The following is a 144,179-nucleotide window of genomic DNA, read 5'->3' on the forward strand; positions in this document are numbered from 1 at the left end:
AGTCCAAAAGCCAGGGTCTGTCATGGTATGGGATTGTGTCAGTGCCCATGGCAACGGTCGTTTACACTTCTGTGATGGCGGCATTAATGCAGAAAAGTACATTGAGATCTTAGAGCAACATGTGCTGCCTTCAAGACGTCGTCTTTTCCAGGGACGTCCAGCATTTTTCAACAAGACGATGCAAAACCACCTGCTGCACACATTACAAAGGCACGGCTGTGGAAGAAGAGGGAACGGGTACTGGACTGACCTGCCTGCAGTCCTGATCTGTCCCCAATAGAAAATGTGTGGAGAATTTTGAAACGAAAAATGCCACATGAGGACCCCGTACTGTTGCCAAAACGTGTGTGGTGAAAAGGAACGGCAACATTACAAAGTGGTAAATGCTTTACTATCCCAACTTATTTTGGAATGTGTTGCAGGCCTGAAATGCAGGAATGGATGTTTATTAATACATGAAATATCTCAGGTTCATCCTGTCTGCAATCACATAAAAGTCAAAGTAAATGTAAGAAACTCTTTTATTAATAAGAAAAATATAACTGACAAATCAAACCTTTATATGAGGAATTTGTCGTCACTGGATGGCCAATCAGTGCTTCTTCTGGCTCGCTGTATTTTTTGGCAGGATTTGAACGGATGTGGGTGTACGTGGGTATCGTCAATGCCTCTAAATGGCCCGATTGACTGCGCTGCCCTACATGATGAGCTATTCTGTTCAGATAAAACTCCACTGAATCCTAATCAGATAGTCCTCTTTTTACAGAATAACAGAAGAACGTTGATCGCAGGATGAAGAAGAATAACAACTCTGTAGTCACTCTGTACACAACGTCCTTTCTACACCAAGATCTGGAAAGGATGGGGAGTACAAAGCCTTCAGTCGTGTATTCATTCTCATCAAAAGCTTTATCCTGGTCTGGGTCGCAGCAGGTCTGGTTTTACTGGGAAACACTGGGCACAAGGTAGGAATATCCTATACAGGGCGCCAATCCATGTCCACATCCCCCTCATTCATTCATTCATTCATTCATTTACTTAACCGCGTATCCATTCAGGGTCGAGGGTGGTGCTGGAGCCTATCCCAGCTTTTCAATGGGCGCAAGGCACACAGTAACACCCTGGACGGGGCGCCAGTCCATCGCAGGGCAGACAAACATACACATTCACACACCCATTCACCTATAGGTCAATTCAGTGTATCCAGTTAACCTGACTGCATGTTTCTGGACTGTGAGAGGAAACCGGAGCTCCCGGAGGAAACCTACGCAGACACAGGGAGAACATGCAAAGACTGGGGATCGAACCCAGGACCTTCTTGCTGTGAGGCGACAGTGCTACCCACCGTGCCGCCCCACATCCCCCTCAGACATAGCCATTCTAACACACTAGCGCACCACTTCAAGGTGTTTGGACTTGTGAGTCTGAATCTCATCAGAGCCACCAAGCTTGCACAGTTGGCTGCGTCTGAGGGAGGAAGGGTTGGACAGGGTCTTTTTTTTGTTGTTGCTGCCAGGTTCGGGCATTTGTGCGAATGTGGGGGGTCACATGGAGCATAGCGTGGCTCTCCATATGCGATATGGGTCTGTGTGGAAATCCACATGCAGTCACAGATTAAACATGTCAAAAGGGGCATGTGGTGACCGACCCCCCTGGATCAGATCCCTTTGATCAAAGTGGCGAATGTCCGAGAAGGGTGGCTGAAACAGCTTAGAAAGTGGGAGGTAAACTCATCAGTGCACTCTCAGTGCCAGTCCCAAGCCCGGATAAAAATAGAAGGGTTGCGTCAGTAAGGGTATTGGTGTAAATTAGTGCCAAGTCTGGTATGCGGACCAGATCTGCTGTGGCACCTCCTAAATAGAGAGTAGCAGAGAGAAATAAATGAGAGAAATGATTGGGGCATTTTTCTTTTGAAGGAAGGTTTTTACTAGACACTATACTGCAATCCAATCAAAATATAAGTAATTTTACACTATGTTTTTAAAAAAAATTTAATTTCTTTATGCATTTTCTAAATTTTTAGCGCGTCCAATTGCCCGATTGCGTCATGCTTCCTCTCCACCAATGCCGATTCCCGCTCCGATTGAGGAGAACGAAGCTAATCCACACTCTCTCCGACACGTGGGCAGCAGCCGTATGCATCTTATTACCTACACTTTGACGAGTGCAGTGCAGCTCAGCGTTGTGTATAGAGAGACACACCCTGAGAGCACTCTATGCAGGCGGCTCAGCCGGCACGCATAGCTGAGATTCGATACGATGTATTTGAGATCCCAGCTCTGGTTCCAGCGTGTGTTTTTACCGCTGCGCCACCTGAGCGGCATTTTAGACTATGTTTAAGCTTTTTAACATGTACTGAAATGGAGGAAGCTACTAAGGTAAAGCTGAGAAGCCGAGATCTTCCAGTCCTAGCCTGATGGACACAGAACTGGCCTGAATTTTGGCTTACCACTGACCCAAATTTCTAATTCGTATTATTTAATAGAACATACGACTCTACAACTCTCACGATCGCTTTATAAAGTTACCAAAAGATCTGGCGACGAGCACATTGTCAGACTGGGGTGCCTCATCACAGCTGCCTCATCTTCAAGGTCTGAGCCTGGCACAACAGGGACAACCTGATAATCCGAAGAACTGAGAAAGAAAACACGGACAAAAACAGACTTCACGACAACATTGTTATGAAACTGGCTGTCAGATCTCACATGATCGGTCCACAGTTTGCGTTCGAGGTGTTTATGTTCTTTCGGATCGTTTAACCGGGGAAGAGGTGCTAACAGATTCACGGCAGCATGTAAAAAAAACAAGCTAAACTTATCCTATGTTACATGACAAACTGGATGAATGCCATATGCTGCCTTCTAAGTATAACAGATCAAGGATCAAAAGTATATGGACACCCCTCCTGAATACCCATTGCCAACAGGTGTAATATTTAAAAATCGCAAAAAATGGTCATCAAGACTCCAAATCAACAATTAGTCGCCACCTTTTTGCCAACACATTACAATATTTGACATGTGCATCTGTATATAAATAAAAAATTAAGTAAACATTCAAGACGCTCCAATTGGCGCTCCAGATCAGAAAAAATTGGGATAGCATGGAAAATGCAAATAAAAAACACAGAGTTTCTTACATTTACTTTGACTTTTATTTCATTGCAGACATTATAAACCCAGATGTTTCATGTTTGGTCTGATCAACTTATTTTCATTGTTCATACCTGCATTTCAGGCCTGCAACACATTCCAAAAAAGTTGGGACAGTAAAGTGTTTACCACTGTGTATTGTTGCCATTCCTTTTCACAACATCTTAAGATGTGCAACAGCATGGGTTCATCGTGGTCATATTTTTTGTTTCTAAATTCTCCACACATTATCTACTGGGGACAGGTCAGGACTGCAGGCAGGCCAGTCCAGTACCAGTACCCTCTTCCTCCATAATGTCTTAATGTGTGTATTGAAAAATGCATGGATGTCCCTGGAAAAGACGACGTCTTGAAGGCAGCATATGTTGCTCTAAGATCTCAATGTACTTCTCTGCATTAATGCTGCCATCACAGAAGTGTTAATGACCTTTACCAAGGGCACTGACACCGCACCATACCATGACAGACTCTGACTTTTGGACTTTTGGTTGCTAAGAACAGTCTGGATGGTCCTTTTCGGCTTTTCATTTTTTTCAAAAAAGACCTGGCTTGCTGATTCATCTGACCACAATACACTTTTCTACTGTGTGATGGTCCATCCTAGATGCCTCCGAGCCCAGAGAAGTCGACGCCGCTTCTGGACATGGTTAACATGAGGCTTTTTTTTTGCACAGTAACTCTGTATTGTAGTGCTTGACAAAGGTTTGCCAAAGTAATCCCTCACCCATGTGGTTATATCAGTTATTGTTGAGTGGCGGTTCTTGATGCAGTGCCGACTGAGGGATCGAAGATCACGGGCGTTCAGCTTAAGCTTGACTTTCCTGGATGCTGATTTTGTACCAAGCCATGATTACAATCACCAACTTTGCTAAATGGATTCACACTTTAGAAAAAGAAAAACAGTCAGAAAAGCCAACGATGATAAATTTCCCGACATTGGGCAGTGGGACAGTTTTTAACCCACCACACTGCTGCCTAAATTATTGACATTTGTTTTATCATAGTTTTATGCTCTGAATAGGAGTAGAGCACAATAGAAGTGTTTTATTGCAACATTAATGACTGTGATTAGTTCAGAAAACTACAGCGTTGTAAACAGTACGGTGAAAATTAGCTTTGGCGCGAATAGTGCATTTATTTTAATCGCCCCAAAATGCCAACATTGCATAAAAATCAGCGCATAGCAGCCGGTGGCCGGTCTGAGTCACGTGTTTACAAGAGTGTACGCGTGTGGATGATATTTTATTCATTTTTTTACTCATTTCTTATTAATTTATTTAAGATATTTAAATAGCATGAACATCAGACCACTAAAATGATTTATTTGGACACCTATCCATGAGTTGGACATCCCATTTCAAACCAACAGACACACTAAGTAGCTAGAATAGTCTCTATCCTTCTGGGAAGGCTTTCCAGAAGAGCCCATTTAGGCATTTAGTCATTTATGGAATCAGGTGCTTTGGTACCTGAGTTGTAAATTGGGGTTGAGGTCAGGGCTATGAGTTCCTCCACAGGGGCACAGCCACGCTGGAACAGAAAGGGGCTTTTTCCAAAATTTTATACTGTAATTGATTGGACCCACCTGTACACCTAGCAATGGGTGTTAGTAGGTAGTAATGGGTAGTTTCTAAAATAGTTTTGATCATTTGAAAGGGACACAACTGTATTAATCCCAATTTTAGGATGTTTCTACGTTTCACCTCCAACCCAACACACCACACTGAGACTAATTACAGAATACATTTCATCCTCCCCTCCCTTTGCATGGTGTTGCTGACCTACATTCAGGTCTTGACCACTTAGAGGACGGTGTCTCGTATCTTTGTATAACAAGCACATCCGTACAGTTTAATCTACTTTTTACATGCATATGTGTATTATTTATATGTATGGCTTATTCGCTCATTATTGTCAACATTTTTCTCCATTCCAGATTGTTTCTTAATTGAAAACATTCAGAGCTGAAATGTGGACTCACCTACAGTAAATACTGGGTTCAAATGTTTAGTGTTAACAAGTGTCTAATATAAGTATTGATTGAAATAAATGAACAATCTTTTCTGTTCCAGCATTACTATGCCTGTGTTCAAAGCGAGCTACATTAAGACGTGGTTTAACGTGTTTGGTGTGGTGGAAGTCCAGTGGCCTGAACCCCACTAAACACGTTTGGGATAAACTGGAACGTTGATCGCAAGCCAGACTTTCTTTTCCAACATCTGAGTTCTACAGACACACTTCAAAATCCTGTGGAAACCCCTTTCCAGGAGAGTAGAGTCTGTTTTGGCTGCAAAGGTTGCGGAGGGGTTAGGTTGTCCATTAGAATACCATTAGTTTTGGAATGGGATGTCCAACAAGCTCATGATTTGGGGTCCACATACTTTTGAAAAACATGCAGGGTATTACTATATGAATTATAATTTTAAACCTGGATTTAAGCAGTGCTGGGATAGTGCTGGTTTATTATTATTATTATTAGTAGTAGTAGTAGTAGTAGTAGTAGTAGTAGTAGTAGTAGTAGTAGTATTGAGCAATCCATTACTATTATTATTATTATTATTATTATTATTATTATTATACAGTAAGCTATTATTATATTTATTATTATTATAGAGTGAAACATTAACAAATTTATTATTATTATTATTAGTAGTAGTAGTAGTAGTAGTAGTAGTAGTAGTAGTATTGAGCAATCCATTATTATTATTATTATTATTATTATTATTATTATACAGTAAGCTATTAATATTATTATTATTATTATTATACAGTAAGCTATTAATATATTTATTATTATTATAGTGAAACATTAACAAATGTATTATTATTATTATTATTATTATTAATTATTATTATTATTATCATTATCATTATTATTATAGTGAAACATTAGCAAATTTATTATTATTATTATTATTATTATTATTATGATAATATACCCAGTTACTCATGTTGCAGCAAAAAAAGCACCATGGCTAATTGACCTTATTCAAACAAATCCTTACAAGGGAGGCTAATAATAATAATAATAATTCTAGAGCTGATTGTAGGATATTAAATAACATTTTATTTGTCTGTATTTTTAATTTACTTTGTCTTTAGCTGTATGAATTATAACTGTTTAAGGCAATTACATGCAAACTACTGTTGGAATTAATTAGCGTACCCACTGTGGGCCAGTAATTCTGCGTCACCTTCTTGTACGTTTGTGTGGCACTACAGTCATATCATGTAATCATTGTTGGGTTTTAATTACACGCTTTTCCCTGGGCACAGATCAAAAATACTTTCAGCGAACATGTTTAATCTAACTTCAAATCAAACAAATAATACCTCTGTACAGCACCGCAGAGAGGGGAGAGGGGAGCGGGGAACAGGAAAGTCACGCCACGTTATCAGTTCATTTCAGCTGCATTTCCGCCACAAATGTTAACCTAAATAAAGTTAGGTTTAGCCAAGATAGCTTCAAATAAATGATACACATTTATTTCTGGATTTTTTTGGACACACCAAATTTACCTGTGTAATTATAGAGAACTCCAATACTGACCAAGGAGGGCTGCGGGCTAGCATACACCAAAAGCTTTAGTTGGAGTATGGAGGACCACGCTGCTCTCTATGCTGGCACCTTGGTCTACTACAGCAGTTACACAGCAACAGCTCAGGAGAGCCCTACTCAAGCCAGATAAGCTCACCAGCAACCACATGGCCAAAGGTTTTGGAAATAAATTTGATCCTGAATGCCCTACCATATAAACAGTGGACAGTGGAACAGTGGAAGCCAACCCCCTGAAATGCAGGGAGTATTGTTGCATCTGTTCTGGCCTTGAGGGTTACAGTAAACCCTGTGGAGAGGGCAAAGCCTTGCTTGGGACCAGATTGGACCTTGCAGTCGGAGTACAAAGCCTTACACCTCCCTTCTCCAGGGGCTCATGCCAACCCGTTCGGGAAACCATTCCAAAACTAAGGGAAGTCTTGGCTGAGGAGTAAAGCAAGAGCAGACGTAGTGTGCATACTAATGGTGGAGTTCACGGTCAGTTGTGGACTTGTGGTAGCACTGAGAGGTTCACCACTTTCTTGATGTGTATGTAGAGGAGCAAACAGGTGGGTTACATAAGGGTAATACAGTAGGGTGGTAGGCTACTGCTAAAGCTGTGTGTGATTTCTTCTCTTTAGAAGACCAAAACAGGACAGCTAAAAGGTCTTTTGCTGTCAAAACATATCATCTGGCTAAAGGATAAAGATATAAAAGCAGTCCAAGTACGAAGCATGTGTTGAATGCAGCAGATATGACCAAACATAAAGACCTGAGTGACTTTCACAAGGGCCAAATCATTTTTGCGCAATGACTGGGTTGGAACTCTTTCCCAAACAGCAACAGGTGCTCCAAAGCACCGTAGGACGATCCACTTCACAGCATATATGAGTTAAAGGGCCTGCTGGTAACGTTCTGGTTCCAGACTATGTGACCTTTTGGAGCCCATGTTTTGTTCACTTTGTCACCCCCTGTACTCCATACATCAAAATTGAAACCCATGAACACACCAGAGACCAAATAAAAAATGAAACATGTAATATATAATTTAATATACACTGATCAGCCATAACATTAAAACCACCTCCTTGTTTCTACACTCACTGTCCATTTTATCAGCTCCACTTACCATATAGAAGCACTTTGCAGTTCTACAATTACTGACTGTAGTCCATCTGTTTCTCTGAATGCTTTGTTAGCCCCCTTTCATGCTGTTTTTCAGGACCCCCACAGGACCACCACAGAGCAGGTATTATTTGGGTGGTGGATCATTCTCAGCACTGCAGTGACACTGACAAGGTGCTGGTATGAGTGGATCAGACACAGCAAACACCTCACTGTTACTGCTGGACTGAGAATAGTCCACCAACCAAAAATATCCAGCCAACAGCGCCCCGTGGGCAGCGTCCTGTGACCACTGATGAAGGTCTAGAAGATGACCGACTCAAACAGCAGCAGTAGATGAGCGATCGTCTCTGACTTTACATCTACAAGATGGACCAACCAGGTAGGCGTGTCTAATAGAGTGGACAGTGAGTGGACACGGTATTTAAAAACTCCAGCAGCGCTGCTGTGTCTGATCAACTCATACCAGCACAACACACACTAACACACCACCACCATGTCAGTGTCAGTGCAGTGCTGAGAATGATCCACAACCTAAATAATACCTGCTCTGTGGTGGTCCTGTGGTGGTCCTGACCATTAAAGAACAGGGAAAAAACAGGCTACAAAGGTATGTAGAGAAACAAATGGACTACAGTCAGTAATTGTAGAACTACAAAGTGCTTCTGTATGGTAAGTGGAGCTGATAAAATAGACGAGTGTAGAAACAAGGAGGACTATATATACAGACATTCACAGGCTGCTTTACTAAAGACATAAACAAACCATAAATATGTTTAAAAATCCCACCAACACTGCTGCACTTGATTCACTTGATTCACCGAACACACATTGCTATTTCTATATGTATTTCTATATAAAGTGTACAGGCAGTATTTGTATACCTACAAAGTCAAAGGGCCGATGCTTACCATCCACTATGGAAAGCACCTATATGGGCACACAGGCATTGGAACTGGACTTTAAAGCAATGGAAGTATTGTCAGGTCCAGTTGATCCTATTTTCTCCAAGATCAGGTGGAGAGCCGGGCACAGGTGTATCGTTTACCCACCGAAGAAATGGCACCAGAGGGCACTGGTAATGTCCTGATATTAGGTACCACAGGACTCCTTTAGATGCCTTATAGAATCCCTGTCTAAGCAGGTCAAAGCTGGTTTGACATCATATTCGATGAGTGGTCCTAATGTTTTTGGCTCATTAGTGTGCCCTTAAGTGTAAATGCATACCTGACAAGCTATTTTAAATGATTAGACTTTTATTGAATTAATTTATGTTTAAAAGCAGTGGTTCCCAACATTTTTGCCAGATGTGCCGCACACATGCAACATTATATCACACACATTGACCTAAAGCTCAGAAGTGCAGGCCAGACCTCCGTGCATTGAGGGTGTCAAATGGTCCCGCAGCTTGAAAACCACTGTACTGGAGGGGAAAAAATTACATCTATAGGTCCGTGTGGACCACCAGGACCTGTGATTGACATTTCTGTTGTGAAGGAACTTTGTAACAGGTCACAAGTGATACAGCTGGGTTTAGATAGAAAATGATACTGACCGGTAGTGCAGTGTGTTTTAAATACAGGCCTTTGCTGCCACCATGCGGTCGCATCTGGAACTGCAGCAATTCACGAAGCAAGCGTAAACATTTTTAGATAAATGGGTGCAGCAAGGCAACATGGGAACTGTAGACCTGGGTTCAAACCGTGCCTGGAAGTACCTATGACCAGCCCAGATTAAGAAAAAGTGTTCACTTCAAATGAGCTGGTGAATATGAAGCATGGCATTTACACTACATGCCCAAAGTAAGTAGACACCTGACCCAAGCTTGTCGGATATTGCATTCAAAACCCATTAGCATTAATAAGGAGTTGGAGGCGCTCAGGTAAAACACTCTAGCACACCAGAGCTGACATTTCGAACTCGTCGTTTCGGAACTGGGCACCTACATGAACAACGATTGGCTGCTGTTTGTGTACAGTGCAGGGTGCCGGGCGGGACCTCATAGCCGATGCAATTATGACCTCTGCTGGCTGATTGATGGTGCCTGCACAGAGTCAAGGAATAATGCATTGATCAGGGTGTGGCTCCCTGTGCACAAAGCTGATCCGCGTATGAACTCGCCTCGTGCAGGTGAAAAGATGCAGTCGGCTACTGCACGTCGGAGGCTCTCCTCAACCAGGGTGGAGATCAACATCAGTAGAGAGAAAGCATAATGCAATCAGGTAATTGGATATGACTAAATTGGGAGAAAAATAAATAAGGTGTTAAGTCCCCTCTTGTAAAAACACAGATTTAAGAGTGTGTTTATGGGAATCTGTGTCTAATCAGTCAAATGGGCATTTTGTAGGGTCAGACACCCAATGATATTGCAGTTTATCTCAAAGCTCTTAATATTGGTCGTCACCAACATCATGGGCCTTTGTCCACAGGGCCACGTTCATGCCAAAACAGGAAACTACTGGCACAAAGTTGGAAACCGTTATTATTTATTTATTTTATATAACTGATTGTATACACCTGTTAGCAAAGGGTGTGGGTAAACACCTACAGGTTTCATTAGAAGGAGTGTGCACATACTTTTGACCATTTAATGCACTTCCAGAACCTTGATTTTGAGCTCTGGGTTTTAATGTTTTCCCAACTTTATGCTGGTCAAGGCTGCAGAGGTGCAGCTTCCCTAGAATGATTGTGTGCATTGCAGTAACACTGCCACAGACACGCCGCCAATCCATCACAGGGCCTCAGCCATTCTATTCCCCTTGGCTTAGACATAGCCAGTCATGTCCACATGGGATACACACCCTAAATTGGTGCAATAGTGGGCTAGCACAATGTACCACCCCACCACCCAAGTGCCAAACTGGAAGCTGATTGGGAGCAGAAGTATAAAGAACAAAGACTCCCAGAGTCACACTGCCTTTGAAAAAGGATTCACTTTATTTACAGGTTCGTTTTGGATGTATAAGTAGATAAAAATGTACAGATTGTTATTTATCCCTCTTTCGTTACCATTATTTTTCACTCTCTCCGATGAGAGCTATGGAACAGTTCCAGCGCACTTGTGTGTGTATTTGTGTGGGATCGTCCAGTTATTTTTGACTCAGTGGCTCTCCCCCTTCTTTCCTACAACCTGAAGTTCACAAAAACACAAACACAGCCATGATTAACACCACCGGTTCCTCCAAACACACCCAAAATGATATGATGAGTATTATATAAAAGAGTATTACCCGTTTGAAGTCGTTCATGTTGGTGGCCTGCACTGGGGTTCCTATAAACGTCAGGTAGTTCACCTTCGTCGTTTCCTCGTCGCCTTGGTTTGACTTGATGAAGAGCTGAAAACATGCGAGCCAAGAGTAAACGTTGTTAATCAAATCCCTACCACTAGAGGGCATTGCTTTTCCAACAGGAGCTTATAAGGAAAGAACATAAACGGCATAATTTAGGCATGTTAACTGCTGGTGGCTAAAGGCTTCACATTTTAATTAGAGAGTTTAATTCAAAAACTACCCAAAAAAGAAAGGTTTTTATCAGTAAACAGTAATTTGGCACCTTGGGCAACTGATTGCATTAATGTTTTAGAGATACTGCACTGTCTTAGTACAGGCACTAAAATGTATTACTGACTATATGTCCCAAAATCTCTTGCCTTACTGTACTTAAAAACTTAAAGGAAACTCTTTAACTCACAGTGACACTGTTGACGTTCTGAAATTTGACGTATCTGAGCGAGACGAGGCCGTCGTCTTTGCAGTCTTCCTCTGAAAGCTCCAGGGTTTGTGTTGCTTCGCTCCTCTCGGCGTCGTCGAAGTCCATAGAGTGAGGCAGGTTAATGAAGATCTTTACACACTTTGGTGCCTGAGCTGAGCAGGTAGAAGAAACGAATAGATAGAAACAGGAAGGTAAAGACTGATTACAATAAAAATAAAAAAATAAAAAGTAATACTGTTCTTCAGTGTTTTCTCCTATTACTGTATATATGTATTTCCTGGATGCCAGGCTAAGAAACACTGATCTAGATTATAGTGTTACTGAGACTGTGTGGCTTTCAGAACTCAAGATCATTTCATATCTTTAAACAAACTCCAAGGTAAGGGAATTTTCAACCCCCTCATTAACGCATAGATGAATGAACCTCTTACCCAAATCTGAAGACAGAAGCTTCATAGAGAAAAGCTTTACAGGCTGAGAGAAGGCAATTGTGATGAGCAGCTGCAAGCAACAAGAACAAGAAATTATTAATACTGAAAAAAAAGACGTTGACTAATCTCATGCTAATCATTCTGACCACAAACGATTCATGGGAAGCCTAATTTGTCAAAATATAATTTAGGCAAAGTCAAGATAACAAGCGAAGAAGCAAAAACGTTTGGTTTATATTCTTATCTTATAAGATTGCTTCAATGTTGTATAATTACTAATGTGGCCAAGCAGTCACAAAAGCATTTCACTGCCAGTTGTACAGTGTATGACTGTGTATGTGACAAACTGACAAGCCAACACTCCTTACCTGTTCGTCGCAGTCTGACTCCAGGTAGGATGAGTCCTTGATTAAACAGTTGTTGAAACCGCAGTCATCGCTCTCGTTAAGACACTCGCACCCGGCTTTATGCACAAACGGCATAAGATCCATCTGTATGAACATGGCCAGTCAGTACCAATACAATCAAGACGCACAGATAGTGACTTTGGGTGTTTTTTTACTATACTGTCTCTAGTGCAGTGGTTCTTAAAACTTTTTGAAAGCCAAGGACCCCTTTGTGAGTCAAAAAAGCTAAAGTTGAAGTACAGTGGACTACAGCAGGGTTTTTCAGACTTTTTTTTTCAAGTGACCCACATTTTGCCCATGATTTTTACCACGACCCAAGCAACACAAACAATGCATCAAAACGAAATATCCTTAATTAATACAAATTGTGGCAATCTGGTCCTACTGTGGTTTACACAATGTAACATAAAGCCTCCACAGGGTGGCATTCGTGTACAAGTTTATTTCATGTTTGTGCCTAGTAAAATGCGTTCATTGAATTAGTATTATTTTTCTCTGTGACCCATGTCCTGTCATTTTGGTCATTTTTTGGCTGGAATGTGATCCAGGGGGCTACAGCATTATGACATTAAAATAGATGATAAATGAAATAAATCATAAGTCTTTAAGTGCCATTTGTGACAAACTGAATCCACAGTCTGTTTGGTAATTTCAGATATTACTCAATGTTTGCTTATCTGGCTATTTGAACAAGGCAAATTATTCATTAATAATAATAAAAAAGCATTAATAATTAATGTGTGTACTGTTGGCTTATTTCAACATCTAATTTCCAACCCCCTGACACCACTTCACAGACGCCCAGGGATTTGAGAACCACTGCTCTTGTGCACTCACATATCCTTTAGGAATGTCAGAGTCCTCGTTGCTTCCTGGATCATTCTCCACGTGCTGTTTGATTTTGTCCTCAAGACCTGCTGCGTTGGCTCCCTGATACTGATCCACTCGTACTTTGTTTCGGAAAAACAGGAATGTCGGCGTGGCAGAGATGTTGTTGGCTGCTGCTGTACCCTGCAAGAAAACAACAGTGCTGGTATTATTTAATGTTTTCAAGGGAATACATCAGTTTTCTAAAGCCTGGCAGGGAATTTGCATTTGTTCTTGTAATTGGGAACTCTGGTATTTTCCCCACAGACTGCGAGTACAGCCTCCTCGTTACAACATAAGATAAGACTTCCCGAAGGAAATTGCAGTGTCACAGTACTTTACATATTACACAAGAGAAGACAGACATTATCAACACATCAGTGTATGGCCAGACAAATGCTTTTTATAAATGAATGGTCAAATTCCCAGACGCACTCCAGAGTCTTGTGGAATGCATTTCCAGAACAGTGAAGGATACATAGTAAGATTTACAAAGACCTGCACCTGTTTCTCATAGAGCATACCCCAAACTGCCTGTTCTGCTCTGCTGCATTTTCTTTTACTTTCTAACGTTGAGCAACACTGTTTTGGTGTCCGTCAACAAACTCCTGTTAAGCGTCTGTTCCTCTGTTGCAGTATTGGTAGAAAGATGCTAAAAGTGCTTTATAATGCTTAGTCATGCTGCTACCTTGTTGCATCATGGACATTAGCTCTTCTGTAAACATACTATTTCAAAACAGCTGGCAAACAGTTACTGCTCTTTTTTTGGAAATGTGATATCTATCCACAAGACGATTGTTACTCTCTGTATGCCTTTAGCCCAACAGGTCAATCTGATAGTTATAAATTGTGTGGATGCCGTCAGAAAAATGCCCAAACACACTGTAAAAGAAAAAAGAAAACAACTATAATTCTGATACACGTCTAACAGGCTCAAAGATGAACACCACCAACACAAGGTAAGACTGACTGGTGAAAAGGAATGCTCTTAAAACAGGAACATTTAATTAACAAGCAATAATTATTCAGAGAAAACATTGCACCTTGATGTAAAAACAGAACTTGGTGCTTGCTGCCTGATGGCCTGAATTGAATGCAGACACAAGAAAGATGTAAAACTAAAGGTTTGCATATATTTTAGTAATAATAATAAGCGGTTTAAGGCCGATTGTCTCCTCTAGTCTGTTGCATTATCAGGACAGTTACAGTACTGCGTTTGGGGTAGATACTGGGTGCTTCTAACTTAACACACAGGCAAAAATAAAGTATGTGTTCTCATACAGGAGCTAAATGTCTATATTTATTTATTTATTAGGATTTTAATGTCATGTTTTACCTGCTTTGGTTACACTCATGACAGAAACGGTAGTTACTGGTTACACAAAATTCATCAGTTCACAAGTTTAATGTCAAACACAGTCATGGACAATTTTGTATCTCCAGTTAACCTCACTGCATGCCTTTGGACTGTAGGAAACCGGAGCTCCCGAGGAAACCCACACGGACACGGGGAGAACATGCAAAATCCACACAGAAAGGACCCGGACCGCCCCACCTGGGGATTGAACCCAGGACTTTCTTGCCACCGTGCCTCCCGCTAAATGTGTATAAATCCAGATTTTACTGTCTGAGTTTTGTACAGTTATTGATCAGCTTTAATTTTCTGTGCTGCACCATTTCGGAGAATAGAAATGTATACTGGAAACCATGCACCATACTTTACAGCTCATTTCTGTAATAAGTGTAATGAATGTCACACGTATGAAGTGGTTCTCTTTACTAAAAAATAAGTTTTAGTGTGGCTAGCATTGATCAGCCCTACTCTCACTGCATTTTGCCTACTGTATGGCTTTCTGTTACGCCCATACTGAGAGTCAGCCAGTTCATATTGACCTTTATTTCGAATTTGACCAGTCTAAATGAAAGTAATCAGAAATAAAAATACAGTAAAGAACCTCTCCAGAGACTGTACCCACTTGTCAAGCTGCTGTGTGGCCAGAAAACCAAAATAAGAAGTCTGTAAAGATGTGTACGGAACACTGTTGTGGTTCTTGTATGAATAATTGCTCACCTGACAAACATGGACATCGACTTCAAGGAAAACAACCTGTGGATACTTGTTGCTGAGCGTGTTGAAAGCTGGAGCTATTCCGACACATGGTCGACACCTGTCACAGAAATAATTAATAGATATTTTGTAAAGCACGAAGCATATGCTCAGCTGGTTATATCATGCCTCAGGCTTTGAGGTTTTTACTAGCTAGGCTAAAGTGCTAAGTCATACACAGTTAGCAGTCAATACACCGGCAAAGCCTAAGTTAGCTGGTGTAGCCAACACAGGGTAACATATTTAGTACTTGTGTATCTGCATTTATAACAAGAAAGAATAAACTAGTGAACGCTAAGGCTATTTAATACACAAAAGTGAAAGCTGAACGCTGGTGCTAATGCTAACCATTTTGCCACGCTAAGCTAACAGGCACTTCAAACAAGCTGCGCGATAATATTAAGGTTGTGTTCCAAACCGCACCTACTGCACTATAAAGTGCACTTAAGACAGTACAGCAAACACACAAACGGTGTCCACTGAGTCATCCTACTTTTAGAAATATACATATATTGGAACACAACCGAAGTAGCGCTACATTAGGCCCTTAGCGAACTATAGCTCATCACTCACCCCGCCATTGTGAACTTAACTACGGCCAGTCTGGATCCGGCACCGCTCAGTTCAGGCTGGAACTCCGAATCACTGCCGATTACTTTCACCCCGACCATTTTAACAAATGTGTCAAATCGATGAATAAACAGAAGTGACAAAGTGACACAGCTACACAATACTGATCAGCCCTAGTCTCACCAACCGTACACTCTACCGTCTTCCCGTGACGTCATGTGTGACACAGACCAATCAGAAACCCAGAACCGGTATTGCCGTGACCAAAACGACCGGACATGTGACGAGTAACTGTAAATAATAGCAAAAGTGAAAGACAATCGTTGTAAATTTACGAGCTTGGTGGGTTATGCGTGTCCTTCTGTAGGCTGGTTTTCATTCATTTGTTTATTCATTTGCAACAAGGGCTTCGATCTTGCTCAGGGAACTGGTCACAGGCAGCAATACACCCTGGACGGGCCACCAGCAACACTCATTTACAAGTTCACTCACACATTTACATTTTCAGCATTAAGCAGACGCTTTTATCCAAAGCGACTTACAATTACGATTACAATTTTGAGCAATTGAGGGTTAAGGGCCTTGCTCAGGGGCCTAACAGTGGTAATTTGGTGGTGGTGAGGCTTGAACCAGCAACCTTCTGATTACTAGTCCAGTACCTTAACCACTGAGCTATCACTGCCCCTAAGAGCAATCTAAAACAGCCAGCCCACCTTCTGTATTTTTTTTTGGGAGGTTGGACGTAACCTTATTATCAGAGAACTCCTTACAGACTGCCAAAGTGAATGACAAGTATACAATCCAGGTCCTCAGGGCTGATGTTGCACCTAGTTTACCACCATGCAGAACTATACCCTTTTTCTTTTGTCTGTTAAGGACTAGTGCATGGTTTACCCTGTGTGTGCAAAGGCTTCCTTCAGCTACTCTGGTAGTGGTAGTGTAGCAATGCACTGAACTAGCACTGTCAGGTTGACACTGTTGGGCCCTTAAGCAAGCCTCTAATTAATAAACATCTCGAACCCTCAACTGTTTGGATTGTATTTAATAAGACTTGTTAGTTGCTGGGGATAAAAATGTCTGATAAATGTTACTGATTTTGTTGTGATTATGTTAAATGTTTCTGTGTGGAGTTTGCATGTTCTCCCCGTGTCAGTGTGGGTTTTCTCCGGGAGCTCCGGTTTCCTCCCACAAGTGAGGTGAATTGTTCATGACTGTGTTTGACATAAAACTTGTAAACGGATGAATCTTGTTTAAAAACATGACGTTATAAATCCTAATAAATAAATTATGTTAATGTTAATGATGTAAAATCAACTTAAAATGACTGTAGTTGTCTTAGGAACTCATAAAATAATAAAAGTAGATTAATTTATTAAATATTTAAGCTCAATTTACTGGGTTGGCAAGTTACCTTAATGCTACTGTTGCCATGGCAGCCTAGGTTTCCATGGTTGTCCACGATCAAATGTACAGTTGGAGGTTGGAATCCGCAGTCATTTCTGCTTAACCTTGTTAATAGACATTAACACAGTATTATGGGTAAGTTGATTTAAATATTAGGACATTTTCTATGTAATACAATTATTCAAACAATTACGCAAGGGTTAGAAAGTAGCTGTTAAAACTGTCTACTGATAGAAGGCTGGAGGAGGAATAGATAAAATCTAAAGCATATATAGTACAGTACAAATCACATAAATATTTACATAAATATTCATACCTGTTATCTGTGCAACAGAAGAAAGACAAACCACAGACATTCCACTCAGCCCATCCACATAGTCAATATCTTTTCTCATCCGGAATAAAACCCTGCTGTAAAATATCCCTGTTTATGGTCACCTGACCATAAGCTTGGGTATCCTATTCCAAAACCATGGGCATGCTATAACAGCCTCCACTCTTTTGTTCTTCTGATGTGCCTATCCATGTAAAATCAGGACACTATGCAGGCCACTGGAGTTCCTTCACACCCAAATTACCAAACCATCTGTTATGGACATCACTTTATGTACAGGAGTCAGAGAAGAACAGGAAAAGCTATTTCCCAAACTACAGTATTACCACAATACAGTTTAGAAGCATAACATAGCTGGAACATTTGAACTCAATGATTCTAAGGGCTTTCCACCTTCCTTTGACTTTATAGTCTATAAATGCAGAAGTGTTTGTATACCCTGAAGCGTATTGGAGATTTGATGACCACTGTTAATACATAATCACATAGAACATAGTGACCTTACTGAACTGTACTTTTATTTTAGCCCTTTTTATTACTATAAAATCATTTGTATTTATATACAGGTATTTAATTAAACTACTTTATTGATGAATTAAATATAAATGCTTATTGGACACTATGCACCATTACACATTAATTAATGCCTGTTTATGATCTGTTTTAGCAAATGGCAAAAGGATCAACATTTTACAACGGCTTGGTAAGTATTTAGATCAGATGCTCTGTAGTTCTTCTATCTAAGGGCTACATAATAATCCACATGCATCCGATTGCATAGTTCACTGTTTCACATCGGCTGCAGGTGCATTGGCTCTGCTGAACTGCCAAATTTTTTATAAAGGTAGTATTCAGAATATGTACCTTTAAGCCAAAAGGGAAACAGTCTATTTCTTTTGTTTTTCTAATAACAAAATATGAATTGCATTAAATTGCAAATAAAATACATAAAAAAAAACAAAAAAATGGCAAAATATCACAAGTGTGTCATCCAATCCGGCAGGTTGGGTAGCTGCATGAGCAATGATTGGCTGTTGTTCACAGGGGGGGACGAGCCGGACCAGGGTTCTTCATAACTGGAGCAATTATGACCTCTGCTGATTGATTGATTGAGTCAAGGGATAATGCATTGATCAGGGTGTGGCTCTCCGTACACAAAGCGGATTCGTATACTAACATGCAGGTGAAAAGATGCAGTCGGTACTGCTCACGTGTCAGAGAAGGCGTTTGTCAGTTGAGAAGCTCCCCAGTCAGTAGTGCAATCAGGGTGGTAAAACAGACAATAAATGAGCGAATTAAATTAATTAATTAATAGCAGAAAAAATCTTGTAGATTGCTCAAACCCTGGTCACAACCTTTTTCAGCTATAGCTATAGATGTTTTATTAAAAATACTGCGTATTTAGCCGCTCAGGTGGCGCAGCGGTAAAATACGCTAGCACACCAGAGCTGGGATCTTGAATACATCGAATCGAATCTCAGCTCTGCCATCTGTTGTTCACAGGGTGGGTAAACCGGACCAGGGTTCCTCAAAACTGGTGCAATTACGACCTCTACTGGCTGATTGATGGTGCATGCGCAGACTGGGGAATAATGCTGATCAGGGTGTGGCTCTTCATGCACAAGGCTGATCGGCACATGAACTCACCTTGTACAGTCAGGACTGATCACGTGTTGGAGTGGGCGTGTGTCAGTTGCGAAGCTCCTCAGTTGCGAGGCTCCTCAGTCAGCAGTGGAGGATTGTATCGGTGGAGCTGAAGCGTAACGCAATCAGGGTAATTGGATACGACAAGATTAGGGGAGAAAATTAGAAGAAAAATTCGGAGAAAAAGAGAAAAAGAAATACTGCATATTTAAACATTTAGATTAAATTGCATTAAAAGTAAAATGCAAAGTAAAAAAAGAATTTAAAACATCAGAGCAATTCAGTGCTGGTTAATTAAGTGATCAAATGGCCAATAATTTTGTTCCAGATGTGACACAGGCATTGACCCCTTTGATTAAAAACTAAAATCATTCAGTCTGAGAAATACACCAAGGCAAAGGCAAGCAGAAACTGGGACGTTACTCTTTCACATCACTTTTAATTCAAGTAACTTTTGTATGTCAGATAAACATCAGTGCTAATTAAGAGTTATTATGCTGTAATGACTATTTTCTGTGCATTTTGTTTAAGAAATTGCTGAGGAACAACAGTGGAATGAACCCACTGGGTTTGCAGTCTTTCCCTCTGTTCTTCAAGCAAGTTCAGGAGATGTGAGTAGTATTGGATCTATCCCCATAAATGCCTGAGGTTTACATATACAATGAGCTTCCAGTTTATTAAGTAAATCCATCTAACAGTGTGTTGTGTGTTTTCTTAGCCTTCGGAGGAGCAAGAATTGGGTGTTCTCGATCTACTCATGTTCAATAACCACCAATTTATAAAGTAATAACTTGCTAAATTATCCAATTTGGCAACTTAGTACTATATTTCGAGTTTATTATTTAGGAATAAATCATAAGGCTCAAGGAAATCTACATACATTATTTATTTCATTTCATTTATTACTATTGCTTTACTCTGGTAAGGGTCACGGTATAGGTCCGGCTTCCCTGGAATCACCGGGTGCAATGCAGTAACACACCCTGGACAGGACGCCAATCCATCGCGGGGCCTTATACCCTATTTCCTCAGACATAGCCAATCATGTCTGTCCCTTTAGACTGACAAATGGGTTATAAATAGGAATCACATAATTGCATAAGCACAAGGTCAAGCAGAAGTCTGAAATTTGCAAATTTCCATAAAGATTGGACCGTAGATGACTGGAATAAGGTAATTGCTCCAATTTTTAGCCTGGCCCAATACCTGGTCATTTAATGGTTAGATCTGAAGACCTAAAGAGGCAAACAAGTCACAGTTTCTCACACCCACTTTGAATTTGAATTTGTTGGAGTATCAGTGATGCTCTGTGGTACTTCAGGAAGGCATAAGGGTGTCATGGAATAAACCCATCCCCAACCCCGAGGGATTATTTTTACAGCAGGACAATGCTCCATACCACACAGCCAGGTCAGTCAAGGTGTGGATGGAGGACCACCAGGTCAGGTCATAGTCAGGCTCTAGAGCTGAACCACAATGAAAACCTGTGGAATGTGATTAATGGAAGATAGATGGTCACTGTTTGAATTTTTGTGGCATAAAGTTACCCAGCAGCAGTGTGAAAGGCTGGTGGACAGCATCCCAAGAAGGTGGAATTGAAAGTTGGGGCCAGTCCACCAGATGTTGATCCTAGAACCATTAAAATCTTAGTATTGTGTTCTTTTAAATCATTATGAACTTGATTTCTTTAAACTATTCATGGTTTTAAGCACATTTTCCTTGGCTGTATTTATATACCTATTGTATAAACAAACTTTGTCTTGCATGTGTTTCAGTCCCAAGATGAGATGCCTTCGAGCTACAAAGTGCTTCTTGAGACCACCATATTTATTGAGGTGTTTCTTTACTGTTTTGTCGTGGTTTATGGATTTCTTCATCTTCCGTGTAGCCAGACAGTAAGCGAATTCACAAAATGTACATTTTTCATGCTACTTTTCTTAGCCACTCTTTAAATCCAGCAATTCAAGCAGTTCTTTTAACCCTCAATCAGTTATATATATGTCATTAGCAGTACAAACAATTTTAATGGAGGTTTAATGGAACAACAAATGCTGCTTATGATCTGGGGATTCTTCTGGTGGCAGCTGAATATGTATTGACACAACCTTGAACTTTCCTAGAGTTGGCCATCCGGTCACATTGGGCATCCAAGCAAAAGGAGCCTCGGTCAGGACACACTGTGGTCAATCTAAAAGAGGTCCAAATGCTCTGTGCAAAGATGTGAGAACCTGATGGATGAACAACCATCACAGTAGCCTTTCTGTCGGTTCATACTAGATGTCACAGCTTTCATGTCCTCTGGCATCAATGAGTCTTAGCTGTCCAACAACCTCTTGGTGGTTTGTAGCCTGTGCCTATGAGCAACTCTTGCAGTTTCTGAGATACTTTAACCCTGTATTGTAATGTCTTCTGGCCAAAACCATTTAACCCTTATCAACAAGTGTACTACGAGTAATATTTTGGGTGAAGTAATTTCCTGGTACTTAACAGAGTCTTTACTTTTTACAGCCCAGTTACACCATATGACCAAAAGTATGTGGGCACCTCTCCAAATAATTTAGGGTTTGCAGCCTTTAATTTGAGTGCAACAGGCCAGCATGATGTTGCTCTTTTGAACAAAGTTAGGTCCTTTAGACATGGCTGGATTACTGACCGGGCCAGTGGGGCCAGCGCCCAGGGGCCCTTGAGGTCAGGGGGCCCCGGCCCAAAACATTTTGCGATGCCTATCAACATTTATGATACAATATATTTTTATTTCCGAGGGCCCTCCATTTTAAGGATCCTCTGACTATTAGGGACTTTGACCCCAGGGCCTCTTGGGGGCCCTAGCCATGCTTTTGGGCCCCTTATGAAAATGGATGAGGCGTTGTGGCACTGCTCTGACTTCGGCTTCTGGCTATTAAGGGTCCTAGGAAAGAGGGGGGCATATTTTTAGAGGGCCCTGGTTATGAGAGCCCCTACCAATAGACACACTCCATATTTAATATTTCCAAATAAGTGAAGGATATTTTGCTGCAGATAGACTAGGGGTGTCCAACAAGCTCATGATCAGGTGTCCTCATAGTCTTGGCCATATGGTGTACTTCAGTTCATTCATTTAATTAATTGACTAACTCATCCATGTTTTTTTTAAATAGCTGTATTACAAATGGAAGAGGTGGGCATTGAGTAAGGTGAGACAGCTGGAGGGTGCAGAGGAGGAGATAGAATTACAAGCAGAAGAGGAATCAGAATCAGAATCTGAAGACGATGTGGATGAACAGAGTGACTCGTGTCAGAGTGATGAATGCTAGGCCGTCTGTCATCTTGGACCTGCTCATCCTGCTCTGGCTTTTGGAGTCAAGTGGAGGTCTCTCTGGGTTCATCATCTCCTCTTCATGCAGTGGAGTGTCTCTTCCAATCTTCAGTCAGTTCCAGCATTTAGTACAACGGTTGTTTCCCGTCAACCTCCCAGTGAACACCCTCTTCTTTTTTTAAAAATGATGTCACAAAAATACTGTCTTGGGCACTTCTGGCAACGTCATTATGTGTTTTGTTTTGCTTTAGTGCCTGCTATTGTATTATTCTGTCTTTTCAGAAAATTGCAGATTCTGATGGGTAATAAAAACAAAAATAAAAAAATAACATTTGGTCAATATGAAGTTCCTAATTTTCTTGAGTGCCACTTGCGCCACCCCTGCCCTGACTGAGGAGAGCTGAAGACTCGCCCTCCGACACAGCCAGCTCTTTTACTTCTGGGGCTCGTATTCAGCCTACTCGTCTCTTAACTAGCAATGGTCACTCTTAGTTGGATTATTAAAGCATGTAAGCTTGACATATTTTAGTGCATCTACCTCCAATCTGTACCTGGTAAAAAAAAATCTAATGTCTTTGTCCTAGCCAACTAAACAGAAAGAATGTCATACACTGCTTCGTAGTAAGCTTCTCAGTTTGTTCCCTCAGCTGCGACACATTTTCGTCAAGAGCTAACCCCTAGTGAAGCGTAGCCGTGGTCTTTAAGGATGGCTTCAGCCTCCTTGCCCTGGTGTCATCCTTCACTGGTCTCTCTCTCCTCTCCCAAATCCCAGGTAGAGACCGGAAGAGAGAAAATCTCCCACTAATGGAACATTCGCCGCCCTGTCTCGGACACTGGCTAACAAAGGTCCTCTTTTAAAAAAAATACCGGCTACAAATAGTGCTGGGATTCTGAACTCCCCAGGTTCGAATCTCAGCTCTGCTACCGGTCGGCTGGGCGCCCTCTACCAGGCACAATTGGCAGTGCCTGCAGCAGTCAAGATTGGCCTCCAGTCTGCTGGGTGGGAAAGACCAGAATAATAAGTGAAGGGTGGGTGGGTAGAGGAGAATGGAGATCGGTGCGTGTCTCTCTGTGCGCGATATCCAGACTCATGTGCGAATCCACTGAAGTATGGGCAAATAAGAAAGGGTAGAGGGACGGTGCACACATAGGAGGGGTCATGGGGCAGGCGAATATACCCCCCTCAGGTGCGATCAGGAGAGTTACCAGAAGTACATCAGCACCACTGTGTTCATACAGTCAATTATGATCATATTAAATACCTAATCTATTAATTAATGTCATTTTCCCAATACAAGAAAATAAGCAGAACAGACACGAGCAGCATCACATTCATTTATTACCCCACAGAAATTTTGGCATTTGAACAGACCATTATTTCGATTCATATTACATACAGCGACGTGATTGGAGCTCTAAATATAGACGTATTGATGGCCCAGGCCAATGCAATAGCAGTTTTGTTTCCTTCCTGTGTGTTGCCTCAAGACAGCAAGACGAAGCAGAGTGAGCAGAGGTACGAAGTGCGTTGGGTTTGGTTCGGGGGTGGGGGGTTCAGGGCCTGCAGCGCTGGATAAAGCGTGGGTAGAGGCACACGTCACGGATGTGGTGTCTGTTCAGAAGCCAGGTGAGAAACCGTTCCAGTCCGAGACCGTATCCGCCGTGAGGACATGTGCCGTACTTCCTCTGTAGTATACAAAAGTGCAAAATTAAGCTGTGTGTGCATGTTTTGAAGACCCCAAACCAGTAACTGTAACTCCAAACTATTTATAACTTCTACAGATAAGACGGGTCGCAAAAAAAAAAAAAAAAATCGACATAAGGAATGATTGCATACCTGCCAGCCAATCAGAAACGAGCATTAGTCAAGCCCGAGCACATCACGCTCATATGCGTTTAGAATTCTGATGTTTGTATGCGTACACTTACCTGGTCAGTGTACCAGTAGTAGGGAGTGGGGTCGATGCCTTCTCTCTTGTAGCCTTCCAGCAGCTCATCGGCATCCCAGATACGCATCGACCCCCCGACGATCTCGCCAACGTTAGGCATTAACACGTCAACCTGAACACACAGCCGCACTTTATTAGTGGAAAGGTCTAAATTCACGTGTGAGAGTTTAATCAGCAGTACCAAGAGTAAAGTTGTTAGGTTAGCTACAGTTTCAGAGGCCATAAGCTAAAGTACAGCGATAAAATTATTTATTGGTCGTGTTTGGCGGTCCTGCTAATAAACAAATCATGTATTTTCTTAATATACATAACATCCCTTACTGACCATTCTGTGTCTCTGCACTGACACTAACATGGTAACGACATGTCATACAGATATTAGCGTATCTTACCACAGATCCTGGGATAACATAACTGGGATATGGGGTATAATAGAAGGGGTATCTGTACGGTAGGTGTAGCTTATAAAATAATTAATGAACGTATGTAGCAGGTATGTGTACCTAATATATGGTGGGTCCTTGATCATGTCTTTTAGCTAAACAGCACTTTAATCTGAGTCCCAAATAACATATGGCCATAAATATGTCAACATATAAGTGAAAATGAGTAAATACTAGGGATGTAACGATTCACCACAATACAGTTAAGAACCGATCAAAAATTCCACGATTCAAATCGATCCGACATGTAAAATGAATCGATATTCATTTTAAACAGCAGAGGGCGCTGGCGCTATACACCTCGCCTTGTTGACGTCACTGGCGCTATATGCCTGGTTGGCAAATTCGGGGTTTTTCAGCCAAATTGGGCTTAATTTAAAGTTGTTTTGCATAGTTTACAAATACAGTATTTTATTTTATTTTTTTAAGATAAATAAAAGGAACCTTTGTTTCTTGAATTTCAGTTTAAAAAAAAAAAAAAATCAGGAAAAAAATCGTATCGGGAACCCAGTATCGTGAATCGGATCGCATCGTGGGTAGTGTATCGTTACATCCCTAGTGAATACAACGTAAACAAACAACGTAAACATGTTTTGATATGTTAAGAATATCTTTTTGTCCTGACCGATTCAGTGAGGCGGCGATCCTCGGGGCAGCGCTGCATGTAAAATGATTTAATCTCAGCCGGGAAGCGACACAGCAGGATGGTCTCATTAATTGTGTCAGTCATGAGCCTCTCAGGGGCTTCTGGGATATCCTATGGAAATATGGCACAAAGAAAATTATTAGAACATCGAAATTGGACAAGAGGAAACTGCAGAAATATACTGCAGAGATTTATCACAAACTGCTCGGATAAGTCCACAAACCTCTCCGAACTCGTAGTACGTCCCGTCATCTTTTTTAACGTCATGCTCTCTCAGCCACTCGATGGCTTCGGTGTAGTTCATCCTCTTGAACGGCCTCTTTGGGGGCTTGAAATTCTAAATAGATGTAAAGAGTTTGAGCAGCTTGATTTCACTGGTGACACCAATACCAAATTTTTACTATTAAATTTATTAAAACACAGCGATATTACATACTAGCCCAAAACAGTGCTATAGATCTGGCCAGTTGGCTGTCCCTCAGGGAGGGAGAATATTAATCAATGGCTATGAATTGCCATGGTTTTGAACTGGGACGTCCAACAAGCTCATTGGTAGGTGCCCACAAACTTTTGTCCACAAATGAGATATTAATATTAATATTTAATTGTGTGAATAAGTGAGATGTGAGAAGACATACGGGGTTGATATCGTAGAGCAGCTGTGCAGCGGGAGACTTCAGCACTCGATCCACAACGTCACACACCAGATCCTCCAATCTGTTCAGCAGGTCCTCGAAGGTCATGAAGGGACATTCAGCCTCGATGTGGGTGTACCTATTTTTAATGAAAATGACATTTATTACTATGGGTTTGAATCCCAGTCCTCTTTCCTCCTAATGTATTCAAATTTGCTGCTCACACCACTAGTGCACTGAATGAGGAGAGAGACGCAAACTATCACAAACCCACCGCTTCTATTCACCTGCCAGGGGCGGTGTTACAAAGAGAGCCAGATGACTTACAGACAGACACTATGATGCTTTGTGAACTCTTATGCAGGTGCCTCGACCAGCCAGCAGAGGTGAACCCAGTCCAGGAACCTCCCTCCCTCAGACACAGCCAATTGTGTCTGTTGAACACCAGGTCGACACACACTAGTTTAAGATCTCAAGCTTTAGATCTAAGCAGTGGTGGGCTACTGCATTAGACTATTGACTATTTAGAGAGCTCTACATGCTTCCAACTTTGCAGCAATAGTTTAGGAAATGTCCTTTCCTGTTCCAGCATGACTGTATCCCCTGTGTACAAAGCAAGATCTATAAAGACATGAAGAAAAGCTCAGCTTGAAGAAACCTCAGTGGCCAGCGGAGCCCTGACCTCAGCCCTACTGACCAGCTGAAATGCCCTTCGGTCCCACATACATACTTCAAAGTCTTGGGAGAAGACTTTTCAGAAGACTGGCTGTTTTTGAAATAGGATGCCCAACAAGCTACTATATTTCTGACCAAACAGAGTACACTGTGTACAAACATACAGTACAGTGTGTGTGTGGGACTCACTCAGACAGGTGTCTGCGTGTTCGCGACTGCTCAGCCCGATACGACTGAGCGATGCAGAAAGTGTCCCCAAGCGCCGGGATGCACGTCTCGAGGTACAGCTGTGACGACTGCGTCAGGTAGGCCTGCTCGCCGAAATAATTCAGCCCGAAGAGGGTGGAGCCGCCCTCCACCTGGGTCTGCACCAGCGTGGGAGGAGTGATCTGCACACAGACAGAGAAGGTCTCTTAGTCGTCAACGTCAGTCATTCTTATATACGCACACTATGGTTAAATATATACACCACCAGTCAAACATTTAAACAGAGCTGATGAAGTATATATAAAGCAAGGTAAGTAAACCAAAAAGCAGATGCGGAAACATCTGTAATGTATTTAAAAAATCCTTTCAAGTTATTACAGAAGAAAAATCAATCAAGAGAATTCCATGACTTCTTAAAGCAAAGCCCTAATCAATCCTAATGAAGAAATACCAATAAATAATAATAGCCTATTAGATTCCCAGCCCTATGCGCTATCCAGTGAGACGTTTTTCGTGTCCTGACCTCGTAGTAGCCGCGGCTGAAGAAGTGCTCCCTGAAGCAGTGTGTAACAGCAGAGCGCACTCTCAGGATTTTGGAGACGTTTTCCCCGCGGATCATCATGTGCCGGTTGTTCAGCTGAACGTCCACGTCGGACTCCTCGTTCAGCAGGTTGTCCGCGCCGCCGGCCGGAGCAAGTCCGATCAGCTCCCAGAAATCGCAGTGCAGCTCGTGGCCACCTGGAGCCTGGGAGGAGACAATTCATTTATCAGTGATTTGTGCACAAATCTAAACAATAAAATAAAATAATTGCAGTCTATCTATCCATCCATCCATCCATCCATCCATGCATCCATTTATTTATTAGTGGGTGGGATACATTAGGCAGCAAGTGTACATTTTATCCTCAAAGTCTGACAAGGTCCAAATTGTAATGGCTAGACGACTGGGTCAGAGCAGCTCCAAAACTGCAGCTCTGGTGGGGTGTTCCCGGTCTGCAGTGGTCAGTGTCTATCAAAAGTGGTCCAAGGAAGGAACAGTGGTAAACCGGCAACAAGGTCATGGGCAGCCAAGGCACACTGACGCACGTGGGGAGCGAAGGCTGGCCCTTGTGGTCCGATCCAACAGACGAGCTACTGTAGCTCAACTTGCTGAAGAAGTTAATGCTGGTTCTGATAGAAAGGTGTCAGACTCCATGCCTCGATGGGTCAGGGCTGTTATGGCAGCAAAAGGCGGACCAATACAAAATTAGGAAGGTGGTCATAATGTTATGCCTTAACGGTGTATATATATATCGGATACAGGTGCTTACATGGCTATTATTGTTCTGTTTAATTGATTATTCAAAGGATTACCTGCCTTGTTCACTTGGATAAACATTGTATTTGGAATGGCCTTTAATTTGATATGCCTTTGATTTGAATGTGAAATATATTTATTTAACCCCTTAGACACTTTACCAACAGTATAAAGGAAAGCCGTGGGAAAAGACGTCCTTGTGGTTGCTACAGTACCTGTTTTCCCTCAGGAACTTCCTTCACTGTTCCGTAGAGAGCCACCGTGCTTTCAGTAGACAACACCAAGCCGTTATAGCACTGACACTGCAAACACAACACACAGCATGGTCATTACACATTCACTTTGATTTTTGCTGTTCAAGAATCTACATTCTGAATGCAAAGCTAGCTTTCTTTAAAGCAAGTTATTCATCCAATAAAACCGAAAGTCTTGTTGACCTGAAATTCAGTGATATGTTTGATTTTTTGATGGCTCACCAGAAGCTGGTGATTAATGGTGGTAGATCAGCCAGTAAATGAAATTCGGCAATAAATTGATGTCCATAACGCAAGTCAATTCCAGTCTAAAAGTTTGCCACTCATATAATAACTAGCTTAAGTTTATTACCAGTTTATCAGTGAGAACACACTGCAGGAAACCCGTTCCATCCCTCAACACGATGAACAGGAGGTTCTTTCCTAAAACAAAACACACACAAGACAATCAGCCATGATGTTTTATTTAGTGTTCTATGAACAGTCAGTCTATTCTATTTCCTCGGCTGTTCCCGTTAGGGGTCGCCGGCGGATCGTGATCCGCATTATTGATTTGGCACGGTTGTTACACCGGATGCCCTTCCTGACACAACCCTCCCTATTTATCCGGGCACTACAACGCACTGGTTTATGCATCCTAGTGGCTAGGTACCTATAGGACAATTAAGTGTCTCCAATTAGCCTGGCTGCATGTTTTTGGACTGTCGGAGGAAACCCACACAGACACGGGGAGAACATGCAAACTCCACACAGAAAGGACCCGGACCGCCCCACCTGGGGAACGAACCCAGGACCTCCTTGCCGTGAGGCGACAGTGCTACCCACTTAGCCACCGTGCCGCCCCTATGAACAGCCAGTGAACTGTCTTATAATAAGGGAAATAAAAACAAGGCAGTGTGAGTTACCTTGCCGGCGTAACCGGTGCACCCAGCCAAACACTTTGACTCTCTGTTCCCTCAGAGGTTCCAGCTGATGGATCTTAACCTGTCACACACAAGATCATAAGATTTTCACTGCATGTTGATGCAAAATAACAAAATAAAATAAAACATTAACATTATTATTGTATATGCAGGATTCCACCGTGATTGTGTCCTTGTGCACTAAGCAAACTGTATAAAGATGAAACAAAGCTTATTTTAAAGAAACTCCTCTGACCAGCTTTGGAATGACTCGGGACATTAGATGAGGCTTTTTTGACTAACATCAGCGCCTATTTATACAAATGCTCTTTTGACTAAATAAGCACACATTCCCACAGACAATATGCATGAATAGACTTACCGTTTTGGGCTCTGGAAGGCTGGGATCCTGCTCGATAACGATCTTCTTGGCCTCTTCTACATTCTTCTCTCGTCTCTCAGCATCCTCTGCCTGCAAAAACAAAAAAATCCTGTAAGTTTCTACCCTACAAGACACGGGTGTGACCGAGGTATCGTGAGATGTATTCATAATCTAGAGACACGCTTGTAGTACACGGATGCATAACTTGATTTTCAGATGATGCCTTTTATATTATGATTGTAATTACCTGTTTATCTGGATTGGCAAGTAGCTCTAAGGATTTTATTGTAGAATAAAAAGGGCTCATCAGTCAACACATGAATGAACAATCTGAAAATATGAGGACTGTTTTGTAGTGTGGATAAAATATTTTAAATATTAAAGAGTATTGTTAGTCAATTGTTGCATCAGGCAGCATGTGGAGCAGAGGAGAGATGCTGTTTCAGGTAGTGAACCGACTGTGTTTTAAATCAAATCTGCTTAAAACTCTTTTTAATGCCCTTATGTAGCGTTTCCTCGCTCTCTTGGTGGCCGTTTCTGATCACTGTGCTTGCAACTATACATAATATGTGTTTGTGTATCTTATCAATCAACTGTAGCATCAGGCAGCATGAGGAGCAGGGGAAAGACGCTGCTTCAGGTAGTGAACTGAAGGGCTGTGTCTCAAACCACATCCACTTAAAACTCTAAATGCCCATAAATGCCCTTCCTCGCCTTGTCAGTGGCCGTTTCAAATCATTAACTTGCAACTAGGAGCCTGGTAGTGCATGATTCATGCTTGAAATATATTAAAAAATTAATTGCCAACTTGAAATTGGAGAAACTGGTGGACTAGCGGCAGTTGCATTTCTGGATTTAACAGTCCGATCAAGCATTTTAAGAGAAATGCTTAACGTGTGCATAGAAATGATGATGTTGTTTGGTTGACTGTAAGGGTGTATAGTTTAATTGGTTTTTGATATCTTATATGGTGTTTTTAAGTCCGGTGAAAGGACTGAGGTGAAGATTCCCCTGTAATTATTTGTTTTATACAATTCTGTACTGGTGGTGGTCAACTTTATGAGTGAGTTTGGTGTGTCGTATCCAATAAAAGCATTAAGCTTTTTAACTGATACCTCTTTCTTTTCCTTTGCATCCGTCTTCATTTGTTCCCTATGAAAGAGTTTTTTCGTGTTCTTCAGCTGGGTTTTGGAGATCACAACCCAGCGCTAAGGAGAGACCCCAAAAAAAACATGAGATCAGACTGTTTTTTAAACTGTTACATTTAAAACATAACACACTTCTTTTTTTTCTTACCTCTCCTTCTTTCTGAGAATCCACATAGATGGTTGGGAATGGTTCTTTTCCAGCAAACAGCATAGCCTATGAATGAAATAACAAACCAGTAACAACTCACCGCATGTCAGAAAGAGAGACCATTTCGTTTGTATTTAAATTGAGATGGGAGCTCCAGATCTATTGCACGCATCAGAATCGACAAGACGGGATTCGGACGCTATGCTGAAACCCAACGGCAGAAATTCCACATCCTTGGCATGGTTGCCATGCCAATATGTGCACATCTGCTATCTTTTGCATCTCTGTAACGTGCAATGTGATAGTAATTACAGAAAAAAGTTGCACACCTGGATGTATGTGTATCTCATCAAATTTAGATTTTTATATACAGTAATTGTAAAATTTGACTGACCTTGTTATATTAACAAATGTTTCAAGGTCTTTGTGTTAATTCTGTTTACATTCACGTTATTGTTCTTCATTATGTCCTTGTTAATTATTTTTATTCATCATATTTTTTAATATATATTGGTTAACGTAAGCTCTCAAGTTCGAATCTCAGCTCTGCTATCAGCCGGCCGGGTGCCTACACATACATGATCGGCTGTGTCTGAGGGAGGGAGGTCAGATCGAAGGGATTCCTTACGGCTGCTGCAATTACAACCTCCGCTGGCTGGTCAATGGCGCCTGCACAGAGACGGGGAATAATGGAGATCAGTGCTTGACTCTCCATACGCAATACTGATGCCAGTGTGAACCCGTCTCGCAGGTGAAAAGAAGTGGTTGGTTACTACATGTTTTAGAGGGTGTGTGTGTTAGATACTGCAGCAGTGGAGGAGACATGACAGGGTAATTGGATACAACTAGATTGGAAGAAAATGGGAAAAATGCATGTTAAGCATGTTTACCTTCAGTGGAGTTTTAAAAGGCTTCTGCTCGGTCCCGTCTCCATCCTGATCACTGCCCTCCTTATCAGAGACATACAACTCTTCTAAAAAGCAAGACACATCAGATCAACATGGATTCATGTCCACAATTTGACCAAACTGACTGCTGTAACAGAAATCCCAGCTTAAAAACTAGTGAAAAGCCCTTCCAGAGGAGTGGAGGCTGTTATAGAAGTAAACGAAAAGCAAACTTCATATTAATGCCTATGGTTTTTAACACTTTTGGCCACATAGTGAATGTCGTGATTGGACTTGGGTTGGAATTCATTGATTTCTACAGTCAAGCAAGCTTAAAGCTTAAAGGTTTCCAAGCAAGAAAAAAATGTGTTGCTGACAACAAGGGCACTGAATGAGCAGAAGCAGCCTACTATGGCCTACATATAGTCCGCAGTTAAAGGGTCTGTTTTGGGGGCTAAGAGGTCTAGCATATGTACCTGAAAATAAAAACAAAGGAGTTGTAATTGAAAGTAAACGTGTCAGTGGTACCTAGCATTAACTAATGTTGGAAGGAAGATCTTCAGAGTCTAGTAAGGGAAAGACAAAGCGTGGTTGATCTTGCTCACACACCTAAGTAATCACCACTATGCTTTACAACATCACAAACGTAATGCAAATCCAGTTAAACCGCTATTTAAATGTTTCAACACATGCAACAATGCAAATATGTGAACGCAAGCCGTTTCAGCTAAGCAGGACTGATTAAACTCTGACTCTACATTTACAGTAGCACAACTCTAAATGTAAGCACAACTTAACACTGGTCACAGTAGAGAAGAATTCAAGCTGAGGGTTTGACAGGTCGAGTGGTAGTAAGATAGGCTTGTCTGAACCAAACAGCAAGCCAGAGGACTAATGACAGCTGAAAAAACGTTCTATTGGCTGATGAATGCAATTTTGAAATCTTTAGTTTAGGCAAACGCATGGTTCCTCAATGTGATGATCTAGATCTTTGGTCTAGGATTCAGAATGAGTGTAAACCTGACCTAAGGAGGCTACTTCAGCAATCTTCAGCACCGTGCAAAACCCTCTGGTCTACATCTAGCTTGTCAAGTTCATCCTACAGCAAGACGATGACCGGAAACATATCTTCAGGTTATGTCTGAACAAAGATTCTAGGCTTCAAATAATAGAACGGCAAGCTCGATCTCCAGACTTAAACCCCATGGAGCTAGGGACCCAATACACTTTATTTCAAAACAACTGGGGACAACTCTGACAACTTCAAACACAGCGGTCAACAGAGGTCAGAGTAGGTAAGCCTTAGTTTCAACTATGAAGAGAAGAATTCTACCTGAGGGTTTGATAGGTCAAGTGGTAGTAAGAAAGCCATTGCTTAGATGGCAAAATAAAGAAAAAGAGGCTTGCCTGGAGCGCACTGCAAGCTAGTGCACTACTGACAATGGGAAACGTCCTATTGGCTGATTATTTACATTTTTCAATCTTCAGTTTAGGCAAAAGCATGGTTCTTCAATTTGATAATCTAGGGCTCTTTGACTGGATCCAGTATAAATGGAATATTGACCTTCAGCACCATCCAATACCCTACGGTTTACATCTAGCTGGTCAAGGGTTCATCCTACAGCAAGATGATGACCTGAAACAAGATTCTAGGGTTCAAATAATGGAATGGTCAGCTGATTTGGGATGAACCCGGATGGTGAAAAGAAAGCAACCTATAAAAGAGCAACAGTGTTGAGAAGAACTTTTGGAACTATGTTTGATTTATATTGTAGAAAGAATGTCTGGAGTGTGTTTCGCTTTTATATTTGTTGAAGGTGGTTATTTAAAAAGTCTATTTTTAAATATTTTAAAAGCACATAGACAGAGTTGATGGATCAAGCACTACATCCAAATAATCCTGAGGTAAAATTGTAATACCTGAAAAAGAGCTAGTTTTAAAGCAGGAAGTGTGTTCCAAATTTTAAAACAAAAGACAATTGTAAAAAATACAATAATTAAAAAAAATTTATAATTAGAATTCCAAGCCTGATATGACAGTTACATGCCTCACAATGTATGTAAACAATAGACGTCAAGTTCAGATTGACATTTAGCTCCCAAATTGACATACATATGGTACATGATAATGGAAAAACACCCTGTGTATTGCATTATACACTAAACAAACCTCCAATTCCGTACATAATTCTTTAATATTTGTATAAACGTTATAAGTGTGACATAAATCTCCAGCTAGTGTATTAATAGTAGGTTTCTGAATTAACCCCAGGTGTAATAGTAACCGAACCAGAGCTAATGCTAAGCTAATGCTAAAGTTCCGGCTAAATGCATGAAATCTGATGCAACACGCTGCGCCTTTTACTGCAGCAATACTCTGTTAAAAAACAACACTTACTGACTGACAACCCCTCTGTTTTCTGACTCACTTCATCCGCCATCTCGACACCGTATAATGTGTTAAATGTGTAGCCGAAGCTCACACAAGAACTGTCAATAAAACAAATAAACTGCAGCTGTTATTAAGTGACAACTCCACCAGCTCTACAGCTCACCGCTAATTCAATCAATGCCAATGCGCATGCGGTGTAGGTAGCGCGCTGGAGTCATTTTCACTCACTACGCCCTAACCCCTTGAAAGGGCACATCTGTTCTACAGGCAGAATGTTATTTTTAATATTTAATGATATCGTGCATTTATATTTAAACCCTCTAGTCATTTTATTTTAAGTGGAAAATATCTTAAAAGACAGAAACCCTTAGAGCACATGAGATGCTTTAAAGAACAAGTAGTGCACTTCTAAAAAACGATCACTTCAGATTAAACGCAGCCCCTGCCCTAGGTTAAGAAATCGTCCAGGTCGCTGATTGGTTAGTCTATAATCTAAAGGCGGGAGTTAGGATAAAGTCAATTTTGATTGGCTGTTTCTAACGTTTGTACGACTCACTGACTGATGAAGGCTGCTGTCTATTCAGACACCATTATCACTTGTTCCTAACCCCTTAGAAAAGTGCGCACTCCAGTAAGGAGTAACCAGTATGCAATCATTTTAACACACTTCCAACTTTTTAAAGCCTCAAAATTTCAATTCAATATAATACATAATATATGTAATGTTTAATACTTAAACTGCATTTATAAACCTGTGGTCCAGTCTCAAGCGATTCCTACTGAGAGGACTCTGAGGTGGGACCGCCAACAGCAGCAATTTGTAAGGACATTCCATTCTGAGAGAAAAGGTGTTGAAAGGGTGGTTTACTATATACTTACAGTTCAAAAAATCATATTGGGTTCCAAGTGTCTACATGCCAATTTCTGCATCTCCTCAGTGAGTAAAAGAATATCAATCAGCACTTCAGTATAGATGGCATCTTCAAGTAGTGTTGCCAACTTTCAGAACTGGAAATAAGGAACACCCTGGGCTGGCGGGTTGGCGGAAGGCATAGGGTTGGGGGGTTATATGGCGGGTGTTTACCTGAGTAGGAGGGTAGCACCTATAAAAACATAACGGGTCTTACACCGTCATAGGAACATTATTAAAATGTTTTATTTAGGCTGTTTAACATTTATTATTTCATGCTTTATAATAATAAATCAGAACTATATTTTAGGCAAAACAACATGCATAAAGAACATTATGTAACATTTTTTTTCAATAGTGCAAACAACATTTTTACATAATCCATCTTTACACTGACATGCAGCTCCGGTTCTGGACTGCGTTGCTTAGGGGGGCAGTGAGAAAATCTGGGGCGGCAATGCCCACCCCAGCGCCCCATAGCGCCGGCCCTGCTTGTTTTACTTTAGTTTCGCCCTCTAAGCCGGGTCCGATCCTAGGGCGGAAAAATATGCGCGATGCGCTCTGCCCACTGCGCTACTCGAACAGCGGAGTAAGAAACAGGTTGTTATGCTGATATGCATGCACGGCATTACTAAGACTAAAAGTAAATACAATAATAAAAGTAAATAAAATAATAACCAAATGCTTTCTAATTCCCACGGTAGCAGCAGTTTCCTTCTGCTTCATACGTATTGGCCTGTCTCAGTCTAATCTGCAGCATTTCTCTCCCATTGATAAAAATACGAAACAAAGTGCATCCCGTATCAGTTCAATACGGAACACGACGTTTAGTTTCCAAATAAGGAACAATTCCATATATTTTATGGGACGGTTGGCAACCCTATCTTCAAGGTAATCACTAGACGCTATATGTAGAGTGTGAAACTAATTTGTGTGAGTGGAAGTCATATGTGTGTACAATTAAGACCAGGTAATGCCAATGAGAATAAAATTTGTAATATAATAAATGCCAAACAAAAGAATTTCCAAAAGTTTAACATGTTTAATAGCAATACCAGGGTGCTGTTTGACTGGCTTATTTTTTGTAGTTGATGACCAGTTGTGCTGAAATTGTTTGGTAACTTTACCTGGTTAGGAAGGCCAGACAATGTAATGGTTAAAACATAACCATGGTTTTGAGATTAAATGACAAACTAATGGTCAGGTGTCCCCATATTTTTGGCCATGCATTGGCTTTTTAAGTCGAAACATATTATTTGTGGTGGACAGATGCACTGCAAGTAAAAGCAATCCAGACTCGTTGGCAGGCAGCTGTGATTGGCAAGGGGTATGTTTGGTGATGCATACTGCTAAAAGGCCATGTCGTTGAGGATTTTTAAAATGTCAGGTCTCTCTATCCTGTGAAAGATCTGACACATATTGAAAATTTCTGTCACATTTTATTTGGCTGTTGAATAAAAGATGCAGGGTTTATGGATTGGGGAATTTGGGAACAATTCTCACAGGTTTTGGAAGGTTTTACTGATGTAGAGGCACAAATATTCGTTCATCATGACTAAGAGTCTGAAATGTTATAGAAAGCTCTCATATTGTTTTGTATAAAATACGGAAGGGGGCAGATATATTTCACTCTCTCTTAAAAGACCTCAATACATGCACAGCCAGATTGAAAATGAAACCAAGGTCACCAAGATCAAACTGATTTCTGAAAGAGACTAAAATGGTGTGTATTATGAGAGTCCTAAAGCTTCACAGGAATTTCTTTTTGGCAGAGACGAGGCACAAGTTAAAATGAGCCCCGGCACATCTGGATCACACCTGAACATGTTGCTGCTTTTGTGTACTCAGTGTCTGTACTGGCATGGAAGTGCATTTGTCTTTGCAAATATTTGATACACAACAATATGTGAGAGCTCTTCATAACAAGGTTCTTAGTCATGATGAATGAATAGCATATTTTTATAATATCTGTGACTAAATCAGTAAAAATCATTATCTATCTATCTGTCTGTCTGTCTGTCCATCCATCCATCCATCCATCCATCCATCCATCCATCCATCCATCCATCCATCCATCCATCCATCCATCCATCCATCTATCTATCTATCTATCTATCTATCTATCTATCTATCTATCTATCTATCTAACCATCCATCCATCCATCCATCCATCCATCCACTCAAGTGTCAAGAATGGTCATGTGACTGATTGTTCCAAACAGTATGGATTTAATCCAGGTTTTACATTTACAACATTTAGATCTGATCTAAAGCAAATTACATGTGACTGATACAGTGCAAGTTATTAAGGCTTAAGGGTTTTGCTCAGAAGCCCAACAGTGGCAACTTGACAGTGGTGGCGATTGAACAGAACCTAAAAAACTAAAAAAAACAGCTCAGAAGTATCACATACAACATATGATTAAGAAAATGACCAGAAAAATAATACTGTCCACGTTTTATGACATGACCCCAAAACAGAAAGCTTTTTACTACGGTCTATTGAGTAAAAACATTTTTCTTTTAAACATGTAACTGAAACAACGCCCTTGTTTACACTTGGTCATTTCACGCTTTAATGTATCTGCATTGTATCTGACAAAATCAGCTTAGCTATTACCTTTCTGTGTACCTAATTTTTGTTTGTGTTATGCTAGTGACCCAAATAATCACTACTTATTAGTTATTGACAGGAATACCTGCACAACACATATACAGTGTATCACAAAAGTGAGTACACCCCTCACATTTCTGCAAATATTTCATTATATCTTTTCATGGGACAACACTATAGACATGAAACTTGGATATAATTTAGAGTAGTCAGTGTACAGCTTGTATAGCAGTGTAGATTTACTGTCTTCTGAAAATAACTCAACACACAGCCATTAATGTCTAAATAGCTGGCAACATAAGTGAGTACACCCCACAGTGAACATGTCCAAATTGTGCCCAAATGTGTCGTTGTCCCTCCCTGGTGTCATGTGTCAAGGTCCCAGGTGTAAATGGGGAGCAGGGCTGTTAAATTTGTTGTTTTGGGTACAATTCTCTCATACTGGCCACTGGATATTCAACATGGCACCTCATGGCAAAGAACTCTCTGAGGATGTGAGAAATAGAATTGTTGCTCTCCACAAAGATGGCCTGGGCTATAAGAAGATTGCTAACACCCTGAAACTGAGCTACAGCATGGTGGCCAAGGTCATACAGCGGTTTTCCAGGTTCCACTCGGAACAGGCTTCGCCAGGGTCGACCAAAGAAGTTGAGTTCACGTGTTCGGCGTCATATCCAGAGGTTGGCTTTAAAAAATAGACACATGAGTGCTGCCAGCATTGCTGCAGAGGTTGAAGACGTGGGAGGTCAGCCTGTCAGTGCTCAGACCATACGCCGCACACTGCATCAACTCGGTCTGCATGGTCGTCATCCCAGAAGGAAGCTGACGCACAAGAAAGCCCGCAAACAGTTTGCTGAAGACAAGCAGTCCAAGAACATGGATTACTGGAACGCCCTGTGGTCTGACGAGACCAAGATAAACTTGTTTGGCTCAGATGGTGCCCAGCATGTGTGGCGGCGCCCTGGTGAGAAGTACCAAGACAACTGTATCTTGCCTACAGTCAAGCATGGTGGTGGTAGCATCATGGTCTTGGGCTGCATGAGTGTTGCTGGCACTGGGGAGCTGCAGTTCATTGAGGGAAACATGAATTCCAACATGTACTGTGACATTCTGAAACAGAGCATGATCCCCTCCCTTCGAAAACTGGGCCTCATGGCAGTTTTCCAACAGGATAACGACCCCAAACACAACCTCCAAGATGACAACTGCCTTGCTGAGGAAGCTGAAGGTAAAGGTGATGGACTAAACCCAATTGAGCACCTGTGGCGCATCCTCAAGTGGAAGGTGGAGGAGTTCAAGGTGTCTAACATCCACCAGCTCCGTGATGTCATCATGGAGGAGTGGAAGAGGATTCCAGTAGCAACCTGTGCAGCTCTGGTGAATTCCATGCCCAGGAGGGTTAAGGCAGTGCTGGATAATAATGGTGGTCACACAAAATATTGACACTTTGGGCACAATTTGGACATGTTCACTGTGGGGTGTACTCACTTATGTTGCCAGCTATTTAGACATTAATGGCTGTGTGTTGAGTTATTTTCATACATATTTGTATACAGTGAGTATTTTCCATTTTACTAAATGGTGAGCCAGTTCAGCTTTGTGATGGTTTTTTATCCATTCTGGTGTAAGTAAATCCAAAATGTAGTTGTAGATTTTTAAAGTTTTTTAATAATATTAGATGCTGCGCATGCAGCTTTTGGTCTGATGGTCCTGGATGCCGTAGAGTTGCTTTGAGACGTCTATTGTAAAAAGCGCTATACAAATAAAATGGACTTGACTGATATAAACTGTGAGTCCAAAAAAGGGACCTCTGTATCTTTGCCCATAACGTTGGACAATAAATAATTCAGACTGATGATGGGCTAAGTCCAATTTCCCTATAAATTGACGTGTTGACCATCGGTTCTGAGGTTTGTCGATATGCCTTCACAGGTACGCTATTATTTGACTGCCCGCTTCACTTTCCTTCTTAGTCCTTCTTAGCTTCCCATTTCACGGATCCTACAAGTTCTTAATTAAAATCCAGTCCTTAGTGGTAAAAACCATTTTATTTTGTGTTACAATATTGCCGTCTGCTGCTGTTGAGCGGAAACACCAATGGTTGTCATGGTAACCAATATTTTAAATAAGTTAAATAACTTTTAAAAGTTATATAGATGGCATCATTTTTGCAGACATTTCTTCCCTTCAGTCACTACATATTTCTTACTGAGGTACACTTTATGGCCAACAAGTGTATGAACACCTGACCACCTGACCTCAGTTTATTTGCAGGTTTGACCTGGTTATACAGTTATAGCAGCCTCGACTCTTCTGAAAGACTTTCCACTCTTCTGAAACAGAAAGGTCCTTAACAGTTACCAACAAGCTGGAAGCATATTTGTTTTGTATGTACTTGTTAGCAGTCGATGTGGCTGTAACACCTGAACTTAATAGGCATATATACTGTATATATATATACAGGTAATCTGAGGTACAACTTTGAAAGGGGTGCTTTATATACCAATAGTTCTTGAACACCAGTTTGAAAACCATGGACTCACAGTACAAATAGTTTTTTTATTTGGTGGCTTTACAGTAATCTACTGGATGGGGTTTTGATTGTCATTGGGCGATACAATCCAGACACTCAAAACGCATGATCTGACCAAGTGCTAAACAGAATCTGGGAGATTATCATGTCTTTACACCATGTCATTCTTCTCTGAGATGTTGGCCATTTGCAGCCTCCCTCTCTCTTCGCGGGCCTTCGCTTCTTTTTTGTCATGAGCTTCTCCTTCAGTGTGGCAACCCACCATCAGTTGGTACACCAAAGTGCCAAACACGGTACCAATAAATGGGGCGAAAATTGGAATTAAGAACCAGTATTCGTTCACCCTGCAACACAAGAAAGATAAAAAATGGAGACAATTGTGGTTAATTGGCTCACAGTGAAATTACCAGGTCATAAGATATTCCCACTGGAAACTGAGAAGGAATTTGAAATTACTCCTAACACACTAATCACTCTGGATTCTCCAGATTTCTAGATCCTTCTTATCCTTATATAGGTTTAGGGTTCAGGTCGGAGGTCTGGAATGGACATGAAAGGCCTGATTCAGTCATCCTCCAATCATATTTGCCTTGATTGCAGATACATTTTGAATTGTTTTACTTTAGGATTTAACCATCCATTTATATATTCATACTTTTAAATATGAATTTAGACATTCCCTTTAAATTCCCCTCCAATATGCACAAGACCATTGGGCTCTTCTTTTTACCAGCCAGTGGCTGATTCCAAAGATTTCAAAGTAAAACCATAACGTATGGAGGAACACACTACACTAAAGTATTCCTCCAGTTGTGCTATCGATGGCCAAAGTTTTTCTACTGATAGTTAAAGATCAACATTTTTAACCAAGTGGCGTTCTGCACCTACAGTTGTTGAGTGAATCTATCTGGTTTGTTCGGGTTTGGTTATGCCAAATCAAATGTCCTTCCTTTCGTAAAATGAATAAAATGAGGCAGGGTAAACATGAAAGTAGACAAGAAATGTTTGGCTAATTTTGGTGATGCCAATATCACAAATAAAACCCAGTTTACTGGCTAATACAACCTTGTATAGCATTGTGTTTTGTTGCATTGCTACCTTTTGGCATTGGTAATTATACCAATTATATACGAGATACTATGGAGCTGTACTAGAGGGATGGAACCTTCCTTCAAACAGTATTATAATGAAGCCTCCAGCCTTGAGGATGGGGATGGATGTTCCAGAGATCATATTGATAAGGTTATTGCTCTAAGGGGACAAGTGGACCCAATTTATTTCTTTTGGTTGCTCCCGTATTTATGAGTCACCACAGTGGATCCAGACTTGGCTCTGTGTCCTGACGCAACACTTAAAACTGGCACTGAGAGCGCACCATTTCTTTCACTGACCCCCCACCTGTCACAGCATTGATCATGTACTCTTATGTATTATATAAGACTGACGTGAAGACTTCGGTGCCCCAGCCTGCGATTGATGTGAAGATCCGAGGTCCGAGGTCTCTGGCGGGATTGACAGCGTAGCCCGAGTTGAAGCCCATGGAAAGGCCGATCACCAAAACCACCAAGCCCACAGTGAAAGCCTCCAGCCCGCGTGGGATTGGGTTGTTAAATGGGTCCACGATGGCCAGAATACACAGGATTAAAGCCGCTGTGCCAATCACCTGCAGATAGAATCGAAAACTCGTTAGTCAACGATGATTCATGAAAGCCTTGACCTCTTGACTTTGGCTGAATATTTAACTGTCCAAAAACACATTCAAGTTCCTTAATATGTTTATTGTGGGTTCACTGAAAACATAACCGGTTTAAAGCTAGTTTAGCTGTGTTAGTTAACACTAAACTAACTCATCACACAGACTTCTGCCGTTTGGAAGAAGGTACCGCAGCATTCCAACACACACACACACACTCTTACACTCTCACATACACACTCATACAAAAACACACTCACACTCACACACTCATACAAAAACACACTCACACACACACACACACACACACATACGTACACACGCACACAAACTCATACACAAACACACTCACACACACACTCATACAAAAACACACACACACACACACACACACACTCATACACACACTCATACCTACACACGCACACACACTCATACACAAACACACTCGTACGTACACACACTAACACACTCTCACACTCACAGATTCTGGCATAAGCACTTGGGTGACGGCAGCTTTTTACACTAGTCCACCAATATCGGCAGACATGATTGGCTCTGTCTCAGGGGATGCTGAAGCCCTGCAATGGATTGGTGCCCTGTCCAAGGCGTTTCTGCCTTGCGCCCAGTTGAAGAACATAAAATTAATTTGGGTTTGATCCTTCCTTATGTACTTCTGTTTTTTTTTTTCAAATACAGTGGTACCTTGTAACTTGACGTCCCCTAGACTTGAAATCTAAGAAACTCGACTACATCGGGAAATTTGTACCCTTAAACTCAACGTTTCCGTTAAACTTGATGCGTGTGCGACTGCCAATTTGTTCAGCGCTCGGCTTAAGCGGCGCGAGAAAACATAATCAAAGTGCGAATGAGACGAATCTGAATTTTTGTGGAATAACCTTCAAATCCACTCTGAAAGCTCCACATGTATCTGTGTTTATCTGAGTTTTCCTTCTGTTTCACTTTTAAACTTGTGTTGCAGCTCGTGGTGCTGCGAAATTGTGAGAATCAGCTTTTCAGAAAGTCTAAAATGCTTATTGTTAAAAACAATAAATAAATAATTTTTTTTGTGGTTTAATGTATTAAAAGAACGACAAAGGGACACTAAACCTCTTTTAATTATTACTGCTCATAAGTTTTAATACAATAAGTCACGTTAAGCTTTGTTCACGTTAAGCCTTTGAAAATGTCAGCGGCAAACTGAGCGGCAATCAGGTGAACTTTGAGCAAAGTCAAAAACAACCCCGTTATTTTATGTTAGCCTAAAATATATTCAGTTCAACAGGACCATGGTACATATTAACAGGTTTCCCCATACACCCTTATAGGAATTAATACCTTGAAACTCAACGTCTTTTAAACTCAATGCCAATGTTAATGAATGTGTGAGTGTATTCCTCATTCATTAAACACACACACACAGATACAAGTTGACTTGATATTATTTAATGGTTCATATGGATATGGAGCTGTGCTACCACCACATCTCATCAGATCCTCAAAGCCAGCCGCTCCCTTCCAACGTCCGATAGCTCTTCCCGGACCTTTAGGGCATACTGCTGCCGAGGACCGCGAGGCCTAACCACCTGGGCTTGGCGTATGCCCAGCCAGAGTGGAGACAGAGCAACCCTCAGGCCCAAATCGGGCTCCCAAAGAAGCCCCAAAAGGCCAAGAGATGGTGGTCCTGCTCTGCTCCTACCAGTTTCACCGGGAACAGGGTCGACCGATGCCGTTTTTAACGGCAAGTCAGTCGGGTCAAAGATCAAGGGGTATCGTCTGGCAGTTTCGCTCCAGATCCTGGCCAGGTTTTTGTCCTCAGAAGTGATCTCTCTGACCCTCTTTTTCGGCGCCGGCTTTTCGCATTGCGCGTCGTGGTACGTCTTAGCCAGGCCGCTGAGATCTCCAGCGGCTTGCAGTAGTTGTTGAGAGAATTTTCTGAACATCCTCAGAGAGAAAGCTGATCAGTAATATGATCAGTAATAATCTGCAGTTCTGCCTGTAGCTGCTCTAGATCAGTGTTCTAATAAAAGTTATGATGTCATAATGCGCTCCATCTAGTATATTAAAGGCTTTCTGTGTTTGCATTGAAAGCTGCCTTTTAACCAAGCGTGCTCTATAGGTATTGGAACATGGCTTCAAAAGCAGACATGTGGCCCCTGTCAATAAGGAGTTTGGCATGTTCTTCAAAGATTCTCTATAAAAATAACACTGACCACAATAAAAGGTGGTCATGGGAAAAAGGGGAAGATCATTTGTCCTTATTGCAATAAAGGATGCCTTTTATTTTGGCATTACAACATGGGTTCAAATCTGGCCCCTGTCAATAGGGAGTTTGGCATGTTCTCCAAAGATTCTCTTAGAAAAAATTTAACTGACCACAATAAAAGGTGATCATGGGGAAAGGGGAATATCATTTTTCCTTACTGCAATAAAGGATGCCTTTTATCTTTGCATCATGACCCGGGTTCAAATCTGGCCCCTTTCAATAAGGAGTTTGGCATGTTCTCCAAAGATTCTCTCATAATAAATAACACTGACTACAATAAAAGGTGTTCAAGAAAAAAAGATGGAATAATATTTCCTATAATAATATTTTGCATCATGACATGGGTTCAAATCTGGCCCCGGTCTATAAGAAGTTTGACATGTTCTCCTTACGTTTTCTTATAAAAATATCATTTCATCCGTATAGTATGAGAAAGAACTAACTTGTTGATGAATGCAGTCGTTAGCCTGCATTAAAGCACAGCATATTTCACAATTCCCTGAAACCTAGTTCCTAGTCACAGCTTTTAAGCTGTTTGGCATGTTCTCCAGCGGTAATAGAAGGGAGAATCTTATTGCATTAAAGACAAAGCCAATAAAGAGGCATTAAAGGCCCATGTCACCCAAGTCACTGCCTTTACTAAGTCACCGCCGAAGTCACTGCCTTCACTAAGCAGTTTGGCATGTTCTCTCCAGGTACCCTCTCCAGCAAATCTTGTGTTTGCTTTTTATAAACAATTGTATGTTACGTTATATTAAACATTTAAATAGATCTATGGTAAGGTGCTGGACCGGCATGAGTTACTGGAATACTATTAATTTACCTTAAAAGACTCTGCAAGTGTTTTTAAAACCACTCTTCCACTGTAAAATACCCCTTGTGTCCTGTGGGTGGCGGTATTGTAATGACTTTGAACTGGTGCACTCAAACCAGGATAGCAAAAGTCTGCTTTAGTATAACAGAGCCATCAGACCTTCTGACTATAGGGTCAAGCATTCAGACCTGTACTGTCCACTTGGTGTACTTGTTGAAAATATGGGATGTTATCCTTAGGGGTACACATTTTGTATCTTTAAATATTTTACATTACAAAGTTTTCATTTGTTTGTCATTATAGTTGTAATTTTTAGCTCTTACTTGGTCGAAAAAGCCGTTGACCACGCTGAGATGGCTGGACGGATACGTGGCAAATATGCCAGCTGTAGCATTTTCCCCCACCACAATCAGGCTGCCCTTACGGTACTCCCAAAGGGCATCTGCAATCACACAAAAAGCTGTTTTCAACATTTCACAGCAGCATCTAAAAAACAGGTGACTTGTTTACATTCCCCTTGCCTGTCTAGACAGAAGACCTCAACTCTACTACAATCTCTAAAAACACTCTATTCACCTTTAAAATGTCGTTTCAGATGGCAGTAATGTAAATTTAACACATTTACATTGTCGTGATTGACATTTTACATTTGGCTGTTATCCAAATTGACTTATAACTACAGTATGAGTTAAGGACTTTGCTCGAGGACCCAACCATGTGGTAGTAATAAGGTTTGAACCAGCGACCTTTCAAGAATCATCACTGTTTACTAGGGATGTAACGATGCACCAAAGACAGTCAAAAATCGATTCACATGTGTAACGATTCAAATCGGTTTATATGTATCATGAATTGATATTCACTTTAAACAGCAGAGGGCACTGGCGCTATTCACCCCGCCTGGTTGACGTCACCACAGGGTTGCCAGGTTCTGAATTTTCCAGCCAAATGTATTTATGTGAGGATACTTTCCTTATTTGTATTATTCATTTATTTATTTAATGTGGGATTTATTTCATTTCATTTTTTTTTTACACAAAAAGGGAAATGTGCAGCATTGTTTTGCATAGTTTGTACCTACCTCAAAAATAAAAGGACATTCATTATTTATATAAATAAAAGATAAGCACAAATTCAGTATTTTATTTTATTTTTTTTAAAGAAAAATAATAAAAGGAAACTTAATTTCTTTATAATTAGTCTTAAATTTCATTTTGTTGTAAAAAAATCGGGAAAAAATCGTATCGTGAACCCAGTATCGTGAATCGCATCACATTGTGGGTAGAGTGTGTCGTTATATTACTAGTGTTTACAAACCACTTACCAAAATACATGCCGAATATGATCCCTGATCCAAGGAAAGCGCCCAGAGTCTGAAACAGAAAATACACCGGAAACTTCCTCCATGGTTCTCTACCCAAAATGCAAAGTGCAAAAGTAACGGTCGGGTTCAGGTGGCCACCTGTGGGAAAATGAAATTAAAATTGGATAAAAAAGAAAAAAGAAATATATAAACAAATAAATATCACATCACAATATACAGTAAGTCTGCATTTTGACACCAAACACTGAGCTGTACAGAGTATGCAAAATTTTGCCTCCAAGAAAAACAACAAATCATCCAAGATGTGTTCACAAAAGCTACAGCTGAAAATGATGCAGCAGTGAAAGCTAGCTTCTGAACCGCTTTTCCAACAAAACAACTCTGGTTCTTGAACTGGTTCTGTTCAGGTTTCTTTGAACCTTGTTGGTTTTTAGTGAAATGGCCCGAGTTTCCACCAGTTTCTGGGAGTCAAGTATGAGTCATATACGGTGGGTGTTGCACAACAAAAGTAAAGAGTAGTACCACGATGGTGGAGCATGTACTGTAAATTACCTGCGAGCATTTGTGCTGTTGTTACAGATGTTCATTTATGATATTACATCCATTTGTGTGAAATAACCATCAAATCCACTCTAAAATTGTCCACATATATCTATGTTTAGCTGTGTTTACTTTACTGTGTGGTGGTTTCACTTTTAAACTTGTGTTATGCAGCTCGGGGTGCTGAGAAACTCTGAGAATCAGCTTCTCGGGAGAGTCAAAAAAGCTTAATGTAAATGTACTAAAAGTCGACCTAGGAACACTAAATTTCTCTTAGATATTAATAGTTATAAGTGCTCTGTACTGCTGAAATTCTTCAGTCGTTGTTTTAGTACAAGAAGCCACATTAAGCTTTATTTTTCAAGTAAAGCTTTGTTCATACTGTCTGTTTACCACGTCATATCAAACAGTTCGTCTCATTGAAGGCGCTTATCAGTGGCAAACTGGCTTCAAATTTAATCAGGTGAACTTTAAAAGAAGGAAGTGCAGCGTCCAACTCCATACGAGACAACAGCACAGCGGTTTAGCAGCTTCTCATGTGAAGCACCAAAACCTCTACAAATTGACACGCCCACAAATGACGTCACAGTTCGCACTTAAAAACCAAGTATTCTGTGGTGCCTGTTGTTTGGAAACTTTTTTTTGTGGAAACATGCAGAACCTGTTCAAAATCAAGTTCGCGAACAGGAACTGAGCCGGTTCCATGTCGGTGGAAAAGGATTATTAGTGTATTTCTTTTTTTTATATATATATTTTCTTTATGCATTTTCTCCCCTTTTTGTCCCTTTTCAGCGCATCCAATTGCCCGATTGCATCATGCTTCCTCTCCACCAATGACGATCTCTGCTCTGATTGAGGAGAACGAAGCTAACCCATGCCCCCTCCGACACGTAGGCAGCCGCCGTATGCATCTTATCACCTACACTTTGACGAGTGCAGTGCAGCTCAGCGTTGTGTACGGAGAGACACACCCTGAGAGCACTATTTTCTCATCTCTGTGCAGGCGCCATCAATCAGCCAGCAGAGGTCGTAATTGCACCAGTCATGAGAGAGAGACCCCATACGGGTTAGTCCCGCCCAAATCTGAACAACAGGCCAATCGTTGTTCATGTGGCCGCTCATCCTCAGCCGGCAGGCATAGCATTAGTGTATTTCAAGTGTGTGATATGGTGTCTCAGGTTATTTAACAATATGTTAAGGAGTAGTTACATTTATACAGTCTTACAGTTACAACCATAATGCTGATGTTGTCCTCGGTGAAAATAATAAAGTTTCACACCGCTGACTTACAATAATGTAGCAGTCTGGTGCTTCCAAGAATTATCTGGAATTGTTAATAAAGAGAGCAAACCTATTATTAAAATTATTAAAATGATCATGAAGAGTAATCAAGAATTAAGATCTATTAGAATTAAGATTAAGATCTAGATGCTAAAGTCTACAGTTAAGTCACTTTGACCACATAATACAGTTAACAACAAGTGCATGTTAAAACCATCAACTGTACTTCACACAGATGGTCGCACCAGAACAAGCACCCACAGTCTTTCTCTGAAGTACCACATTCACTTCAAACTTCTCCTTCTCTCACACACAAAGCTGTCAACCATCGTTCCTCATCTTAACTGTCTGAAGGGTTCTGACCACAAACCCTCTTACACTTTCAGGTCTTCTTCTGCTGGTCTGCTTACTGTTTCTACATCTAACATTGAGATTGTCAACACCTATAGGTACCTGGGTGTTATCCTAAACAATAAACTACACTGACAATACAAAAGCACTGTAGAAGAAAGGCCAGAGCACAATATGTATATTTTTAAATATACAGTGTATCACAAAAGTGAGTACACCCCTCACATTTCTGCAGATATTTAAGTATATCTTTTCATGGGACAACACTGAAAAAATGACACTTTGACACAATGAAAAGTAGTCTGTGTGCAGCTTATATAACAGTGTAAATGTATTCTTCCTTCAAAATAACTCAATATACAGCCATTAATGTCTAAACCACCGGCAACAAAAGTGAGTACACCCCTAAGAGACTACACCCCTAAATGTCCAAATTGAGCACTGCTTGTCATTTTCCCTCCAAAATGTCATGTGACTCGCTAGTGTCACTAGGTCTCGGGTGTGCATAGGGAGCAGGTGTGTTCAATTTAGTAGTACAGCTCTCACACTCTCTCATACTGGTTACTGAAAGTTCCAACATGGCACCTCATGGCAAAGAACTCTCTGAGGATCTTAAAAGACGAATTGTTGCACTACATGAAGATGGCCAAGGCTACAAGAAGATTGCCAACACCCTGAAACTGAGCTGCAGCACAGTGGCCAAGATCATCCAGCGTTTTAAAAGAGCAGGGTCCACTCAGAACAGACCTCGCGTTGGTCGTCCAAAGAAGCCGAGTGCACGTGCTCAGCGTCACATCCAACTGCTGTCTTTGAAAGATAGGCGCAGGAGTGCTGTCAGCATTGCTGCAGAGATTGAAAAGGTGGGGGGTCAGCCTGTCAGTGCTCAGACCATACGCCGCACACTACATCAAATTGGTCTGCATGGCTGTCACCCCAGAAGGAAGCCTCTTCTGAAGTCTCTACACAAGAAAGCCCGCAAACAGTTTGCTAAAGACATGTCAACAAAGGACATGGATTACTGGAACCATGTCCTATGGTCTGATGAGACCAAGATTCATTTGTTTGGTTCAGATGGTCTCAAGCATGTGTGGCGGCAATCAGGTGAGGAGTACAAAGATAAGTGTGTCATGCCTACAGTCAAGCATGGTGGTGGGAATGCCATGGTCTGGGGCTGCATGAGTGCAGCAGGTGTTGGGGAGTTACATTTCATTGAGGGACACATGAACTCCAATATGTACTGTGAAATACTGAAGCAGAGCATGATCCCCTCCCTCCGGAAACTGGGTCGCAGGGCAGTGTTCCAGCATGATAATGACCCCAAACACACCTCTAAGACGACCACTGCTTTATTGAAGAGGCTGAGGGTAAAGGTGATGGACTGGCCAAGCATGTCTCCAGACCTAAACCCAATAGAACATCTTTGGGGCATCCTCAAGCGGAAGGTGGAGGAGCGCAAAGTCTTGAATATCCGCCAGCTCCGTGATGTCGTCATGGAGGAGTGGAAAAGCATTCCAGTGGCAACCTGTGAAGCTCTGGTAAACTCCATGCCCAGGAGAGTTAAGGCAGTTCTGGGAAATAATGGTGGCCACACAAAATATTGACACTTCAGGAACTTTCACTAAGGGGTGTACTCACTTTTGTTGCTGGTGGTTTAGACATTAATGGCTGTATATTGAGTTATTTTGAGGGAAGAATTAATTTACACTGTTATATAAGCTGCACACAGACTACTTTTCATTGTGTCAAAGTGTCATTTTGTCAGTGTTGTCCCATGAAAAGATATACTTGAATATCTGCAGAAATGTGAGGGGTGTACTCACTTTTGTGATACACTGTATTTAGATATACAGATATTACTGATTATTAAAACACCTTTTACAGTCGTCTTAATTTTTGGTAACGTTTTGTGAAAAATGTTTTTAACTTACATACATACAGTTAGTTTCTTAACATTTTTATTAACAAATAAATCTAAAATATTACACAACAATATTGAGTTTGTGGTTTAAGTTTATATATACTGTATATATAAAATGTAGTTTTTAAATCTATATCATTTTTAGTATTGTTATCATTCAGACAACACATAAATCAACCCGATCTTAAACAATGGCTTATAAAAAGTATTGAAATATTTCCTAGCCCTGCTTTTGAAGATTTATTTGAAGCAGATGTGTGGATTCCTCTCAGTCTTGGAAGTTTGTTTCTCTCACGTCAGTGTAAAAGCGAGGTAAAAGAGGAAGCACAGGCTTACAGTTAACATAATCTCATGTTAACAGAACCTCATATATCTTAACCACAATTTATTTCATTTCACTTTTACCCCTCCAGACAATGTTCTTAATAACAACTGGAAGACTCTCATAGAATTTTCATTGTAACACTAAATAATAATAATAATTATAATAATAATAATAATAATAAAAATCAGACAACTATAGTATAATTCTTACCTGAAACTTGACCACACACCAATATCCCAAGCGTGGCAGCAAAACCAAATGCGAAATTCACTGTCAGGAACATTCCATGAGATCCTTCACTCAGAACCAACTGAGCAACAGCACCACAGCCAAACATCTGGAATAAGAGGACAATAAGTACATCCACTATGTTTTAAATGTTTTGCTGTATAGTTCTTTACCAGAGTAGTGATTGAGTCATATAAGAATTGTTTGAAGTGCCCTATCAAAGCTGGAGATAGTATGTGTATGTGGATATTCCTTTTTGATTATCTGAGTCAGGTGAATAAAATCAGGATTTCCCGCCGCTGGGAGGTGTTAAACAATCTCACTGCCTGGGGTACAAAAGACTTCCTCAGCCTGTTGGTTGAGCAGGACTGAGGCAGCAGTTTGTCACTGAACACACTTCTCTGTCTGGTGATTATGCAGGTGGCTGAGGGAAGGACACTTAAAAAACTTGTATCCATCATGGATAACACACACCACCCTCTAAACAGCACAAAGTGTCTAGTTCTGTGGTGCTACTGCGGGTTTGACTAAATAGCCACAAATACCCACAGCATAGTCTGAAGGCAGTTAGAGCTCAGAAGGGGCAGGGGAGACAGAGATCCAGGGACTAATGGCTCAAAATAAAAACCTATATAATGCACAGGGCTAGTCAGTCTAGTCTAGTTTGTTTTGGATTGAAGGGTCATTACGAATGACTAACTGAGAATAAAGAAATCTGAAGTGATTTGGATGTTTTTCTAAGATCGTTTGTGATCTGGATTAGTTTGTCTAAACTTATGAAGACAATTTAAGGCTGGTCACTTCTAGATAAACTCACAACTGTTCCAGTTTTTCTTTGTTAGGAGGCTTGGTTGAGCTTTATAGTCACATATATTGCAAAGATAAGTGAGATTTACTGCATAAGCCTTGTAGAAATAAGCCTGATTTGGTTTGTGTACAGTCTCTACCACACTGGTAGACCTGCCAAAGAGATTGCTGATCCTAATGTTTCATTAAAAGCAACCAATCAGCAAATTTCACACTGTGGTTTGACTATTAACGAATTCCGCTGGTAACGTGTTGCACCAGATAGTGTGTAAGTTTTTTCTCAGTGTTTCTGTAGAAACTTTAACGTGACAGCTTGACTTTAATAGTGCGTTTTAAAATAAGTGATATTTGGAACACAGTCAGGCTTGCTGAAACGAAGGGCTGTGTTCAATAGGCTACATTGGCTTACCAAATACATGTGACTTGCTGCTAGTTGGAGTAACCAAGGGACGAACACCTTACTTACAAGGGTGATATGGGTGTTGGACGGCTTACATTTTTAAATAGCGTAAGATTAATAATAAAAATTAGAAATGAAATGACGGTATAATACAGTAAATTTGCAGCGTGGCATATAAACAAGAGGTCAGTTATAGTTATGAATAAGTTTAATGACATTTGGAAAGGAAAACTGTGTTTGTGTCTGTTGGATTTGTGTGTAGAGCTCTGTAGCACCTGCCAGAAGGTAGGAGGTTAAAAACTATGTATCCAGGGTGTGAGGAGTCTGTGATTACTCTTTCTGACCGTGTGCTTAATTGCTTAGTGCACCATATGCAATCACAAACACTATTAGAAAGAAAACAAATACATATTTTTATGTGCGACTAAATCTGCTGGTTTTATCCCCCAGACATTCCTCAGCTATAACCAACTTACAAAAACACATCGAGCAAAGCATCTAATATCACAGGACAGGAAATGGTAGTAATTTGCAAAGCCACGCTCAACTCAGTGCACCTGTTTTTGTCTGGACGGTTAAAAAATGTGGTATTATCCGACCATATGAGCGTCATGGAAACGATAAGTCTGAGCGTATTCGTCTGGGTGTGGGTGTGGACGCATACCTGCCTGATCCTCAGCTAAACCTAGTAATAAAAAATCAAAAGGAATCAGATTTACAGGGAAAGTCTGAAGGCAGTGTTGGCTGAGAGAAGATTTACACACACATGGAGTCTGACTTTAGTTCAGTTTACTAAACCTGCATGTACTGGAGTAGTAACCAAAAGGTTGCTGGTTCAAGCACCTCTGCCAGGTTGCTGCTGTTGTGCCCTTGAGCAAGGATCTTAACCCTCAACTGCTTAGACTGTATACTGCCACAGTGCTGTAAGTCGCTTTGGATAAAAGGCCTCTGCTAAATGCTGTATATGTAAATAGCCTAGTGGTTAAGGTACTGGACTAGTAATCAGAAGGTTGCTGGTTCAAGCCCCAACACTGCCAGGTTGCTGCTGTTGGGCCCTTGAGCAAGGCCCTTAACCCTCAATTGCTTAGACTGTATACTGTCATTGTACTGTAAGTCGCTTTGGATAAAAGGCAGCTTCTAAATGCCAAAAATGTAAATGTAAAACCTCTGCTCAGGAGCCCAACAGTGGCATCCTTATGCTTACTTTTCAATTACTAGTCCTGTACCTTAACCACTGAGCTATCACTAACATGCATTGCTGTTAAACTGCCTTCTAAATTCACTCTAATGAGACACATAAGCCAGTTAGTGTCATAGTAGCTATACTAACAATTAGGCAGTGTGACTCTAGCTGTATAGCTCAGCTTAAGGGATTCGTTTTACAGTATTATGACCACCTGCCCTGCTACTAATGGTCAACAAAGGGGGCATGGAGGCCAAAATTATTGACGAGCACGTTTCTACATGACGGTAACCACCTGCACCTCTGAGTCCTCTGTTGGCAACCCACTCTTCTTTCTGAAACGTAACGCCGGGTTCCATTTGGTCCGGTTTTATCTATTTATCACTCCCTGGAAAACCAGCCGGTATGGAGGCACATTCTGGACAGGCCAGTTGCCTCCAAAGCTGGCGTAATGATTGCCCTTTTCTGAGGGGCGTAAGCTGCTGTTTGGCTTGGCTTTGGCAAGACTTACTGTATTATGACCACCAGTTTTCATTCTCATGTGGTCCACATTCACCACTGGGGATTTTGTGGGAGTTATTTGTTACTTGGTTTGTTTCTGTTATTTTGGGTACCTCATTTTTCCCCCACTGCCCCACAGTATTGATTCACCTTGGTTACGCAAGCTACATATTGGGTTCATTTCCAGTTCTTGAAGGTGTGATTGCTACACTTGGCACTTCTGGTGGTGGGGCATGACCCGCCCTGTTACACCTTACTTCTATATGACAGACTACACCCACATTTAAGGTATACTTATTGCCTCTAGGAGTTTTTTGAATGCCTTGTTAATGGAGACTACAAAATACAAACAGGACCCATGTCTTCCAAAAAAATCCACATTTGACTCATTAGTCCACAGAATATTATCCCAAAAGTCTTGGGGGTCATCTTTTGGCAAATGCCAAACAAGCCTTTGTGTTCTTTTTGTTCAGCAGTGGTTTGCGTCTTGCAACTCTCTCATAGATCCATAAATTCGTTCTTGGTGGAGTTTTGGTAGGCCAGACTCTACTGGAAAGGGTCACCACTGTCCCAAGTTTTCTCAATTTGTGGATAATTATTCTCACTGTGGTTAGTTGGAGTCCCAGAGTCTTAGCAATAGCTTTGCCCCTTTTTCAGACTGGTAGATTTTAATGCATCACGTGCTATATTTAGGATGTGCTTTTTGAGACCGTCTAAGCTGCTTCACATTGCCAAATTTTATTTAATATTAAAAGTACTTTGATGATCTACAACATGTGACAAATGGGATTTTTTCCACAGCAGAGCACTTGTACATTACAAGGTCAGACTTGTTGGGTTTAAGTTAATGACGATAAGCCAGTGAGCCGTCATCTCTAATGAGACTTTTTCCAAACATGATGAGGTGCACGCTGAGACTTGTCTTAAAACCATGTCAAGCCAAATGATGTCTTAATGAGCCTCGATTTTTGTACAAGGTCACGGTCATGCTGGAACAGGACACATCCTTTTTGAAACTGTAGTTGCCAAAAGGAAAGTGTGCAATTGTTAATAATAATTTCTATCGTTTATTTTACCCACTTGTTAGAAATGGGAAAAAGTATAATTTATAAAAAAATGTCAAAAATAAATAAATAAAAAACGCTTTATTTGCTATATACGGGATTTTACATAAATATAAATATACTAAATATACATTATTTTTTGCAGTTCTTAAACATGTAGATAATACATCTTAAAACACAATTTCTTTATTTCTTTATTTTTTATTATTTTATTTTTTATTTTATCTGTGGATCTATGGAAAAATTGCAAGGCACGTTTTTTTTTTACATATTATTTATTTTATTTTTTAATTTTATTTATGGATTTATGTGGGAATTGCATGGTGCAATTCTGTTTTTAATTTTATTTATTTTATTTTTTGATTTTATCTATGGATCAATGTGAGAATTAGAGGGAACAATTCTTTTTACATTTTTATTTTTATTTTTTATCTATGGATCTATGTGGGAATTTATTTTATTTTTTTATTTTATTTATGGATTTATGTAGGAATTGCATGGTGCAATTCTTTTTTAATTTAATTTAATTTTTAAAATTTTATTCATGAGAGAATTGCAAGGCACAATTTTTTTATTTTATTTATTTAATTTTTTTAATTTTATCTGTGGATATATGGGAGAATTGCAAGGCACAATTTTTGTATTTTATTTATTTTTAAAATTTTTATCTGTGGTTCTATGGGAGAATTGCTAGGCGCATTTATTTTTTATTTAATTTATTTAATTTTGTAATTTTATTAGGGATCTATGAGAGAATTGCAAGGCACATTTATTTTTTATTTCATTTTATTTATTTTTTAATTTTATCTGTGGATAATTGGGAATTGCATGGTGCAATTCTTTTTAAATTTTATTTATTTAATTTTTAAATTTTATTTATGGATATGTGGTAATTGCAAGGCACAATTTAAAATTTATTTATTTATTTTATTTTTTAATTTTATGTTAGGATCTTTGGGAAAATTGCATGGTGCAAACCACTGCTGACCAAAAAGAACACATAGGCTTGACTCACATTTGCCAAAAAACATCTAGATGACCCTCAAGACTTTTGGGACAATATTCTGTAGAGTTAAAAGTGAAAGACATGGGTCCTGTTACATCTGGCCTAAAGCTAACCACCTCATTCCAGGCTAAGAATATCAGATTTGTTGGATTTAAGTTAATGAACATAAGTCGGTGAGTCAACAAACATGATGAGGTGCGTGCTGAGACATGGCTTAAAAACATGTAAAGTCAAACCAGGTCTTAATGGACCTCATTTGTAGAAAACAACATGTCTTTTGATTTAAATAATAAATAAAAATGTTTACTTAATTTTTTATTTCTTTATTTCTTTAATATTTTATTATTTCTTTTTTCATTATATTTAATTTTGTAAATATTAAGCCACATTGTTCTTTGTTGATGCATGCTCAATAATCCAGGTACACAAATCCACAAAGTTGAATCAGTTCATCTGGACACAAGTTTGTTGTAGAGAAAATGTAACATAATATTAAATCAAAATTCAAATGACATATTTGGTTGTAATGGAAAAGACATACATACATACAGACAGACAGAGAAATAAAGAAAGACTCTCTCTACAACAAATTGTTCTTTCTATCTTTCTTTCTTTCTTTCTTTCTTTCTTTCTTTCTTTCTATTTTCTTTCTATTGTCTTTCTTTATTTCTCTGTCTGTCTGTCTGTCTGTCTGTCTGTCTGTCTGTCTGTCTGTCTGTCTGTCTGTCTGTCTGTCTGTCTGTCTGTCTGTCTGTCTTTTCCATTGCAACCAAATATGTCATTTGTATTTTGATTTAATATTATGTTACATTTTGTTACTATATTGCAACATTAGCAGCAAATTAAAGTGTTACATAATATAAAATATATTCAATTCTCACCACCAGAATGAGGGTACCCAGGCATTCGGCCAGAGCCTGACGCATCAGAAGGTTTCGGATCTGAAGGTTTTGCATCATTTTGTCCAAAAAAGCCTTCTGCCATCCCATGATGCCTTAGAACCTGCAAGCTGTGCTGCTACAGATATGGATGAAGATGATGAAGACTCCACTGTAGACGTGTTTAAGTGTGTTTGATTTTGACTCTGGCTGGAGTTATGCTTTTCTTTTAAACAAGAGAAACACACACACACACACACACACACTTCCCACACTCCTTCCTCTTTTTGCCTCCACCCATACCCCTTATAGAATGTTTTTCACCAGTAGTTTGGATTCTCACATGTAGTGCAGGTGATTGCTGAAGACAGAAATAAGCAAAAAAGGGCAACAAAAAGGGAATTTTAATTTGAAATATGAAACCTGCAAGGAACAAAAAGGCAGGACTAGACTTAAACATAATGCAAGCAACATATATGGACGTATGTAGCATAATTTGAGCTTTTTGTCACTCTAGCAACACCATGTTTATAGGAAAATTGAGGCTTTCAGATACAGATACAGGTTTAGTGATGTTTTGGGGTTGCTTTGCTGCCCTAGGCTACGGGTGCCTTGAATCTGTACAGATTTAGGCCTCCAATATGTTTGTCCACACATGTTATCATACACTACGATATCCGCAAGATACATCAAGCATTAATTTAGGTGACTATTCATCAATTTTTCTCCCAATTTTGGCAAAGCCAATAAGTCTTCCACTGCTGGCGATCCTATTTGCATCTGAGGAGGGTACATTCGCCTGCCCCACTCCCCCTCCGACGCAGTCCCTCTACCCCTTCTTTGCCCATACTTTGGTGGATTCGCACGAGACCGAATATCGCAGATATCACTGAGAGCCGGGCACCAATCTCCATGCTCTTTCACTTCCGCCAATTGTGCCCGCTAAAGGGCACAGCCGACCAGTAGCACAGTGGGGAGTTCAGAATCTCAGCGCTGGGTGCCAATTTTGGTGACTTTATAATAAACACCATTTTTAGCGCGTCCAATTTTTTACCTGATTGCGTTATGCTTCCTCTCTTCTGGTGCTGACCCTCACTTCTGATTGAGGAGAGCGAACTGACACGCCCCCTCCGACACATGTGCAGTAGCCAACTGCATCTTTTCACCTGCACGAGGCGAGTTCTCATGCTAATCAGCATTGTACACGGAGAGCCACACCCTGATCAGCCTTATTCCTCTACTCTGTGCAGACGCCATCAATCAGCCAGCAGAGGTCGTAATTGCACCAGTTATGAGGTCCCTATCCGGCTCCCTTACCAGGATGAACAACAGCCAAACGTTCATATAGCCGCCCAGCCCAGCCGGATGGCAGAGCTTAGATTCTATACGAAGTATTCGAAATCCGAGCTCGGGTGTGGTAGCGTATTTTACCGCTGCGCCACCTGAGCGGCACTACTAAACTTTTAACACTTACGGAATGAAGTCTTCATAGGGAGCGATCCACATATATATAAAAGCTAAAAAAGTGATATAAAAGCTATATAACAGATAAAAAGTGACATAATCCATAATCATATAGGTTACAGCACTCAAAGCAGTTTTTAAACACCCAGCTGAAGGGTACATGCACTCGGAGTACATGACCCTACATGGACTGTATATTACAACCCATTTCAGCAGTGTGGATAAAGCACAGGCTTTACTCACCCAGCATGAAAACAAAGCCCGAGTACAGAATGAAAGCGCATCTCATAGCACGGATCAAGGTAGCAGCACAAAGAACTTCTCAGCAGGGAAGTGAATGCAGTACAACTTTCAGTTACATCAGAATGCCTGCAGTGCTTTTAACAGAGAGTACGATACATGACGAATGAAACAAAGCCCAAGTTTTGATTTCCTATTTTGATGTGATCAGTCAATACAAGAGTAAACATGAAGATGAAGGACCTGAAGGACATTTTCACAATGAATATGAGTTTGTTGGATATCCCATTACAAATCTACTGTATATGAATTAACATTGAGCACAAATTACCCCCCTTTGTGGCGTGTCTCGACTCGAAGGTTTCATTCATGGAGAAATTTGTGGCCATTCAGTCGAAGAAGCAACAGAAAAACAAGAAACTTTGTGGACACAATTGGTGGAAAGTTCTTCAATGTTCTTTCCTGTTCCAGCATGACTGTGTACATTTGCAGACAGTACGATCAGCCCCGGTTCTGGACTGCTTTGCTTGGGGGGGCAAAGACACAATTTGGGGGGGCAATGCCCCCCTCAGCCCCCCCCTAGCCCCGGTTCTGGACTGCTTTGCTTGGGGGGGCAAAGACACAATTTGGGGGGGCAATGCCCCCCTCAGCCCCCCCCTAGCGCCGGCCCTGAGTACGATTATCCTACGGCCTGCCCCGGCCTGCACCGAGTCCTGACATTGACTCTGTTAAACATTTTTCGGATCAACTGGAAAACCAAGATTCCTACAGGATTCGGAATATTATGTCCAACAAACTCATTAGATACACTGATCAGCCATGACATTAAAGCCACCACCTTGTTTCTACACTCACTGTCCATTTTATCCATATAGAACCATATAGAAGCACTTTGTAGTTCTAAAATAACTGACTGTAGTCCATCTATTTCTCTACATACTTTTTTAGCCTGCTTTCACCCTGTTCTTCAATGGTCAGGACCCCCACAGGCCCACTACAGAGCAGGTATTATTTAGATGGTGGGTCATTCTCAGCACTGCAGTGTGTTGTACTGGTATGAGTGGATCAGACACAGCAGCGCTGCTGGAGTTTTTAAATACCATGTCCACTCACTGTCCACTCTATTAGACACTCCTACCTAGTTGGTCCACCTTGTAGATGTAAAGTCAGAGACGATCGCTCATCTATTGCTGCTGTTTGAGTTGGTCATCATATAGACCTTCATCAGGACGCTGCACACGGGGCGCTGTGGGCTGGATATATTTGGTTGGTGGACTATTCTCAGTCCAGCAGTGACAGTGAGGTGTTTAAAAATTCCATCACTAACACACTACCACCATGTCAGTGTCACTGCAGTGCTGAGAATGATCCACCACCCAAATAATACCTGCTCTGTGGTGGTCCTGGGAGAGTCCTGACCATTGAAGACCATCATGAAAGGGGGCTAACAAAGCATGCAGAGAAACAGATGGACTACAGTCAGTAATTACTGAATTTTTTTTTTTTCTGCAACCCATTTTTTCAGCTTGTGACCCACCCAGGGTTTGAAAAACATTGCTATAGACGCTTTAAGGTGACTGCCCTACTTTAATAATGCCTCACATATGGTATCATTATACCTCTTGTAATTTCTCGCGTGTGTTTTCGTGACAAAACGTAGTTTGGGAGACCACAAAGCCTCGTCTGAGATTCCTCCTGCTAATAGATTGTGTAGTGTGTGACCACCTGATGCTGATAAATCGTGTAGTGTGAAAACCACAATGACTTAAAAGACTCCTGATTACAAAAGATCAACTTGTTAATTAATAGCATTAATTAACACTTAGTTCAATCATGACACCTGCATATAGTGTTAATGACTTTCACCCTTACCTGTCATGTTATATATTGTCATATTTACCCAAAACACACACTCACTTCTCATTCCGTAGCCCCCGTTCTTGGAAACAGCCTGAAATTTGGTAATAAATAAGAACATACTGTCTCCTAGGCGGCACTAAAACAGATAAAATCATGCAGTTCATTTGTCTGTGTGCCTTATGATTTAAAACGTACAATTTTACATTTACACAAGTGACACCAGCATATTATTATTATATTTTATTTAAACCAGTTTGGTTATTTTTCACATCTCTCGCAGGCGTGTGCGTGTGTGAAGGCTGTTATCCGGTGTTTCCAACCAGATTTTTGGTGATTTATTCCTACCCCTTAAAGCCTGCAAATATAGCGAGCTCTGTTCACCTGCCAGGGCTGATGATGGGCACAGCCAGCTCCTACAAATAAAGTCTTTGTAGTTCTCTTTTATCTTCGTCCACCTTCGTCTTTTAAACCCACACCTCATTCCCAGGGAATTTCTCACAGTGCTGGGGGACATGAAGACCCAGAGACAGATGCTGAGAGTAGAAATAATAAAATGTGAGGGAAATATTGAATAATATCCAACCATTTAAAAGCATTTGAAGATTGAGTATTAAATTCCTAACATTAGTGTGTCACTGTATAAGGGTCCAAAAATATGGAATAATGACGTATGTACATAAATTGTAGGTGCGTTCTTGATACATTTAATAAACAGTCCTATCAATGGTGTCAAGATAAAGGGATACAAAGGGGGCAATGTTTTCTTTCACACTCACATACATACATAAATGTATTAAGGAATATTTATAATCATGCCAGTGGGATTTTTAATGATTCTGGCAACTGTTTTCTGTGACTAATTGTTCATAATTTATACTCTATTTCAAATTAATACATGTGATTTATCTCATATCTTTTCAAAATATGACAAAATATTGGTGATAAATAGACCTACAGCAAATTAGTTTATTAATTTGTTGACGCAAAACATTCTAGAATATTATTTAACTCTGTAGCATGGCCACATAATTCCTCATTAGTGACTGCAGTGGACTACGACTGGGGCTGGTGACCAGGGGCAAAGCACCAAATTCTGGACCCTATGCACAAGCAGTGCCCATGGGCCCCCCTCACCCCAGTCCAGACTCCTTCTAGACTCCTTAAGGGCCCTCCTCCGACTTGGGGCCCTGGTAACTTAGTCCCACTTTTCACCACACTACGACACCCCTGCTGGTGACAATATAATATATAATACAGTATAAAAAATGAAATAATGACGTTTGCACATAATTTGTAGGTACAATTTTAATACATTTAATAAACCTATCAATAATATTAACATAAAGGGTTTGAAAGGGTAGGAGAATAGTCATTGTTAATAGCACAGATTGCATACAGGTAAAGTCAAAATAATACACACACTAACAAGTAATATTTATAATCATGCAAGTTCTGGGATTGTTAATGATTCTGGCAACTATTTTCTGTTTTATACTCCTTGTTCTAATTCATACAAATAAGTTATCACATAATTTATTGTGGTTTATCAGACCTACAGCAAATTAGTTGAATAATTTGTTGATGCAAAACATTCTAGAATAGTATTTAACTCTGTAGCATGGTTACATAATTCCTCATTAGTGACTGTAGTGGACTACGACTGGGGCTGGTGACAACATAATATACAAGAGAATACAATATAATACACCGCACTGTTAAAAAGTACATGGAACAGTGGTCCTACGCCATGCATGAAAAAAAGCCTCAGCACTTGTTTTCTTTATTCATGTAATTCAGTTCTAATTTATTGCAGACCTGTTTTTGTGGGTTATCCAAAATATGACAAAATATGGGTAATAAATATATGCATTACAAAAAAATAACCAATCAGCTTCAAAAATATCATAACTGATATTGATAAAATATGGGTGGTATAGACCCACAGTAAATTAGTTTATTAATTCTACAATATTATTTAACTCTGTGGCACGACCACATAATTCCTCATTAGTGACTGTAGTGGACTACGACTACAATAACACAATATTAATAGTGTTTGTTTGACCGCTACATGGAACAGTGGTCCTACGCCATGCGTGAACAAAAGCTTAACATTATTTTCTAAAATGCTGCTGTTCAAGTAAAAAGCTCCAGCACTTTTCTATTCATGTACTCAGCTAATTCAGTTCTAATTGATTACAGACCTGCTTTTATTGGTTCTTGAATTATAACTGACCATTTGGATCACTGTCCCTTCCAGAACGTAGGTAAAGTTATGCCAAACGCCATTAGATACAATTTTTTACAATTATTTTATTTAAGACACAAACCTAGCAAAACGACAAGAAACGTGTACATGAAACAATGGAACATTGGGAACACAAGGGGGAGCTACACTTCCAACATGGATCACTCAGTTAAAGGCTCTGCTAAGCTAACAGCTATGCTAATGCTTACTAACACATGGAAATGTTCAGAAACAAACCCAAAACTAACACTATTGTAAACTGTAATAAATGAGTGCTATGAATGCTAAATTCTAGCTAATAAGGACATGAGTGGCAAGACAAGAACAAGACAGAGACTAGGACTAAGGTCATACTAAGGTCAGGCTATTACAATGAACATTGTAATACCTAAGGCAAACTATGTCTAGGCTACAGCATGGAACATGAATCTCTAGGCACATTGACTAAGACTAACATAGATCTTGAGGTCAGGCTACAAACATGGACATCAATGAAGGTTTAAGACTAAGATTCTCATCCAACTTCAACCTAATTTTACACAAACAACCCTAAACATGAGCAGAGGAGCATGGGTAACTTATAGACGAGACAATGATTAACTAACAAGGAACAGGTGATCATCATGAGGGTAGGAGCAAATCAAGAGGCAGGGGTGGAGACAGAGGGGGCGTGGAGCATTAACAATAAACAAAAGTCCATGTGCTCTGTCTGGGGCTGTAACAGGTGAGGACTAACTCACTTACTCACTTTCTTAACCACTTATCCAATCAGGGTCGCGGGGGTGGGCTTTTCAATGGGTGCAAGGCACATAATAGCACCCTGGATGGAGTGCCAGTCCATGCACATACACACACCCATTCACCTATAGGGCAATATAGTGTCTCCAATTTTAATGTTTTTGGACTGTGGGAGGAAACCAGAGCTCCTGGAGGAAACCCACACAGACACAGGGAGAACATGCAAACTCCACACAGAAAGGACCCGGACCGCCCCGCCTGGGGATCAAACCCAGGACCTTTTTGCTGTGAGGTGTGATGTGAAGTGAAATCAAACTAGCCATATTTATATGGACACAATTTTAATAACATAATCTCATAACCTGATAACCTAAGTTAAAAAAAGTAGATTTTTGATTGTAGATATTCTATTAAAAAAATAAAACATAATAAACTTAGAGTTCCTACAAAAAATAATTAAAATAATCCAAAAGTATTCGGGCACCCCTTCTAATTATTAAATTCATATGTTTCAGTCACAACAATTGCTAACAGGTGGAATAAATCAATTACCTCATACAGTATAAAGGAAATTATATCCTTTCAACTTTGCAGCAACAGTTTAAGGAAAACCCATTCCTGTTCCAGCATTGCGCCACACTGAACAGCTTTGGAATGAACCGTCGAAGCCAAGCCGTACAAATACTCTTTGTGTGGATGAATGAATGGGCACAAATTCCTACAGTCTTCCCACGGTCTTGAGAGAAGCTTTCTAGGAAGAATGGCTGTTGTTATAGCTGATAACATGGGGTGTCAACAAGGTCATGGTCAGGCATCCAAATACTTTCCAACCATTCAGAAATAATTAAAATGCACGTCTCCAAAAGTATTCGGACACCCCTTCTAATTATTAAATTCATATGTTTCAGTCCCAACCATCGCTAACAGGTTTATGTAGTTTGGACAGTAGCTGCTGATGCTAATTCTCAAGCAGCTTCCAAGTGTTCATCAGTAAGGGTGGACCGATATTTCGACTTAATTATTATCACATTGAAAAAGGCTGATTCACACAAGTATGTTGATCCAAAAATGTAGAGTTAAAATTTCTCCATCAGCTTCTTCCACGTATGAACGAAACAGCCGTCTTTGCAGTGTTCCTGTACGTATCGAACCGTTTTTGGTTTCTTTGTGCTTGGTTGCTCTCATCTGCACGAACAGTGTCGGTTACAAAAGGGAAAATGCAAAAATGGCACAAACTGGCTACTGATGAATGAAAACTTTCTAGATTCGCAGTGCTTTAGGCGGGCTGAGGTGTAGCTATGGTAACAAACCACAAGTGAAAGAAACAGCGGCCACATTCTTTGTGAATTATGTTAACCTGTTTGAATGAGGCGTATCGATGTATTGGGCACCCCTGTTATAGCTGATAACATGACAGCCATAACATATGTCCAATAAGCTTATGGTCAGGCATCCAAGTACTTTGGGCATATGGTGTATGATGTCAATCATACTTGTTGAACTAATTACTTACTCACTCACTTTCTTAAACGTTTATCCAATTAGGGTGCTGGAGCCGATCCCAGCTTTTCAATGGGCACCAGTCCATCACAGGGCAGACACACATACAACCACATATACACACACCCATTCACCTATAGGGCAATTCAGTGTCTCCAATTAACCTGACTGCATGTTTTTGGACTGTGGGAGGAAACTGGATGCAAACTCAGCACAAAAAGGACCCGTACCGCCCTGCCGAGGGATCGAACCCAGGACCTTCTTGCTGTGAGGCGACAATGCTACCCATCAAACCACCATGCTGCCCATTGAACTAATTATTATTGTTTAAATGCACGTTATACTGTAATAAAATGCAAGACTAGAGACATGTAAAGGAATGTTTATGCACGTAGTATTATAAATCTTTCAATCACCCCGTTCACCTCAAGTATTTTAAGATTGTGAAAATGCAGTAGCAGGATATAACTTACTTTCTATCATTTATCTTCATTATGATATAATCGTAGATATAATAGCTTTTTCCACACAGTTTTTGAGTTCACACATTAGGCATTCTCTGTTGACTTTTCTAAATCCCATTACTCATCCAAAATATGAAGGCGGTGAACTGTTTCTAAAGTGATTTATTGATTTTGAGCGATTGAACTTTGAGAGTAAAATTTTTTTCTCAAATATGCCCACAGCTGTTTACTGTACTGTTTAATAAATAATGCATGTCTGCAGAAAATAAAATCAACTGCTCATCTGTGGACCAGGAGTTTCATCTTTAGGTGGCAGCAAAGTGTTGTGGTGAAAATGAGACACTGCCCAGTCTTTTTTTACCCTATGTGTGGGTAACTGCAGTGCCTGAGGTTCGAATTGGGGGGCACATATTAGTGTTTAGTGTTGGTCTCAAGCCCAGATACATAGCAAGGTTGTGTCATGATGGGCATCTGCTATAAAAGCAGCACTGGATATGTCTAAATGATATGTTCAAATGTAGGAATGATACTACAGCACTGAATTTAGATTGCTCAGGGGTCCTATGAAGTGTATATGTAATCAAGGGGGGCAAGAATTAAACACCCCTTTTTTATTTAATGTTCTTCCAGTAAATGTATCATTAGTACTTTTATTTGCTTTTGCTACATTGTTGGCCAATTTGATCCAATCATCTTGGCAAATAATGTAAAGGGATGATTTGGGGTGGGGAGGGGGGCACATATCAGTGTTTAGTATTGGTCTCAAGCCCAGATATATTCGGACGAATGATTGCTGTAGTATTTAGTGTAGTAGCACTGGATATGTCCAAATTATATGCCCAGCAATGACTTTATAGCACTGAAATGTGATGGACTGTAGGGCCAAAAGTATAAAGGCAACTCAGAATGAAGTACTATAGAGTTGGCAAATCCCGATTCCCAATTATTCCCAATTCCCAATTCTTCCAGTAAATGTATCATTAGTATTTTGTCCACTTTTGCAGCATTGTTGGCCAATTTGATCCAATCACCTTGGCAAATAATGTAAATGACTGATTTGGGAAGGGAGGGGGGGGGAGGGGAGGGATATCAGTGTTTTGTGCTGGTCTCAAGCCCAGATAAATAGGAAAGCTGTGTTTTGGAAAGCGGCGCCAACTCATAAATGAGGATGAATGATCTACTGTAGTATTTAGTGTAGTAGAAAGGATATGTCTAAATTATATGTCCAAATGTAGAATGATAATATAGCACTCAAATGTCATAAACTGTAGGGACAAAAGTATACAATCAATTAAGAATTAAACTGTTGGGCATATTATTCTAGAGTCATGGTCAGAACTATGAAGTTGACAATCCCATAAGACTGGTAGGACTGTTTGTGGGAATTTGTGCCTACTCAGCAAAAGTAGGGATCCGCAACCACAATGGTGGGGTGTTCGGCTTCTATAGAAAAGCTCTGTAGTATTCTAAATCTAAATCTATTCTCTCTAAATCTGAATAGGTTTTATTTGATGAAAGCCCTTCACCTTCAGCTTACACTGTCTGCTACCATCTAATTGCTGGACATATCCAGTGCTACTACACTCAATGCTACAGATTATTTGTGTACATATATCTGATGGATTAGGAATTAGGAGCTAGGAACTTCATGAGCCATTCCTTTAAAAATTCAGTACTTTAACTGGTCTGTCTGCCATATAGATCATCAGGGGGCGTGGATTACAGCACCTATACTGCTATTATGGATCAGCAGTAAGCATATGGGAGCAGATGACTGACAGTGCCGGTTCCTTTAATGGTAGTATCTGCACCTCATTAAGCTTATGATTTTAGGCAGCAAGTAGCAATTGGTAAATGTAGATCAGCTCCCAAATGTTCTGAGAGAAAAAATAGTTAAAAGCTACAAAATCATATCATCATATATCATATAAAGGACCACCGATCAATCTAACTAGGTTTTATTTGAAAAAGCCATTTAGCAGTTACAAACAAACCCCATTTAGATTTAGAATAGATTTAGGTTTAGAATAATACAGACCTTTTCTTCAGAAGCCGAAAGCCCCACTATTCCCAGTTGTCAAATGCCTATTACATTCACATTAAATTTATGGCAGGTTTTTAAAGCGACTTACAATTATGACTGAACACCATTTGAGTACCAATTAAGGGTTAAGGGTTTTGCTTAGGAGCTCAACAGTGGCACCCTGGCAGGGGAGAACAAGAAACCTTCTGATTACTAGTCCAGTACCATACACATACACATACTCTCTTCTCCAATGCATGAGAAAAGAGAGGTGTGACATAAAACCAATGTGAAAACCTTAGGGGTAAACATATTTATACCATTTCAGTTATATCTGACCAGCCATTGAATACACCCCTCTCTCTCTCTCTTTCATATACACAAATCCCATCTTGGCTAATATTCCACAGTAACAACAGCTTCAGGTCTGTGCCACAAAGGACATAAAGCCCAGAAATGTGTTCCAGAAATGGAGTAAATGCCGGACATTCAAAAGGCGCACGCTGTTATGGTTACACATCATCACTCATGCATGAACTCGCAAATGCATGTAAATGTGGCTGGCAGAAATTTCTTGTGGCAGTGCTCGATTCTGGCCAGTAATCTCTTCTCCACACCAGAGCCGATACAGGCAGTGACTGCACTTACAACCTCTGCTGGCTGTTTGACGGACTGCACTATAAAGCGTGTGTGCACCCATTTGGATCCATTTGTTGAACCCACTCATTGGATCCTCAGGTTTTCTTCTACCTCACATGAGTGGATTGGCTGTCTGTCCAGGGTGGTTTTATTGTGCCAGCCAAGAGCTACCTCAACCCAGGAAAAAAATGCTGACATACGCACAGACAGAGAAACCAAGCCAACAGAAAGGCTAGACAGATCAGGTAACAAAAAGAGTAACATTGTAATCTACATTGTTATGATCCATTACTCTGGGCTAATTGTCTTCAATTCCCCAAGGTTATGAGAGTCTTTTTAATAGACTCAGTTTCTTCCACAGTCTTTCATAAATTACTGGTTACTTTCAGTTCTTAAATACTTCTATTTGTTATACACCACATACAGTGTATCACAAAAGTGAGTACACCCCTCACATTTCTGCAAATATTTCATTATATCTTTTCATGGGACAACACTATAGACATGAAACTTGGATATAACTTAGAGTAGTCAGTGTACAGCTTGTATAGCAGTGTAGATTTACTGTCTTCTGAAAATAACTCAACACACAGCCATTAATGTCTAAATAGCTGGCAACATAAGTGAGTACACCCCACAGTGAACATGTCCAAATTGTGCCCAAATGTGTCGTTGTCCCTCCCTGGTGTCATGTGTCAAGGTCCCAGGTGTAAATGGGGAGCAGGGCTGTTAAATTTGGTGTTTTGGGTACAATTCTCTCATACTGGCCACTGGATATTCAACATGGCACCTCATGGCAAAGAACTCTCTGAGGATGTGAGAAATAGAATTGTTGCTCTCCACAAAGATGGCCTGGGCTATAAGAAGATTGCTAACACCCTGAAACTGAGCTACAGCATGGTGGCCAAGGTCCTACAGCGGTTTTCCAGGACAGGTTCCACTCGGAACAGGCTTCGCCAGGGTCGACCAAAGAAGTTGAGTCCACGTGTTCGGCGTCATATCCAGAGGTTGGCTTTAAAAAATAGACACATGAGTGCTGCCAGCATTGCTGCAGAGGTTGAAGACGTGGGAGGTCAGCCTGTCAGTGCTCAGACCATACGCCGCACACTGCATCAACTCGGTCTGCATGGTCGTCATCCCAGAAGGAAGCTGACGCTCAAGAAAGCCAGCAAACAGTTTGCTGAAGACAAGCAGTCCAAGAACATGGATTACTGGAATGCCCTGTGGTCTGACGAGACCAAGATAAACTTGTTTGGCTCAGATGGTGTCCAGCATGTGTGGCGGCGCCCTGGTGAGAGGTACCAAGACAACTGTATCTTGCCTACAGTCAAGCATGGTGGTGGTAGCATCATGGTATTGGGCTGCATGAGTGTTGTTGGCACTGGGGAGCTGCAGTTCATTGAGGGAAACATGAATTCCAACATGTACTGTGACATTCTGAAACAGAGCATGATCCCCTCCCTTTGAAAACTGGGCCTCATGGCAGTTTTCCAACAGGATAACAACCCCAAACACAACCTCCAAGATGACAACTGCCTTGCTGAGGAAGCTGAAGGTAAAGGTGATGGACTAAACTCAATTGAGCACCTGTTGCGCATCCTCAAGTGGAAGGTGGAGGAGTTCAAGGTGTCTAACATCCACCAGCTCCGTGATGTCATCATGGAGGAGTGGAAGAGGATTCCAGTAGCAACCTGTGCAGCTCTGGTGAATTCCATGCCCAGGAGGGTTAAGGCAGTGCTGGATAATAATGGTGGTCACACAAAATATTGACACTTTGGGCACAATTTGGACATGTTCACTGTGGGGTGTACTCACTTATGTTGCCAGCTATTTAGACATTAATGGCTGTGTGTTGAGTTATTTTCAGAAGACAGTAAATCTACACTGCTATACAAGCTGTACACTGACTACTCTAACTTATATCCAAGTTTTATTTCTATAGTGTTGTCCCATGAAAAGATATAATAAAATATTGGCAAAAATGTGAGGGGTGTACTCACTTTTGTGATACACTGTACATATTCATTTCTTCAGGGCAGCACAGTGATGCAGAAAGCAGGATGGATGCTGTACAGCAACACGGGTCCAGAGGACCTGGGTTCTTTCCTCATATTTGGTCTCTGGCTTTGACGTGTTTTGAATTTTCTCAGATACTCTGCCTTCCATCCAAAGCTTGACTGGCTGCAAAAATCGCCCACGGGTTGGAGTAATCATGTGTTCAGCCGGTCCAGGTTGTATTCCAGCCTGCGGCCAAACCCTACGTGATGCTGGCCAGGATGGATTGTTTAATTAAAATGAATAAATGAATCTATAATGGGGAGGCATGGTGGCTCGATGGGTAGCACTGTCGCCTCACAGCAAGAAGGTCCTGGGTTCGATCCCCAGGCGGGACGGTCTGGGTCCTTTCTGTGCGGAGTTTAAATGTTCCCCCCGTCTCTGCGTGGGTTTCCTCCGGGAGCTCCGGTTTCCTCCATGCAGTCAGGTTAATTGGAGACACTGAATTGCCCTATAGGTGAATGGGTGTGTGTTTGTGTCTGCCCTGCGATGGACTGGCGTAGAGTTTGCATGTTCTCCATGGGGGTTTCCTCCGGGTGCTCCGGTTTCCTCCAAAAAGTCCAAAGACATGCAGTCAGGCCAATTGGAGCTATTAAAATTGCCCCAAATCATGTACTGGTGACCTGTCTGGGGTGTTTCCTACCTTTAATCCAGTGAATCAGACCCACTGCAATCCTGACCAGGATAAAGCAAAAGTAAAACAGACATTGAATGAATAGATCCTATAAGAGAAAAAGAACGTAAGTAAAATTTAAAGAAACAAAAAGAGATCAAAGTGAATCCTTTTTAGTTTCTCTGTCTGTGTTGTTATTGTCAATCTTGGTCCAGAAGCTGTTTCCATGGCTACTGAAGCGATTTAGCAAAGGCCCTAGGCTCCTTTATACCTTTATTATTAGATGATTGGTGAACAGTGTTGTTTTCTGCCAGGCAAAAACACCCCACCCTAAATGTCAAGTATGCAGCATCTATTTATGTCTGTATACACCTCGATTAACCTTCAACTTTTCAGTCCGGGTGGAACCTGAGTGCAGTGAAATATTTGCTACATATAGATATACAAATACAGAAGTATTTGGACAATTGCATTATGCTTTCTCTGTACTGGTGTTGACCTCCACTCTGACTGAGGAGAGCCGTGACCAACACACGCCCCCTCCGACACGTGTGCAGTAGCCGACTGCATCTTTTCACCTGCATGAGTTGAGTTCACATTTGGGTCAGTTGTAAATATGGAGAGACACACCCTGATCATGTTGTCCCCTATCTCTGTGCAGGCACCATCAATCAGCTTGACCCCAAGTGGACTGTCATGGTTATAGGGTATGTTTAAACGCCCAGGTGGCACAGCAGGATATTCGGCTAACATTTACATTTTTGGCATATAGCAGATGCCTTTATCCAAAGCTACTTTCATTACAGTTACACTATACAGTCTGAACAATTGAGGGTTAGAGGTCTTGCTCAAAGGCCCGACAGTAGCAACCTGGCAGTGGTGGGGCTGGATCCAGCGACCATTGATTACTACCTCTGCTGGCTGATTGATGGCGCCTGCACAGAGGCAGGGAACGAGTGCGGATCAGGGTGTGTCTCTCCGTACACAAGACTGATTCGCATATATGCACTTGTCTAGTGTGGGTACCAAAATGCATACGACTGCTGCCCATGTGTCGGAGGGGGCGTGGGTTAGCTTCGTTCTCATCAAATCAGAACGGGGGTCGGCATTAGTGGAGAGGAAGCGTGAAGCAAAAGGGCAATAAAAAAAACAAAGTCTGTGTAGACGCCCGGCTGGTTGATAGCACCACCAAGATTAGAACTCGATTCCCAGTGCTGGTGGGCTAGCATAATAGACAGCTGTGCCAACCGAACCGAACTGAACGTCGGGACGATTCATAGTTCCATAAAAGATCTAAAACATCTAATTTCAAAGCAACTGTACTGACAGGGATTGTTGTAATGGTTGCTATGGTTTCACAGCTCAGCTTCACACAGTTGAAGTGTTTAATTATTTTGTTTAAGAGAAGTTTAGGATGCTCGTTTACCTTCACTATGAATTTTATATCATTTAATTTGCACCGGTTAATGGTTTTGCACCTTTACATATGTTAATCTTTAATATATTCACAGAATTTCTTTTCACTGTTAATTTAAAGATTATATTTGACTTAGTCGCATATTTAACTACATTTTTCATAATAATTGTAAGTACAAAGTAAAAAGACGTGGTACAAATAGAAAGGAAAAAAGGAAAAAAAAGAACATATATAATTTATATAAATCCTTCAAAGAATTAGCTAAATTAAACACATTCGATTTGTAAACTAGACTAATCTGCTTTCTTCTAAATGAAAATAAACACATTAGGGTAATAAAAAACGTGTAACATACATTACTTAAGCCTAATTAGCATCCTCAAGCTAAACTCATTAGAGATGCTGTGTAGAGCCTCTCCACTGATCCTGGTCAATATTAAGTGTTAAGATTACCATCCTAATTTAATTAACTAGAATATATCAAACCTAATCAATGGACAGATGAGGAAACGGAAGAAAAACAAACTGTAAAATCTCGTCATGATATCGAGGAGCACGGCTTCAGAATCCATACATGCTTAAAAACTGTGTTCACAGTGTAAATACTGAATCATGTAAAATATGAACCTTGTGCAGCTGATATAATCTGTCTGTATCGGTGCTATAATTCAGCTCTTGATCAGTCTGGTATCTCTGTTGTTTATTGCTCTTTAAAAATGCTCTACACCTGGTCATTAAGAGACAGGACTTGACTGCAGGCAGGCCAGTCTAGCATCTACACAAAAGAAACCCATATAGGCATATTTTGTTTCAGAGAACTTTAGGATGCTTGTGTACCTTCACTATGAATTTTATATAATTGTATTTGCACCAGTAACCTTTAGGACTTGATTTTTTAGCAAAAGAGTGCAGGTGCTAGACTGGCCTGCCTGCACACACGTCCCGTCTCTTAATAACAACATGTGGAGCATTTTAAACACATTGTCATTAAGAGACAGGACTCGGTTGCAGGCAGGTCAGTCTAGCATCTGCACTCTTTGGCTACAAAGTACACAAAAAACCATACAGACCTACAGTAATCTGCACCCAAGTCCTGTCTCTTAAAGATTTTAAGGTACATACAAGGTACACAAAAGAAATCCTTTAGGATGCTTGTGTACCTTCACTATGAATTTTACAGTATATAATTTTATTTGCACCAGTAACAGTTAGAACTTGATTTTTTAGCCAAAGAGTGCAGATGCTACACTGGCCTGCCTGCAGCCAAATCCTGTCTCTTAATGGCAATGTGTTTAAAATGCTCATTGTGCTTCAAGTGTTTTAGTTTAGTTTAGTAAAATCCTCCACATGTTGACATTAAGAGACAGGACTTGGCTGCAGGCAGGCCAGTCTAGCATCTGTACTCTTTGGCTACAAGTACACAAAAGAAATCCATAAAGACGTATTTTGTTTCAGAGAACTTTAGGATGCTCATTTTATTTGCACCAGTAACATTTACAGCTTGATTTTTTTAGCAAAAGAGTGCAGATGCTAGCCTGGCCTGCCTGCACCTAAGTGTTGTCTCTTAATGACAATGTGTTTAAAATGCTCATTGTGCTTCAAGTGTTTAGTTTAGTTTAGTAAAATGTTCCACCTGTTGTCATTAAGCGACAGGACTCGGTTGCAGGCAAGCCAGTCTAGCATCTGCACTCTTTGGCTACAAGGTGCACAAAAGAAATCCATACAGATGTATTTTGTTTCAAAGAACTTTAGAATGCTTGTTTACATTCACTACGAATTGTATATAATTTTATTTGCACCAGTAACATTTAGAACTTGATTTTTTAGCAAAAGAGTGCAGGTGCTAGAGTGGCCTGCCTGCACACACGTCCTGTCTGACAACATGTGGAGCATTTTAAACGCATTGTCATTAGAGACATGACTTGGTTGCAGGCAGGCCAGTCTAGCATCTGCACTCTTAGGCTACAAAGTACACAAAAAAACATACAGACATACAGTATTTTGTCAATGCTAGGCTCACCTGCCTGCAGCCAAGTCCTGTCTCTTAATAACAAGGTGTGGAGCATTTTACTAAACTAAACTAAGACATATGAAGTTAATAACTAGCATGTTGTGCACACATGATGCACCTTATACATTTCTACATAAACAGAAACATTTTTCATTACTAGAAATGATGGATCACTAAGTTTCTCATCCCCACGCTTCAGACAGTTGGTTGCAATTAGAGCGCCCTTAAATCACGTTTCCATAGTAACAATCGCCTTGTTTTGTTTAGGTTCAGTCCTTATTATACCTTTTTTTTCCTCCGTTCTGCCTGAAAGATGAGCAGAGTTTGTTCGAGCGCAGGAGGAACGAACCCGCCGACTGGTTTTTCCCGGCATGCACCGGCGGGGTCGGCGCAAACCTGACAATGATTCACTGGTCCTGCCTCAATCCATTTACTCTAAAATCTCTCCAGCTTCCCTGCACCACACACCCACACGCAGACATATTCACTCCGCACGGCACTCCCAGTCTGAACCGTAATAAAGTGGAGTCGGTTGAACTCTGGCAGTTGGTGGTGAGAGAATCGGAGAATTCAATAAGCTCATCAGAGACTGAAAGAGAAGCTGTGAGGAGGTTAAAGTGCAGAAAACCGCAAGGACTCGAGTATCGTCCTGTATCTGCTGCTCCTTTTTCATCTGATTGTTGGTTTGTTACTAAATTTGAGTTATCAAATCCTACCCTAGTGGCTGGAGCTTTGGGCTATCAAAGATTGAAAGATTTGAAGATTGTCGCTTTAAATCAAGGCTCTGCAATGCAGCCACTGTTAGGCCCTTGAGCAAGGACGTTAACCCTGTCTGCTCCAAGGGTGCTGACAATGGCTGACCCTGCGCTCTGACCCCAGCTTCCAAACAAGCTGGGATATCTCACTCACTTTTTGAACCGCATATCCTATCCAGGGCGCCAGTCCATCGGGCAGACACCTTTACACACACACACATACATTTAAGGGCAAATTAGTAGCTCCAAATAACCTGACTGCATGTCTTTGGACTGTGGGAGGAAACCAGAGCTCCTGGAGGAAACACATGCAGACACCTGCATTGATAAAATGTGTCTATAGTGTACTTTGTAGCCAACGAGTACAGATGCTAGACTGGCCTGCCTGCAACCAAGTCCTGTTTCTAAATGACAATGTGTTTAAAATGCTCCACACATTGTCATTAAGAGACAGGTCTTGGCTGCAGGCAGGCAAGTCTAGCATCTACACTCTTACTTCTGTATGGGTTTTTTTTGTGTACTTTGTAGCCAAAGAGTGCAGATGCTAGACTAACCGGCCTTCAGTCAAGTCCTGTTTCTTGATGACAGTGTGTTTAAAATGCTCCACACATTGTCGTTAAGAGACAGGACTTGGCTGCAGGCAGGCCAGTCTAGCATCTGCACTCTTTTGCTAAAAAATCATGTTCTAAATGTTACTGGTGTAATTAAAATTATATAATCCATAGTGAAGGTAAACGAGCATCCTAAAGTTCTCTGAAACAAAATACCTCTGTATGGGATTATTTTGTGTACTTTGTAGTGAAGGAGTGCAGATGCTAGACTAGCCTGTCTGCAGCCAAGTCCTGTCTCTTGTGTTTAAAATGCTCATTGTGATTTAAGTGTTTTAGTTTACTTTAGTAAAATGCTCCACACATTGACATTAAGAGACAGGACTTGGCTGTAGGCAGGCCAGTCTAGCATCTGCACTCTGGGTAACATTTTAGGATAGGCCCTTTCCTATTTGGAATGGCTGCCCCTCCTCCCATGCCCAAAGTATTGTAAGGAGGAACTTCATGGACTTGCACAGGGCATTGACCTTAACCCCACTTAACATATTTGGGTTGAATTGGAATGTGGACATCAAGCTAGGCCTTCCTACTCTAGCCAAGAGAGGAACTCTTGGTCCCTGTTGTATTGAAATCGATTCTGGGTCTGGGATCCACATACTTTTGCTCATATCGTGCAGTTGACGTACTCCTTGATAGACATACCAGATTTCCCACTCTAAGGATCGACAGCTGTGTTTAGCTGCCGTAAGAACACTGCAAAGTGTTTAATTAAGTAGATGCTAATGCTAATTTGATGCATATTTAAATGCTGAGTAGGCCCTTGCCACGTTTAAATAGGTCATATTAAATACCATTAGATGCTTTTTAATCTATTAATTAATTCATTGTCTGATTTACTACAGCTTTATCTTGGTCAGATGATCACAGGGCACACCCCAGGGTGCAATTTTAGTAGATCCAGCTGGCCTGACTGCTTGTCTTTGGAATTGTAGGAGGGAACAGGAGCACCTGAAAGAAGCCCATGAGGGCACAAAGAGAAAATGCAAACTCTGGACAGAAAGGACACTGGCTGCCCAGCTAGGGAATCAAACCCAGGCCTTTCTTGCTGTCAGGTGACAGCGCTACCCACTGTGCTAGATGGATGTTACTGTAATATGGGATGAATGTTGAGTTAAATAGGTTATTTACATGTAATAGAGACAGAGACGCTCGAGTTGTCTCCTGAGAGTGGACTCAGTGTTCAAACGTTCAAGTCTTCAAATGTCCCAGTGTTGTGCTATCATGAACGGTGGAGTTATACAGTGGGCGTAGCGTGTTCCTCTGTATGTGTTCAAGCTCTCCAGCCATCAGGGGGCACAAGAGTGCACCAAAGAATTAGATCTACCTAAAATCTGATTCAATAATTACCCTGATCATTACATTTAAAGTGCAGCCCTTCTTTATGATATTGTTATAATGAGTCGTTAAGTCAATTGAATCTATTGCTTACAAACTGGTGTCACAGGGTCTCTCCACCTAGCTTTACAGTTCCCATAACAACACACTTACCATAATTATTTATTTAATGTCCTTTAGCCCAGCGGTTCTTAACCTTTTTTTCTCCTAGACCCCCCAGTGTTAAAAAAATACATGGGTTTACATGGGTTATGATACTATTTTTATTGAACACAGGAAATTGTTCATAGGTAATTTGATGAACTGGTTGATGTACTGTGTTTACTTCTAGTGAACTGGTTGTAGGAGCTTCCTCACCTGGGTCTGCTTCAGCAGGATCCACATCACCAATAAATCGGAATCTTCTGTTGTCATCGCCAGTTGACCTTGTGCACTTGTTTGGTGGGCAAATCAAATATTTGTCTGTTTCCAGAAACCCAATCTATATGACATCACAGTAAATCTCCCATATGTCAATAGCCTCTTGATTTCCCGTCCCATCACTTTTTTTTATTATTTTAACTTTTCTCAATTATATGCAATGGCTCATTGATGCCCCGTAGGTGGCTGTGGTCCTCTGGTTGAGAGTCACTGCTTTAGTCCATTTAAAGTCTGTCATTTTTAAAGATGTCTCATTTCTCTAAACAGGCTCTGAAGTATCTAGATCGAGGATACATTGGCGTATCCTGATAAATTCTCAGCCCAAACCCCTCAAATCTGGTGCACTTTGCAAGTAATAACAGGACCAAATGATTTGCTTTTGGTATATTAATGTTTTGTGTAACACTTTATTTATGTTAATATGTGAAGGCGAAGTTATAAACCAATGAAAGGAATTGAGGAAAAGACACAATATTAAAAAACCTATATGTAATGTGTGTCTGACTGTATTATAAATACTTCTCGATATGCCGTAAGTTCATTGATTCTTTTAAGAATGCTAACCCTTTTCTCATAGTTTTTGTTAAGCTAAAGCTAAAAGGTAAATATTTCTTATTATTCTTATTTGCCAGTTGAGTCAGACAAATTCAGTAGTAGTGTAGAATTAAATAATGACAAATGTAACCTCATGTAATTTATTAGCAGTAAGGTAACTGATCTGCTATTATGGATGACTGAAGGAAATGGGGGCTCGTCCAGGATACATACTCTTGTATTTGAATACATTCTGGCATTATAATGACATTAAAGCTGTAGAAGCACTCATGAAAGCCATGGTCTACAGTCTATATGGTTGCTTGGGTAGTACAGTGGATCATATTTGCATTACATAGTTACTATTGATGCGTCTTTCTATCTGAACAAATCACATTATGTACTTACATATATTATATGTCTTATTTTACCAGATGTCTTCCAGGCTATAGACTACATCTGACCCATAACTACATTATATTTACATTTATTCATTTGGTAAAATGATCTGTAGTAACTTACAAGCACTAACAAAGACTAAAGACCAGCAAAGTCTCTTCTGCTGGCCTTATATAAATATAATATAATTCTTATATTTTGCTGTTACTCTTATATTCCTACTTCATGCCCACCGAGATTGGAACCAGGCTGTTTTTTAAAGCAGCATGCAGAAACTACAAAACACATCATAGCATAACAGGGGTTCATTTTTGACCTGGAGAGATGGTCATAGCAAGTGTCACTTTGTGGATCTACATTCTTTTTACACAAACTCTTCACTGGAGTCCAACAAGGTTATGTATTTGGTCCTCTTTTTATTTCTGCACACTCGCTTCTTCCACTGGTTCAATGATGATTGGGATTCGAGAACAAGAAGACAAAAGAAGACGACCATGTGACGGGAGCAGAAACACAGCTCCCTGTGGGCAGCGTCCCGTGACCACTGATGAAGATCTAGAAGATTATCAACTCAAACAGCAGCAATAGATGAGCGATCGTCTCTGACTTTACATCTACAAAGTGGACCAACTAGGTAGGAGTGTCTAATAGAGTGGACAGTGAGTGGACAAGGTATTTAAAAACTCCAGCAGCGCTGCTGTGTCTGATCCACTCATACCAGCACAACACACACTAACACACCACCACCATGTCAGTGTTATTGCAGTGCTGAGAATGATCCATTACCTAAATAAAACCTGCTCTGTAGTGGTCCTGTGGGGGTCCTGACCGGTATGGCTGATCAGTATACATTTTAATAGTCATTGTTTGTGCTCATACTGCCAACCTCACTTAGTCATGCAAGTTTCTCTTACGTAGCACCATAATGATTAGAGTATACAGAAATAAAATACGGTGACTATTTTCCGGTAGGTCCATCTAAGAGCACCATTAAACCCCTACAAATGCATTTGTGCTGCTCCTTACTCTCCAACGGCTTCCTATAGCCGCCCACATCAGGGTTAATGCAATGAAGCTGACCTACAAATAACAAAGAGCCAGTCCCCTACCTAACTGTAAGGGTTTGTTTAAATCCACTTTGCTCTTTGTACCTCTTAAGGTGCTTACCTGGCTCGACTTGACCTACATTTCAGATTTCAAGCAAGACAAGCGGTAAGGTACTTTTTTATTTATTTATTTTTTTATTGGTGCCCATTTGATGAATCAAACATCTACGTACAGCTGTTCTAACAGCTGGTTTTGGTTCTGCCAATTTGTATTATTGGGATGAGAAGTCTAGTAAGGGGAAAACAAAACTCTTTCGTTAGAATGGATGCCCATTATACACCACAATATTGGTGTATTTCGCTGTATGTAAACATAAACAAACTGCTAATTTGCCCAATCAGCCCAACAATGGTGTTCCAAACCATTGCTTTTTTAAAAATAGTTCTTTAATAATTCTTTTTTTCTCAAGCTGTGCAATACTGTCATTGCCATATAGATGTAATAAGAACGGATAATTGCAGAACATGTCTAGGAGTTGAACGGCATTTAAACATGCACACACATTTTCCCTCACTTAATAGGAAAAGCCAGCTGCTGAAACATATCTAATTAGCCATTTCTAGTGCATCGATTGGTGTCATTGTGAGCTTTAAATGAGAAAACATATGTTTAATTAAAAAGGCGTACGCATCGAGGCAAGTAAGACATGAGGCGAGGGATCGGTAAGAAAAGAGAAAGAGGGGAATGCCTATGAAATTGAACGATTCGAAAGAGGACGCCAGGTTCATCTTTACAATCCAAGGTTAGTTTAAAAGGTCTTTAGCTTTTATGAATAGACAGAAGTTGCTGGTATAGAAAAGAGTCTGCCTTCAAGAGTGCTGAGTGACTCCAAGCGTAGGAGATATGAAATTAATCTGATAAGTGGTTTCAGGTAGGTTGGGGCTGGTCGGTTTTGGGCTTCGTAGGCAACTGAATTGAACGTAATTGGCAACGTAATTGAATTGTAAGCAGAGCATTTGGGTAATGTGGCAGAGCTTGGGTAGATTGAAAACCAGGCATACGGCTGCATTTCAAATCAGACTTAGAAGTCCGATGGTGAAGTTCTAGGAGGAGTGAAGGTTGAATCCTTCTGATGTTGTACAGAGAGTGGAATGAAATGGAAGAACACCAAGGATTGGTCAGGAGGATGACAAGTCTTGCTATACTTAAGCCCAGGATGATAAGCTGACATCTATGATGGGATAACTGTCAGTCAGACTGAGATGAACAGGAATTATGGAGAAGCTGCTCTTGTGACACTTCTTGAGAAGCTTCAGGCTACTCATTTGACCAAGCTGTCATCAGTATTGATGCTTCTGAAACCACCAATCCATTGCTACTAGCCATGCAGTCACATGATTGTGGTTGCTTTATACCTGTAGGTGCACTTGATCTGCATTCCTGTCCATATACTGCAGCCTTCAGGGTGACCTGGAGAGACGGTCATAGCAAGTTTCACAGAGTGGCTCTACAATGTTTCTAGACAAACTCTTTATTGGAGTCCAACAAGGTTATGTATTTGGTCCTCTTTTTATTTCTGCACTACTCCCAATTACTGATGTAGTCCATCTGTTTCTCTACATACCTTTTGACCTGCTTTCACCCTGTTCTTCAATGGTCAGGACCCCCACAGGACCACTACAGAGCAGGTATTATTTGGGTGGTGGATCATTCTTAGCACTGCAGTGTGTGTTGTGCTGGTATGAGTAAATCAGACACAGGAGCGCTGCTGGTGTTTTTAAATACCGTGTCCACTCACTGTCCACTCTATTAGACACTCCTACCTAGCTGGTCCACCTTGTAGATGTAAAGTCAGAGACGATCGCTCATCTATTGCTGCTGTTTGAGTTGGTCATCTTCTAGACCTTCATCAGTGGTCACAGGACGCTGCCCATGGGGTGCTGTTGGATGGATGTTTTTGGTTGGTGGAGTATTCTCAGTCTAGCAGTGACAGTGAGTGACAGTGTTTAAAAACTCCAGCAGTGCTGCTGTGTCTTATCCACTCATACCAGCACAACACACACTAACACACCACCACCATGTCAGTGTCACTGCAGTACTGAGAATGACCCACCACCTAAATAATACCTGCTATGTGGTGGTCCTGGGAGAGTCCTGACCATTGAAGAACAGCATGAAAGGGGGCTAACAAAGCATGCAGAGAAACAGATGGACTACAGTCAGTAATTGTAGCACTGCGAAGTGTTTCTATACGGTAAGTGGAGCTGATAAAATGGACAGTGAGTGTAGAAACAAGACGGTGGTTTTAATGTTAAGGCTGATCGGTGTATATTTTACTGTCAGATCATCTGAAGTTTTATTACCTCAGGGTTTATTTTTGACCTTCCGTATGTGTTTGTGAAAAGGAAGAGCGACCGAGAGAGGAAATGCGTATGTGCGAAAGAAGAAGAGAGAGCCAGAGAGAGTGAAAGAAAGTAGGATCGGATTACGTTAAAAACTTCTTATCTGATGCTACGTGACACGATAGTCGATAGGAAAAAGCCCTTATGGTTATTTAATCTCTATCTCGACTCACCATCTCTCAAATCTGCATCATTCGATCTGCTCGCTGTTCATCTCGTCTCCATCTCACTGTTTTTTTCACCCTCTTATTTGTGCATTACATTTTCCTCCAACAGATCTCTCAGTATTTGTAATTACATTTTTCTCTTTTCTGTCTCGCTGTTCTAATATACCGCGTCTTGAAAGGGTCTCATTTTCTCATTCGCGTAACGAAGCGTTCGGCGAACCCGAATAGCAGGTGTCTGTTAAGGGATGTACTGACTCTGATTTTTATTTATTCGTATTTGATAGTCACGGCGGCATTAAAATGTCACCTAAATGTCATGGTTGCTTTGGATTTTGTACTTTTGTACGCACTAATTTGAAAACAGTGCAGCTATACCGCATGGATTTTTATTATTATGTTTATTCCAGTCTAGAATTTAGGTAGAATTTTAGATGCATTAAATCAATCAAGCGTAAAGCTGCAGTATGAACAGAGTCATCCATAGTACCATAGTAGAATGGGGCAGGTTCAAAAGCTCAGTGCATTTATATGGTAGTCACAGAATGTCAATGTACAGCTATGAATGCTGTTATTGTGAGGTAAAAATATCTAGCAGTGTGGCATACAGGCCCAGAACTGAAATCCCCGGTACTGAAGAGTGAAGTGCATATAAAATAGCTAATTCCTGGAGGGCAATGCCAACATTACCATGAGGTTTATGAATACGATTCCATCTATCAGAAATAGCATTAACTTCTTCAGCAATTTGAGCTGCAGTAGCTCGTCTGTTGGATCGGACCACACGGGCCAGCCTTCGCTCTCCACGTGCATCAGTGAGTCTTGGCTGCCCATGACCCTGTCGCCGGTTTACCACTGTTCCTTCCTTGGACCACTTTTGATAGACACTGACCACTGCAGACCTGGAACACCCCACAAGAGCTGCAGTTTTGGAGATGCTCTGACCCAGTCGTCTAGCCATCACAATTTGACCCTTGTCAAACTCGCACAAATCCTCACGCTCGCCCATTTTTCCGGCTTCTAACACATCAACATTGAGGATAAAATGTTCACTTGGTACCTAATATATCCCACCTACTTACAGGTGAAGAGATAAAGAGATAATCAGTGTTATTCACTTCACCTGTCAGTGGTCATAATGTTATGCCTAGTTGGTGTATATTATATAGCTGTTTGCAATACATGAGGGTACAACAGAGGAACTCAATTTTAAAATGGGGTCATCACATAATTTTGGTCATATAGGGTTCATCTGGTACAGTACATGGCATACACATACACCCTGCTACATACCGAGTGAAGGATAGTAGGGCAAACGCATACTAGAGTGCTCCTGACAGTCCATTTAACACCTAAGGGCTAATGAGCACTAAGAGAAATATACACCATTCCACCGCAGTACGTTTGACCCCAGAGTCACCACAGCCACTAGCCCACCAAGAGCTAAACCATAAGCACTGCTCATCAATTAGAGTAATGCCCAGAGTCCCTCGCTAACCCCTATCTCCAACCTCTAACCACTAAACCATAGGTGCAGAGGGGGAAAAACAGCTGCTCACATTTCTTGCCAATGGCTTTGGCAGGTTTTTACAAAAGAAAAAAAAAAGACCAGGTCACAGAATTGAGGTCATTAGTCTGGGATAAATGTGGTGCCGTACACAGATGACCTCGAAAAGAAAAGAAGGAGTCCATCATGATCCAATTTACACCATTTTGCCGCCTCAGAGCCACATTGGGTGTAGTGAAAAGGGTGATTAGATTGAAGGGGGTCGGGTTTTTAAGACACGGTGAAAGAGAAAGTAAGTCAAGTGCACATGAAATGTGTCGGGAAATGTATGGCCTGAAGTATGTGGACAACTGACCATAAGCTTGTTGGACACCCTATTTAAACCCCCCTCTACTTATAGCTATAATAGCCTCCACAAGATTGTGTGTGAATTTGATTGAATACATTATCCACAGTGACCCACAATTGTAGCCAATACAGTACAAGCAATTAAGCGTTAGGGGGACCAAGAGTGCCAACTTGGTGGTGGTGGTGGGGCTTGAACTAACAATCTTCAGATTATTAGTCCAGTCCCTTAACCACAAAGCCACTGACATTTAGCAAACACTTTTATCCAAAGAGACTGTATTGTGATTGTCTTGGGTCCAACACTGGCAACCTCCTTAACCACAAATGCATGGAATAATATGTCCAACAAGCTCATGGTCAGGTGTCCACACACTTTTGGCCATATAGTGTAAATACACAGATCAGCCATAACATTAAAACCACCTCCTTGTTTCTACACTCACTGTCCATTTTATCAGCTCCACTTACCATATAGAAGCACTTTGTAGTTCCACAATTACTGACTGTAGTCCATCTGTTTCTCTGCATGCTTTGTTAGCCCCCTTTCATGCTGTTCTTTAATGGTCAGGACCCCCACAGGACCACCACAGAGCAGATATTATTTGGTTGGTGGATCATTCAGAGCACTGCAGTGACACTGACATGGTGGTGGTGTGTTAGTGTGTGTTGTGCTGGTATGTGCTGGTAGGAGTTTTTAAACACCTCACTGTCACTGCTAGACTGAGAATAGTCCACCAACCAAAAATATCCAGCCAACAGCGCCCTCTGGGCAGCGTCCTGTGACCACTGATGAAGGTCTAGAAGATGACAAACTCAAACAGCAGCAATAGATGAGCGATCGTCTCTGACTTTACAGCTACAAGGTGGACCAACTAGGTAGGAGTGTCTAATAGAGTGGACAGTGAGTGGACAAGGTATTTAAAAACTCCATCAGCATTGCTGTGTCTGATCCACTCATACCAGCACAACACACACTAACACACCACCACCATGTCAGTGTCAGTGCAGTGCTGAGAATGACCCACCACCCAAATAATACCTGCTCTTTGGTGGTCCTGTGGGGGTCCTGACCATTGAAGAACTACAGTCAGTAATTGTAGGACTACAAAGTGCTTCTATATGGTAAGTGGAGCTGATAAAATGGATAGTGATAGTGATATCCATAACAAAATATGCTAATTTGTCAGCATCTCTGTATTTAATTATGCAAAATGAGGCTGTTAGACGCCTTTTCAGTTTTTATCTGCATCTATGACACAGAATGGGCAGCTATATTTGGCATTTAGCATAAAAGCTAAATTGATGCAAATGTTTGAGGAGGTTAAGCGTTTCACTAATTGTTTTCTGGCACTTGTAGGTGGAATTTTTTCTGCCAGTCATATTCTTTAAATATATTTTGAAGATGCTTGATGTACCCTTTTTGCTCTGGCTTTTTTGGCACACATGGATGTTTGCCTTTCTTAGCAGGACATAAATGACCAAAAAAATTAATTATTGATGCTGTTTTCCCCCTCAGAAGTTACATTAAGCAGATTTTAATTAGTGTATTGGGCAGTGAAATCACTTTGGAAGAAAGGCCTAGAAGGTCTGGATACAATCTGTACTGTGTTCAATGGGATTAAAGTTGTGGCTCCGAGCTGGCCAGTAGAGTCCATCCAAAGTCGGCCAACCATATCGAGTGCTGGAGCGGAAAGAGGATTTTCCGACTGTTGTCACAAAGTTGACTGGCAAAGAAAGTGGCCAAAAAAAATCAAACACCTGAACCTAAAATTAGAAGGGGCGTCCATATACTTTTGGCCGTACAGTGTATATGTACAGTATACTGTATGTAAAAACTCTCACTCATTCACTTTCTTAACCGCTTATCCAATTAGGGTCGCCGGGGTGGGGGTTGGGTTGGAGCCTCGAGGAGCCTATCACAGCTTTTCAATGGGCGCAAGGCACACAGTAACACCCTGGACAAGGCGCCAGTCCATATAGGGCAATTCAGTGTCTCCAATTAACCTGACTGCATGTCTTTGGACTGTTAGAGGAAACCGGAGCTCCCGGAGGAAACCCACACAGACACGAGGAGAACATGCAAGGGACCCGGATCGCCCCGCCTGGGGCTCGAACCCAGGACCTTCTTGCTGTGAGGTGACAGTACTACCCACCGAGCCCTATGTAAAAACTGTACATTTGTTATTGTTTATTATTAACAACTTTGTACTGCTTTATTACCACAATACAAACAGCCATGAGTCAAATTGTGCATTAGATTAGTACAAACCCAATTTTTAATCACTATATTGCCAAAAGTGTTCAGACACCTGACCATGAGCTTGTTGGAAATCCCATTGTGGTTAAGTCACTGGACTAATAATCTAAAGACTGCTGGTTCAAGGCCCATCACTGCAGGTCGCCACTGTTTGGCCCAAGACAATCACAATACAGTCTCTTCGGATAGAAGTGATTGCTAAATGTCAGGGCAATGGTGGCTTTATGGTTAAGGTAGTAATCTGAAGATTGCTAGTTCAAGTCCCACCACCATTACCACCAAGTTGGCACTGTTGGGCCAAAACGAACCTAAAGGTTCGTCGCTCAGGTGGCGCAGCGGTAAAACACGCTAGCACACCAGAGCTGGGATTTCGAATACATCATATCGAATCTCAGCTCTGCCATCCAGCTGGACTGGGCGGCTGCATGAACAATGATTGGCTGTTCATCATAGGGTAGGATGAACCGGACCAGGTTCCTCATAATTAAGCGAATTACGATTGATGGAGTCGAGAGATAATGCGATCAGGGTTTGGCTCTCCGTGCACAGAGCTGATCCGCATATGAACTCGCCTCGTGCAGGTGAGGGGGCGTGTGTCAGTCTCGCTCTCCTCAATCGGGGGCGGGGGTCACCTCCAGTAGAGATGTGTGTCTGTAATTGGGGATTGGCAATTGCCGAACAGGGTTTTCGCATATGACTGACAGATAAAATTCCACATCCAAGTGGCAGAAATATATAACCAATAACCAAGGTACCCAACCATGATACCCTCATATGTTAGTGTACGGGTGGAAGGTTTGCTTCTGTCCCAACTTTTATTGAGTGTGTTACAGGCATAAGATTAAATGGCTTTTTGTTGACAAAATACAGTCAGGTTGGTCAGCCAAAACATTAAAAGTCATAAATGTTCAAGAGTATTAACAAATACCATCAAGTGTCCGGGTGTCCCAACTTTTCCAGAAATGGGGGTTGTGCATGGTGTTCTTGTATTACTTTAGACATACATTATCTTATCCAGTAAACAACACAACTTTTGCTAAATAATCTGTAGATTAAAATGTGTATATGTATATACTATTCTTAAAAATGCTTTACTTGGGATGGTCACACGCTCTGGCAGACTGCAAAATGCAAAACGCTTCCTCCATCCAGTCTCCAAGGGGATCTGAGAAGACCGCAAGTCACTTATGTCTGGCAGCAGACAGGCCTTTAAAGATTCGCAGCCATTAGTGACATGCACTATCGACTTCACGGTAAATGGCAAGGGAAAGATGACAAAAGCAGTTTACCGACGATATTGGAACACAGCCCCTGATGTCATCTTACTGCCCTTCAGAATTTTAAACATAAGCGTAGTTGATGGAAACTCATGACAGGTCGAGTTATTTTTGATGAGTTCTCGAGAAGTCACTTCATATTTTTAAACTTTAGTATACAGTCAAAAGTATTTGGACATCCGTACTGCTTGGTTTGAATGGCCTGAGGCTAACTGTGTTAGCTTAGAAAGTGAAAACTGTTGTGCAATCGCTAAATACTATGATTTAACAACTTCGATGTCTTATTAGACTTCTCTCTACTTAGGCAGCTGCCTAGGTAGGCAGTAGGAAGCAAGGCAGCTCACTAGGTTTTTAGACAGACCCTTTATTATTATCAATAAATAAAAGGCTTGGACTAGTGATAGAAGAGTTGCTGGTTTAAGCCCTACTAAACCAGGTTGCAGGGTACTGGTGGCACAGAGGTTAAGGTACTGGGTTTCAGAAGGCTGTTGGTTCAAGCCTCAGCCTTCTGGTTCACTTTTGGGCCCACAAGCAAGGCATTAACCTTCAATTGCTGGCACTGTAATTGGTTATGTTGGTCATGTTGGATAAAGGCGTGCACTAAATGCCATAAATGTAAATATAGGTTGCCAGTGTTGGGCCCTTCAGCAAGGCATTTAACCCTCAGGTGCTTACATTTACATTTTCAGGATTTATCCAAAGCGACTCACATTACAGTATACAGTCTGAGCAACTGCAGGTTAAAGGCCTTGGTAGTGGTAGGGCTTGAACCAGCGACCTTCTGATTACTACTCCAGTACCTTAACCATTAGGCAACCTAGTTGAATCCAGTTACCTGATTGTAATTCATCTCTACTGCTGCAGATTCTGTAATTGCAGCAGTTATGAGGAAACCCAGTTCGGCCATTGTCCCGCCCCTTACAGACACACTGCCAATCGTGTGTCTGCGTAAGAACACAATGTACACTCCCCATTTCTGGAAAAGTTGGGACACCTGGACACTTGGCGGTATTTATTAATTCTCTTTTGAGAGGGTTTTGGCTGACCAACTTGACTGTATTTTGTTAACATAAAGCATTTTTAAATCTGATGCCTGTTAGACACTCAATAAAAGTTGGGACGGAAGCAAAATAATAGTGAAAGGCTTATAGAAGTTCCATCATTACACCAACACATGAGGGTATCATGGTAGGGTTAACTTGGTTATTGGTTATATATTTCTGGCTCTTGGATGTGAAATTTTTCTGTCATATGTGATGGGACAATGGCCGAAACCCAGTTTGGCCATCGTCCCGCCCCTTACAGACACACAGCCAATCGTGTGTCTGTGTAAGCTCCCAGCAGGCTGATAGCAGATCTGAGATCTGAACTCGAGAGCTCCAGATATAAGCACTGGTGGGCTAGCGTGTTTTATCGCTGTGACACCCGAGCGCCCTTAGATTTTTGGATACAAGTGTTTTTTTTTTATGTAATTATAAAATGCAAACATGCACTGAAAGCAAATAAAATAAAATATACTAAAACAATAGTGGTTAAAATACGGTTCTAGTCTCTGTAGATCTAAGAAGGCACATCAGCTGGTCTACTGTGAATTATTATGGTGGTAGCATCACATTAAAGTCTTGCTTTGCAGCAATGTGGTCAGCATTAATGGAAACCTACTGGTGCTGTACAAAGAAATCCGGAATGAAAAAAAAAGATGGGAATTTGTGACCACTGGAGTATTTCAACATTAAACCTGTCGAGCCGTTTCTTCATGGACCTCATTGGATTTTACAAGGCACAGTTAGGCTAGAACAGGAAATAGCTTTTTCCAAATGGGTGCCACTAAGCCTCAAGCATATAATTTATTGTATAGACTTGATTTTATACACCTGTTGCCAACTGGCGTGGCTAAAACGCATTAAGCCTGTAATTATACGGGGTAGCGACATGTGTTCAGCCATATAACATACACACACAGATACGGGATGCTTTAGAAATGATTATTAGATGGTGAGTGTGTGTGTCTGGCATTCCTTTGTGAACATGACCATCAGAATACTCAACATAATAGCAGTTAATGGAAACACAGAATTCTCATTGATGTCGTTCTCATTTTCCATGCATTTTTATGCATTTGCTGCACCAGCCCAGAACGCAATTATCTATCTAAACGATTTCATATTGTACTAGACTCCTTCAATCTCATTACGCTATTGCTATTTGCATGTCATTTCATCCACTTGGAATAAACGTGTTCTTCCATTTCTTGTCCATCTTCAGTTTCTTCATATTATAGCCCTCCAAACCAGTAAACAGAACCAGGCTAAACAAAAATATGTTTTTAAATCTTTAAATTTAAGATTTAAAGAATAAAGGGTTCAATTATTACTATTATTAAATATTTCATGCATTTTTTCCCCCTTTTTCTCCCCCATCCTTTAGTGCATCAAACTGCCCGATTGCGTCATGCTTCCTCTCCACCAATGCCGATCCCCGCTCGGATTGAGCAGAATGAAGCTAACCCACGCCCCCTCCGACACGTGGGCAACAGCTGTGTGCATCTTGTCACCTACACTTTGACGAGTGCAGTGCAGCTCAGCACTGCGTTCGGAGAGACACACCCTGACAGCACTCTTTTCCCATCTCTGTGCAGGCGGCATCAATCAGCCAGCAGAGGTCGTAATTGCACCAGTCATGAGAGAGAGAGACCTCATCCGGCTTAGTCCTGCCCATATCTGAACAACAGGTCAATCGTTGTTCATGTGGCTGCTCAGCCACAGCCGGCAAGGCAGAGCTGAGATTCGATACAATGTATTCGAGATCCCAGCTCTGGTTCCAGCGTGTGTTTTTACCGCTGCGCCACCTGAGCGGCCTTGTCACTTACACTTTGACGAGTGCAGTGCAGCTCAGCACTGTGAGAGGAGAGACACACCCTGACAGCACTCTTTTCCCGTCTCTGTACCTTTATACCTCTATTGGACCCACTAGAATTTACTCAGTTCTGCCCTTTTGGTCTAATTTAATCAGGGCCTCTGCTGGTGGTGCCAACACAAAGGGTGGTTGATCACTGGTGGTAGTGCGTGACAGTACGCAAACCTTTAGCTGGTAAAAAGAAGTGGTTGATGGCTGCACATGTGTCAAAAGGCTGAAATCAGGTGACATTAAATGTCACTGGATTTAGAAGAAAAAAATATAAATAAACAGACAGGCAGGTCGATCTAGCACTTGCACTCTAACTATGAAGGTACTTCTACCATGTTCTGAATGTGGATTGGCATAGTATACCATATATAAATAGTTTTAGTCCACAAGTCCCATGCAATTTCTGTGCCCACCACTATTCCCTCTGGCACTGCTGCCATTACATCTCTCTCCACCAAGGGATAGTGGTAGTCACTCCTCTTCCTGCTGGGTTTGCCTGCTGGGGACATCATCCCAATTCCCCACTGGGGATGTTGCCCCACTTGCTGACCATCCTGCCTAGCTAGTTGGACCGCCTACATATGGGTCCAGTAAGCTTTGTATCACCTATCCCAAGCTGGTCAACAGTTTCCAAAGGGGTGTCAGTACCATACCACCTGTTCCGGTCACCAGTTTCAGTTGGTTCTCCATTTTGTCAGCTCCAGCTATCTCTAATGACCTGTCATCATCTGCAGCTTGACCCCCTGACCTGTTCCCTGACCTGCAGCAGAGACTTCTGAGAGAGCAGCATGTTAAGCAGAGGCTTCTGTAACAGTTTAGTCTCTTCCTTTGGTGTCACTAGAAGACGATGGGACATGAACCTCAGTGCTTTTGTAGTCTGTTCTGTTTTTCCTTTATCTTGCATTGTTTGTTGTTCAGATCCCATTTGAGGGCTTGATAACCATTTCACTGTTTCAACATTTCATTATTTCCGAGTTCGCTGCTGGCATATGTTTTGTATCCCGCTAGATTATCCTCAGCTTCATATTTGTTTATTTAAATAAATACTAAAATTATTAGTGTCTTCGTTTTGCTTCTGCAGTCCACATCTCATTCCTACAAAATACACTGTATTGCAAAATATATTCACTCACCCATCCAAATAATTGAATTCATGTGTTTCAATCACTTCCATGGTAACGGGTGTGTGAAACCAAGCACCTAGGCATGCAGACTGCTTCTACAAACATTAGTGAAAGAATGGGTCGCTCTCAGGGGCTCAGTGAGTTCCAGCATGGTACCGTGATAGGATGCCGCCTGTGCGAAAAGGCCAGTTGTGAAATTTCCTTGCTACTAAATATTCCACAGTCAACTGTCAGTGGTATTATAACAAAGTGGAAGCGATTGGGAACGACAGCAACTCAGCCACGACGTGGTAGCCACGTAAAATGACAGGGCGGGGTCAGCGGATGCTGAGGCACATAGTGTGCAGAGGTCGCCAACTTTCTGCAGAGTCGATCGCTACAGACCTCCAAACTTCATGTGGCCTTCAGATTAGCTCAAGAACAGTGTGTAGAGAGCTTCATGGAATGGGTTTCCATGGCAGCTGCATCCAAGCCTTACATCACCAAGTGCAATGCAAAGCATCAGCTGCAGTGGTGTAAAGCACGCCGCTACTGGACTCTAGAGCAGTGGAGACGTGTTCTCCAGAGTGACGAATCACGCTTCTCCATCTGACAATCCGATGGACGAGTCTGGGTTTGGCGGTTGCTAGGAGAACGGTACTTGTCTGACTGCATTGTGCCAAGTGTAAAGTTTGGTGGAGGGGGGATTATGGTGTGGGGTTGTTTTTGTTTTTCAGTTCCAGTGAAAGGAACTCTTAATGCTTCAGCATACCAAGAGATTTTGGACAATTTCATGCTCCCAACTTTGTGGGAACAGTTTGGGGATGGCCCCTTCCTGTTCCAACATGACTGCACACCAGTGCACAAAGCAAGGTCCATAAAGACATGGATGAGCGAGTTTGGTGTGGAAGAACTTGACTGGCCTGCACTGGCCTTGAGTCCTGACCTCAATCCAATAGAACACATTTAGGATGAATTAGAGTGGAGACTGTGAGACAGGCCTTCTCGTCCAACCTCAGTGTCTAACCTCACAAATGCACTTCTGGAAGAATGGTCAAAAATTCACATAGACACACTCCTAAACCTTGTGGAAAGCCTTCCCAGAAGAGTTTAAGCTGTTATAGCTGCAAAGGGTGGGCCAACATCATACAACCCCTGGCAAAAATTATGGAATCACCACTCTTGGAAGATGTTCTGTCAATTGTTTAATTTTGTAGAAAAAAAATAAATCACAGACATGCCACAAAACTATCATTTTTCAAAATGTCAACCTTCTGGCATTAAGAAACAATAAAAAAAAGAAACAAATATAATAGTTGTGGTCAGTCACAATTGCTTTTTTTAGATCAAGTAGAGGAAAAAAATATGGAATCACTCAAATCTGAGGAAAAAATTATGGAATCACTCTGTAATTTGCAGTTTAAAAACAAAACATCTGCAGCAGATTAGATTTGCTAATTATTCTTCAGTTTAAAAAGAGTGCTTACACCTCGGAGAGCTGTTGCACAAAGCAGATTGTCATGAATCATGGTTCCAACACAAGATATGTCAGTTGAAACAAATGAGAGGATTATAAAACTCCTTCAAGAAGATAAATCATTGTGGAATGTCGCAAAAGATGTTGGTTGTTCCCAGTAAGCTGTGTTTAAAATCTGGACCAAGTACAAACAAAATGGGAAGGTTGTAGAAGGGAAGCACTGGTAGACCAAGTAAGACATCAAAGCATCAAGATAGAAAACAAAGCAATATGTCTTGAAAACAGAAAATGCACAACAAAACAAATGAGAAACAAGTGGCCGGAAAGTGGAGTCAATGTCTGTGACTGAACTGTAAGAAATCACCTAAAAGAAATGGGATTTACATACAGAAAAGCCAAACAAAAGCCATCATTAACACCTAAAAAGAAAAGAACAAGGTTAAAGTAGGCTAAAGAAAAGCAATCGTGGACTGTGGGTGACTGGATAAAAGTGATCTTCAGTGATGAATCGCGAATCTGCATTGGGCAAGGTGATGATGCTGGAACTTTTGTTTGGTGTCTGTCCAATGAAATTTATGAAGATAACTTGCTAAAGAAAACATGTTAATTTCCACAGTTGTTGATGATATGGGCCTGCATGTCGGGTAAAGGCACAGGGGAGATGGTCTTCAATAAATGCCAAAGTCCACATTGAAATTTTGGACGCTTTTCTTATTCCATCAGTTGAAAGGATGTTTGGTGATGATGACTTCATTTTTCAAGATGATAATGCATCTTGCCATAGGGCAAAGGACGTGAAAACGTTCCTTCAAGAAAACATATAATGTCAATGGCATGGCCTGCAAATAGTCCGGATCTCAATCCATTTGAAAATCTCTGGTGGAAATTGAAGAAAATGGTCAATGACAAGGTTCCAACCTGCAAAGCTGATCTGGCAACAGCAAGAGACAGTTGAAGGCAGATTGATGAAGAATACTGTTTGTCATTAGTTAACTCCATGCCTCAGAGAGTTTAAACCATTATAAAAGCCAGAGGTGGTGCAACAAAGTAATAATGGTGCAGTGTTTTCTAATGATTCCATAATTTTTTCCTCAGATTTGAGTGATTCCATATTTTTTTCCTCTACTTGATCTAAAAAAAAGCAATTGTGACTGACCACAACTATTATATTTGTTTCTTTTTTTATTGTTTCTTAATGCCAGAGGGTTGACAGTTTGAGAAATGATAGTTTTGTGGCATGTCTGTGATTTTTTTTTTTTCTACAAAATTAAACAATTGAAAGAACATCTTCCAAGAGTGGTGATTCCATAATTTTTGCCAGGGGTTGAATTAAACCCTATGGATTAAGAATGGGATGTCACTCAGGTTCATATGCGTGTGAAGACAGACGAGCGAATACTTTTGGCAATATAGAGTAATTTCCTGTTGAAGAAAGTCGTCCCAACAATTTCTGCAAATTCGACATTTTGTCTTTCCACTATTATTTATATAAGGTTAATAAAATGATGATGGTATAACTGGACATTTCCAGTAAAATCCCCTAAATGAGTGCATCAGCATTCATGCTACCACCTTCCCAAAAGCTGTTAATCCTGAAAGCTGCTTTGTAATGCAAAATTTTAATTATAGAGCTCGTCAGCTCTATTTCACTTACTTTCTATGCAGTGCCAACCTCAAGGAAATGACCCAAAAAGACACATATAAATAAATATACAAGAGCTAACTTTCAGATCTGTCAAATTACATTAATACATTGATTATTTGAATAGATCTTACCATAAATAGGCAGAAATACACCCTAGACATGAGGCCAAGACGAACTCTTACACCCCAGGACCCTGGATTGTTCCCCACTGTGCCACCATATGATGGAAAAATTAGAAATTATTTTAGTTTTAGGTCACAATAACAAAATATGGAATTATGGTTGAACAGAAGATCCAGTAACTTACTATCTCTTCCTAAGGGGAAGAAAAATCAGTGTAGGGTGAAATACAAGGCTGCAGAGGTAAGGCACCTGGGTGAAACTGGAAAGGGACCAGATTAAGTTATCCTCTGAAATCCTAGTGAGTGCCGGAGCTCTATTGAAAACGTTCAATTTACAGAAACCTGGACTCATAGCAGCTGCAATAAAGTGGGTATTAAAGTAGAAGTTGATATTGAATGTGAGGGTCAAAATGGCACCCAGGCTTAACAAAGTGGAGAGGGGTGAGTTAGGGGAAAGTGATTGTGTTTCAAATACTACTATACTTTACTATACTTTTTCTATATCTATATTTTTGCTCAGACAGATGATTATGTGTGTGCAAATATATATTCGGTAGGTTATGAATTTCCCTTTTTAAACAGGTGATTGTGTGTCTTTAAGTAAGTCTAGGAATTGTCATGTTTAATTAAAAAATATAACATTTGTTGAAGAAAATACTTTTGCTCAGACAGGTGATTGTGTGTGTGCAAGCATGTATTTGATTAGGGTGTGAATACCTTTGCTCAGGCAGGTGATTATGTGTGTGCAAGCATGTATTTGAAAGGGGGTGTGAATACTTTTTTTCTCAGAGAGGTGATTGTGTGTGTGCAAGCATGTATTTGGTGGGGGTGTGAATACTCATGGGGGTGGTTGCCAGGGTGTACTAGTTGGATGTTGAGCTGTTTGCTTCACAGTTGCAGGTTGCGTGTATGTGTGTGGAATAATAATAATAATAATAATAATAATAATAATAATAATAATAAAATATAAAAATTACAATAATAATAATAAAAATAATACATAATAAAAGCAATAATAATAATAATAAATAATAAATAATAAAAGTAATAATAATAAATAATAATAATAAAAAAAAAAAAAAAAAAGTAATAATAATAATAATAATAGAAGTAATAAAATAATAATTAATAATAATAATAAAATAATAAAAGTAATAACAATAACAATAATAATGATAATAAAAGTAATAGTAACAATATTAATAATATAATAACAATAATAAAATAATAATATTCATAATAATTACAATAATAATAATAATAGGGTTGTTGTTCACTGGTGGATTGAGTGGCTGGAACAAGTTGCAATTCAGCTCCTATTTATTCCCTCTCCAGGCTCAGTCATTAGACTCATCCAGAGTGATCTTTCTTTTTTTATGAATCTTAAAATGTTCAATAAACCTATTTGACAACATGATAAATCTAAAATTGTTTATTATTCTGACACAAGGGGAAAGGCGAAAAATTTGTACTATTATTTTTATATATTAGAAAAAACTTTTCAAATTTGCCTAATTTTGTTTCCTAATCAAACCAGCACTCTTTTCCCTCATTCTTCCAGCATGTAATTCTTTCCCCAATCTTCCCCCTCTTCCTTCAATTATGATTCTGTTGCGAAGTTAATTCAAGCTTTTAAAAGTCTCTCACACAGCTTGAACGCGAACACTAAAAAAATTTTCCTTAAAAAACCTTTTACTTATTTCAGTCTGTGTTCCTCGCTATCACAAAGTGAGAACTCGTGACACATTTCCTTCTGCTCTGCATGGGCCCTTCAGTTACAGCAGGGTGCTGAGGTGAAAATTAAATGCTAAAATGCTACATTTGTTCATAATTGAAGCTGGTTTGAATGTTGAAATCAGAAACGTTAAGTTGCCTGACAATCAGACACACTGAAGAAATGAGTTCTGCTTAAATTCACACGGACCGAGCTGTTTCATAATACACCGATCAGCCATAACATTAAAACCACCTCCTTTTTTCTACACACATTGTCCATATTATCAGCTCCACTTACCATATAGAAGCACTTTGTAGTTGTACAATTACTGACTGTAGTCCATCTGTTTCTCTGCATGCTTTGTTAGTCCCCTTTCATGCTGTTCATCAATGGGCAGGACTCTCCCAGGACCACCACAGAGCAGATATTATTTGGGTGGTGGATCATTCTCAGCACTGCAGTGACACTGACATGGTGGTGGTGTGTTAGTGTGTGTTGTGCTGGTATGAGTGGATCAGACACAGCAATGCTGATGAAGTTTTTAAACACCTCACTGTCCCTGCTGGACTGAGAATAGTCCACCAACCAAAAATATCCAGCCAACAGCGCCCCCGTGGGCAGCGTCCTGGGACCACTGATGAAGGTCTAGAAGATGACCAACTCAAACAGCAGCAATAGATGAGCGATCATCTTTGACTTTACATCTACAAGGTGGACCAACTAGGTAGGAGTGTCTAATAGAGTGGACAGTGAGTGGACACGGTATTTAAAAACTCCAGCAGCGCTGCTGTGTCTGATCCACTCATACCAGCACAACACACACTAACACACCACCACCATGTCAGTGTCACTGCAGTGCTGAGAATGATCCACCACCCAAATAATACCTGCTCTGTGGTGGTCCTGACCATTGAAGAACAGGGTGAAAGGAGGCTAAAAAAGTATGTAGAGAAACAGATGGACTACAGTCAGTAATTGTAGAACTACAAAGTGCTTTTATATGGTAAGTGGAGCTGATAAAATGGACAGTGAGTGTAGAAACAAGGAGGTGGTTTTAATGTCATGGCTGATCAGTGTATATAGCTTTAAGGCAAATTTAAGTCATATGTGCAGGCTGGGATCATCCATGCATAGGATTATGCATTTTTTGCATTTAATTTACTAAGGTTTGTGCAATTAGTGAGGATTGGTTTGCACCTAATTTCCTCAGCCTCCTAAACACAAACACAATTCACTGCAGCCATGTTTTTGGGAGTGGTTGCCAGGTCCCCTTTCCCCGAATAATCGCTAGATAAAAAGCCAGGAGTTACAGAATTGATTAGTTGTACCTATTTTATGTGGATCACTGAGGGCGGTTGTGAGGAAAAAACCCTCTCTTGTAACAAGCTCTGTTGAACAGGGAGAACAGTTGTCGTTTAAAGCTCTCCGTTCTCATAAAACCAAAAACAATTATGATTTCCTCTGCTATGATGAGCACAATTATCATGCACTAAAATCAAATAAAGCTAAAGAGTGCCGGCCATAATCAGCAGTGCCCACATGTTTCTCTTTTTATCAGCTAAAGTAGGCAGTGTAATTCATTTATTGTGAAATCGGATTTAACCCATTTAGTGTTTTGTTTATTTATTTATTTAACACACTTCTATTGCATAGATCCCCCCATCACACATAATATCTTTTGAATTTGTATAATTACAGTAAATGTATACATTCTCTAGCCTGTGGTAGAGAAAGTATATCTTAAGCTTTTTTTTTCTCTAGAACTTGGGTTGTTACTGGTGGATTGAGTAGCTGGCACAAGTTCAGTTCAGTTTTCTTTAATACACTTCTTTTGCATAGATCCCCCCATCATACATAATTTCTTTTGAATTTGTATAAATACAGTAAATGTATACTTTCTCTAGCCTGCGGTAGAGAAAGTATATTTTGAGCTTCCCTTTTCTCAAGAACTTGGATTGTTACTTACTGGTGGATTGAGTAGCTGGCACAAATTTCATTTTTATGCACTATTTTCAAATACAAAATTGCATATATCCCCTTACCACACATAATATATTTTAAATTTGTACAAAAACAGTTAATGTATCCTGTATAATCTATAGTGGGTCCCTCTGACAGACTCAATTCTATTCAAGAGACTGACTAAACAGTATTTTATTTTGGCCCTATTTTCAGATTGTTGTTGCCATTTTTGCCCAACTACACAATTACACTAATTAACAAATCAAAATATCCACAGCCTGCAGCAGAGAAAGTAAATAATGAGTTTCCCTTTTTTCAAGAACTTGGGTTGATACTCACTTGGGGATTGAGTAGCTGGCACAAATTCTGGCAGACTCAATTCTAGTCAAACATTTTTCAAATTGTTGTTTTAATAAAACATCCAACTTTTGTTGTGTCCAGTAGAGAAAGTAAATATTAAGTTTCCCTCTTCTCAAGAATTTGGATTGCTACTTACTGGTGGATTGAGTAGCTGGCACAAGTTCCATTTATTATTATTATTATTATTATTATTATTTTTTTTTTTATTATTATAATTATATTTTTAATACACTTCTATTGAATATTTATATGTGAATATTATCACATATAATATCTTTTACATTTGTACGAATACAGTAAATGTATACTTTACACATAATACTAACTTCTGACTTTGGTTGTTACTCACTGGTGGATTGAGTAGCTGGCACAAATTCCATTTATTATTATTATTATTATATTTATAATACACTTCTATTGAATATTTTTCTTTATCACATATAATATCTTTTAAATTTGTACGAATACAGTAAATGTATACTTTACACATAATACTAACTTCTAACTTGGGCTGTTACTCACTAGTGGATTGAGTAGCTGGCACACGTTCCATTTCCATTGCAAATACAAAATTCTAAGCATAAACATGGTTCCCTCTGACTAAACAATCTTTTATTTTGGTCCTATTTTTTGGATTGTTGTTTTAATAAAACATCCAACTTTTGCTGTGTTCTTTGGGTCCTTCTGCGCTGGTGTTGTGGCCTATTTCAGGGACAGCAATGCCCAACTGTGGATTTTTTACTAACATCACCTAAATGGCAAACGTGACAATAATTTATAGTCTAAAGGATGCAAGGACACATAACCCGTACATTATCAATAAAAGTAAATCAGAGTTTTAAAGGCTCTTTAGAGACGTGTGACTCTTTTATTGAACCATCAGCGCTCGCTCTCGGTCCTACTGACTCATTAAGATGTATGACTCCTGTCACAGGAGACTAAGGTGTAGGTACTTGCTCAATCAGATCTTTTTCCTGGTACTCCTTTGGTTTATCTGCCATAATTACTTTCTGACACGGGTGAACAGCTCGCCTTTGTCCTCTAATTGTGTTAATTGAAAATAAAATTATTGGAGATGATGGATAGGACAGGTAGAGATAAGTTCTCTGGTCATAATGTGACAGCGTGTACTCTGCAGATACGGAGGGGTTCTTTTTATGATGTTTAAAAGCTGGCATGTGATGATTCAAAAGGGTTTAACCCTATTAGGTTTTAACCTAATACCCTTACCCTAGGTGTAAGTAATTAAATGGTGAGAGTGTGGTGGTCAGCAATATATTGGCTGATATTGGATGATCAGGATAATTCAGTTATTAAGGATACATAAATTAATATTGAAATTAAAGTTATTGTTTACTTAATGATTATGAGCTGTAAAGCCTCTTTGGCACCAGGTACAGCTGTGTATCTGCTTGACTACATCACTAGAAGCTTTGCACACCTAGATTTGGACAGTTTATCTTATTCTTCATAGCAGATCTTTTTCAAGTCTTTAACTCCGTCCCTAGATGTCTGATTGGGTTGAATTTTGGCTTTGGCAGGGCCACTTAAGGACATTCTGCTTCAAGTCATTGTTGGGTTGAAAGATGAACTATTGCCCCAGCCCCTTTGGCACCAGGTACAGCTGCATATCTTCTTGACTACGTCTCTACAAGATTTGCACACCTAGATTTGGGCAGTTTATCTTATTCTTCATGTCAGATCCTTTTCAAGTCTTCAGTTCTTTCCATAGATGTCTGATTGGGTTGACATTCTGATTCTAGTCATTGTTGTGTTAAAAGGTGTTGCCCAGCCGTGATGTGCATGTGTACTGGAAGAGGTTTCCTTCAAATGTGGGCCTGAATTTGGCTGCATTCAATGTTCAGGGAGGTATCACTTGGCTAATACCCTCTCTTCTGTAAAACATGGTGGTAGCAGCCTCATGCTGTTGTGGAGCTTCTCAGTGGCAGGGACAGAGAGACTGGAAAGAACTGAAGGACGTGGCCCTGCCACCGCCCAGTCCCATCAAGCGTCTGTGGAGAAAGGCCTGAAGATCACAGTTCACAGACGCACACCATTTAATCTGACGTGAAGAATGGGATAAACTGCCCAAATCCAGGTGTGCAAAGCTTGAGAAGATGTATCTAAGAAGCTAGAAAGCTAGAAGTAACATATACAATTAATATATGGCAAAAGTATGTGGATACCTGACCATTTGTAAGACAATGGGTATGACTATAGAGCGCCCCATGCCCTATACACTTCAGCTCCTCATAATATTATAAAGTTCACACAAGATTTTGAAGAGTGTCGTTGGGAATTTGAGTTCATTTAGTTAAAATAGCATTTAAGTCAGGGTCTGTTGTTGGATGAGAAGGCCTGCCTCACAATCAATGTTCCAAATCATCCCAATGTCTTTATGGACCTTTCTTCACGCACAAATTTGATTTCATACACTTGTTATAAATGTGTGTGACAAACACTTATACAGTAAAAACAGAACTTTATGCAATGTACACGTTTATTATCCTTTTATATCTTTTAAATCTCTTTTTTGCTCTCTCATCTTATTTTTTCCTTCTTCTCTTCTCATAAAATCCCTTTAATAAAAACACACTTGTCTTTTCCAGCTCATCTCTTCTGGCACCCAGTGCATTGTCTTCTTAATACACACTCTCATTCTGTCTGCTTCATTCTCTTTACCCCTTTCTCTTTCTTTGTCTTTTGTGTAATGTACCGTTTAAAGCCCTGCGTTTGACCCCCGGGCTGTGAAATTACCGTGCAGAAGCTCTAACTCAGAGGACGACCTGTGATTCGGAGCTGGTTGCAGACATGAATATGAATTTAAAAAAATGAATATACATGTAAAAATGAAAAGTTCTTACTAAGTGAAGTTTTTATATAAAAATGAGGCATAATAATACTGCCAACCTGCAAGGACTTGTAAGGATTTCTTTATTCTGTGTGAATAATTTCTTGTGGAATAAAAAAACCACTTCAGTACAAGTGAAATAGGTCTATACTTAAGGACTGGTATTTTGGCCCAAGGTTTCCTATTCTATTATTTAGTGAAGGGCTACTTTTGTGGCGGCTTTCTAGAAAAAATTAAAGTGTGTTTATGCCCATTGAGTTAAGATAGCTTTTGTAAGGTCAGACAGACAGACAGACAGACAGACAGACAGACAGACAGACAGACAGACAAAGTGGAATGACAGTTGCAAGCTTAGTCTTCACTCCAAAATGTTCTGGAAAGGAGGGTGTAATATCTGCAAGAGGCTTGACTCTATATTAATGCCCATTATTTTGCAATTGGATGTCCAACTAGCTACTGATGTTTCATGTAAATAAAAAATTCACACATTTTGACCATTTAGTGTATGTACAACAAACTTTTAGAACTTTAGTTAAATTTTTGATCAGTCTACTAAGAATCAGTAGATCAGTAGATCTAAAAAGCTAGAATGCTAGATGTCACATATGCAGTAGATATATGGCCAGAAGTATGTGGATACCTAACCATGAGTTTGTAAGACATCCCATTTTAAAACAATAGATATGAATATGGAACTGCCTATGCTCTATAGACTGCAAGATTTTGAAGAGAGTCTTTGGGAATTTGAGTTATTTTAGTCAAAAGTCAGGGTCTGATGTTGGATGAGAAGGCCTGCCTCACAATCAATACTTCAATGTATTCCACAGATCATCCATTATCAAAGCCATTCTGGTCTTCATGCCTGGTCAAATCTGCTGCATTCAAACCATGTACTAGGAGTAGCTCTCATCAGCCCTACATCCCTGACTGTGGCTTATCAGTGTATGTCCAAATGTAAGTGAAAGTAAAGACATGTAAGTAAAAATAAATGTTAAGGTACTTTTAGGGAAATCACACTGTGTTAAGCAACTAGGAAATGAAAGAGGTGGCTATAGCTAGTTAACACTAGTAGGCCCAACCAAACCTCCTGATACTGTATTCACTCTTACACACCATAATGAGATCCCCCCATCTCCTTCCCCAGCATATGCTCTGTTTTTTATTTAAAGTCAATAATGACCAAGTGGGCTGTGTAATTAAACACACCTAAATTAACAAGGCTGCATTCTGGTTGCAAACAAATAAACACCAGCACCAAATAGGTGAAGCGTCATTTAGTCCTCATCCAATTAAAACTAATCTGTCTTTATCATGTTTTCTCTGTCCCTCATTAATGTGATGAACAAAGCCATTACAAGGTTGTTGTTTTCCTCCCATCAGTCATCAATCCAGTGAAATAGATGAAAGATAATGAGATAAACAATCTGTGTAAAAATGTTTGTTCATTTACTGAAGAGTTTTAATCCCTGTAGGAATATTCAGCAACAAAACAAAACAACTGTCGTAGTGAAGGTGCTATGATTATTATTCTGATCTACATTTGTATGGCGCTGTTAACTAATATTAGGAAAAATATTATTATTATTATTTGTTAACTGTCTGTTTTACCACCACCTTATCCTATTTAGGGTTGTGGTGGGTACAGTTCACTGGGTGAAAAGCAGGAAACACCCCACACAGGTTGCCAGTCCATCTGCCAGTCCATATGAGTGGAAAACAAAACATAAATATGGGTGGAAAACATATCTATGAGTGTAAATCATAATAATGGTGGAAGACATACACATATAGGTGGAATCCATAAATTATATAAATATGGGTGTAAAACAATAATATGGTTGGGAAACATATAAATATGGGTGGAAAACATAAATAGGGGTGGGAATCAAAAAATATGGTTGGAAAACATATAAATATGAATGGAAAACAAAACTAAAGGTGGAAATCACTTAAATATGGGTGGAATACATAAATATTGGTGTAAAGCATACATATGGGTGGACATCATATGAATATGGGTGGAAACCAGAAGTTATATAAATATGGGTGGAAAACAATAATATGGTTGAAAAACATATAAATATGGGTGGAAATTATGTAACTATGAGTGGAAACATATAAATATGGGTGGAAATCATTTCACTGTAGGTGGAAAGCATATGAATATAGTTGGAAATCATATGAATATGGAAATCATAAATATTGGTGGAAAACAAATTTGAGTGGAAATAATGAATATGGGTGGAAACCATATAAATATGGGTGGAAATTATATAAATATGGGTGGGAAACCTGTAAATATTGGTGGAAAACATAAATATGAGTGGAAAACATATTTTTTGTGTAAAACATAAATTTACAGATAGAAAACATAAATATGGGTGGGAAATATAAATGTGTTGAACCTATCTAAATAAATATATGTGGAAAACATATCTATGGGTGGACATCATATAAATATGGGTGGAAAACAAATATGAGTGAAAATCATATAAATATGAGTTAAAAACAAATAAATATGGGTGGAAAACAGACTAGTCTCTCCAATTAACCTTTTTTTAATTATAAATATGAGAGAAAATCATACAGAAAACATAAATATGGTTAAAAAAAATCATATAACCATGGATGGAAAAAAAAATATATAGGTGGAAAACATAATTTTTGTGGAAAACATAAATATGGGTGGAAATCATATATAACTACGGATAGAACATATAAATATGGGTGGGAAACATAAATGTGTCGAACTCATCTAAATAAATATATGTGGAAAACATCTATGGGTGGACATCATATAAATATGAGTGGAAAACATAAATCATATAAATATGGGTGGAAAACATAAATCATATAAATATGGGTGGAAAACAAATATGGGTGGAAATCATATAAATATGGGTGGAAAAAGTCAAAAGATGACAGCATTTGTATGGCTGGGCACTGATGTTGGTCAAGAAAACCTCAATTGATGTTCCAATTCATACTGATGTTCATTCATTCAGTAGCGCCGAGGTCAGGACCTTCCTCCAGGACCATGAGCTTATTAGACAACGTTTTACAAAAAGATGGACAATGATTTGGCATTGGATGGCATGATTTTACTTTCAGTACCAACAAATGAACAATTTAATTTGCCCCCCCCCCCCCCCCCCCCAAAAAAAAACAATGTAAAGTCTCAAATTTGTGAATGTATACATTATAAATATTATAAATATGTATTTCTTTGTAAAATGTCAAGACGTGCATGACATCCATGTCCTTGACGAACGTATACACTTCTGACACGCGTGGAATTTTGAACGACCTGTGCCGGACACACTCGGGCAGAGTTAATAAAGACGACCACAGGGCTTTATTTTTATCAGAACTATCTCGTCGTATCCCGCGGCTCAAATTTCAATTTCAAAGGGGATCAGGGGCTCGGAAAGGTTAAAGAGCATTGCTCTGAGGGAACCACATCTTACCCACAATCCTCTCTAAATTTATCTAATAACAAAATACGCACAAGGGCTCATTCCCTCCTGTCCTTCCTCACCTTATGGTTCTTCACATCAGATCATACCCTGTGTGACTCAGATGGACGTGTGAGTGTGTGTGTGTGTGTGTGTGTGTGTGTGTGTGTGTGTGTGTGTGTGTTTGACGTTTATTTCCAGGGGTTATGAGAACATCAAGCTGAGATGGGCAGCTGACATTCCTTCATAACAGTACCTGACCTTTTCTCACTCCTACACACACACACACCAGAAGATCCATAGCTGAGACCATCATAAACAGTAGCAGGTGTTTCACATTGCTTTAAAATGAACAGATTTATAAGATCCACATTCAAACACACACACACACACACACACACACACACACACACTCACACCAACATGCTGAACCAGGTGTATTTTTTTTCTTTTCCTTCAAATTGAGTAATTCCCGATTCCCCTACTGCAGTTCCTACATTGGTCAAGGAGGGCAACAGACTAGCAACCACCTTGCATAGCGTGTAAGGCCGGAGTCTGCTTCTTTTTCACTGGCCAGCTGTGGACACCTTGTAAACCACAGTGGGACCAGACTGGCACTGTTTTTATTAATTCAGTACATTTCGTTTTGTTTTGATGAATTTGATGTTTCGATAAATTTGATGTGTTACCTGGGTCTGAAAAACCCTGCACTATGTAGCCAATGATATGTAGACACCCTTTATGATAAGTTCAGGTCATGTCCAACAAGATTGTGGTAAGATGTCCATATACATTTGGCCATATAATGTACCACAGGGTACAACAGAGCCAAAAAATGGGTAGCAGAGAAACATAGTAAGAATTAAATAAACACATTTTAACAGGCACATAAACACAAAATGAACTTGTAAGCGAATGCCCCCTTGTGGAGGCTTTACATTACACCTTGTAAACCACAGTAGGACCAGATTGCCACCAATTTCATTAATTAAGTATATTCTGTTTCATTTCATTCTCAGCACTGTAGTGACACTGACATGGTGGTGGTGTGTTAGTGTGTGTTGTGCTGGTATGAGTGAATCAGACACAGCAGCGCTGCTGGAGTTTTTAAATACCGTGTCCACTCACTGTCCACTCCATTAGACACTCCTACCTAGTTGATCCACCTTGTAGATGTAAGGTCAGAGACGATCACTAATCTATTGCTGCTGTTTGAGTTGCCCACGGGGTGCTGTTGGCTGGATATATTTTTGGTTGGTGGCCCATTCTCAGTCCAGCAGGGACAGTGAGGTGTTTAAAAACTCCTTTAGCGCTGATGTGTCTTATCCACTCCTACCAGCACAACACACACTAACACACCACCACCATGTCAGTGTCACTGCAGTGCTGAGAATAATCCACCACCCAAATAATACCTGATCTGTAGTGGTCCTGTGGGGGTCCTGATCATTAAAGAACAGCATGAAAGGGGGCTAGGAAAGCATGCAGAGAAACAGATGGACTACAGTCAGTAATTGTAGAGCTAAAAAGTGCTTCTATATGGTAAGTGGAGCTGATAAAATAGACAGTGAGTGTAGAAACAAGGAGGTGGTTTTAATGTTATGGCTGATCGGTGTATATTCTGTACAGTACTCCTGGTACACCCTATAAGTATTTACATATTGTACTTGTCACTTGGAAATGAAACTGACAAATGAATCATGAGTTTATAACTTTATCATGATGTTCTGTACCATGTGCTGAAAACGCTGCATAAATTAAAGCATGTCTATCTACTTTTACCACTCTCTCCTTAGCAAGCGAAGTGAAAGTTAGCTAATTCTGTACAAGTCAAATTAATCAGCTTCAGATCTAAAATTACTCAGAGATGGAAGAGGTTTGACCTGATGCCTTACATGAAAAAAAAAAAAAAGATTAAATGGATCGGCAAAAGGGAGGATAATTAGAGCCGGCATATTGGAAATGGGCGTGAAAAGGGCCAGCCATTGTGCCCGGTGCTAATGCGAATATGATTGTGTTCATTCATTTTTTTCTTTTTCATTTTCTCCTCCCTAAAATGATGATTTTGCCGTGTATGAATGTTCTTTTGTGTTGTGCCATCAGTGTGTCCGCGAGCACAAAGGGAGCTGAATGGGGTGTTCGAATGAGAAGATACGGGACTCGACTGGTTCTGACCGGATCCAAGAAACAGCTTGACCCTCAATAGTGAAAATGTTCAGACAAGAAGGGCGTACTGGGTCAAAAAGCATGTTGGGAAGAAAGAAAAGTAAAGCATGTTTTGGTCAGAGCTACAAAACAGTTTGACCCTGTTAAAGTTTGACTTGTGATAAAGGATTATACTATATGATTAAAAGTAATTATTATATATTTTAAGGAAAAAAATTATTTCAAATATAGAAGTTTTTTATTTTTTGTTAATTAATAAAATACAAAATGAATAAACAAAAGAGAAATCAAAACAGCATCAATTCTGTTGGAGGTACAGTATGTAGTTGATTTTACATACTTTTTTAAATATATATTTTTTTTAAAGTAAGAATGCTTTCAAAAATAGAAGTGTCCATAATTTATTTTTGTCAATTAATAAAATTCAGTAAATGAAAAAAAGAAATCTAAATCAAATTAATATTTGGTGTGACCACCCAGAATCAATTCCTGTCCCAATTCTTTCGACACAAAGTTGGGGGTATGTAGTTGATTTTACATATTTTCTTTATATATTTTTTAAAGAAAAGTAAGGATGCTGTTTTTCATAGTTTATTTTTGTTAATTAATAAAATACAAAGTGAATAAACAAAAGAGAAATTTAAATCAAATTAATATTTGGTGTGACCACCCTTTGCCTTCAAAACAGCATGAGTTCTTACGCAGCGGGATATTCCGCTAGCACACCAGCATCGAGATTCTGAGCTCCTCGGTTAGAAACTCAGCATTGCCACCAGTCGGCTGGGCGACATCAAGCGGGCACAACTGGCAGTGCCTGCAGCAGACACGTTTCTTCTAGGGTGGGATGTCTGAACTATGTGGGCGGGGTCTTCAGACGCTGTGTAAGGACCCTGACTGGCAGATAGAGAGGCACCTGTGCATAATGCATGAGTGAAAAAGGGTTACGCTAAGGGCTGCACGCGGGTCAGAGGAGGCGTTAGAAGCAATATACTCACCTCGACTGCAATAAGGGATACCCCAGCAGCGGAAGACAAATTGACTACGTTAAATTGGGGAGAAAATGCATAAATAACATAGAAAAAAAAACAGCATCAGTTCTTGTCCCAATACTGTTGGCACAAAGTTGGAGGTATTTAATTGATTTTAAATATTTTAGAACTTTTAAGAAAAAGTAAAAAATGCTTTAAAAAATAGAAGTATTCATATCAATATTTGTAGTAAATCAATATTTGGTGTGGCCACCCTTTGCTCATTCACTTTGCATTTTCTTAACAAACAAAAATAAAATATAAACACCTCTCTTTAAAAAGCATTCTTTAATACTTTTTCTTTAAAACAACTGTAAAATTAATTAAATACCTCCAACTTTGTGCCAACAGAATTGGGACAAGAATTGATGCTGTTCTGAAGGCAAAGATTGCTCACACCAAATATTGATTAGATTTAGATTACTTTTTGTTCATTCACTTTGTATTTTATTAATTGACAGAAATAAACCATGGACACTTTTATTTTTGAAAGCATTCTTATTTTACCTTAAAAAATATATAAATAAATATGAAAAAATAATTAAACACTTCCAACTTTGTGCCAAGATGTTTTAATTGTTTAATTAACAAAAATGAATATGAACACTACTTATTTTTAAAAGAAAGCATTCTTACTTTTCCTTAAGAAATATTAAACAAAAATGTAAAATCAATTAAATTCCTCCAACTTTGTACCAGCAGTTTTGGGACGACTTTTTCTTGTTACAGAACAATTTTGCCTCTGAGCACAAACGTGTGAAAAACATGGTTGGATAAATTCAGTGTGAAGGAACTCGGCTGTACAGAGCTCTGACCTTAACCACATTCAACACCTCTGGGATGATTTGAAACATTAATTCTGAGCCAAGCCTTCTGGTCCAATGGACACACTTCAAATACATTTGAAAAGTCATCCCAGATGAATGGATGGTGTTATGGTTGCAGAAATATTAATGCACATTTACATTTGCCCACTGACTGGTGGATCGAGATGAGCCAGATGAGCCAGACTTGTGGCTGTAAGGGTATGAGGCCTGGAGGGGGTTTAGTGGGTCTACCATGTCTTCAGTTTCCATTTACACTGTGTTTCGTGTCTCACCCTCTTGGATTCCTTGCACTAGGGTTGGTTTTCTTCTACTTGGTACATTGTAACATTTATGCTGAAGAACATTCATAAGTGTCATCCAGTATTCTTGATTCTCACTCTATATTAAATGTTCCCGGGTTTGATGTATAAATGTTTAATAAGCCACCAGTACAGGTCATATGTCATGTGGTCATTTGGTTTGCCCTTGGATTGTGTCTTAAAAGTACTCTGCACTTAGATCCTAACCTTGTCAATCCTTTCCTGGGGGTTTTGCAGAGACTAAGATGGGCTTTCAGCTAATAATTTAAAACAAAATGCACGTGGTCTGATCCAACAGAAGAGCTACTGTAGCTCAAATTGCTGAAGAAGTAAATGCTGGTTCTGATAGAAAGGTGTCAGAATACACAGTGCATTGCAGGTTGTTGCGTATGGGGCTGCATAGTCGCAGACCAGTCAGGGTGCCTACCACCAAAAGCGTCAACAATGGGCACATGGAACTGCATCGGAACTGGACCACGGAGCAATGGAAGAATGTGGCCTGGTCTGATGAATCACGTTTTCTTTTACATCACGTGGATGGCCGGGTGCGTGTGCGTCGCTTACCTGGGGAACACATGGCACCAGGATGCACTATGGACAGACAACAAGTCGGCGGAGGCAGTGTGATGCTTCGGGCAATGTTCTGCTGGGAAACCTTGGGTCCTGCCATCCACGTGGATGTTACTTTGACACGTATCACCTACCTAAGCATTGTTGCAGACCATGTACACCCTTTCATGGAAACGGTATTCCCTGATGGATAATGAACCCTGCCACAAAGCAAAAATGCTTCAGGAATGGTTTGAGGAGCACAACAACGAGTTTGAGGTGTTGACTTGGCCTCCAAATTCCCCAGATCTCAATCCAATCGAGCATCTGTGGAACATGCTGGACAAACAAGTCTGATCCATGGAGGCCCCACCTCACAACTTACAGGAGTTGAAGGATCTGCTGCTAGACGGGTCAGGGCTGTTTTGGCAGCAAAAGGGGGACCAACACAATATTAGGAAGGTGGTCATAATGAGAGAACTCCAGTTTCTTATTTTTAAGGCACTGATTCTGGAGGTTTCGCTCCTGGCGTTCATATTATATTTATTCAGATTAAATTTAGATAAACGTGCACGTACACAAATGTTCGCCAGTATTTAGAGGCAAACTTTTCCTCTCTTTTAATCCGCACCTGTGTAGCAAACAAACAGTCTGAATGCTTTGGGGGAATCCGTTCCTTCCCTTCACAACCAAGATACCTGGAGGTGTGTAGATAAGAAAAGGTCGTATATACATACACACCCAGCAAACCCTACACACAAACCAAACATTAAGATCAGATAAAGCAAAAGCAGAAGGCCAGAATGAAACAAGAATAGGCAACACCCACACGCACCACACGTTATACAAAGAACTTGGGTTCACGCTCCGCAATAAAGGTTCGTCTAATTAATTCTCCCCTCTGCTCATAAACCGAAGCTGACAGGTATTTTATCATCTAAGGCCGAGAAAATCACACTCAATTAGTTCAACCCACCTTCGCCACTATCGTTCATATTCACCTAAAGCCCTTAACGTGTCTTCTGAAAGGGCTTACATGATTTCAATTATTGATAAGGACGTCTCCAAGCCCGAGAAGAACTGTAAGCTGTGAAATGCAGGTCATGTTGCATAGTTTGGCTCGCAAAAACAAGCCAGCCTTGAGGCACTGGATTCTCACAGAGAGCTGGACGGTGTACAGAGAGCCAGGCTATTCCCTGTCTAAATCCCATACCAGCACCTCAACCAGATGGCGAGGTTGCTTTTCCGCATTGGCAACGAGGAGAAACTGCATCCAGACTTACTTCCCACACACATGACTGACTGTTTCTTTTGGACACAGGGCCAGGTCGGTAGCATTGGAGTTTTTTCTGCAGATCTGTTCCACCCAAGTTAACAATTCCAATAGATACTATTGCGTAACTCCAACTCTTTAGCTCATGGACCATCATCTTCTTTCTAGTCCAACGTCACAGGGTGCCAGCATTATAATAATGTTTGGCAGTATCATAGTAATCCTGAAGTATCAAACCACCTGGATTGCAGTTATTCTACATCCCAGGCCATGGGCCAGCAGAATACTACACTACTAGACTAATAATCCCAGATCCCTCTCAACCTTTGAGTGTGCAATCTATAAGTAGACCCCAAATTGTCTGTCTTGTATGTACCATGTTTCAAAAACTGCATTGGGTAGTAAGTAGCTCCATTCATAGATCAGCCCCCACCCAACACCCCACATAGTTTCATTTGGCTAGATTTCAATTTTGCTAGAACAGAATCAAAATCAGAATAACTTTACATACACCGCCACTGTGAGCTATTAACCCCCACTAACTAACATTGCAGAAAGTACTGGTCAACTACAGATTATGCTGGGTGAGCTGAACACCAGAAGCTCAGCAGTCGGCCTGAAGATCAACCGCATGGAAACCAAGTTTATGCGATCTGAAGACCTAGCGCCGGGAAGGAGGTGGAAGAATACGTCTACCTGGGACAGGAGGAATAAGAGCAGGATGGAGAGCGTTCAACTCGATCAAGGATGTGCTGAAGGGAAAGTTGGATGAGGCTACAGGACAGCCTTGCCTGCAATGCTATACGCAAGCAAGACTTAATGACGAAAAGACAAGAACAACCATGAAGAGAAGAGGCCATGGAGAGATGTATGCTGGGAATATCGCTGTGAGATGACATCCAGAACGAGGAGATCAGCGCTAGAATTGGAGCAATGGACGTTATCGCAGAGTACCGGAAGAGCAAGCTCAGATGGGCCGGACACGTTGCATGGTTCAGCGATGACAGGTGGTGGAAAAGGCCGCTCGGAAGGTCTCCACGACGATGAGAAGACGAGATAAGAATTCGGATGGGACCAACATGGAATAACCTGCTGCATCCTTCCGTTAGGGGCTGGTCGTTGGTGTACACAAGATTATATAGAAGAAATTATCAAATATATACAAATTTGCAGTGTAATAAATCGAAAATGTATTATTGTGGCCTATATATTTATATTAATTCCATTTTATTTAAACATACATTCTATTTTGATATGGCAGATTAATCCTGGAAACCAACAAACACAAAATTTCCAATATTGCTCAAACAATAATTAATCCACAGACTTTAGTAATCTCATTATTTGCGAGTTTCAGGACTATTAAGGCTTACCTTTATAGCCAACGTTCTATAAACCCATAAAGACATGGTAGTAAACATAAAACAAAGCAAAAATGAAGACACAAGGGAAGTAACTTCCAGAACTAAACAACACACTGCTGGTAAATTAAGAAGTTACACCCGTATGCACAGGGAGCCAATTAAAACTCCCTGTGTTTTTGGACAAGATGCCTACACCACAATGCTGTGGTTGACTTCTCACAATACGTACAATCAAGCAATAGACTTACATTTGTACATTATATGGAAGAAAAAGTACTTCTTAAATTCTTAACATTTTCTTAAATTAAAACAGCCACTTGACGGATAGAAAAGGTGACAAAAGCTTCAGAAAACTAGCAATTGATTTTAATCACAGCTCGAATATCTTGCCAACGAGGCGGCGTTGATCTGAATGTTAATAGCAGCGAGGCGTCTTTCGCCTTGCAGGATCGCGACCCCACATATCCTGCCCGAGCTACAAATCAATTCCAGTTTGTCAAAGTGCCATCGGTGGTTTATTTGGCTGGTCCGAATTCAGGAGGGTAAATAGACCAAAGAAATGCAATATGACATGATTACAGTAATAATTCTCTATCGTTGTGTTTAGTATCTATTATTTGTGGCACATTAAAATATCAGTGTACACATATTTTCCTATTAAACCAGTGCCAATGTTCCATAGTAGCACTGATATTATTTAGCATATGTGTGTTTTCCTTTTTGTGACTATTGTATGGATCCCAGTGTTGCTGGGCCCTTTAGTATACACCAATCAGCCATAACATTAAAACCACCTCCTTGTTTCTACACTCACTGTCCATTTTATCAGCCCCACTTACCATATAGAAGCACTTTGTAGTTAAACAATTACTGACTGTATGCTGTTCTTCAATGATCAGGACCCCCACAGGACCACTACAGAGCAGGTATTATTTAGGTGGTGGATCATTCTCAGCACTGTAGTGACACTGAAATGGTGCTGGTGTGTTAGTGTGTGTTGTGCTGGTATGAGTGGATCAGACACAGCAGCGCTGTCACTGCTGGACTGAAAATAGTCCACCAACCAAAAGTATTTCCAGCCAACAGCGCCCCGTGGGCATCGCCTTGTGACCACTGATAAAGGTCTAGATGATGACCAACTCAAACAGCAGCAATAGATGAGCGATCGTGTCTGGCTTTACGTCTACAAGGTGGACCAACTATGTAGGAGTGTCTAATAGAGTGGACTGTGAGTGGACACTGTATTTAAAATTCTGATCCACTCATACCAGCACAACACACACTAACACACCACCACCATGTCAGTGTCAGTGCAGTGCTGAGAATGATCCACCACCTAAATAATACCTGCTCTGTGGTGGTCCTGACCATTGAAGAACAGGGTGAAAGCAGGTTAAAAATGTATGTAGAAAAACAGATGGACTACAGTCAGTAATTGTTTAACTACAAAGTGCTTCTATGTGGTAAGTGGAGCTGATAAAATTGAGAGTAAGCGTAGAAACAAGGAGGTGGTTTTAATCTTATGGCTGTTTCATTTGTTTTGGGAATACTATATTGACTCTCACTGTGGTCCTGTGGTGCCCTAGAGCTTTAAAACCTTCAAGCTGACCGAGATTGAAGTTGAGTGAGATTTATATTCCACAGGGCAGATTGAAACCAAGCCTGGTTGTGTTCAATTAACCAAATTAGCTGACCAATAAATTAGGTAAAGCATTTCCTTAAGAACGAGAAAGTAAGGTAGTTACTATTGAAGACCAGTGAAACAGTAATGGAACACGACAACGGTTGATTAAAAGAAAATCCTGTAAGTATGTCTTAACCCTAATAAACAGTAATGACAAGAAACCGGCTTAATTAACGCAGCAATTCTTCTAAACTCAGCATGGGCCAGGAAAACAGCTCCTACTAAAACAGGATGGTTCTGTAATCTCCTGTTGACTTCTCTCGCATGTGCAATCACAGCTCACCAGAATAGCTAATTAAAAAGTGCTCGTCGAACACAGAAGGAGTCTGAGCGAGATAAAAGCTAAAAAAGCTTCAAATCTGTACACATACTTCATTAAACACAGTTGTTACACAGAATTTAATTGCTGTGAGAGCACTGTTTTTGTGAGAGGTACAATACAGGTGAGCATTAATCCAGACTTTATTTAATTCTCATCACATTTATGTATAATGCAAAGAAAAATATTGAATAAAATATGGAGTATTGTAGGCTAGCTTTACTGGATTGAATTAGCCGATGTGCTAACATCAACAAAACCAAATTATTAATCCGTGTATTAAGTATTAATACATAATCAGTTACTACTTAGAACGATTGCCCGTAGTCATATTCCAAAAATAATGCTACAATGGATTGTTATTGGAAAGTAGCGTACATCTCAAGAAGTGCAACAATTGCATTTTATGACCTCCAAAACTATCCTATGTTCCTATGTTCTAGATGAGAAATCTCTATTAACTGTGGAATCTTCCACTGTCCTGCAAGGTTACTGATGGGAGTATAAAGATTATTTTCTTTTCTACTTGTCGCATTCTCTGAGTTTCTATGTCAGATTTAGTCAGATCAATCATTTGCTTCAGACAAGAATAAAACTCTTTAAGGTGGTCCAAGAACGGACAATCCGTGTACCGCTGACAGGTTATTGGGCAGCCAAGACTCACAGGCAGCTGAGGTGGTCCAAGAACGGACAAGCCATGTACCGCCGACAGGTTATTGGGCAGCCAAGACTCACAGGCAGCTGAGGTGGTCCGAGAAGGGACAAGCCATGTACCGCCGACAGGTTATTTGGCAGCCAAGACTCACAGGCAGCTGAGGTGGTCCGAGGAGGGACAAGCCATGTACCGCCGACAGGTTATTGGGCAGCCAAGACTCACAGGCAGCTAAGATGGTTATAGAAGGGACGAGATGTGTACCAGCTTAAAAGAGAAAGCAAAAGAGAGAAAAAGCAAAGAGGTTAAAAAACACTAATCTCTTCATAAATTCACTCTCCACTGTGATCTGATATCCGAGAGCTCAAATCTGACTGCGGCTAAGTGCAAACTGCTGTTCATCCTCGAAACCCAAAATTAAATATTCCCCTCTTAACACAACTATCTAATCCTTGGCTGAGAACTGAGGAAATAAAAGTGTCTGGAGTTTGGTGTTCAAAATCGCTGTGTTACATTCAGTTTGTGACTTTAGTCTGTGAGTCAACTGATACACCACATGGTTGAAAGTATGCGGACACCTGATAGTGATTTGTGAGGAAGGCTTTGCGTTGAATAAATTGAGTAGGGAGGAAGTCCAGTGGCCCGCACAGAGCCCTGACCTCAATCCTATTAAACAATGTCCTCAAAAATGTCCTCCCAGAGACTTCCCTACACTGTTGTCACAAAGAATAGAATGTCTTTATTTGTCATATATACATATACAAATGTACAGTACAATGAAATTCCTTCTTTCAGAGTGCAGGGTCTGACACTCCTAATTAATACTTGGACCCCAAGAAAAAAGAGGTAAAAACAACAATTTGGAAAGAGGGAGGGGTTGTTAGTTAGCTAAACTGTAATTTTAAGCAAAACTAGCTGATTTTAGCACACATCAATATGCAGTTGACATACAGCGCCCCCTCTGGCGTGGTAAATGCAGGCAGACAAGATTTGAAGAACTGAAGATCCAGGGTTCGAATCTCAAGATGAGACACTGAGAGCCTGGCTCTAGTTCATCCCAAAGGTGCTCGATGGGGAAGAGGTCTGTGGGGCGGTCAAGTTCTTCCACATCAAGCTCACCTCAGCTGCCTGTGAGTCTTGGCTGCCTAATCAATTGTCAGCAGTACATGGCTTGTCCCGTCTCGGACCACCTCAGCTGCCTGTGAGTCTTGGCTGCCCAATAACCTGTCGGCGGTACATGGTTTGTCCCAACCACGCCTTTATGCACTGGGGCACAGTCATGCTGGAATTTATAAAAGCCTTTCCCAAACTCTTCTTATAAAGTTGAAAGCATACAACTGCTTAATGCTAAATGAAGCAAGATGTTGAAAACCACTGGTTGGGAATTGAGTACTTGGGTGGCGCAGTGGTAAAGTAGCCCACTGCTGCTGAGATTTGGAGGATTTGAGATTCAGGGTTCAGGGTACGGTCCACTTTAGGAGTGTCTGAAATTGTATTCTTCCAGGCTTAAATATATGAGGTGTCAATTGTACTGTATACCCCCTATCACCAATTGTCACTGTATAATTCACATTTAACCTGAACTCAATAATTAGTAGGAGTGTCCACAGACTTTAGGACTTTTAGGTTTTAAATACTGATGTACTGATGACTGCTCACCACTGTCCATTGTTGTTTACACAGGTTAAGTAAAGAACAAACAGATGTTCTGAGGTGAAGCAATCAGGGTTGAGACGATGTTGTTTCCACAGGAAGAATTCTCACCTTGAGGTGTTTTTGAGAATGCACTTTTTGGCTGTGACACAGATGATACTCGCTCTTTCCCGCTCCCTTGTTATGTTCTCTTTTGCTTCCAGAAAACATCACTATCCAATGGTCCATAAATAAGACCAATTTACTGGCTTCTTCTGTCTTTATTCCCAGACATGTGATGACCAGAGCTCTTACGTATAAAAGAACTCATGATAAGACACCTAAAAATGGATGGTTTGGGTTTTATTATATACTATATGGACAAAAGTATTGGGACACTTGAAGAGCCTTTGTGAGGTCAGGAACTGATATTGGAGAGCCTGGCTCGCAATCTAGGTTCTAGTTCTAGTTCATCCCAAGCAATTGTGTTTGATGGGGTTGAGGTTAGGGCTTTCTGTGGGCCAGACAAGTTCTTCCACATCAAGCTTACCAAACCATGGGGCACAGTTATGCTGGAACTGAAGATGGCCTTCCACATTGTTCCATGAAGTTGGAAGCATACAGTTGTCCAAAATCAAGATGGTTCCTTACTGGAACTAAGAGTCCTTGACCAACTTCTGAAGAACAACACCATAGCATTATCCCTTCTCCACCTAACCTACCAAATAGACTCAGATAGAGTCAGATAGAGCAGTCTGGTAAATGGGGTATTCACCCCAGAGAACATGTTTCCATTCCATTCTGCTCCAGAGTCCAGGGGCAGCTAGTGCTTTACACCATTCCATCCGATGCTTGGCATTGTGCTTGGTGATATAAGACTTGAATACAGTTGCTCAGCCATGGAAACCCATGCCTAAGGCTCCCGGCATACAGTTCTTGTGCTGATGTTAATGCCAGAGGAGGTTTGGAACTCTTTTGGGCAGTGAGAAAAACTGGGGGGGCAATACCCCCACCCCCCGAAGCCGCTGAGTAGATGCAGATGCTCCAGGAGCCGGCGCGTTGATTGGTCATGCCGTTGCCAAAACTCAGCGATCAATTTGCTGTCCTCCGTTGAACCTCCTGACGGAACAGCGATCCATTGGGCGTTTTCCTAGACATAGAGGATGGCACCAAAACGACGCACGGGTATGCGAATACTGCTAATTCGCTGCGTTAGTGCGTATCTGTTAATTTGCTGCCAATACCAGCCAGCGTAACAGATTGGTGAAGTGATCATTTAAAAAAATTGCCTTTGCTTGCGTTGTGCTTTGGGGGGCAGTGAGAAAATCTGGGGGGGCACTGCCCAGCTCCCCATTCCTAGTGCCGGCCCTGGGGGGAGGGGGGGGGGGTGACAGAACAGCCTAGCGTTGGGAGGTGCACCTGTCCGTGCACTCTCAGTGCCGGTCCCAAGCCAAATAACTGGTCTGGTACAAGGACCACATCCACTGTGGTGACCCCATATATGGAAAGTGGATGATGACCCATGTTATTCCAGCAAGTTTTCCCAAAATTCCAAAAAGCATCTTGATGTTATTGAAGTCTTGACTTCAAGCACTGTCGTAAATGCTCAATAGGTTTCAGCAGAGCAAACTGTGGAGTAAATCCCCCAACACTTAGCACTACTTAACCCTCCTGGTCTTAAAGTCGTCGTTAAAAAGCTCAGAGCTTTGAGATTTGTAATAGATAAAAAACCCATTATATTAAATTCAAGAATAAATGCTTAATAGAAGCGATTTCACTGGTGGTCTCAGACTTCTGGCCCCCCAACCGTTTATGTCAACCTCCCTGTCGATCTCATAATTAGACCCACAAGTCTGTAGAAAAACCTCAACCAGTCATTAGGAAACAAAACTGCTGAAACAGTATAGTTGTTATTCAACGCCATCTGCTGCTGATCCAAAACCTTGGGGAACAAGACGGCTATAAGTTTGTTGTTATTGTTCTTTAATGCAGCAGTCATAAGCAAGCACAAGAAGACTTTGGAGACTAATTCATGCAGGAGAGGAGATTTACAGACAAATGGATTCAATTCACGACACGTCCGGCCTTTCCCATGATGCTTTACCACGTCCTTGTTGACTCGCCCTCTGTATTACCTTATTAGCTTGAGTGAAGTTTGTTCGAGGGGGGATAAAGACCTTTCATGTTCATTAAATGCTTTATTTTAATTGGGTTTATTACGGAAACATTGGAAGAAGGCGGGACTACACTCCACACAAGGCATCAACCAATCAAACGTTTAAAATTTTGGTTGGTTTTACTTCCAGTTCACCAACTGTTACTCAATCAGTGTCAATTAAGATAGCCTTACAGTTACCAGAGGCAAGGATCAAACCCTAGTTCCCAAGACCGTAAAGCTTTTGTGACACCATTCTAGCTTATCACTTTGCCACCCCACACTGTAGACGTCAGGTCAAGAATGCACCAAAAACACTACTAATTGGACAGGATGCTAATCTCACAGGACATCTCACACTTAAAAAGTTGACCCTGGGCCCCAGGAACCCCAGTGTACTATGCCACACTGCAGACTTAAGGCACAGAATGTTCCAGAAACACTACCACACTATACAAGATTAAAAAATACACCCTGGACAGAGTGCCAATCTGTCTAAGGGCATCTCACACTTTAAAAGTTGACCTTGGACCCAAAACTCCTGTAGCTGTACTATGCCACACTGCAGACTTTGGGCACAGCATGTTCCAGAAACACTACCACACTGGACAAGATGTAAAAATACACCCCCCGGATAGGGTACAAATCTGTCCAAGGGCATCCCACACAAACATTTGACCCTGAACCCCAGGAACCCCAGTGTGCCATGCCACACTGCAGACTTAAGGCACAGAATGTTCCAGAAACACTACCACTGCTGCACAGGCTGGAGAGCTGGATAGGGATCACTGGCATGGCACTGGCGTGGTTTCGGTCATATCTCACTGACAGGCTGCAGTTTGTTTCCCTGGGCAATTTCAGGTCGGATACCGTACCTCTCTTTCATGGTGTCCCGCAGGGTTCTGTACTCGGCCCTCTTCTTTTCATAATTTATATGTTTCCTCTTGGTGATATTATCCGACAACATGGTCTTCAGTTTCATTGTTATGCGGATGATACTCAAATTTACATCTGCACTAAACCCTCTGATACATTACCTCCTGATGCACTGATCAGCTGTTTAACTGATATAAGAAAATGGATGGCTAAGAACTTCCTGAAATTGAATAACAACAAATCTGAAGCCATTCTTATTGCATCACCTTCTACATTTAAGAAGATTGGTCAACCAACAATATCTATCCCAGGGTTCATTACGTCCTCTGTGGCCCAGGTCCGCAATCTTGGTGTTATACTGGACTCCACACTTACCTTGGAGGCTCATATAAACAACGTAACTAAAATAGCCTTTTTCCACCTAAAAAATATTGCCAGACTACGTCCTTCTCTTCCTAACTCTGTAGCTGAAACCCTCATACATGCTTTCATCACATCCAGGTTGGACTACTGTAACTCTGTATTAATCGGGCTTCCTTCCCGTAGTCTGAAGAAGCTTCAGTATGTTCAGAATTCTGCAGCAAGAGTTCTCACACATACAAGCTCTTGGCAACACATCACTCCTATACTAAAAGATCTGCACTGGCTTCCAGTCCAATATCGCATAAACTACAAAATACTCCTCTTAGTATTCAAGTCCCTGCATGGTCTGGCTCCTGACTATCTCTCTGTTCTGCTGACCAGATACTGTCCTTCACGCTCGCTCCGGTCTGCTGATGCCAGCTTGCTCTCTGTACCTCCTGTCAAGCTGCGCATGTACGGTGAAAGAGCGTTTAGTGTTGTTGGCCCAAAGTTATGGAACACCATCCCCCTTTATCTCCGCTCATGTTCCTCCTTGACAATTTTTAAGAAGCAATTAAAAACTTATCTCTTTAGAACTGCTTTCCATAATTCTTAGTTTTATTGAATACTTGTTTTTAATTTGTTTTTATTCTCAATATTTGCAGTAGTACTATTTACTTTCTTATGTTTTATTACTCGTTTTATACCTTTTCTGTTGTTCTCTTTTAATTTCTTTGATGTGTAAAGTGTCCTTGTGTATCCTGAAAGGCGCTTATAAATAAAATTCTATTATTATTATTATTATTACCACACTAAACAAGATGTAAAAATACACCCCATGGACACGGTGCCAATCTGTCTAAGGGCATCTCACACTTAAAAGCTTGAACCTGGACCCCAGAACCCTGAACTACTGAAGCTGTACTATGCCACACTGCAGACTTAAGGCAGAGAATGTTCCAGAAACACTACTACACTAGACAAGATGTAGAAATACACCCCTTGGGCAGGGTACCAATCTGTCTAAGGGCATCTCACACTTAAAAGCTTGAACCTGGACCCCAGAACCCTGAACTACTGAAGCTGTACTATGCCACACTGCAGACTTAAGGCAGAGAATGTTCCAGAAACACTACTACACTAGACAAGATGTAGAAATACACCCCTTGGGCAGGGTACCAATCTGTCTAAGGGCATCTCACACTTAATAGGTTGAACCTAGAACCCTGAACTACTGAAACTGTACTGTGCCACACTGCAGACTTTGGGTACAGAATGTTCCAGAAACACTACCACACTAGACAAGACGCCAAAAAATACACCCTGGACAGGGTGCCGATCTGTCTCAGGTTCTCAAATATGCTTTTCTTGGTTACATCTAAGGTCAGTTTAAGTACTACCATGTTTTTGGAAGGTAGGAGGAATAGGAATTCCACAAGGATATGAGGAAGAAATGCAACAGCTCTACTCCTGACGGTTCTCTGTGGAGAAGATCAAACCCTGGCCCCCATAGCCCTGGAGCTGGGCCTGTAGCACTCACTGTTCACAAAAGACTTCAGGTACAGGTAAGAATATAGAAACAACTACTACACTGGACACAACATGATGTAACCCTCTAGACAGGATGCCAGGTAGGTACTGTCATGTTCTTTAAAGGTGGGAGCAGGGCAACAAGGACTAACTATTCATTCTAAGCGGTATATGCACATGTTGGAGCAACATGTGCTGCCATTTGGACTAAAGTAAATTTTCAGGAATGTCCCTGCTTGCTTCAGATAGACGATGCCAAGACATATTCTGCACGTTGCAGTAGCATACTGTCCAAGTAAAAGAGTGCAGGTGCTAGACTGGCCTGCCTGCAGTCCAGCTCTATCTGGAAAAGTATTTTTTAGATATCAAATTTTGAATTAATAATGAAATGACATATTTCAGCTTTATGTAGAATTGGGGTTGTCCAACCTTTTTAGATGTGAAAATAATGGACATATTTAAGATAATAAGTAAACGTATAGTAATAAACATAAATAAATGGTAATATTTTATAATAACTGCCCAAATAAAAGAATGCAGGTGCTAGTCTGGCCGGCCAGCAGTCCAGATCTATCTTCTGTGGAAAAAGTGTGGCGCAACCTCAGACAGTAAAGCGGCTGAAGTGCTGTATCAAGCAAGTAAAAGTAGAATTGGGGTTGTCCAACCTTTTCTCCAACTTTTTCAAGGTAATCTTTTTCTCTAAATGCGAAAATAATAGACACACACACACACACACACACATATATATATATTTATATTCTTTATGCATTTTCTCCCCTTATTCTCCCTTTTGAGTGCGTCCAATTGCTCCATTGCATCATGCCGATCTCTGCTCTGATTGAGGAGAACGAAGCTAACCCACGCCCCCTCCGACACGTGGGCAGCAGCCGTATGCATCTTATCACCTACACTTTGACGAGTGCAGTGCAGCTTAGCTGCGTGTACGGAGGGACACACCCTAAGAGCACTCTTTTCTCATCTCTGTGCAGGCGCCATCAATCAGCCAGCAGAGGTCGTAATTGCACCAGTCATGAGAGAGAGACCCCATCTGGCTTAGTCCCGCCCACCTGAACAACAGGCCAATCGTTGTTCATGTGGCCGCTCAGCCTCAGCCGGCAAGGCAGAGCTGAGATTCGATACGATGTATTTGAGATCCCAGCTCTGGTTCCAGCGTGTGTTTTTACCGCTGCACCACCTGAGCGGCCTAATAATAGACATATTTAAGATGATAAGTAAAAGTGTAGTAATAATTTACTTAAATGTTAATATTTAAGAGAGTGCAGGTGCTAGTCTGGCTGGCCTGCAGTCCAGATCTATCTCCTGTTGAAAACATGTGGCGCAACATCAGACAGTTCAGCCATCAAATTTAGAATAATTAATAAAATGAAATGACAGATTCCAGCTGTTTGTAGAATTGGGGTTGTCCAACCTTTTTAGGTGTGGAAATTAAGGACATATTTAAGATACTAAGTAAAAGTGTAGTAATAACGTTTATTAAATGTTAATATTTTATCATATATGTGCAACCTCAGACATTTTCAACAACTTTTTCGAAGGTAATTTTTTAAAAATGTGGAAATAATGGATTTATTTAGGTTCATGAGTAAACGTCTAGTTATAAAGTTTATTAAATGCATAATATTTTATAATAACTTTAAAAGTTTAACACTACGCATATTTACACGGATTCACCAGCAGTAGCTAATGTACCTGACAGAATTCAATAGAAACCTGAGCACTGAGCCCGTTCTCTATTAAATGATAAAATCTCGCAATATAATTCAACAGATTCGTATTTATTTAATAGAAATTATATGTATCCCATTTATTAATCATTCAGCTTCTTTCTTTTTCTGACAGCTGAAATGTCTTGCACATCTGCATTTGCATTCACTATGTTAAATGGTTAAACAGACTCATGCTAACTGGGGAAATGGGAACAGAATGACTGTTAGCTCTCTTCCACTCTGGCGATGTTTGTCTAGCTGAGTCATTTCCATGATTTGATTTGCTGAAATGATTTGAACTGGTATTTTAAACAACACTCTCCTCCACATCTCTATTTCCTGATTATTATTTCTCTTTGTATTTCTACACCCCTCTCCATCCTCCATCCTCTCCGGCTCTGTGCACCTGCCCCCTTTACCCATTTTTTTCCCTTTCAAGCAGAACTGAAAAGTAAAATTTGGTGCCTTGATTAACACCTCGTTTCCTGCTCTGCGTGTTCGCTTAGCGTGTCTCATTTTAGCTTTTTAAAGGCACGGAAGTGAATTTACACCCAATGGCTAAAAGTAAGTAGAAGCCCGGAACAACAGATGGTGGTGGGTATTTATTTATAACAAACCCAATGCTAACCTTTCTAGAAACCTTTGCTGTTTCTTACCTGCCCTGCTGTTGCTATAAAAGTAAAAGTACGTTCTTACAGGTGAAATCTTACCAGAGATCTTCAAAAAGTTTCCACATTTTTATATTTTGGTTGGAAACAATGAGGAGGGGAGAAGTAGTAACTGGTCGTGTCTGAGAGACTGAGAGGGAGCTTATAGTCCAGATTTAGCGCCATCTGATTTTTTGCTTTTTGGACGCTTAAAGAAGCTTTAAGGGGAAGAAGGTTTTCATGTGATGATGATGTTAAAGCATCAGTGGCTACGAGATCAACCAACATTTTTTGCTTTTTGAATTTTCTTTTAAATTATTTGGGTACTAATTTATTATTTTGAATTTTAGTTTCTTTTTTTAAATAATCATTTTGAATTTTCTTTTAAATTATTTAGGTACTAATTTATTATACTGAATTTTAGTTTCATTTTTTTAAATAATCATTTTGAGTTGTCTTTTAAATTATTTAGGTACTAATTTATTATTTTGAATTTTAGTTTCATTTTTTTAAATAGTCATTTTTAATTTTCTTTTAAATTATTTAGGTACTAATTTATTATATTGAATTTTAAGTTCATTTTTTTAAATAATCATTTTAAAATTTATTTTAATACAGATATACAGTATAGACAAATCTCCCTCCAAAAAAAGAATAAATAAATAAACAAATAATTGTATAATTAATTAAATACAAACGTAAGCACTAATCAGACATGTCTGTACTTTTAATACAACTTCATAAAATATCATCAAGCAGGCAGATAAAATCCTGTCAGATTTGTTTTCAGAGTCATTAGTGAAACACCGCAGAAACAAATCCCATCTGCTGTGCTGCGAAGACAATATTATGCAACTTTTTTTTCACACAGTCATTTGCTGTGATTAGCTTAGTGTATTGTTCACTGGTTCCGCCATTTATTGGGCTGATTTGCTAGCGCGCTGACAGGTTAACGATCCTCTAGACAACAGCTTCTGCCATCAGCATTATATATAGGACTCTAATCCCTCTAATCTAATTTGGATTTAATGACAACAATGCAAATAGTAGAGTTTTTTGAATCAGGTGGTTTTTTTTTCCATCACAGCCAACGTTTCCACTAGGTTCAATATCTGCCAACAGCAGATTGGCTAGCGATTCACGTCGGGTTAGCCACAAGGCTCATATTTCTGTTTATGTAGTGCATTCAGAGCATGATGGGGATGAAGGTAAATGTACTATAAATGCAAACTTGACTCAAAACAAAACAAACAAAAAAAGCTGAAATAGGTTTTTATGCTTGGGTGAGGCTACGTCCCAAAGCGCATACTGTTGCAAATAGCATGTCAAATAGTAGAAGCTATTTGTGGTTCGTGCCCATCAGCGAGATGTGATACTGAGAGGAAAAGTACTTGTATTCTTCCCTACAGAAAGGAGAGGATTTTACCTTAAAAGAGGAACAGTCAGAAGCTTTGGTACCTTGTGATTTTTCTAACCCTGTCATTTATTATAGCATCATAATATCAAACCTTATTTTCATCACATGATCTTTCACATCTTTACCGGTCACCCGGCATATAAGTGGAACTGCGGCCTCTTCTTATTATGACCCTAATCTATGACACCCCCTTCCTGATGACCTGAAGGCTTTGGATGACTGTGGCATTATTTCTATTTTGATAATGTTTATTATTATTACTATTATTATTATTTCTATTATTATTATTTCTATTATTACTATTATTTTTATTATTATTATTATTATTATTATTATTATTTCTATTATTATTATTATTTATAGTATTATTATTATTTATATTATTATCAGTATTATTCGTATTATTATTCCTATATTATTATTATTATTTCAATTTATTATTATTATTATTATTAATATTATTATTATTTCTATTAATATTATTATTTCTATTAATATTATTATTATTATTTATATTATTATTATTATTTATATTATCAGTATTATTCGTATTATTATTATTCCTATTATTATTATTATTTCAATTATTATTATTATTATTTATATTATTATTATTTATAATTGTTAATATTATTATTATTATTATTTATATTTTTATGATGTTTATTATTATTGTTATTATTACTATTATTATTATTCCTATTACTATTATTATTATTATTATTATTATTATTATTATTATTTCTATTAATATTATTATTATTATTATGAGTACCATGGTGGTGTAGCTGGTGCAATAAGTCCTACACAGCAACAACGTTCTTGGGAACTCGAGTCAAATCCTTTTATGGCATTTTTTTACCCACTTCTACCAAGTGTGGTAGCTATTCTGGGTTCAGGGTGGGTGTTCAACAATGTGGGTGTAACTAATAAATTGACAAACGAGTCCAAGGCCTTTACATAACATGCCAATTTCAGTGGTTTGGTGCAAATAATGCCCATCATTCACAGAAAGCTGTCAGACAAAGATGATGAATGATGTGTGAGTGTGTGTGAGTGAGTGTGTGTGTTTGGTTGTCCTTGTATAAAGGTAATGGCACATGGTGAGCAAGCTCCATTAGGTGCAGAAGCTCACAAGGTCGACGTTACTAATGACACGGGACCTCTAATTGTCAAAAAAAAGAGAAAGACAGAAGGGGAAGAAAGAGAGAGAGTTAAACTGAGAGAGGTGGAGAAAGAGAGAGAGATGTAATGTAAGTAAGAAAGAACTGAAGTAATCACACAATGCAAATAAAAACATAATTGCACATCATTCCAATCTCTCCTGTTTAAAAAAATACCAGAAAAGAATTAAAAATTACATAAATTACTAAAATCCCCAGACTGGCATGACAAGTCTACGTTAGCATTTGACTTGAACGTAAATAGTCGGTACTACAACGCTCTTAGTTTAGTTGCACATTTCTAAAAGCTATAAAAGCATGTTTTCTGTGAGTAATCAATACTCGTGGCCTGTGGCTTGCTCTTTCTGCAGAGTATAAATGCTGCAGGATTCGACTCTAGGTGGTAAAATATAATTTCCAGAGGCGAAGCGTAACCTTCTACAGCTGGTACGATTTGTACACTGCATAATAGAACAATCTCCCCACTCAGTACATGAGGGTTTCACTATTCAAATCTTACAGCATTTAGTCTGTTGTTAAATGAGCAGAGCAATGAACGTTCTGCAAACTGAATGATCAGGAAAATATGCATGTAGATGCTTTTAAGATTTTTTATTAGAAATATGTGTAAATGTGTATGTGTAAAGTATGCACAAAATAAATAACTAAATAAATAATAAAATAAAATAAATACAAATAAATAAATAAAATAAAAATAAATAAATAAATTACCTAAAAATGAAATAAAGTACAAATTTTTAAAAATAAAATTACATAATAATTATAAAAAAATATAATAAATATATATTTTTGACTAGAATTTTTTCTAGAAATGTGTACGAATAAAGTCTACACAAAATACATAAATAAATAAGATAAAATGTTTGATTTTTTGATTAGAGTTCTATATTCTTTCTAAATGTGTACTTTCTATAAGTCTACACAAAATAAATAAATAATTAAATAAAAAAAATACATAAACAAGTTAAAAATGAATAAAGATAAAACTAAATATATAAATAAATAATAAAATAAATGAAAATAAAAAATAAATACATACTTTAGATAAAAGTTCATTAAAAATAAATAATAAAATAAATAAAAAATAAATAAATAAAATACAAATTTGTAAAAATAAAATTATATAATAATTATAAAAAATACATATAAATGTAAAGACGTTGGCTTGTTTTGATGGTTTCATATCTCAGATTTAGTTTATTTTTTGACTAGAAGTTTTTTTAGAAATGTATGTGTAAAGTCTACACAAAATAAATACATAAATAAACGAGATAAAAAGAAATACATTTTAAAATAAATATATAATATTTAAAATAAATTAATTTGATTAAATAATTAAATAATATTTAAGATTTTTAACAAAAGAAATTAGATAATAATTATAAAAAATATTAAAGTTGCTCTGGACAAGAGCATCTGCTTAATGCCAAAAATGTAAATATTGATGTAAAGACGTTTGCAATTGCAATTTTGTAATGTGGAAAGGAATGAAGACTTCAACTCCAATAAATACCAATAATAAATTGCAACATTGATTGCAAACTTCAGTTCATGACATCACAGTGGCTCTTATAATACCCAAAACTTCCAAAAAGCCTTTCAATAGCAGTGGAGGCTGTTAAGGCTGCAAAAGAAAAAAGCAAATCCATATTAGTTCCTACAAGTTGTCCGACAAGCTCGTTGAGTGTGTACTGGGAGAGTTTATTTAGCTTTAAAAGCAGAGCTACGATATTAAAAGTGTCATACAGCCAATTCTCAATGTCAGACTAATATTTATTATGTTTTACTGAGGAAAGTGATGCTCTTGGGTTTAGCTGGCAGATTTGATTCCTCATTTTGGCAGTGAAGAGAGATTAGGTCTGTTTGTTTGCTTTGTAAAGATAAACATTAATTTAATCGCGGCGAACGCCGTGCCAAAAAGCTAAATGCTCAATTCATGTGTGTCTGAGCAAAGCTGTTAGGTTAATAAAAGCAGCCGTGAAGGATTCTTCCCCCCACAGCTCATCATGACGTTTTCTTATTGATATGATTTTTTCTGACTGCTGGGACGTTATAGAATGTTCCACCTCAGTGTTCTTCAAGGACAAATTTATTTGTATTCAGTGTGAAGAAGTAATTGCGCCTTTTTTATTGCATATTTGTCTCACTGAATATTGTCATATCAATAAATTCATTATAATACAAGTACGCTAGCTCACTATTGGGTGGCTCGGTGGGTAGCACTGTCGCCTCACAGCAAGAAGTTCCTGGGTTCGATCCCCAGGGGGGGCAGTCCGGGTGCTTTCTGTGTGGTTTGCATGTTCTCCATGTGTCTGCGTGGGTTTCCTCCGGGAGTTCCTCCCACAGTCCAAAAACATGCAGTCAGGTTTATTGGAGACACTGAATTGCCCTATAGGTGAATGGGTGTGTGTGTGTGGCGCCCCGTCCAAGGTGTTACTGTGTGCTGTGCACCCATTGAAAAGCTGGGATAGGCTCCAGCACAACAACGACCCTGATTGGCTAAGCGGTTAAGAAAGTGAGTGAGTGAGCTCACTATTGCTGAGATCTGAGGATCCAGGGTTCAAATCTAAGCTGTGGTTTTACTCGTTCAGGCGTTTGCTTGGATATGATTGGTTAATGCCGCAGTGGGTGGGAGTGGGTGTCCAAAACTGAGAAGTGTGCTCTCAATGTCTGTCCCAAGCCCGACTTAAAAAAGGAGGGTTGTGTCAGGTAGGGCATTTGGCGTAAAAACTGTGCCAAATTTGTTATGCAGGGGTTTGAATCTCAGCTTAGCCAGCAGGTTGGGCGCCCACAAGGACAACGATTGGCTATAAAATACAATATATTACAAGTACGCTAGTTCACTATTGCTGAGATCTTGGGATCCAGGGTTTAAATCTTAGCCGCGATGTTGCTACTTTGGGCGTTTGCTTGGACATGATTGGTTAATGCTGCATTGGGTAGGAGGGGGTGTCCAAAACTGAGAAGTGTGCACTCAGTGTCTGTCCCAAGCCCAACTTAAGATAGGAGGGTTGTGTCAGGAAGGGCATCCTGCATAAAAACTGTGCCAAGTTTGGTATACAAGGGTTGGAATCCCAGCTTAGCCGGCAGGCTGGGCACCCACAAAGACAAGGACAGGGTTAGAATCTAAGCTGTGGTTTCACTCCTTCAGGCGTTTGCTTGGATCTGATTGGTTGATGCCGCCGTGGGCGAGGGGGATTCCAAAACTGAGAAGTGCGCCGTCAATGCCTGTCCCAAGCCCGACTTAAAATAGGAGGGTTGTGTCCAGCGTAAAACCTGTGCCAGATTTGTTATGCAAGGGTTTGAATCTCAGCTTAGCCGGCAGGCTGGGCGGCCACAATGACAATGATTGGCTTGTTCGTCCATAGATCCCTATTTTCCCTGTCCTTTTTATTTATTTTAAATGTAGATTAATTAACAATAAGGTTAGATGTTTTGTGGACCTTTTTGTGACTTTCTTTGCTGTGTCTCTTGCTGTGGTTCAGTGGAGTCCTAAAGCCTCCGAAATTCAGTCGTATTTTCAGTAATTTTTGTAAATGTTCCTGTAACAGCTTAAAGCTTTTTAAGTGTAAAAATTTAAAGAGTAAAATCAAGTCTGTCTGTGTTCACCCACCTTAATGGTTTAAATTAGATTTGATTAAGCGCTTGATTAAATAATCTGAGGAAATAATGAAGTCATTTGTCCGCGCTTCACGTACGCTGCCGTGACTTCTTAGGATTTCTGACTGATGACTTTTTTTAGAAAATGTAAGTCGACTGCTGTTGCTCGGAGACTAAAGACATATACACTGACCAGCCATAACATTATGACCACCTCCTTGTTTCTACACTCATTGTCCATTTTATCAGCTCCACTTTGTAGTTCTACGATTACTGACTGTAGTCCGTCTGTTTTCTGCATGCTTTGTTAGCCCCCTTTCATGCTGTTCTTTAATGGTCAGGACCACCACAGAGTAGGTATTATTTAGATTGTGGATCATTCTCAGCACTGCAGTGACACTGACATGGTGGTGGTGTGTTAGTGTGTGTTGTGCTGGTATGAGTGGATCAGACACAGCAGCGCTGCTGGAGTTTTTAAACACCTCACTGTCACTGCTGGACTGAGAATAGTCCACCAACCAAAAATATCCGGCCAACAGCATCCTGTGGGCATCGTCCTGTGACCACTGATGAAGGTCTAGAAGATGACCAACTCAAACAGCAGCAATAGATGAGCGATCGTCTTTGACTTTACATCTACAAGGTGGACCAACTAGGTTGGAGTGTCTAATAGAGTGGACTCATACCAGCACAACACACACTAACACACCACCACCATGTCAGTGTCACTGCAGTGCTGAGAATGATCCACCACCCAAATAATACCTGCTCTGTGGGGGTCCTGACCATTGAAGAACAGGGTGAAAGCAGGCTAAAAAAGTATGTAGAGAAACAGATGGACTACAGTCAGTAATTGTAGAACTACAAAGTGCTTCTATACGGTAAGTGGAGCTGATAAAATGGACAGTGAGTGTAGAAACAAGGAGGTGGTTTTAATGTTATGGCTGATCAGTGTACAGTATATTGAGTGTTACAGTGGGGCCAAAAAGTATTTAGTCAGCCACTGATTGTGCAAGTTCTCCTACTTAGAAAGATGAGAGAGGTCTGTAATTTTCATCATAGGTACACTTCAACTATGAGAGACAAAATGAGAAAAAAAAATCCAGGAAATCACATTGTAGGATTTTTAAAGAATTTATTTGTAAATTATGGTGGAAAATAAGTATTTGGTCACCCTCAAACAAGCAAGATTTCTGGCTCTCACAGACCTGTAACTTCTTCTTTAAGAAGCTCTTCTGTCCTCCACTCGTTACCTGTATTAATGGCACCTGTTTGACCTCGTTATCTGTATAAAAGACACCTGTCCACAGCCTCAAACAGTCAGACTCCAAACTCAACCATGGCCAAGACCAAAGAGCTGTCGAAGGACACCAGGAAGAAAATTGTAGACCTGCACCAGGCTGGGAAGAGTGAATCTACAATAGGCAAGCAGGTTGGTGTGAATAAATCAACTGTGGGAGCAATTGTAAGAAAATGGAAGACATACAAGACCATTGATAATCTCCCTCGATCTGGGGCCCCATGCAAGATCTCATCCCGTGGGATCAAAATGATCATGAGAACGGTGAGCAAAAATCCCAGAACTACACGGAGGGACCTGATGAATGACCTGCAGAGAGCTGGGACCAAAGTAACAAAGGATACCATCAGTAACACACTACGCCGAGAGGGACTCAAATCCTGCAGTGCCAGGCGTGTCCCCCTGCTTAAGCCAGTACATGTCCAGGCCCGTCTGAAGTTTGCCAGAGAGCATATGGATGATCCAGAAGAGGATTGGGAGAATATCATGTGGTCAGATGAAATGAAAATGGAACTTTTTGGTAAAAACTCAACTCGTCGTGTTTGGAGGAAGAAGAATGCTGAGTTGCATCCCAAGAACACCATACCTACTGTGAAGCATGGGGGTGGAAACATCATGCTTTGGGGCTGTTTTTCTGCAAAGGGGACAGGACGACTGATCCGTGTTAAGGGAAGAATGAACGGGGCCATGTATCGTGAGATTTTAAGCCAAAACCTCCTTCCATCAGTGAGAGCATTGAAGATGGAACGTGGCTGGGTCTTCCAGCATGACAATGATCCCAAACACACCGCTCGGGCAACGAAGTAGTGGCTTCATAAAAAGCATGTGGCCTAGCCAGTCTCCAGACCTCAACCCCATAGAAAATTTGTGGAGGGAGTTGAAAGTCCGTGTTGCCCAGCGACAGCCCCAAAACATCACTGCTCTAGAGGAGATCTGCATGGAGGAATGGGCCAAAATACCAGCTACAGTGTGTGCAAACCTGGTGAAGACTTACAGGAAATCTGTCATTGCCAACAAAGGTTATGTTACAAAGTATTGAGTTGAGCTTTTGTTATTGACCAAATACTTATTTTCCACCATAATTTACAAATGAATTCTTTAAAAATCCTACAATGTGATTTCCTTTGGGATTTTTTTTTTCTCATTTTGTCTCTCATAGTTGAAGTGTACCTATGATGAAAATCACAGACCTCTCTCATCTTTCAAAGTAGGAGAACTTGCACAATCAGTGGCTGACTAAATACTTTTTGGCCCCACTGTAATTATCAGAGGTCTTTTCTATCTGATACCTGTTGTTAAAGAGGTTTCTGTTATTATGACCAGTTTTTATTTTAATATCTGCAAATGCTTTTTATATATCAGTTGATCTCAACGATTGGCGTTCCTTTATCGCTGCTTCTCACTTGATTAATTGACTTAATTACAGCCCGCTTTTCTCACACACTGGGTTATTTAAGAAAGGAATGAAAAAGAGCTTGGGCTGTAAGGCTGTAGATTACTTCTTCATTCTTCAGTGGGTAAACACACATTTACATACACGCACACACACACACCCATTCACCTATAGAGTAATTCAGTGTCTCCAAATAACCTGACTGCATGTTTTTTGGACTGCGGGAGGAAACCTGAGGTCCCGGAGGAAACCCACACAGACACGGGGAGAACATGCAGACTCTCCACACAGAAAGGACCCGGACCACCCTGCCTGGGGATCAAACCCAGGGCCTCGTTGCTGTGAGGCGACAGTTCTACCCACCGAGCCACATCTCCTTGCATGAACAGCCTTCTTCAGATCATAAAACCACATTTCACTCAGACTGGACTCAGATCTGGATGTTTTTCTCTCTTTCGAACCACTTTTGTTGTTAATGACTCGTGTTTCGGAACATCTCGTCGCATTTCTCAGCCGTTATTAAGCTTCACGTGATGGACCATCTGTATAATTTCTTGATACAAATTAAAATTAATTGTTCCCTTAATAATTGCAAGCTGTCGTTGCAAGCTGTCAGTTATACCCCACAGACATCAGGTTTTATTCCTGCTATGCATTTTCTCTTTTATATTCCAAACTTTCTTCCATAAATATGTAACTTTGGTCTTTATGTGATAAAACCTTCACAGCAAGAAGGTCCTGACTTCGATTTCCCGGTGTTCTTCAATGATCAGGACCCCCACAGGACCACTACAGAGCAGGTATTATTTGGGTGGTGGGTCATTCTCAGCACTGCAGTCACACTGACATGGTGGTGGTGTGTTAGTGTGTGTTGTGCTGGTATGAGTGGATAAGACACAGCAATGGTGATGGAGTTTTTAAACACCTCACTGTCACTGCTGGACTGAGAATAGTCCACCAACCAAAAATATCTGCACAGCTGCACTGCACAAATGCTGCACAGCTAAACTACAACAATCAATGTCATGAGTTGGACATTGTTTGGACAAATGGACATTGGTATAAATCTGTTTTAAACTACCTATAGCTTACATTTGTTCTTTGGGAATGGACAAATATTTGATTCGCCCACTTCAAAAGTGCAAAGGTCAAGTTGTTGATGCAGATCTATGGGCCAAAAGTATTGAGAACCAAAAAGCAGATTTTGAGTCCACGGGTGGGTGGGATCTTGTCACTCATTGGCTGCTGGAAATAAGTCCCGCCAGAACCCTATTTTGACAGGTGAGTGGGATCTCGTCACTCATTGGCTGCTGGAGATAAGCACCACCAGAACCCTATTTTGACGAGTGGGTGGGATCTCGTCACTCATTGGCTGATGGAGATAAGCCCCGCCAGAACCTTATTTTGACAAGTCGGCTGGATCTCGTCAGTCATTGGCTGCTGGAGAGAAGCCCCGCCACAGCCTTATTTTGACGGGTGGGCGGGATCTTGTCAGTCATTGGCGGCTAGAGAGAAGCCCCGCCAGAACCCTATTTTGACAAGTGGGCAGGATTTCGTCACTCATTGGCTGCTGGAGAGCCCCGCCAGAGCCCTATTTTGACGGGTCGGTGGGATCTTGTCACTCACTGGCTGCTGGAGATAAGACCCGTCAGAGCTCCGCCAGAACCCTATTTTGACAAGTGGGTGGGATCTCATCAGTCATTGGCTGCTGGAGTTAAGCCCCGCTCAACGAGTACCTTAAATCTTGAATGCCTGACTGCATAGTGTCTAAGTTATTCCAAAGCATAAACTTGTTGATTATGGAGTGCCACCATCGTTCCAGCTCTTAATTCATGGCAGATCTATTTTTAGTTGGTTTTTGGATTTAACCATCCAGGACACCATTTTTTTCCAAGCTTAACCAACAGATAAACATACAGTATGTTTTGTAATAAGTACAATTAAACATCCCCAATTATTATTTGAGAACAAAAAAATTAACAGCTTGGTGGCATGAGCAGTTTCTGACTCAGCCTGCCTGGCAACACCAACTGTCTGCACATTCATTATGTGAATCTCTCATGTACCTCTTGGTACATGTGCTTGACTGGATTAAGATTCGCTGACTAGGGTTGCCACTGAAGTGCAGATCTTTCTTGGAACCAGTTCAAGTATCACGTATTGGGGGTCCAGTGAGTGCTAGGAGTACATTCCACACACCAGTACACTATTAGCTGACCCTACAATCTAAGTCTTTGTTCTGACACATGCAGGTCTTCTTGAATACGTCACTACAGATTCTGCACACCTACATTTAGGCAGTTTATCCCTATTTTTCTGACAGATCCTCTCAAGCTCAAAAAATACATACATGCAATATGCCTGTATGCAATCACATATAACACTGCAGCTTTTTTCACACCACCACAGCTTTGTACATATTTTATTGGCAGATATAACAAAACATGGATTTTAACGCGTTAGCCGACACAGTCGAGTAAACGAAGCTGAATAAAGCCGGCAGTGAGACGGATGGAGTGCAGCGAAGGATAAATCTATCAAAGCAGAAACATGAAACCGAAGCCTGAAGCTACGTGGAGATACATCTTAATCTGATTCCCAATAGCTTAATAACTATAGAAACAAGGTCAACAGGAAGTGAGAAGGGGCGATACATTTCACGAGAGGCTTATATTTAAAATACATGCTTCTCAGAACCCACAATAAGGCGTAGGCTGTCTGCTGTGTTCGCGTATTAGTCCAGTGAACAGGTTTAAGTTGGTCCTTTATCATTTATATATATATATATATATATATATATATATATATATATATATATATATATACAGTGTATCACAAAGGTGAGTACACCCCTCACATTTCTGCAAATATTTTATTATATCTTTTCATGGGACAACACTATAGAAATAAAACTTGGATATAACTTAGAGTAGTCAGTGTACAACTTGTATAGCAGTGTAGATTTACTGTCTTCTGAAAATAACTCAACACACAGCCATTAATGTCTAAATGGCTGGCAACATAAGTGAGTACACCCCACAGTGAACATGTCCAAATTGTGCCCAAAGTGTCAATATTTTGTGTGACCACCATTATTATCCAGCACTGCCTTAACCCTCCTGGGCATGGAATTCACCAGAGCTGCACAGGTTGCTACTGGAATCCTCTTCCACTCCTCCATGATGACATCACAGAGCTGGTGGATGTTAGACACCTTGAACTCCTCCACCTTCCACTTGAGGATGCGCCACAGGTGCTCAATTGGGTTTAGTCCATCACCTTTACCTTCAGCTTCCTCAGCAAGGCAGTTGTCATCTTGGAGGTTGTGTTTGGGGTCGTTATCCTGTTGGAAAACTGCCATGAGGCCCAGTTTTCGAAGGGAGGGGATCATGCTCTGTTTCAGAATGTCACAGTACATGTTGGAATTCATGTTTCCCTCAATGAACTGCAGCTCCCCAGTGCCAGCAACACTCATGCAGCCCAAGACCATGATGCTACCACCACCATGCTTGACTGTAGGAAAGATACAGTTGTCTTGGTACTTCTCACCAGGGCGCCGCCACACATGCTGGACACCATCTGAGCCAAACAAGTTTATCTTGGTCTCGTCAGACCACAGGGCATTCCAGTAATCCATGTTCTTGGACTGCTTGTCTTCAGCAAACTGTTTGCGGGCTTTCTTGTGCATCAGCTTCCTTCTGGGATGACGACCATGCAGACCGAGTTGATGCAGTGTGCGGCGTATGGTCTGAGCACTGACAGGCTGACCTCCCACGTCTTCAACCTCTGCAGCAATGCTGGCAGCACTCATGTGTCTATTTTTTAAAGCCAACCTCTGGATATGACGCCGAACACGTGGACTCAACTTCTTTGGTCGACCCTGGCGAAGCCTGTTCCGAGTGGAACCTGTCCTGGAAAACCGCTGTATGACCTTGGCCACCATGCTGTGGCTCAGTTTCAGGGTGTTAGCAATCTTCTTATAGCCCAGGCCATCTTTGTGGAGAGCAACAACTCTATTTCTCACATCCTCAGAGAGTTCTTTGCCATGAGGTGCCATGTTGAATATCCAGTGGCCAGTAAGAGAGAATTGTACCCAAAACACCAAATTTAACAGCCCTGCTCCCCATTTACACCTGGGACCTTGACACATGACACCAGGGAGGGACAACGACACATTTGGGCACAATTTGGACATGTTCACTGTGGGGTGTACTCACTTATGTTGCCAGCTATTTAGACATTAATGGCTGTGTGTTGAGTTATTTTCAGAAGACAGTAAATCTACACTGCTATACAAGCTGTACACTGACTACTCTAAGTTATATCCAAGTTTCATGTCTATAGTGTTGTAATAAAATATTTGCAGAAATGTGAGGGGTGTACTCACTTTTGTGATACACTGTATATATACATATATACTGTAAATATATATATATATATATATATATATATATATATACTGTATATATATACAGTGTATCACAAAAGTGAGTACACCACTCACATTTCTGCAGATATTTAAGTATATCTTTTCATGGGACAACACTGACAAAATGACACTTTGACACAATGAAAAGTAGTCTGTGTGCAGCTTATATAACAGTGTAAATTTATTCTTCCCTCAAAATAACTCAATATACAGCCATTAATGTCTAAACCACCGGCAACTAAAGTGAGTACACCCCTAAGAGACTACACCCCTAAATGTCCAAATTGAGCACTGCTTGTCATTTTCCCTCCAAAATGTCATGTGATTTGTTAGTGTTACTAGGTCTCAGGTGTGCTTAGGGAGCAGGTGTGTTCAATTTAGTAGTACAGCTCTCACACTCTCTCATACTGGTCACTGAAAGTTCCAACATGGCACCTCATGGCAAAGAACTCTCTGAGGATCTTAAAAGATGAATTGTTGCGCTACATGAAGATGGCCAAGGCTACAAGAAGATTGCCAACACCCTGAAACTGAGCTGCAGCACAGTGGCCAAGATCATCCAGCGTTTTAAAAGAGCAGGGTCCACTCAGAACAGACCTCGCGTTGGTCGTCCAAAGAAGCTGAGTGCACGTGCTCAGCGTCACATCCAACTGCTGTCTTTGAAAGATAGGCGCAGGAGTGCTGTCAGCATTGCTGCAGAGATTGAAAAGGTGGGGGGTCAGCCTGTCAGTGCTCAGACCATACGCCGCACACTACATCAAATTGGTCTGCATGGCTGTCACCCCAGAAGGAAGCCTCTTCTGAAGTATCTACACAAGAAAGCCCGCAAACAGTTTGCTGAAGACATGTCAACAAAGGACATGGATTACTGGAACCATGTCCTATGGTCTGATGAGACCAAGATTAATTTGTTTGGTTCAGATGGTCTCAAGCATGTGTGGCGGCAATCAGGTGAGGAGTACAAAGATAAGTGTGTCATGCCTACAGTCAAGCATGGTGGTGGGAATGCCATGGTCTGGGGCTGCATGAGTGCAGCAGGTGTTGGGGAGTTACATTTCATTGAGGGACACATGAACTCCAATATGTACTGTGAAATACTGAAGCAGAGCATGATCCCCTCCCTCCGGAAACTGGGTCGCAGGGCAGTTTTCCAGCATGATAATGACCCCAAACACACCTCTAAGACGACCACTGCTTTATTGAAGAGGCTGAGGGTAAAGGTGATGGACTGGCCAAGCATGTCTCCAGACCTAAACCCAATAGAACATCTTTGGGGCATCCTCAAGCGGAAGGTGGAGGAGCGCAAAGTCTCGAATATCCGCCAGCTCCGTGATGTCGTCATGGAGGAGTGGAAAAGCATTCCAGTGGCAACCTGTGAAGCTCTGGTAAACTCCATGCCCAGGAGAGTTAAGGCAGTTCTGGGAAATAATGGTGGCCACACAAAATATTGACACTTCAGGAACTTTCACTAAGGGGTGTACTCACTTTTGTTGCGGGTGGTTTAGACATTAATGGCTGTATATTGAGTTATTTTGAGTGAAGAATAAATTTACACTGTTATATAAGCTGCACACAGACTACTTTTCGTTGTGTCAAAGTGTCATTTTGTCAGTGTTGTCCCATGAAAAGATATACTTAAATATCTGCAGAAATGTGAGGGGTGTACTCACTTTTGTGATACACTGTATATATATACAGTATATATATATATATATATATATATATATATATATATATATGTATATATATATATATATATATATATATAGCTACCAAACAAAGTTTCATTGTACAACTACAATGACTTATTGAGTCTTACACCGATCAGGCATAACATTATGACCACCTTCCTAATATTGTGTTGGTCCCCCTTTTGCTGCCCCATATGCAATAAACTGCGATGACGTGTGTATTCTGACACCTTTCTATCAGAACCCGCATTAACTTCTTCAGCAATTTGAGCTACAGTAGTTCGTCTGTTGGATCAGACCACACGGGCCAGCCTTCGCTCCCCACCTGTATCAATGAGCCTTGGCCGCCCATGACCCTGTCGCCGGTTTAAGAATTCAGTCTAAGAATTCAGACAGCCTTCTGCTCTGGAGATCCTAAGTGTCAATTCTCAAAGGCCCAACGTGGGCCTTAGGTGGTTTAAAACAAATATATGACATCACAAGAGATCTGCCGTATGCTAATAGCTTATTATTTGTCTCGTCTCGTCACACAGGCCAGCCTTCGCTCCCCAAGTGCATCAATGAGCCTTGGTCGCCCATGACCCTGTCACCGGTTTACCACTGTTTGATAGATACTGACCACTGCAGACCGGGAACACCCCAGAAGAGCTGCAGTTTGGAGATGCTCTGACCCAGTCGTCTAGCCATCACAATTTGGCCCTTGTGAAACTCACTCGAATCCTTACGCTCGCCCATTTTGGTGCCTAATATATCCCACCCACTAACAGGTGCCGTGATGAAGAGATAATCAGTGTTATTCACTCACCTGTCGGTGGTCATAATGTTATGCCGGGTCGGTGTATTAATCTATCTATCCATCACAGAATCAATTCCCACGACTGCCATGCCAAACCCTCACCACCCTTAACAGTTTAAAACCCCACAATCAGCTAAGCTTCCTGATTTTTCTGCAGGAGTCTGTGATTCTCTGACAGAGGGGACCACAGCAACACACGGGACCGTGAGGGTTTCCCCGAGCAGGTTTTTTATTTTGTACGGCTTCTGTCCTCCAGGGACTCATCATCCCCCTATCCATATGTTCAGTACAAATCCCATTAACAACAAACACCTAATGTAATCAGACGTTCAGCATTGCTAAACACGGAATTAAAATAGATAATTACTGCAGCAGCATTTTCTCACTTCAGATTCGCTACATATTTACTGACAAGACAGCCAAAGGGTAAAAAATAACAGTTCTCTATGGGGACCGGATGCAGAGATGGTGGAGTGTTCCTTTCAAGTCCAGGAACAGATTTAGTCTTGCATAAATTCATTAAACTGGTGTGTGTATGCTGTACATGGTGTATGTACTGTAATTTCTGCATCTGTTGTTCTCTGTGAGTGAGTAATCGCAACAGATTCTTCACCCCCCCAACCACCACTACCCATCTAACATGGCATAACATTAAAACCACCTCCTTGTTTCTACACTCACTGTCCATTTTATCAGCTCCACTTACCATATAGAAGCACTTTGTAGTTTTGTAGTTCTACAATTACTGACTGTAGTCCATCTGTTTCTGTGCATTCTTTGTTAGCCCCCTTTCATGCTGTTCTTCAATGGTCAGGACTCTCCCAGGACCACCACAGAGCAGGTATTATTTAGGTAATGGATCATTCTCAGCACTGCAGTGACAATGGCATGGTGGTGGTGTGTTAGTGTTTGTTGTGCTGGTATGAGTGGATCAGACACAGCAATGCTGCTGGAGTTTTTACACACTGTGTCCACTCTATTAGACACTCCTACCTAGTTGGTCCACCTTGTAGATGTAAAGTCAGAGACGATCGCTCATCTATTGCTGCTCATCTTCTAGACCTTCATCAGTGGTCACAGGGTGCTACCCACAGGGCGCTGTTGGCTGAATATTTTTGGTTGGTGGACTATTCTCAGTCCAGCAGCGACAGTGATGTGTTTAAAACCTCCATCAGCATTGCTGTGTCTGATCCACTCATACCAGCACAACACAAACTAACACACCACCACCATGTCAGTGTCACTGAAGTGCCACCACCCAAATAATACCTGCTCTGTACTGGTCCTGACCATTGAAGAACAAGGTGAAAGCAGGCTAACAAAGCATGCAAAGAAACAGATGGACTACAGTCAGTAATTGTAGAACTACAAAATGCTTCTATATGGTAAGTGGAGCTGATAAAATGGACAGTGAGTTTAGAAACACTGAGGTGGTTTTATTGTTATACATACACTTTTGGCCATATATTGTAGCATATTTGTAAGATATTAAGAACTTCAATCATTCTGTCAAAGAAAAACAACAGAAGCAGAAATCTTAAACTTCAGCTTTAACCCCTTTTCACATACAATAAAGCCACATATACTGTAAGGTCTGAGTTCAATCAGTATCTTTTAGAAACTGCATACTCATAACATCTCACGCAGCACGCGTTGGTTTTACTCTACCGACTGCAAGAGCGAGAAAACTTTAGGCGTGACTTTGCTCAGAGTTCAGTCTTAGTGAACTTTAACAAAAGACGCGTAGAAGGAAGCACTAATTTTAGCAGTATTTTGACAAGAGCGTTATATAACACCTCAGATCCCGATACACATTTCAAAACAAGAAGGCAAATGTGCGGGAGGAGCGTGTTTAGTCTTTTTTTGTGGTTCTTAAGTTTCCAACCAACTTGGACAGTTTGATAAGCAAAGCAGTTTGCCAACAAACTTATACAAAAAGTTGTAAACTATATGAATCAGCATCACCATTTTTACTACTCCACATTGATAGCTCAGTTGTGAGCACCATCTCCTGACAGAAGGAATGTCTTGGGTTCGATTTCCAGGCTGAGCAGTCTGGGTCCTTTGTATGGGTTTCCCCCCACAAGTCCAAAGACATGCAGTCAGGTTGACTGGAGCTACTACAATTGTCCTAGGTATAATAATAATAATAACGACAATAACAATAAGAGGAAGAAGAAGAAGGATAATAATAATAATGACAATAATAATAATAATAATAACAATAAATAATAATAAGAAGAATGATAATAATAATAAATAATAAAAATAAGAATGATAATAATAAATAATAATAATAAATAATAATAATAATAAGAATGATAATAATAAATAATAATAATAATAATAAATAATAATAATACATTATTAAAATAGTTAAAAAATAGTTTAAAAAAGCAACAATAGCAGTGTAAATAGTAACATCAAACATGACCATGTCACACACATACACACGCATACACACACAACAAATTTTATTTTATTGTTTTTTACATATATTATTTCTTTTTTTGTTGTTACTGCTGTTTTTTATCTTACTATTTGCATTGTTATTATTTTTGTTTTTTGTATATTTTATCATTATTATTGTTATTATTATTATTGCTAATATTATTATTATTATTGCTATTATTATTATTATTGTTGTTATTATTATTATTGTAATTATTATTGTTACTATTATTATTATTATTATTATTATTGTAATTATTTTTGTAATTATTATTGTTATTATTATCATTGTTGTTATTATTGTAATTATTATTGTTATTATTATTATTGTAATTATTATTGTTATTATTATTATTGTTATTGCTATTATTCTTCAAGACGTTTCTGCACTTTTTAAAACTATTTATTAAAAATTTTTAAAACAAATTACAACACTTTTCTCCATAATCACCTTCTGATGCATTTTTCCCACGCCATCAACAAAAAAAGTGTCTCTCAGACACGACCAATTACTATTCCTCCCACCCTCAGTATTTCCAACCAAAATGTAAAAGTGCAGAAACTCGTAATATTATTATTTTCTTTTCAATCCATTACTTAAATATGTAACTCTTCTTTGTTAATACAAATGTCCATGTTTGTCATGCCAGTAAAGCGTCCCCACCCGAACACCCACTCACTCACACAAACATGACTCATAATGATTCTGCAAGCCTACCGGCCTCTTTTCAGCCTCTCATCCGACACACTAAAACAATGATTTCTGCTCTTACACCCGAGTACACCTAGTACAATGCATGCCACTCGGTCGCCTGTGATTGTCATTTTGTCCTTTTCTCCCATAAACACTCAGGTTTCAATTCATATCTTGGCGTCCGGCAGATATCTCATGACGGTCAAGCGGAACTTGAGGACGATGATTGAGGATTCAAGATCGCTGGAGGAAACATCAATAACCTTTGATATGCCGACAACGCTCGAAGTGGAAAATCAGAAAGACCTGAACGCCCTTATAAGGAAAGTTAAAGAACAGAGTGAAATGATAGGACAAGACAAAAGGACCAATAACATTAACTTCAGCATTGATGGAGATGTCGAAGTGGTGGACAGCTTCTGCCTACTTGGATTAATTATTAACAGCAAATGATCCAGCAGTCAGGAAATACGACACAGACTGGAACTTGGCAGAAAAAGAATACAGGAACTGGAAAAGATCTTCAGATGTAACGATTTGTGTCTTCCAACAAAGATCAGAATTGTCCACACTTGTGGTCTTCTCTGTGGTTCTGTTGTTCTTTATGGATGTAAGAGCTGGACTGTAAAAGTGAATAAAGAACCTTGGATGGCAAAGAAGACAAACAATCCTTGATGAATTCTTGATTAAATTAAATCTAAGCTCTCAATCGAACCAAATTAAACCTGTTCAAGCCACACCACTGCCAAAGTAACCACTGCTGGGCTCCAGAGCAAGGCCCTTAACCTTAATGACTTAAATTGTGTTCTGTCATAATTGTAAGTCACTTTGGATGCAAGTGTCCATTAATAATAATGAAAATAACTCATTATGAGAGGATCCAATTCATTTTAAAAGAGTTTTGCTTGAAGATTGAAGATTTGAAGGTCCCTTAAATGAGGAAGGATCTAGACTAGGATAATTAAATCTATGCATACTAAAGATGAAGAATGAAGTATAACTTGTGGCAGCATTCGAAGTGTCTGTGTTATGCACACTGCTGTA

The 144,179-nt window shown here is 40.3% G+C and overlaps 2 protein-coding genes and 1 long non-coding RNA gene across 4 annotated transcripts; 1 reads left to right on the forward strand and 2 right to left on the reverse strand.

Annotated features, from left to right (window-relative positions):
* Positions 1–10,729: 10,729 nt before the first annotated feature.
* On the reverse strand, positions 10,730–16,119 carry txnl1 (thioredoxin-like 1). Its single transcript, XM_063011725.1, has 8 exons — positions 15,912–16,119; positions 15,303–15,399; positions 13,202–13,375; positions 12,326–12,448; positions 11,958–12,027; positions 11,506–11,678; positions 11,046–11,150; positions 10,730–10,945 (listed from the first exon to the last, which is right to left on the reverse strand). Exons 1-8 carry the CDS (start codon positions 16,007–16,009, stop codon positions 10,916–10,918), a joined length of 870 nt encoding a protein of 289 aa, XP_062867795.1. The 5' UTR covers positions 16,010–16,119; the 3' UTR covers positions 10,730–10,915.
* LOC134330548 (uncharacterized) lies at positions 14,015–15,190 on the forward strand. 2 transcript variants are annotated; one of them, XR_010015014.1, is made up of 2 exons: positions 14,015–14,190; positions 14,675–15,190. It is a non-coding gene; the product is annotated as an uncharacterized LOC134330548 (long non-coding RNA). The 2 variants fall into 2 exon arrangements; XR_010015015.1 differs by having other exon boundaries at positions 14,705–15,190.
* Positions 16,120–23,906: 7,787 nt separating the features above from the next.
* nars1 (asparaginyl-tRNA synthetase 1) lies at positions 23,907–57,297 on the reverse strand. The gene is made up of 21 exons (XM_063011031.1): positions 57,190–57,297; positions 51,330–51,456; positions 46,705–46,842; positions 45,704–45,822; positions 42,053–42,270; positions 40,828–40,951; positions 34,557–34,578; positions 32,162–32,244; positions 31,272–31,337; positions 31,091–31,183; positions 29,976–30,065; positions 29,597–29,675; positions 29,044–29,114; positions 28,653–28,739; positions 27,664–27,885; positions 27,123–27,322; positions 26,262–26,397; positions 25,847–25,960; positions 25,603–25,734; positions 24,515–24,646; positions 23,907–24,271 (listed from the first exon to the last, which is right to left on the reverse strand). The coding sequence occupies exons 1-21, from the start codon at positions 57,295–57,297 to the stop codon at positions 24,140–24,142; spliced, it is 2,493 nt and encodes an 830-aa protein (XP_062867101.1). The 3' UTR covers positions 23,907–24,139.
* Between the last annotated feature and the right edge of the window lie 86,882 nt (positions 57,298–144,179).

Source organism: Trichomycterus rosablanca, chromosome 16 (genome assembly GCF_030014385.1).
Source record: "Trichomycterus rosablanca isolate fTriRos1 chromosome 16, fTriRos1.hap1, whole genome shotgun sequence".
Taxonomy (NCBI): domain Eukaryota; kingdom Metazoa; phylum Chordata; class Actinopteri; order Siluriformes; family Trichomycteridae; genus Trichomycterus; species Trichomycterus rosablanca.

Coding starts and splice junctions, on each gene's coding strand:
- txnl1 (XM_063011725.1), bottom strand. CDS start 16,009: ATGGTCGGGGTGAAAGTAATCGGCAGTGATTCGGAGTTCCAGCCTGAA. Junction 11,679..11,957: donor GCTTCTGTCTTCAGATTTGG/GTAAGAGGTTCA, acceptor CTACCTGCTCAG/CTCAGGCACCAAAGTGTGTA. Junction 10,946..11,045: donor ACATGAACGACTTCAAACGG/GTAATACTCTTT, acceptor TGTGAACTTCAG/GTTGTAGGAAAGAAGGGGGA.
- nars1 (XM_063011031.1), bottom strand. CDS start 57,297: ATGGGATGGCAGAAGGCTTTTTTGGACAAAATGATGCAAAACCTTCAG. Junction 28,740..29,043: donor GTGTTCTCACTGATAAACTG/GTAATAAACTTA, acceptor TTGTGTTTGCAG/TGTCAGTGCTATAACGGCTT. Junction 25,961..26,261: donor TGCTCTACGATATCAACCCC/GTATGTCTTCTC, acceptor ACATCTATTTAG/AATTTCAAGCCCCCAAAGAG.